Source organism: Microtus oregoni, unplaced genomic scaffold (genome assembly GCF_018167655.1).
Source record: "Microtus oregoni isolate MIOR12 unplaced genomic scaffold, Mior012 000017F_ref0000208, whole genome shotgun sequence".
Lineage (NCBI taxonomy): Eukaryota > Metazoa > Chordata > Mammalia > Rodentia > Cricetidae > Microtus > Microtus oregoni.
In genome coordinates this window covers 2,371,786-2,513,229 of record NW_024543076.1, presented here as the reverse complement: position 1 = coordinate 2,513,229, position 141,444 = coordinate 2,371,786, and the positions used below count along the sequence as shown (strand labels likewise).

Here is a 141,444-nt window from a genome sequence, read left to right as displayed (position 1 = left end):
CTTTCTGTCCCATACCAGATGGCTCCTGACATGAGACAGAAATTCTGAATTTTTCTTTTAACAACATGCTTGGATTTAGAGAAGATAGAGACTGTACAACTCCAAAGCCAGCTCTTCTTTTAAAGTAGAGATGTATACGTGTCCAAATAATCAAATTTTACCATGCAGATAATACAGCATCATAAGGCAGATTTCTCTTTGCTTGTTGATTCTTTCTGGATAGCTATCTTTTTATCTTTAGGCATCAGATGTCCAAGGTCTCTCCACTCTTTGAAGACGAATACTTTCCTGCAAAGACAAGAACAGAACCCTGCCCCAACCCTTATGAGGTTTTCTTACCACCTATATGATTGTCGCTTCTGTGGATATGCCATCATTTCTCTTTCTCAAGAGGTTTCTCTTTTTCACACTGAATCTTTATCAATTTTGATGGTATCCATAGCTTTTCTTCTCCTGTGGAAACAAAAGCAAAAGCCCTTCCCCAATGTAGCACATCTCCTGGTTTCCGTTGTGAGGTCAGCACATCCTTGAAATAAACTGGTTGATTTAATTAAGAAGTTTTTTCTGTTATCCAATGTTTCTCTGCTGTTGTTGTTCCTTATTTATTTATTTATTTATTTTTGGTTTTTTGAGACAGGGTTTCTCTGTGGTTTTGGAGCCTTTCCTGGAACTAGCTCTTGTAGACCAGGCTGGTCTCGAACTCACAGGGATCCGCCTGCCTCTGCCTCCCAAGTGCTGGGATTAAAGGTGTGCACCACCACCGCCCAGCTCCTTTCTCATTAGTATTAAGAAAATTCAAGACTAATAAAGCATTATGCAATCTATTTCTGGGTATTTTCCATCCCTTTCTGTTTGTTTAGCTGTCCTTTGTAGTTCAATTTGATTTTTCTATAACTTCCTTACTTGTAGGATTGTTTGATATACCTGTAATTTGCTTTATGTTATAATAAGTAAAAAACTGTTTCATTTTCTTAGACACATATGCTGTACCATTGTCTGTCTCTATTTGTGCAGGTATACCCATGATGGCCATAACTTCCTGTAAATGTGTGATTACCGAATCAGCCTTTTATGAACTCAAGGCAGTTGCTCATTGAAAACCTGAATACGTGTCTATGGTGTGGTGTACATATTTTAATTTACCAAATTTCATAAAGTGGAACACATCCATCTGCCAGATCTCATTCCTTTGAGTACCCTTTGGGTTACTCCTTGCTGGTAATAGTGTTTGGTTATAGAAAGAGCAAGTAGGACATCTCTTTATAATCTCCTTAGCTTGTTGCCATGTAATAGAAAACTCTTTCTTTAAACCTTTGCTAGTGACATGATATTTCTTATGAAATTCTGAGGCCTTCAGCACACTTCCAATCAATAATCAATCAATTTCTGTGTTCCCTTGTGCTAGAGGACCTGGCAGACCCATATGGGATTGAATGTGTGTTATGCATATGGAACAAAGCATATTCCTGATTATATCTTAAACCTGCATGAATAATGAAGTCAATTCTGTATCATCTGGTAAAATTCAGCAGTTTCAATATGCAAGACAACTCTTTCTACATATTGTGAAACAGTAACTATATTGAGAGGTTTTTTAAAATCCCTTAGTACCATGAGAATAGCATATAATTTGCTTTTTGGACAGAATTATAAGGACTTTGTTCCACCTTACTTAATTCTTCTGATTTGTAACCTGTCTTCCCTGGTTTATTTGCATCTGTATAAAATATATGGGCTCAAAAAAATGTATGGGCTCTAGTCATTGGTGCATCACGTACAATTCGGGGAAGGATCCAAGTAGTTCTCTTTATATTACTTTTGGGATAATTGCTACTAATTTCTCCCCCGAAAAAAAGTACCACAATCTCTTTGCCAAGGTTCATTGTCTTCCCATAATTTTTAAATTTTCATTAGCAGTAAAAGGAACAATAATCTCTGCTGGGTCTGTACCTGCTGGTTGATGAAGTCTCAATTTTCCTTTTATAATTAATTCAGAGACTTTTTCCACATAAGTTTTTCATTTTTACTTGGTTTATGTGGTAAAAAGATTCATTATAAGATAATATCTTCCCTCTGCATTAAAATTCCTGTAGAGGAAATTCTGGAAGACAATATGACTGGAATACAATTAAGATTTGGATTCACTCTATCTATATGTGCCTCCTGTAATTTCTCTTCAATGACCATCAATTCTTTTTTCCTTTTCAGCTGTTAATTCTCTGGGACTATTTAAGTCTTTGTCACCATCTAAGGTTTTGTTTTTTAAAAAAACTATTAGGTCAGGTGTTATCCCAACAGCCGGTCAAAGACTGGAAATATCTCCTAACAATCTTTGAAAGTCATTAAGAGTCCGCAATCAGTCTCTCCTAATTTATGCCTTTTGTGTTCTAATATTCTGTAAATCTATTTTGTAACCTAGGTAATTGACAGAATCTCCTCTTTGTGTTTTTTCAGGAGCAATCCGTAATCCCCATTTAGGCAAAACTTTTTTTACTTCTTCAAAGAGTCTTTCTAAATTATCTGCATTTGAGTCAGATAACAAAATGCACAGAGAAACCCTGTCTCAAAAAAAAAAAAGTCAGGGCTGGAGAAATGACTCAGGGGTTAAGAGCACTGACTGCGGTTCTACAGGACCTAGATTAAATTCCCAGCACCTGCGTGGCAGCTCCCAACAGTCTGTAATTGCAGTTCTGGGGGACCTGGCACCCTCTCACAGATGTACATGCACGCAAAACCTACACACACACATAGAAAAATCTTAAAAAAAGGGGGGGGGGAATGCAAAGAGAGTATGAGTTTTTTGTTAAATAAACTGTGGAGTTTATTTAAGAAGAGGGGAAGGAACGGAGAGATATAGAGGAGGGAGGGAGGGAGGAAGGAAGGAAGAGAGGGAGGGAGGGAGGGAGGGCAGGCAAGCTGCCTGACTCTTTAAAAGAATGGAGTGGGAGGGGAAAGAGACCTGGAGTGGGAGGAGCTTGTCTCTTTTTTTAAAAAAATATTTATTTATTTATTATGTATACAATATTCTGTCTGTGTGCATGTCTGCAGGCCAGAAGAGGGAACCAGACCTCTTTACATATGGTTGTGAGCCACCATGTGGTTGCCAGGAATTGAACTCAGGACCCTTGGAAGAGCAGGCAGTGCTCTTAACCACTGAGCCATCTCTCCAGCCCCCAGCTTGTCTCTTAAAGCTTGTCTCTTAAAGGGACCTTTGCACCTGTGTAATGACTAGCAGACATGGGCTCCTGGGCTGACTAGGGTACTACCCGGGTTCATCCTGCCAGGTGACAGGGCATAATCCTAACAGAGTAGACAGTGGTTAAAAGAACTACTGTGTCAATCTGTATTTTAAGCAAACTTTGTACTATTTCTAAAGTCTCTAGAATAGACAAGGTTTTCCTGACGTTTCCCTCTCCTGTTGATCTACACACCAGTTTAGATAGACTTACTCTCCTCCCCACTCCCCAGACAGGGTTTCTCTGTGTAGTCCTGGCTGTCTGGCCTTGCACTTTGAGATCTGCCTGCCTCTGCTTTCCGAATGCTAGGGTTAAAGGCCTGTGCCACCACCCGACTTGGATTGACCCTTAAGGAAAGGAACAATGGTATGGTACATCTTTGTTCTTTACTAGAAATCCCACAGCTAAGCAATACACTTGTAAGGTTTCAATAGTTATCTATTACTGACCTTCCAGGCAGTGCACAGTGTCCCGTCTTCACCAGGTCACAGTTAGGACAAAGGTGTCCCCCTCTGCTGACTAGTCATCAAAAGTCCTGCATTTCCAAGTCTGATTCTGCGGGCTGCTGATTCTGAAGGGTGGGTCCATTCCCAATGACCTTCAATCCCTGTCACTTCTAACCAGCTATCTTGTCTAATCCTCTAAATGTATTTCCTCTCTCTCTCTCTCTCTCTCTCTCTCTCTCTCTCTCTCTCTCTCGTCTCTGTGTATATTCACTTCACATCTATGTGGGGTAAGATCGAATTCATCCATCCCATTATCAAAATTAGAATAATTTATTGTGTAGAGTTTATTTGGCTCCATTTTCTTTGTTTTTTTCGAGACAGGGTTTCTCTGTAGCTTTGAAGCCTGTCTTGGAACTCTCTCTGTAGACCAGGCTGGCCTCAAACTCACAGAGATCTGCCTATCTCTGCCTCTTGAGTACTGGGATTAAAGGCTGTGCCACCACTGCCTGGCTATTGGCTCCATTTTTTTATTCTAGGATCAAGTAACCTTTCATAAAAGAGAAAAAGTGCTTCAGTGAATCAAGCAGGGCAGGCTATTTTATGCACAGAAAGCTGAAGGAAGTAAAGAGGGAAACAGTGGACCTGTCCTGTCAAAGCTCATTATTCTTTTCTTTCTTTGTTTTCAGTCTCTCTGTCCTTGAACACAGTATGTAGCCTAGACTGTCCTCCAATTCACAGAGATGCTCCTGCCTCAGCCTTCTAAGTGCTGGGATTCACAGTGGTGTTGGATCTCCCTGGGCCTGGAGCTACAGGCAGTTGTGAGCCATCCAACAAGGGTGCTGACCTCAAGTCTTCTGGAAGAGCAGGAAGATGTGTATCAACGCATCAGGTCAAAGCTTTCCCTGCTAGGACTGACCTAACAAACAAATAAAAATTAGAGAGAAATGAGAAAGAGAGAGTGAGTGAGAATGGGGGGGGGGGGGGGGGAGAAAGTGGATCAGTCATTTCAAAAGCACTTTCTCTATAAACCGGGGACCAGGAGACAGAATGGTACAGAACAACAGCTGAAGCAGGTTAGTTCAGTTAGTTCAGTTTTTTGCCTAAGGAGTATAGCCTGGGGAGCTTCATTATCAGACCTGTTGAAACCAGTCTGTTGGGAAATATGGCTGTTATCTCCTTCTCTCTCCAGGTTTCTAGGAAGATGAGATCACAGCTTTAACTTGGTGACAGGGAACTTCAGCATGGATGACTCCATTTTTATTTTTAGTCTGGTCTGTTGAGGAGCTGGGCAAGCACAATGGCTTTTTATAAAGTTTACTTAATAATGAAACCAGATATAGTGACACATGCCTGTGACCCCAAGACTGTATGATGAAGGCAGGAATAGCATAATTTCACAGTCATCCGCAGCTACATGGTGAGTTGTCCAGCCTGGGCTAGAGAAACCCTGACTTCAAAAACCAGAGGAACCGGAAAGACGACTCAGCTGGTCAAAGAATGCTTTTTGCTCTTCCAGAAGACTTGAGGTCAGCACCCATGTTGGATGGCTCACAACTGCCTGTAACTCCAGGCCCAGGGAGATCCAACACCTCTGGCCCCACATGTATGAACCCACATAGAGACATATACACATAACTAAAAACAATGAAAATAAATCACACACACAAACACACACACACACACACACACACACACCTATAGATAGGCATACAGTGAAAGAGCAACTGAAGAAGACACCCAGGGTCAACATCTGGACATCTGGCCTCCACGTACACACACACACACACACACACACACACACACACACACAAACACAATTAAAATATACATCTTTCTTAAGGCTTGATGTGGTGTGGTGACATATGCCTTAAATCCCAGCACTTGGGAGACATATCTCTGTGAGTTTAAGGCCAGCTTGGTCTACCTAGTGGGTTCCAGGACAGCCAGAGTTTTGAAAGCCTGTCTCTAAATAAATAAATAAATAGAACTTTTTGTTGTTGTTGTTTGAGACAGGGTTTCTCAGTAGCTGTAGGACCTGTTCTGGAACTTGCTCTGTAGACCAGACTGGCCACAAACTTACAGAGATCCACCTGCCTCTGCCTCCCAAGTGCTGAGATTAAAGCCATGCACACCACCCGGTCAATAGAACTTTTTTTTTTCGAGACAGGGTTTCTCTGTGGCTTTGGAGCCTGTCCTAGAACTAGCTGTTGTAGACCAGGCTGGCCTCAAACTCACAGAGATCCACCTGCCTCTGCCTCCTGAGTTCTGGGATTAAAGGCATGTGCCACCACCACCTGGCCAATAGAACATTTTTAAGAATGGGTGTGGTGGCATACATGCACCCAGCCCACAAGAGGTAGAGTTAGGAAAATCAGAAGTTCAAAGTCTGCTTAGAGAATTCAGGGCCAGCTTGGCCTACATGAGAAAAAAAAAAAAAAAAACATCAAAAAAGTGAAAATTAATTAAAATGGGAAAGCTACATCCTTGTGAACTTACTTGCTGATGAAGCTTTTAGTTTTTGCTTAGATATGCTAAAAATTCACTCTCCTATAGTATGCAAGTCAATGTTCTCAGTACAATCACCACCACTATCAAATTCTAAATATTCTATTACTTCCTACCTAAATAAACCCCACAGTCCTTACTAGTCACTTCCCCCGTTGTTCTAGCCCCGATACCTCTGACCTACCATCTGTTTCTATGGGTCTGCCTTCTTTTGGCTCTTTGTTTTGTTTTTTTGAGACAGGATTTCTCTGTGTATCTATAGCTGTCCTTGAACTCACTCTGTAGACTAGGTGGGCCTCGAACTCACACAGATCCACCTGCCTCTGCCTCCCGAGTGCTGGGATTAAATATGTGCACCACCACCCAGCTGGATTTTAGGGTTTCTTAGAAGATCCTGGGTGAGGGTTACAAATTAACAAGAAAATGTTCTTGCCGCAGGGACGATTAACTACCTACAGGCACTCAAGGGCTGGTGGAACCTCATGAGCCCGCAACCCTTGATTTGCTGATTTTTGTTTTCCTTTTTCTTTAAAAAAATTATTTTTGAGACAGGCTTTCAATACACAGACCTGGCTGCCCTGGAACTCACTCTGTAAACCAGGCTGGCCTGGAATGCACAGAGATCCAACTGTCTCTGCCCCTCGAGTGCTGGGATTAAAGGTGTGCACCACCACTGCCTAGCTGTGTTTTTAATTTTGATAAAATATAATTTCTATGGTTTTTTTGTTTCACTGTCTAAGAAGATTTTGTCTACCCCAAGGTCATAAAGATTCACTCCTATATTCCCTGGATCTTATACTTTTAATCTATATCATATCCTAGCCTGGCCCCGAACTCTCATGTAGGCAAAGATGAACTTGAACTTCTGATCCACTTGCTTCTGTTAAAAGAGCATTGGGGCTGGAGAGATGGCTCAATGGGTAAGAACACTGGCTGATCTTCCAGAGGACCTGGGTTCAATTCCCAGCACCCACATGGTGGCTCACCACTGTTCGTAATTGGAACTCCAGGAGTTCTGACACCTTCACACAGACACACATGCAGGCAAAAACACCAATGCACATTAAAAAAATAAAATAAAATGAACTGAAAAGCATTAACGGCTCATTAAGAAAAAGCTGCGGCCTCTTGGCCAAATGAATGACACCTACCTCTGAGTGACACCATGCCAGTGTCTCCCCCTTTAAGAGTTCAGTCATTTAAGCTGCTCAGCTGCCTGGCCAAAAGACCACCCCGTGAGCAGGTAAGTTCACCATGAACTGTACTAAAGAGACACGAGGAAAAATCGTTGCTTTAATATAATACGCATTTCCTTCCCAGAACGCCCTTGCACAGACTCTAAGGAGCCAGCTATCCCATCAGGCCAATGGAATATCTAACTTTGTCCCCTCTTTGGCCATTTACTTTCAGAAGCTGACCATAGTCGCCATGTGCTTTTCCTGATACTTTGGGCCTCCCTGATCTTTTTCTTTTTTAACTTATTATAGTATGGCGTGGGCGTTTTCCCGCACGTTTGTCTGCGCACCGCATGCATGCCAGTTGCCCTCTGAGGCCAGAAAGGGTGCCGAATCACCTTTACCCGGAGTTTCAGATTGCTACGAGCTGCCGGTGTGTATTGGGAATTCAAACTTGGGTCCTGGGGAAGAGCAGCCAGTGCTCTTAGCCTCTGAGTGTCTCTCCAGTCCCTCCTTACCCTTTTCCTAAAGCTCAACTTCCGGCTTTGTGACCAGGCTCCAAGCTGACTTAACTCCTGTGACAGGGCTTTCCTCTTGTTCTCTCCATTCTTCCCAGTGGCTGCCATGACCCACAGCTTGCCTGACCTGGGACTTTTCTATTCAACTCTATAATAAAGTGGAGTCTCTTCCTAAATTGTTCCATCAGTGAGATGAATTCCCCCAAGGGCCATGTGGCCCTAGAGCTTCCTCCTGTAGGACAATAGGGAAGCTTAGTTCTGGAGATCTATCCCAGGGCTCTGTGCATCCCTAGCAGACACTCCAGCCACTGAGCTACATTCATCTCCTCCATCTATTTGCTTGTTTATTTTTATGGTCCTGTAATAAGCAGAGACTGCCGTTTCTTCCCGGCCTCCCAGACCTGAATAATCACACAGAAACTATATTAATTACAACACTAGTTTTGTTTTTTTTTTCCCCTGAAACAGTGTTTCTCCGTGTAGCCCTAGCTATCCTAAAACTCACTCTGTAGACCAGGCTGGCCTCGAACTCAGCCTTCCAAGTGCTGGGAATAAAGGCGTGCACTACCACTGCCTGGAGTGTTATTCAGAGAAACCCTGCCTCAAAAAAAAAACTCAAAAACAAAACAAAACCATTATGTCAAAAGGCACACTAGAAAGAACATAAATTTTGATCATTAAGAAGAGACTAGGTAGCCGGGCAGTGGTGGTGCACGCCTTTCATCCCAGCACTCGGGAGGCAGAAGCAGGCGGATCTTTGTGAGTTCGAGGCCAGCCTGGTCTACAAGAGCTAGTTCCAGGACAGGCTCCGTAGCTACAGAGAAACCCTGTCTCGAAAAACCAAAAAGAAAAAAGAAAAAAAAGAAGAGGCTGGGTGAGGGACTGGAGAGTCCAGAAGTCTGAGTTCAAGTTCCAGCAACCACATGGTGGCTCACACCATCTGTAATGAGATCTGGTGCTGCCTTCTGGCGTGTAGACAGACATGGAGGCAGAATACTGTACATATAATAAATAAATTAATTTAAAAAAGAAAGAGACAGACAGTGGTAGTGCATGCCTTTAATCCTAGCACTCTCAGGCAGAGGCAGGTGAATCTCTGTGAGTTCGAGACCAGCCTGGTCTACAGAGCTAGTTCCAGGACAGGTTCCAAAGCCACAGAAGAGAAACTCTGTCTCGAAAAACAAAACAAAAAAAAATTATTACGCTGTTTTATTATTTTGTGGGCTTGTGTGGGCATGCGTATGCCACACTGCCCACAAGGAGGGCAGAGAACAATTTACAGGAGTCACTTCTGTCTTTCCACCACGTAGGCCCTGGGAGTCAAACTCAGCTTCTCAGGTTTGGCAGCAGGTGCCTTTACTCTGCGCCATCTTGAAGGCCCCAGACATTTTGAAGCCCGGCCAGTGTAATAATTTTTAATTTAATTATTTATTTTGGTTTTTTGAGGCAGGGTTTCTCTGTAGCTTTGGAGCCTGTCCCGGAACTCGCTTTGTAGACCAGGCTGGCCTCAAACTCACAGAGATCCTCCTGCCTCTGCCTCTGCCTCCTAAGTACTGGGATTAAAGGTATGGGCCACTACTGCCCAGAGTAATAATTTTTTTAAAAAATATTTAAAAAACTCATAACCCGCCAGGCAGTGGTGGTGCACACCTTTAATCCCAGCACTTGGGAGGCTGATACAGGTGGATCTCTGTGAGTTCAAGGCCAGCCTGGTCTACAAGAGCAAGTTCCAGGACAGGCTCAAAAAAAAAAAAAAGTCATAGCCCACTTTGGAAAAAAAAAAACCCTCAAATGTAATGTATACAGCACTTCCTCGAGAGTATGCTATTTTTCTTCTTTATTTCTGAAGTAAGGGTGCCTCTTACCATTCATACGGGTATCTGAATGCCGGTCCCCTCTCCCCTCCTCCTGAAAGGCTGCACTGCCGAGGCCCAAGCTGGCACTTGAGGCACAGTCACAGATGCAGAGCAAAGACACCAAAGCATGAACAGTGTTTGCTCCACAACAGACATGGTTTTAAACAGTTTTTCTTTTTTAGTGATAAGCATTTTATTTTTTTTAATTATTTATTTCATTTCCTGGCCACAGTTTCCCCTCCCTCCTCTCCTCCTAGTACCTTCCCTGACCCCCAGAATTTTTTTAAGATTTAGTCTAAGGATTGCAGGAGCCAAGGGAGTCAAGGTCATCACAAGGGAACCCTCAAAAACAACTAACCTGGAGCTCACAGACTCTGGACCAACAGCCAGGGAGCCTGCATGGGACTGGTCTTGACCCTCTACATATAGTGACAGTTGTGTAGCTTGATCTACTATGGGACACTTAGCAGTGGAATCAGGGTCTGTCCCTAATGCCTTGGCTGGCTTTTGGAAACCTACTCCCCATACTGGGTTGCCTTGCCCAGTCTTAACACAAAGAGAGGAGCTTAGTCCTACCTCAACTTGATATGCCATGCTTTATTGACACCCTTGGGAGGCCTGCTCCTTTCTGAACAGAAACAGAGGAGGGATGGATGGGGGAGCAGAGAGGAGGTGGTTGGGGAGGAGAAATGGGAGGAGGGAAAGGAGATGAAACTACAGTCAGCATTTAAAATAAATGAAAAAAAAAATTTTTTAAATATTTATTTATTTATTATACAACATTCTGCCTCCATGTATGCCTGCACGCCAGAGGAGGGTGCCAGATCTCATAACAGATGGTTGTCAGTCACCATGTGGTTGCTGGGAATCGAACTCAGGACCTCTGGAAGAGCAGCCAGTGCTCTTAACCACTGAGCCATCTCTCCAGCCCCCATAAATGAAAAAATTAATAAAAAAGATTTATTCTATTTTTGTGTGCATTGCTGATGTCTGTGTGAAAGCACCAGAACCTCTGGAGCTGGAGTTACAGACAGTTGTGAGTTGCCATATGTGTGCTGGGTCCTCTGGAAGAGCAGCCAGTGATCTTAACCACTGAGCCATTTCTCCAATCCCCAGAACAGATTTTATTTTTAATTAATTAATCAATTACTTGTGGGTACTTGATGATTGAATCTAGGGCCTCTCACACATACTAGGTCAAGATATATCTCTAAGGCCTTTATTTTATTATTTTTATTTTATTTTACTCTCAAGACAGGATTTCTCTGTGTAGTCCTGGCTGTCCTGGAACTCCCTCTATAGACCAGGTTGGCCTCAAACTCATGGAGATCCGCCTGCCTCTGCCTCCCAAATGCTGGGATTAAAGTCATGCACCACCAACTCCCAGCTATTTTTTTAATTAATTAAATTATTATTTTCATTCTGTAACCCAAATTGGCTTAAGATTCACTCAGTGGCTCATACTGGCCTTGAACTTATGATCCTCCTGCTCTGCCTACTGAGTAGCTGCAATTACAGGCCAGGCTGACCCTTTCATTCCTTTTGTCTGTTTTCCAAGTTTGCTACAGTACATGCACAGATAATCGTGACATGAAGCTTGCAGCCTGGCTGCCCTGGCTGCAGGGATGAGAGTGCCAGGTTATGTGGGATTTGACCTCTACCAACCCAGAAACCACTGCTGTAAGGAGTCAGTGGAAGCACCTCAGAGAGCAGTCAGGGTCCGAGTGAGGGGGAAATCATTGCACACGCACTGCAGAGCCTCTTGGCTGGCCAGGGGCAGGTAGGGAGAACTGGGCAACAGATGGTGGCTTCAGGCAGCAGAAGCTGGACTCTGATCAGCCCGCACGGCTCCTGACGAGGAAATCCCTGTGTGCTCCGAGAGGCTCCAGATGGTACGGTGCAGGCCACTGATGGCAGGAAGGGCACTCTGCTCTTTTTGAGTCTAGCTCAGGGACACATTCTAGGTCATTCAGGCGAGACCTGGGGCTGCAACAGACAACGAGTCTGACCTCTTGGACATTCGAAACATCATGTTGAGATGAGCTCTCTGCTGCAGGGTAAGAAAGGTACAGGGGGCAGCCGCCACATATTTTGGCCCAGCAGAAAGTTGGGAGCCCCGAGGAAACCAGAGTACCCTGGAGCCTGGTGACTGACGGAGGATCTTGGCCTCACATTGTGGCTCGGGTGGGGAGGAGAGCATAAAACCCTGGCTTATTGCAGAGGTCACCCAGGTGGGCTCCTCTGAGGTGAGAAGGGAGGGGGATTGGGAGGCTGGGGCAGGGTAGCACTGTTCAAGGCCAGACTGGACCACGCAGTGAACTCCTTTCTCAAAAAACAAAAACAGCTCCGGTGAGACGGCTTAGTCACTAAAGGCGATGCCACCAAGTCTGAAAATCTAAACAGAACCGACTCTTGCAAGCTGTCCTTCCACATGTGCCCTGTGACACTCATGGTCACCCACACAAAAGAAAATAAAGTAATAAATGTAAAAAATTATTATATATACAAAATAAAATTTTCACAGGTAACCTGAGACTCAGAGAGTCACAGAGTTTGTTCAAAAGCATACGGCTGGTGTGGGGATGAGAATCCCACCTTGCTAGAATTAGCAATTCTAATTCATCATAATGGCAGGGAAGGAAACCAGGGTGCTTTTCTGTTGTTTTTTTTTTTTTTTTTGAGGTGGAGTTTCACTAAGTTGCCCAGGCTGGCTCCTGTGGCATAAATAATAAAAGCCCAGAGATAGATATTGGGGTTCAACGCGAAGGTCAAAATAGCAAAACAGCCAGCCACTGGCTTTTATCCGCACTAACTCAGTCCATAATGGAGATCCTGCCGCCAGGAATCCTACCCATGTGCTCAGAGTTCAGAACATAAGCACAAGCCTCTATATTGGGCTGGGTTTTGTATTGTATTTTTTTTTTTGCTTTTACTCCTTATAGATATATACAATGAAATATATAGATGTTATTATTTATTTTATTATTTTGTTTTAGTCCGGGTTTTACTGTCCAGTTCTGACTGGCCTGGAACACTCTATGTAGAGCAGGGTGGCTATAAACTCACTCTGCCTCCAGAGTACAGGGAATTCAAAAGTGTGCATCACCAGATCTAGTTTCTTTGGTTTTGGGGACAAAGTCTAACTATATAAGCCTGTCTGGCCTGGACCAGCTTGGTCAGTACACCTGTCTCTGGAAGTAGAGAGACGCGCTCTTACACATGACTCTATGTAAATCTCAGAGGGGAAATGGGACTGGCACAGAAATAGCTGTGAGGACTAGTAGATCAAAGAGGTGAGAATAACCTCCAGTGAGCCCTTGACAGCAGAGGAATCCAGCCTCTAACAACTGCCAGCAAACCCATTTGGCTTCACTGCCCATTTCCCAAACCCAGCAGAGAGTGGACGACAGTTCTGTCCCAGGGACCCTGCGGGATGGAGGAGCAATGTGTGCAAACGTCCCCAGGGCAGCACAGGGCACAAGGCCAGCACTTAATCATTATTAGACCTGACTGTCCAGAAAGAAACCTGGTTCCCTTCACGAGGGCCCTACAGTGGGATCAGGCTGGCTGCATTCTGGCCACCCTCCTGCTTCTGTTTTTACCTTTTGGTGATTTCTCTCTTTGGTTTTTCAAGACAGGCTTTTTCTGTGTAGCCCTGGCTGTCCTGGAACTTGCCCTTAGATCAGAACGGCTCAAATGAGTTCCTGACACCTGTTTGCATTTCCCTTTCCTCAACAACTTAGCTGTCCAATCCTCGGCACAACTGACGTCATTTACAATGTGCACATTTGCCAAAGCCCTCCTGCGCTCTCAGGCTGCCCCCCAGGCTTCTCCTCACAGTAATCATCTAGAAATGTGTAGCCTCAGACTCCCTCCTCTTCCTCCTCCACCTCTTCCTCCCCCCCTCCTCTGTCCAGTGTGATTTGGGGAGGGAACTCGAGGTCATGTACATGCTAGGCTCCGCCACTGACCTCTAGCCCTGTCCCTAGACTAAGATCTCTCATTTGTTATCCACGCCATGATGCAGGGATAAAGGGAGACACTGGCATGACAGCGCTTCAGTGTGTCCCTGTGACTTTGTGTGCTCAGTGCAGCAGAGCACGTGCATAGAGGCCAGAGAAGAACTTGTGGGAAGTCAGCTTTCTCCCTCCACCGGGTCAGGCTCTTGCCAGCCCTGAAGAGCAGTGCTTCTGTAGCCTGAGCGTTTCCTCTCACAGCATTTATGGAGGGCTCGGGTCATCTTCCACTCTGAAGTGAGGAGCATGTCCAAAGTTACCAGTGCTCAGTATTTGCTCTCTGACATGTCAAAGTTTACTGTAATTCACGCACATTCTATACACAGGTGGTTTAAGATGAAAGAAGTGCTTGCTAAGTATTTTTATTACGTACCGAGTGGACATTAGCATCCATGGAACTGAAAAGAAATCCACTTGTACAGTTGCCTCTAAGAGACTGAAATGTTTTTCACCTTCCCTCATTTTCTTGCATCTTTATCTCACACCATAAATTCATGGACAAGATAGTAACTGCAGGTTAGCTATGACCGCATACCGTTGCTCTTCCTCACACAGACCCATAGCACTGACATTCAGCACAGCAATATTTAACACCAGGCCCTGTGACAGCAGCCCCTTCAGGCCCTTGGACTGACAGTCCTGTAGACGTTGGCAGGGCAATGGGACACACCCTGTGCTGCCTGTGTTATTTATGCCTCTGGCAGTGAAGCCCCTGACAAAGAGGCATGTCACTGGAACACATGCTCTTTGTTCGCAGAGGTGCATGCCAGCACCGGCTGTGCAAGAAGGCACAGTGCCCTGTCTGTAGTCTCTCCTCCTGGACTCGCCTGCTTTCTTTTTATTTGTTGCACGCTGTGGCCGTGTTTATTAATTACTTTGTCGCTTAATCTTATAAAATATACATTTATCCTGTGGCCCATCCACCACTGGAAAGAGTTTGCCTGTAGGAGCTGACAGTCTCAGTGCACTAGCTAGGATTAACCCCACCCTCCTTGGGAGGCACAGGGTCACACCTCTAGCAGAGACTATCCCTACCAGCACAAGATGACACTGGGGGGCCACCTGGTCCCATAGGCTCCCTCAACGGTTCCCCATCTGCTGTACCAAAGTCAGAGTCCCCCCAGATGACTCACCTTAGACTAGGGGTACAGCAAAAAATATGGCAGATTTGGAACCAGACCTATAAGACTTACCCTGTTGAGGCCGACAGTGATTAAGCTTCAACTCCTTATTTTTGGAATTAAAATATCACCAACTCCACCGGAGATTAGACGGGAAATAACACAGCAAACCCTTGAGAGTCAGAGCTCTGCGACTGTTAGTTTATGGAAGTGTCTTGCTAGTGAAGCCCATCCATCACCTTATACTTAGAGATCTTTGGTGACGAGGAGCACACCACACCCTTCCTTTCCCCACACTCTCTTAAGTCTTCCAGACTCCAACAGGAGGCATGGAGGAGTCTACACTTAGAAAGCATTCCCCATAACCTTCAAACGTTTTCTCTTGAGCTGCTATTTCTGAAACTGACATATAATCCATTTAAAAGTTTGAGCCCCTAAGGCAAAATGGAATGGAGAAAGGCTTTTTCAACAAAAATCTCAGGGTAAAGTATAGAATTTTGTTTTTTTCTAGTAAACTGTGTTTAATCTTTGGTGCCTCTGGTTAACATCAGAAGCAAGAAGGCACCTGAATTAACACACTGAATTTCCGCACCCCAACGTTGTGCTTTAAATTCAAGAACCCTCGAGATTAGGCCTGCCCAGGATTCACCTTAATGGAGATCAAGAATGCATGTACCTTCCATGAGTGCCTCAGACGGTGGAAACTGAGGCTCCTTCAAAATTGCTAATGGTTTCCTTCGCTAGTAGCGCCTGTTAAAATGCTTAAAAGCAGCATTTATGTAAAGTTCTTTTGTTTCTTCTTGGCTAGTTTGTAGTTTATGTATTGGTGAAGCAATAAAGTTTTAAGATATATATTTTTTAAATATTTATTTATTATGTATACAATATTCTGTCTGCGTGTATGCCTGCAGGCCAGAAGAGAGCACCAGACCTCACTACAGATGGTTGTGAGCCACCATGTGGTTGCTGGGAATTGAACTCAGGACCTTTGGAAGAGCAGGCAAAGCTCTTAACCTGTGAGCCATCTCTCCAGCCCCCTTCAAGGTATATTTTTAAAAATATTTAAAAACAAGCGCCAAGGGTTAAGTCTCCTGAACTGGGATACCTAATGCTGCTGCCCATGCCCTAGTGCAACCGCCTCGCTGGAGCCACGAGGTACAACACGACCAGGCAGTGATCACACCCTCATGAGGGGCCTCGAAGGCACTTGCAACATCTCTGCATCTAAAGGCTGTGGGGGTCAGGCTGTTGGCCCCAGGCTGGGGGAATGGGGTGAACCCCAAAGCCACAGCCTCTGAGGGCGGCATCGGAAGGCTAGGGGAGCGGGTCGGCGGGCGGAACTGGGTCCGTGACACCCCCGAAAGCGCGAGGCAAAGGCTGTCGCACGGACGTGCAGGAGGGGGGGGGCAGGCGAGAGTGGGAGGGGGTCCCCGGCCCCGGAAGGTCTTGCATCAGCCAGCCCACGTGCGACCCGAGGGCCAGGAGGCGCGCGCGGCCCGGGAGGCGGTGCCGCAGTCCGGGCTGAGCTTAGGGCGGCCCCGCCCCGCCCTCCGTGCGCCTCCCTTAGTCCGTGCTGCAGCCCGGGCTCCAGAGCCGAGCGGCGCCGCGCAGGGCCGAGTGGAGCCGAGCAGCCGCCGCGTCGCGTCGCCGGTTTAAGCGCAGTGCGGGGCCTTGGCCGGGGGCGGCGGTAGTGAGGCCAGCGCCGCGCTCCAGCCCCCTTTTCCCTCCATGGTTTCTCTCCGCTCCCGCGAGTAACTTGGCTCCGGGGGCTCCGCTCGCCCGCACGCCCGCACGCCGCACGCCGCTCAGGACCACGCCGCCTCCGCCAGCCGCCTCCTTCCGACGGCCCTCGCCGCGCAGGCCGGGTCGCCTCTCCCCCCTCCGCCCCCGCCGCGGAAAGTTAAGTTTGAAGAGGGGGGACGAGGGAAACATGGACATGAAGAAGAGGATCCACCTGGAGCTGAGGAACCGGACCCCGGCAGCAGTAAGCAGAACCCCCTCGGGCGCCCGCGCCCCCGATGACTTGCAAGTAATGGTGGCCACCTGCGGGCCACCGGGCTCCGGCCACGGCACGGGGAAGGCGCTGCTCGCAGCTCGGACGGGGACAGGGGAAGGCGGGCGGAAGGCGCGGAGGGGGGAGCGAGCGCGCGGGCATTAACTCTTTGGCGCCCGCGGGCCCCCGTGGCCACGGGGAGGACGGCGGGTGGAAAAGCAAACTTTGAGCCGCTCGCCCGCTCGGTCCTCTCCCGGAGGGAGCGCGTGTGCGTGTGGCCGGCGGCGAGGGCGGGCGCGGGGGTTGTGTAACGCTGGGAGCCATGTTTGCAGCCTCCCGGGATGCGCGGCCGGGCGGAGGCCGGGCCTGCCGAGGAGCCGCGCCGCGGGGCCGGCCCGGCTTCCATGCTCCCCGTGGCCGGCGGGGAAGCGGCTCGGGAGGCGTCGCGGGCCGCGCCGAGGAGGGGGGTTCGGGTCCCTGAGGGGCGCGGAGCCCCTCGGGCGCGGCCTGGCGCGGAACGGGGGAGGGGCGGGCCTGGCGGCGGAGGTGGCGCAACCGCCGCCCCTCCCGAGGCCAAGTTTGAAAAAAGGATGCGCTTCCCGCCATTTTTCAAGCCTAAAAATACAACTTTCCCCCTCCTTTGCCCGGCTCGCCTTCGCCCTCGGCCTTGTCCACGCGGGCCTCCCGGGTTCGGCCGGGCACCGTCACCGCGGTGGCTTCGCCCTCCCCCGTGCCGCCGCCCGGGGCCTTGCCCGAGAGGGAGGCCGGCCCCTCGGTGTGGGCGGCCGGCGGCTCCGCGCGCCAGCCGGGGCGCGCCACAGCGCCATGTTGGCGGGCGCCGTCTTCCTCCGCCGGGTGAGCCGGCCGCCCTCGCGCTGCCTGTCGGTCCCCGGGCTGCCCCCGCCCCGCGGGCTCGGCTCCGCGCGCGCTGGAAGCGCGGCCCTCGGCCACCGCCGCCGCCTCATCCCCTCGCGGGCGCCCTCCCCCTTCTTAAAAGGGCAACGGTGGCCGACGCGGGGCTGGGGTGGCCTGGGCCCCGCACGTGCTCCGCGCGGCCTCTGCGACCGACCGTGCGCAGGCCGCGGGCCCGACGCCGCCCTCGTGCGCCACGGCGCCGGTGGCCACGACCCCGGGCCCGAGCTGTCGTCTGGGACCCGGGGGAGGCCCGGCCCCGGCTGGCGCACGCAGCTGACTGTGGCTAACAAGTTGGGAACTTGTGGCGATGGCCTGCCGAGGTGCGCCTGGCGTGCCCGAGGCTTTGTGTTCCTGCCACAGGCCTTGAGGTCGGCTCCGCCGAGGTGCGGGGCGGTCCCTGAGGACTGATTGGGTGGTGTCCCTGTTCCCGGGGCCTTGAGGATCTCACCGGCACGTGTCCCTTCCACCTCTCAGTCAGACATTTTGTGCCCACCACGTGCTGGGAGATTGAGTTGTTAAACCATCTTCTTCCTTCAACTTGCAAAGATGAGTTAATATGAGTCCAGGCGAGCCGCAAAAAATCAACAGAGTGGGAAATAACTAAATTTTGGTAAAAGACCCATTTTCAGCTGAAACCGTCTTTCCATGGAACTATAAAAGCGTATCAATGTCTACACGTTTAAAGTGCCCAAAAGCAACAAGTGGTTGGTGGATACCGCGCTGGACATCCTTGGTCTCCAGGAACATTGAGTTATTGCATATTTAGCTACAGTAGGCCAGGGCCGAGAAACGGTGTAAACGAGTCATGGGCCACGCTAACTTGGGTTGGAGGGGCCTTGTGAAAGCGCCAAGATTGTGGAGGTGTGAAGGGGAATCTCCCTAGGGGGAGCCGGACCATTGGCCGGTGCTTATTTGGAAGAACTTTGACCTCAAGCTGAAGTGCTTGAAGGGGAAGATGCTGTAGATATTTTTGTGATTTTATTTTTTCCCAAAGTCGGGGTCTCTTTCTAAGTTTTCATCCCCCTGCCTCAGCCTCCTGAGAGCTGGTTCTATCACATACAGTAATGCTGTATGTAGTTTGGGGGCTCTGAAAGGCTTTTTCCAAGTGTCATAAGGGTTAAAAGTGAGAAGTTCAGAGATGGCGCCTTTTAAATGAGCTCATTTCTCCTGAGTGTGATGGCGCACACCTTTTGATCCCAGCACTCAAGAGACAGAAGCAGGGAGATCTCAGTAAATGTGAGGTCAACCTTGTCTCAAAAAACAAAACCATGTAATGTCCTAAAACTTGTGCTAGGGAGTAAGGTTGGCCCTTGTGACCCTACAGACATGTCATGTGGGGTGCCAAAAAGATCCCAGGTCCTTGCTCAATGTGTGTGTGTGTTTTAGTTATTTTCACATACATTTGTGTTTTGCCTATGTAAGGGTGTCGGATCCCCGGAACTGTAGTTATAGACAGTTGTGAGCCGCCATGTGGGTGCTTTGAATTGAACCCTGGCCCCCTGGGAGAGCAGTCAGTGTTCCTAACCTCTGAGTCTTGTCTCCAACCCCTGAGTGTACTTTTAAAGTCAAATGAGGTCTAAATGAAGGGGGTGAGTGGAGGTTTCATGTTTAAATACATACTGGTGTTTAAAACTAAGTGAGGTGTGTGCGTTTGTGGTGTTGTGGGGTTGTTTGTTTTGAATCTTGGACATCTCCGAAATGATATTTCCCATCTTGGTGATGGGTTCTTTTTCCTTCAAAGTATAAAAGGCCCAAGATGACATGTTCAGGACCATATACTACACCTCTTATTAGTTATAAACATGGGTATGCCCCTTGACTCAAAGGAGATTTTTAAATATTTAACTCGATTTTTTTTTTTTAAGTCCAAAACAGCTCTTGTAGAAGAGTGTATTTTCACAGTGGGGGGAAAATGGCATAAAATGGCATTGCCCTCCCCCCAAAAAATATTCAAAAGATTTTATGGGCAAGCATAGGATGCGGGTGCTGGGGATTGGACCAAGAACATTGCTCTACCAGCTCCCAGCCTTATCTCCTACGAGCTTAGTTTGTGTAGAATACCATGAACTAGATGGGGGACTCTTGGTGCCAGCTCTCATGCAGTATGAGGCCATTGGTTCATTCCCCAGCATTGCCATCCCCCAAATAGGAAAGAGTTTTTACTGAGAGTAAATCGCACAGTGCTAGAACATATATGCCACAGAAGCTGGTGGGAAAGCTCTGGCACACAGTAGCAGGCACACCTCGGTTGGAAGGCGGCCTGCTCTGGTATGAGGTTCTCAGCCTCCATTTGTGCACACAGGCTGCTGTGTGTGCCCCTTCTCACCCCACAGCCAGGGACAGCTAACCCTCTACCCGGAGTTGGAAAACCAAGTAGCTTCATACTGGAGTTTTTTTAAAAAGGAATTTCTCTCCCCTCCTTCCCCCCCCCAGCCTCGCTGTGCTGTGTACTTACACTGCTCATCAGTCTGTCTTACTGGGGAAGCAGATTTCTTAGGCACATCTTCCTTTTTTATTGTCCTTTTTGTGGCCCCCACCCCCAAGTTTTGGCATTTGTTGTTTAGTGTGATATAATTCTGAGCTCTATGGGATATTCTAATTGGTTGCATAGCAACTAATTGGGGTTGTTTTCCTTTGTACAGTAATACATCTTTAACGAAAATTAGATGCAGATAAGCCAAAAACGGTTGATAAAAATACGCAATACACACTTAACCTTTCCGTGCGTTTTGTTTGGTGTGTGGCCTACAAAATTGCTTCATTTTGTTCCTAACTTGAACTGTGTTATAAACATGGACTGTCTGGTGCTTAGAGAAGAGCCCCAGTGTCTGTCTAATTGCTTTTCAGAATTGTCCTCTTTAATCCACACTTAGGACACAGGCATTTCCTCTTCTAGGGTGGGGTATCTTTCTCAACTTTCCTGCCATGTGAACACACTGAAAGACTGTTGCTATGAATATGAGCCTAGTTGTCTTTGGGTTTTTAAAGTGTGTGTGTGTGTGTGTGTGTGTGTGTGTGTGTGTTCAGAAAAACAGCTTTTGGGAGTTGGTTCTCTCCCCGTGTGGGTCTCATGTTATTAGCAATGAGCATTTTTACTGCTGACCCTTCACCCCTGGCTGTCCTGGAACTAGCTATGTAGACCAGCCTGTCCTTAAACTCAGTTTCAAAACCTACCTCTGCTGGGTTCTGGGACTAAAGGTGCGTGCCACCGTGTCCAGCTTCACCTCCTTTCTCCCAAATTCTGGGGTCAAAGGTGTGTATCACTGCTGTGGATTTTTGGGGTGCTGGGCATCCGACCTAGGGTGTTCTGCATACTGAGCAAACGCTACCAACAGAACTCCATTCTCAGCCTTGTCCTTTGTTTGTTGTTTATTTTGTTTTTCTGAGATAGGGTGTCTCTAGGTAGCCCTGGCTGTCCTGGAACTCCGGATCCTCCAGGCTCTGCCTCCCAAGTGCTGGGATTAAAGGTGTCTTCTGCCCAGCCTTGTCATTTTATTGTGTTTTGGGGATTGAATTCAAGGCTCCCAGCATGCTGAATTAACCATACTACCCAGCTCTGCCCCTTTGCCCTCTATGAATACATTGCAATCATTCTTTTCATTTTTGAAATTAAAAAAAAATTATATGTGTTTCACTGTTAAGTTTCTGTGGGGGTCAGAGAACAACTTGGGGAATTTATTGTCCCCTGTTTGATTTTATGGGGTATTTGGTATAGGGCAGTCTTTTCATAAAACAAGCATATTTAGTACACTGCAGAGAGAAGCAGGTATGGCAGTAACAAACCACTGTACTTTGACACAGAACTGTCACCCGGCACTAGGCAGAAGGATTGCCATGAGTATGAGGACAGTGGTGTGGAGAGTCAGAATATGGGCCTAGTGTGGACTTGTGAAACTTCACAGCCCATTTCCAGTGACACTCTTCCTCCAACAGTGCCCTACCCCCAATACTTCTCAAGTAGTGCCACTCCCTGGGGACCAAACATTTTTCAAATACATCAACCTATGGGGGGGCATTTATTCAAACCACCATAACTCAAAATTTTATTTAATTTCTGGGTCTTTTTCTTCTCCTGGGACAAGTATGTAGCTGGGGAAGTATTTACCCTGACCATAGGTAGCTGAAAGAATGGAACTGAGAAAGGGTTGGAAAGGAAACTTAATGAAAAAGTGCTGAATATTTGACATTACTGCTAACTAGAAAACCAAGTGAAAGAGAGCTAAAGAAAAGCTGGTGGCCCCACTCAGGAGGGCAGAGACAGGTGGATCTCTAGGTTCCAGGCCAGCCTGGGACTATACAGTGAGACTCTGTCCAAAAAATAAAATAAGAATAGCTGGCTTCAAACTCTAGCTGAGGATGACCTTGAACTCCTGATTCTGCTGTCTTGCTGCCTTTTTGCACAAAGTGTTGGGATTGCAAGCCTGAGGCACTGTGCCATTTGGTTTTAGGGGTTTTTGTTTGTTTTTATTTTATTTTTATTTTTGGGGGGGAGTTTCGAGACAGGGTTTCTCTGTGGTTTTGGAGCCTGTCCTGGAACTAGCTCTTGTAGACCAGGCTGGTCTTGAACTCACAGAGATCCACCTGCCTCTGCCTCCCGAGTGCTGAGATTAAAGGTGTGCCCCACTACCGCCAGGCTGTTTTTAGTTCTTAAACATTTACTTTATTCACGTTTGAGAAAGAAGCAAGTTCAATGGAGAATGACCAATATGAGTAAATTTGGCCTCAAAAATTAAACTTTTCCATCTCTGAGCAGAAGGCTGCCCTGCTGGTCTTTCCAGTCACAGTGTGCAGGTTGGGGGCCGCCTTTCCATATTTAGGGGTTTGTTTGTATTGTTTGTTTGAGACTTGAGTCTTACTATGTCACCCTGGCTGTCCTAGAACTCACAGTAAATGCTAGGATTAATGGTGTGTGCTACCATGTCTGGCTGCTTATGAAATTAATGAAGTATTCTTATTTGTGTATATCTGCATCCCTGCCACATGTATTAAAGTCTGTACAGAGGCCAGAAGAGGATGTCAGATCCTCTGGACCTGGAGTTGGATGCAGTTGTGAGCCACCTGCTCACAGTTTGGGCACTGGAAACTGATGGAGGAGCAGCCAGTGCTTTTAACTGCTGAGCTATCTCCCCGGGTGTCTCATGAACAGAGGCTTCCTTCAAACTCTAAGCTTAGATCAAGGTTGAACTCAAACTTGGCTATTCCACACCTGCCTATGCGCTAAGATTTACAGGCATGTACCACCATCGTGCCTTGCTGTCTCTTTCTGAGATGGTCTTGAATCTGTGGTCCTACTGCCTTCACCCCGAGAAGCAGGCATGACTGTCTTGGACTACCACTCAGTCTCTGAGAACTTTACACAGACCTGAAGGCAGCTAACCAGTAGTGATTGTAGACTTGCTCTGAGCACAGCCCTAAGACTTGGTCTTAGGTGGCAGATCCAGCTACCAGGTCGGTGTCTTCCCAGCCCCTTCCGTTTTTTGATTTTTTTTCTAAATTAAAAAAATAATATTCTGTGTGTATGATGTGGAAGTACCAGGTAGTACATGTGGAGGTCAGAGGTCAACTGTATAGTCAGTTCTCTGGTACTTTTTACAGGGTTTTTCTGTTGTAGCTCAGGCTGGCCTTGAACTCAAGAGACTTGTCTCCCTCTGCTGCTCTTTTTTATGTGAGTAATAAGGATTGAACTCTGGTCTTCAAGCATGAACAGCAATGCTTCCCCAAGCACCAACCTTGTAGTCCTAGTGATAGAGTGGCTTGATGTAGTCCTGTTTACCTCCCAGGTGGGATGGACGGGAACCCTGCTGTGTTTAGGGTCCTCTTATTTTCAGTTATATTTTTTGAAGATTGGCTGTGTAGTTGAGGCTGACGGGGACTATGTAGTTTAGGCTGCTGAGGTTACAGGCGTGTGTCACCACTCCCGCCTTGTTTTTTGTTTGTTTGTTTTAAATGAGGCATCCCCCAGAACTCAGGGTCTGTATGTCCAGCTGCCTATGTGCACCTGTACTTCCCATGGTGTTCATTTTCTCCTCAAAAAAATGTTCCTTGTAGGTCCTCGTTTCTCTGAACCAGAACATAAAACCTCTCTGATCATCATCCATATCCAACCCTAAACTCGGGCCTGTGTGTGTCAACTACTTTAACAGCCCTTTCCCCCCAACTGCCTCTCGATAATCTGCATTACATTTTGCTATTCGCCTTAGCCTATGAGTATCTGTTTACTTGTTGTGGCAGGGTTTCTTTGTATAGAGGCTACGTGGACTTTGAATTCAGAGTGTACCTGCCTCTGCCTCAGTGATGGAGTTGCTGTGATATTTTGGCCCTCAGCCCCAGTAGTAGTTTCTCATGACCCTCTCAGTGGTTAAAGCAGAATCTTGGCAACTAAAAGAACTATCCAAGAGGTGATTTTTAACCCTACCTGGGAGGCAGTGTAACATACTCTTTCATTCCTCTTTGGACATATTAATGTCTTTTTGATTTTTCGAGACAGGATTTCTCTGTAGCTTTGCTAGCTCTTGTAGGCCAGGCTAGCCTTGAACTCAGATTTACCTGCCTCCTGAGTGCTGGGATTAAAAGGTCATGCACCACCACTGCCTGGCCATTAATGGCATTTTTATATGACATTTTAATTGCATTGTTACACAGGAAATGAATCAAGATCTTAGTTGGGCATGATGGTGTACATCTGTAATACCAACACTCAGGAGGTAGAGGCAGTCAGGTCTCTGAGTTAGAAGACAGTCAGCTCCATATTGAGTTCTGCTCAGCCAGGACTGCATAGTGAAACTCTGGCTAAAACAAAAGATCTGAAACTGGAAAGTGTGCAGGTGTAAAAATCCTTAGCCAAGATTTATTTGTGACTTTTCTTAGAAAATGGCAAAGAAAGGCTAGGCATGGTGAGGTACGCCTTTAATCCCATCACTCAGGAAGCAGAGAAAGGCAGGCCGAACTCTTTGTTTGTGGCCAGCCTGGTCTACATAGTGATTTTCAGGACAGCCAGGACTATATAGAGAGACTCTGTCTTAAAAAATAAGACAAAATAAAAAAAAATCTGGCAGGGAACCTATTCAAAAGCTGGGTGGTGGTAAGGTCAGTTACTGTGCTTTAGAGCAGCGGGCTCCTTGAGATCAAGTGCTTAGTGCCGTGGTGATCTTGATGGTGAAGTAGAGTGTTCATCACCCTGTGGTTGTGCCCCTCCTGGGCTTTAAGAGAGTCTGAGGGTTTCTTCACTCTGTACTGGAACTTGGACAAAACCCCTTCAAGTCACAGCCGTGGAAAGACTAGGACATAGTTCTGAGAACTGTGGTGTCTGTCTGGGATATGGAGTATACACCATTTGTGGGGACGCGTTGGCTTTGGTTTTGTTTTTAATTGGCTTGAATTAACAGTGGTCTTTGGGTCTTGCTAAGCTACTACTATAAGGCTGATCGTGCTTTGTGTGTAGCTGGGCCTGCTTTAACTAAAAGCTGTTCTGTATGTGGATGTTTTATGGGGTTCTATTTAGAGTTTTTGCTTTTGTTGTCTCCTGTTATGTTTTTTAAAGCTTATACCCTTTTTGTGTCCACAGGTTCGAGAACTTGTCTTGGACAATTGCAAAGCGAACGATGGAAAAATCGAGGGGTTAACGGATGAATTTGTGAACCTAGAGTTCCTCAGTTTAATAAGCGTAGGCTTGTTTTCGGTTTCAGATCTCCCCAAGCTACCGAAATTGAAAAAGGTGAGTTTTCTGTTTGTTTGTTTGTTTGTATAGAGTTTCTTTGTGTAACAGCTCTGACTGTCCTGGAACTTGTGTGTAAGCCAGGCTGGCCTCTAACACACAAGAAATCCATCTGCCTCTGCCTCCTGAGTGCTGGGATTAAAGGTGTGTGCCACCACCGCCTTGCTCTTTCTAAAGCACCATTAAAAGAACCATTGCAAAAGAGAAATGTATAGGTTAGTTCTGTGTGGCAGAAGCACGGGCTTTAGTGAACTATGGCATTGTGAGGTTGTAGGCTGTCTTTCTTCCTAAGGTTTCATCACCTGTTTTTTTATTACACTTGACATGCAGAGTTGCAGCAGTGCTTTGGAAATAATCCCTGTTAGATTATGAATTACTTTATAAATAATTGGTTAATTGTTGGAAGTTTTATTTCCATTTAGCTAGGTTTACTCTTAGGCTCAGGAGACCCAAGAGCCTCTCTCTTTACATGCTCTAACATAACTGTTGATAAACAGGAAAGTGAAGACTTGGCTCTCTATGTAGGGCATCAGATCTGGAGTGGAGTACAGACAATTGTAAGCTGCTCCTGTGGGAGCTGGGAACCGAACCCAACTTCTGCAAGGATAGCAAATGCCCTTAACTGCTGAATCATTTCTCTAGCCCTATCATGTAATTTTTAATAATAGAGAGTTTAAAGTGTGTTCTGGTTTACTAGAAAAGTCCTATGTATGTAACAAAACCTGCTATAGGCCAGGCTATGTGGTATCTGCTTGTAATTCTGCTCTTAGGAGGTAAAAACATGTAAAGGACTGTGGGTCCCAGACCAGGCAGAGCTACTGTCTCCTGTGTCTGGGCTCCCCGTCCCATTTAAAAAAAAAAAAAAAAACCTACTGGTCTTGACCGTTGTTAGTAGTTTGCTTCCCCTGTAGTCACCCTCTTGCCTTCTAGTACTTCCCAGAAAGGGCAGAATACTTAAGAAAAGTTTTTTTTGTCTTGTCATAGAGGTGGAAGAAGCATTGCTCCTGTGTACTGTTTATTGGTAGGTGTGGCCACAGAAAGGAACTACAGTTTTTCTAAAGCCACCCACAGAACGCTTGTGCTGGGTCAAATAAGAATCTTTTGGGATTGGGGTACAGTGCAGTGGGTGGGGTATAGTGCAGTTGGGAGAAGAGACCTGGATTCTTCATTGGACTCAATTTGGGCTTCAGGCCATGAGATTGGGTGCATATGTTCATCGTGGTCTTCCCTCCGTTAGCCTTCTCTGGAAACCCTCAATTACTGTGTTCCTCACTAATTCCAGATCTGTCGAGTCAGCAATGAGATTAAGCACCACACTGGTTTTACTCACTCTTTCTCGGATGTTTGGTTCTTTAAGACAGAGTCTCATTGTGCAGCTAGGATGAACTAGAACAGTTCTGCCTCAGCCTCTCAAATGCTGAGATTGTAAATTGCACCATACTGGGCTTTTTCTGAAGACTTTAAACAGAGATCACTCAACAGACTGAGGAGGTGATCTTACTTAAAAGGCAGGCAGGTTGAATGTTAAGAAACAAGTACTAAGCCGGGCGGTGGTGGTCACGCCTTTAATCCCAGCACTCAGGAGGCAGAGGCAGGCGGATCTCTGTGAGTTAGAGGCCAGCCTGGTCTACAAGAGCTAGTTCCAAGACAGGAACCAAAAAAGCTACGGAGAAACCCTGTCTCGAAAATTTAAAAAAAAAAAAAAAGAAAGAAAGAAACAAGTACTAAAAATTAAATATATAAATGGCTTTAAATGTTATGCTAGTAAATGCCTTGTTTCTTCCTGTAGGAAGATTTGATATTCTAGCCATGTGGGCTAAACACAGAAAGGAAGTTTCTACTATAAATGGTTTCCAGAAACTATGAGAGCCAGTGCTTGACTCTTTATATTATATATTTATTTATATTATATATAATCTTTATATATTATAGACTAGAAGGGGTTTACGTGAGTGGGGCACCGACTGCAGCATTCATATTCAGTCAAAGAACAGCTCAAAACTCGGGTCCTCGGGCTTGTCCCATGTGCTTTATTACAAAGCCATCTCTTTCCTACCCTCCTAGACCAGGAGTCTAAATTGTGGGTCATTGCTGTGTGTCAAGTTCAGTATTTCATGATGTGCCAAAGCCTTTATTTCATGAAGTTGGTATTTTTTTTTTACTTGGTTTTCTTTTTTTGTTATTTTCTTTGGCAGTTCTGTCTTGTGTACTAAGGATTGAACTCACGGGTCTCATGAATACTAGTCAAGCACTCTACACACTGGCTATATATTCCCAGGTCTTTTGTCCCTTTTAAAACTTGGAGACAAGGTCTCTCTGAGTTGCATAGGGTGACATGTTGTTTCAGCCTCCTGGGTCACCACCATGCCCAGACACATGACGTGTCCACACATAGCATACCAGGCATGTGTGTTGTATTGTAACACAGTGGGTAGACCAGGAATCCTTGAGCTCAAGTATATGGAGTCAGTGTGCAACTTTGATCATGGACCAGTCACAGCTTTGCAGTTCATTTCCCTGCGTGTAAACAAAAGAATATGTTTATTATAAGAACAAGTGAGATGATGTGCTCTGAAAAGTGACCAGCACCCCAAACACTGCATGATGATTGGCTACCTTTATCTTGTCACCAGTATGAAAAATTGGAGCCATCTGTGTAGCCTGGGGTATCTTGTACTTCCTGTCTGCCTGTCTTGTCTTTTTTTTATGTATATGGGGATGGGGGATTCCCTTGGAGGCCAGAAGAAGATACTGGATCCCCTGGAGCTGGAGTTAAAGTGATTGTGAGCATTCCAACATGGGTGCTAGGAACTGAACTCTATCTTCTGGAAGGACAACACCTGCTCTGAACTGTGGGGTCTCATGACCTGAGTGTTTATCTGCAAAAGAGTTTCACTTACCTAATCTCTACGTCTTGTACTCTGAGACAAATTGGCAGTTTTTAGTGTGACACTTTAGTGAGGACGCTATTGCCTGACCTGCAGCTGAGAAACTGAAAGGAACTTACTGTGGAGGCTAGTGCCAGGCTTACAAAGAAGCCTCTGGGGATCAGGTTTTACAACCCCCTTGCCATAACACATACTCAGTGCTCAGTGTTCATTGCATGGCCTTGAAGGGGGTATCTGGTGCCCTCTTCTAGCCTCCATAGGCACCATGTGCACCTGGTGCCTATACAAAGCACACAAAGTCTTTTTACAAACTTTCTACCTTCTGGTGTGTCTGCTTCACTCGTCCTAAATGTTGGTGGTATCTATAAACTATTTGGTTTGGATTTAATCAAATAAAATAATGTATAATGATCTAACAAACAAGGCTTTTGAGTTGACTTCTGAGAAATACCAAGGGAGTCAGTTCTCTCCACCACGTGGGTCCCAGGGTTGGACCTGATCTGTCAGCCTTTACCTGAGGAGTACTTCACCAGCCCTTGTAGTTTGACTGCTATTGTTTATTTTTGTTAGGGGAAAGGGTCGATTTGGTTCTTGGGCTGGCCTGGAACTTGGGCTCCTTCCACCTTGCCATCTACTGAATCGTGGGGTTGCAGATGTGTGCAGTGTCTGCCTGGCTCTTTGTTACAGGTATTTGCTTCTTATCTCAGTTCAGTAGTGAGTGATTTTTTTCTGTACGTGTGTTTCCTTTTAGCTTGAGCTCAGCGATAATAGAATCTTTGGAGGTCTGGACAGACTAGCAGAAGAACTTCCAAGCCTCACACATCTGAACCTAAGTGGAAATAAGCTGAAAGATATCAGCACCTTGGAACCTTTGGTAGGTAATTGAGAATGTAGAGAATGGATTGTTGTCATATTCATTTTCATATTTCTAGTGGGAGAAATGATTGGGAAATATAATTGGCTAAAAAAAATGCTAAAATTATACTCTTCATAGAGTGACTTTTAAAGGTCACAGTCTCTAAGGTGTATTCCTGGGGCTTTGCTCCCCTGACTGAAACTATAATGGAATCTTGCAGTAGAGACTTTTTTATTTTTTTAATCCTTTTTAAAATACATAGTTACTATAGCCTTAAACGTGTCTCCTAATTTTTCCCACTAGACTGGCCAAGCTATTCTGTATTGTAACAGAACTGTCCATCTTAGGTGGCATTTCAGCACAGTCAAGGGCAACCTCAGAGATTAGTGATCTGTTTACCCCTATATCACTGTTGCAGAGTTTTGGGTAGAAACAGATCTTCAGTCTTACTGTAGGTTAGCTAAAGAGACCAAATTTAAAGTGCCTTTTGGATTGTGAACCTAGAATATGGCCTTAAGCAAACTGAGCAGAGAAGACAGTGTTTTCTTTCTTAAGAGTGCAGGACAATCGGAAAGAAGACACTATTTTGTGGACTGGAAAATTGTTGAAATGATTGCAGGCAGGGTTAATAACAGGAGAGAGGCAGCCCCTCAGCTCAGACTGGACTATGAGAGAGTTAGACAGAGGTATCGCAGAAAATAAAGGGTTTTATCTGACTGGAAGAATGCTATGTTTGAGGCTGTGGGTTTGGCTCAGTTGGTGAAGTACTTGCTCAGAATGGGTGAAGCCCTGGATTCCATTACCTCACACTGGTGCCTGCCTTAATCCCAGGAGATCAAAAGTTCAAGGTCATCCACCATTCATAGCAAGTTTGAGGCCAGCCTGAGCCTGGATTATAAGAAACCCTGACAAACAAAACCCTACTCTTTTGATACCTTGGAGGAAGACAGGCTGTGGTTTCTTTCAATGAAGATGCCCTGCTGGAATTAAAGGTCCCCCCCCCGCTTCCACAGTTGAAAATGTTGAAGCAGTTTTAATCATTTTACTAAGTCCCTTTATTTATGTATTCATATTTGAGCTTCTATTTGCAGTATGTGTTTAGAGCTTATTTCTTACCCTTGTTCTGCAGATCTTTTCTGCTGTCCATCACTAGATGCTCCCACATCCTCAGCTTTGCTAGTTTTTTTTTTCTGTGTAGAGCAGCCTGTTTCCTGAGTTAAAGGTAATGCATTGAGCTTTGCTGTATCCAAGGACATTTAATATTTGCTCATTGAAGGCTTGTAACCCAGGGAAGAGAGAATGGCTGTCCTGTTTAGAGAGGAAACTGGGTTTAGAAAGCTTAAGTAATTGTTTGGATTTAATGGCAGGATCAAATCCAAATTCGCTTAATTTTTCATTGCCCTTGGGAACTGTTTTCTTTCTACATGTAAATTGATTCCATACCTAAATTTAAAGAAAATAGAATTCCCAAAGGAATACTCACGTTAACACTTACCCATGGTCTGTGCCAAGCCTGTGTTTGTTGTTTGGTGGCAGATCTCTTTATTCTGGGCTATGCCGAGCTGAGGACCAGCACCCCGTATACAGAGGTGTGTTGTGTTTGTTTTAAACAGAGGACTGGAAAGTGTCTTTTCTTGTTGGATAACCAGCTGCTCCTGATTCTCTTGGAGACTGAATTCCCTTGGGAATCCTGTGTTGGTTTTACTTAGCAGCGAAGCATAGCACAGACATACTGTGCAGGAATTGTTTCTGGGCTGTAACAGATTATGGTCCCAAGACGGGAGAAGTAATCTTCGTTGCTATACTGTACTACTGTAGCGGATGTGTTATACATGGGGCCCTGTGGATCCTGTGGTAGCTGTTGAGAAGTCTCTACAGAGTGAATAGAAGTAGTATGGCCCTTGTTTTACAATGAGGGAACCGACAACATGTGGCAGAGCTACCGTAGCTCCATGTGCCCCAGGCTGCTTGGAAAAGCCTGATCTAGGTTGGCCTCCTGGTTCTCACCTGGAATAAAGGAAATCTGTAGGAAAGGTGAGGGGGGAGACTCTGGGTCCAGTGTTGACTTGTAAATGTTCTAGAGTGGGGAAGACACCATCCTCATCCTCATCACCACACATTTTGAACACTGCGTTGAGCCCAGTTTTGACAGGCAATGCAATGATTGTGAATGCCTCTGCTTGCTACAGGGACATTAACGAGAGACAAAGAAGGCATCAGTTCCAACTTCCTGGGACACCTTTTTTAAGAGACCTGGGCCATCCAAATCATCCCCCAAAGCCCTTCTAAATTCTAAGAAGGCAAGCAAAATTATTGTTAATAAAATGTTTAATGTTTATTATGGCTAGCCTATTAGCTTAGGTCAAGTTTCCGGCATGGTACGCTTGTTAAGTTCTTAGCAATATTTACACATCACATCGGGATCCTATATAATCTATATTTTGAGCCTGCTGGGCTATAGATAAAATTTTATTGCTTTAAACAATCTACAGAGGACTGTAGTCATGTAGGATTTGTTATTGTCAACTTGCTTATATTTCATTTCCTACATTTCATACGTACTATATGACATGTCCAAAATTACTTGATAATGGGTGCTTTGTCAAACATCTTAAGATTCATGCTGTTTGGAAACAGGAAGGCTTTGATGGCCCTGTTTCATCAGTGGCCCAGTCCACTAAGTAAATAGTTTTAGGCTATCCAGGGGTGGTAATGTATACTGTTGTCCCAGCTACCTGAGGGGCCAAAGCAAGAGGACTGAGACAAAGGCTACGTGGTGAGACATACACTTCAGTAAAGGGTGGAGGAGGGAGGAGCACATTACAGTAAACCTTTCTAGAAGTTGCTTAAATTGATTTTCCTTTTATGTCTTATGTGATATAGAGTCGGCTGTTACTGTAGCCAGGGATAGTATCAAATCTTAGATCTTGAGATTGAGGTAGGGGGATCAGGAGTTCTAGGCCAACCTAGACAATATAGAAAGGCTCTGTCTCCAAAAAGAAAGCTAGTGAATAGCCTGTGCTGGTTATTTGGGATCATATTACAGCATTTTTTTTTTTTTTTTTTTTTTTTTTTGCTCTTTGGCAAGAAATCATACCTGGGCTTCTGAGGTCAGGGTCTACCCAGTAAGAAACCTAATCTAAAAATTGCCTGCTTAAAAAAAATCAGCCACCCCTAGACATTTGGGAGTTGGCTTTCATAAGCACAGTATTTGATGACCTCTCTGGTGTATGCCTGCAGGCCAGAAGAGGGCACCAGACCTCATTACAGATGGTTGTGAGCCACCATGTGGTTGCTGGGAATTGAATTCAGGACATTTGGGAAAGCAGGCAATGCTCTTAACTGTTGAGCCATCTCTCCAGCCCCCCTTGATGACCAATCTTAAATCACTGTATATTGTGTGTTTGATGGGTGGGTATAGCATCCGCCTGTAATCCTGCTGCTGGGTCTTCCCTGGTAATATGTTCCAAAGACTCCTCTGAGAATAAATTCTGTGAGCCTTTTCCTGATGAGAGGATGGAGATTCTTCTTTAAGGGTCAGCAGCCCTTTTCCGAGGGTCAGATAATGCAAACATGAAGCTCTGTTGGCAGTAGATGTGTAATATGTGAGCAAATGAGTGTCATGTGGCAGTAAGACTTTATTTTATAGTTGCGCGTGGTGGTCCGTGCCTTTGCTAGAACACTTGGGAGGCGGGTGCAGGCAGGTGATCTCTGAGTTTGGGGCCAGCCAGGTCCATATGGAGAGAGAGACCCTGTCTTTAAAACAAAACATTAGTTTACAAAAATAGCTAGGGAGTCAGATTAGCCCGTTTTAAAGCCAACTTTGAAAGCAGAGAATTAGAGAGATGCTTTCAGTCCTGAAGCAGATATGTTGTGTCCATATTTCTTGGAGGTTGTGTGAGTGTGGCAGTAACTTTGAAGACGAAATGTCACTGCTGGATTTGCTAGTGCTTACCTCATCCAGAACTTTTTGAGTAAGGGGTCTCTGGTAGCTGACAATAACCCTGACATTGATAGCCTAGCCTCCTACAAACTGAGACCACTGGCCTATGCTACCACTGCTGGGGATCAAAGCCTTGCACTGAGCAAGCACTCTATCAAATGAGCTACTTCCTTGCCCCCATATTGGTGTTTTTTGTTTAGTTTTGTGAGAGTGCCAAACTTTATTTTGATTTTAAAATTAATAGTTACATGTGTCTTGTCTGTGTGTACACATATAGGAAAGTCACCTGCACCCTAGAAGCCTGTTTGTACTGTTATAGAAGGCAGCAGGCTGTATGTGATGATGCTTTAAGTGTACATTAAAATGTCTGGTAATATTAACCTCTTCCAAATATCTTAAATAGACAAAGGGGTGTGAGGTTTCTCTGTTGGTGAAATCTAAGCTCTTGTGTACCCTTCTGTCCACGCTGGCATACCTCATCCCAGGTTTCACTCCATCCTCCAGCGCTGCTCATGGGTGGGTCCTGTGTACTTTTCAGCGAGGTCACACTTAGTTAGAATCCTGTCGCTACCAGGAAAAGATATTGTTCTCTAGGGGAGCCAGGGATAAATGGGTAGCAGCTAATTGATAGGAAGCCTAGGCTTTTACCTCTTGAAAATGGTTTGGTGACATGTTCTTTTGATTTAGGAATCTTGGTTTTTGGTTCTTTGCTTTAGAAAAAATTGGATTGTCTGAAAAGCCTGGATCTCTTTGGCTGTGAGGTCACTAACCTGAACGATTACCGAGAGAGTGTCTTCAAACTCCTGCCCCAGCTGTCCTATCTGGACGGCTATGACCGAGAGGACCAGGAAGCACCTGACTCCGATGTGGAGGTGGATGGTGTAGAGGAAGCCCCCGATTCAGATGCAGAGGTGGATGGTGTGGACAAAGAAGAAGAGGATGAAGGTGGGTAGACTGGGCATCTTGTGACCTGACTTCTGCCTTTCCACAGTCTTGACCATGCATGTGCTCAGTTTGTGTGCCTGTTTCCTCGTTTATAAGCTCTTGGTGCATTTAATCACAAAAGCCCATAGCTGGGGTAAAGAGCTCCAGGTCTGCCAAAGTAGGGGCTGAAAGTGAGTTTGTAGGGCTGGGCACGCAGAACAGGAAGGACAGCAGGCAGGAGACCACAGTGAACTGGAGGCTGGTAGGAAGGAAACTGCCTCTAGCCTGGGCAGCTAGGACCCTGGACTATTGTGTGGCCTTTGGATTAAGCCTACAGGGGTCCTGATTTGACAACTGCTCTCAGGTGCCTTTCCTAGGGTGACAGTCATAAACTCTTGGTCTTCCTTCTACTGTCCTGGGCACTTGGTTATGCCATCACACCATGCTTCCCACAACCAAACAAAAACCTAGGAGCTTTCAGTCATGGCAGAAATAGAAAGCCTTTCTCCTATGTGAAATTGAGGCAGATTTCATTCAGTAAGAGTAGGATGAAGTTTGAAGTTTTTTGATCTTAGGATTAAGAACTGGTAGAAGCTGTAAGTCGCTCTCTGGCTTTTTCAGTTAGACCCTATGAGTCATCAAGGTTATTTGGTAATTTCTTTCTTTTGGTTTTTTGAGACCGTGTTTCTTTGTGTGGCCCTGGTCTCTGTGTAGACCAGGCTGGCCTCTGTCTCCCAAGTACTGGGGTTAAAGGTGTGCCCAACCTTAATAAGTGCTCTTTGGACTATTTTCAGAAGGAGAAGATGAAGAGGAAGAGGAAGATGAGGATGGTGAAGAGGAAGAGGATGATGAAGAAGAGGATGAAGATGAAGACGAGGATGTAGAAGGAGAAGATGATGAAGATGAAGTCAGTGGGGAGGTAAATGTAACTGTTTTCTTGCCTTCTGTGTAAAGGCAAAAGTGTAAAAGGCAGAGGAAAAGGTGGGGTAGAAAGACAGGCAAAGGCTTGACTGACAATGGCAGCTTTTGTCTTAATACAGGATAAATCTGCTCAGTGCTGCCTAGATACAGCACTTGTGTCTGAGATGCCTTTCAAAGAGAGAATGTAGCATTGTGATTCAAAGTTAAATGTTCTCCTTTAGAAGAGCAACAATTGGCTGATCTTTCTATAAGAGTGTATGGTTAGGTTAGGACTGGAGAAATGAGGAATGGCTCCAAGGTTAAGAGCACTGACTACTCTTCTAGAGGTCCTGAGTTCAATTGCCAGCAACTAGATGGTGGCTCACAACCATCTGTAATGGAATCTGGTGCCCTCTTCTGGGTTGCAGGCATACACGCAGGCAGAATACTACATAATAAGTAAATCTTTTTTTGAAGTAAAAAAGACAATAGTGTATGCTTATAATCCAGAACCTAGGCAGAAGCAGGAAGATCACAAGTTCAAGACCAACCTGGGCTAAAATTCTATGCATAGATGCATAGGGTCTGGTGTACAACCCTACCCCACATTCAGGGGGGAAAAAATCTGTTCAATCCAATACTGCAATATAAGATTATAAAAACATTTATTGAAATTTCCATTTTAACTTACAAGATAATTAGCGCTTACCTAATGAATTGTTATTTCTTTTTTTATTAATTTATAATTTATTTATTATGTATACAATGTTCTGCCTGAAGACCAGAAGAGGGCACCAGATCTGTTACAGATGGTTGTGAGCCACCATGTGGTGGCTGGGAATTGAACTCAGGACCTCTGGAAGAGCAGTCAGTGCTCTTAACCTCTGCGCCATCTCTCCAGCCCCCATTGATATTTTTTTTAATATTTTTATTTTACTTATTGAACTTAGGTCTCACTTAGTATCTCAGGATAGATTAAAATGACCACCTGCCTACCCCCATCCTGTTTCAATGGTTGGGATAACAGGTGTGTACAAAAATACCTGGCTTACAGGGCAGTTTTTCTTTTTAAGTCAGAACCTTGGAGAGGGAAAACTGTGGTAGGGATGTAATATTAATCAAGGGGGAGGGAAAAGGAAGAAAGAAAAGAAACCAGAGCCTCGAGGGAGGGGAAACTGTGGTTAGGGTGTAATATTAATCAAAGGAAGGAAGGAAGCTAGAGCCCTGAAAGTGCTCTTTTCCTGACCTCTCCCTCCGCCCCCAAGATTTGTGTGTGTGAGTGTGCACGTGCCCAAATGTATATTGTATGAGTTGCTTACATATATATCTATATATTACATACAAGCCTGGTGCCCTTTGAAGTCAGATGAGAAAGCATTGGATTCACTAGGGCTGAAGTTACAGCTGCTAGGTGGGTGCTGGGAATCAAACGTTTAAGACTTCTGAACCGTCTCTCCAGACTTTTGCTTGTTAAAAAAAATTAGCAGCCGGGCGGTGGTGGCGCACGCCTTTAATCCCAGCACTCGGGAGGCAGAGGCAGGCGGATCTCTGTGAGTTCGAGACCAGCCTGGTCTACAAGAGCAGGTTCCAGGACAGGCTCCAAAGCCACAGAGAAACCCTGTCTCGAAAAGCCAAAAAAAAAAAAATTAGCATCTCTTTGCAGCCAAGTATGTAAAAATAACAGTTTTCCCCCAATGTGATGTTACAACTATCTGAAAGTATATTCCTATTTGCATTTTTGTTTTTTTTTTTTAGAGGGATTGGTGAGTGAGTGCTTATGTAGCCCAGGCTGTTGGAGGAGGCTGCTTGTTTGTCCTGGCCACCCAGAACTGAAATAATCACAGGGAAACCATATTATTTAAATCACTGCTTGGTCCATTAGCTCTAGCTTCTTATTGGCCTACTCCTACATCTTAATTTAACCCATTTCTCTTAATCTGTGCATCACTACAAGGTTGTGGCCTACCAGCAAAGTTTTAGCACGTCTACCTCCAGCAGTGGATCCATTGCATCTCCCTGACTCTGCCTTCTTCCTCCCAGCATTCAGTTCCATTTTCCCCCTGCCTACCTAAGTTCTGCCCTATCAACAGGCCAAGGCCGTTTCTTTATTCATTAATGGTAATCACAGTACACAGAGGGGACTCCCACATCACCAGGCTAGCCTTGCTTGAATTCCTGATCCTCCTGCCTCCATATCTGATTGCTGAAATAACAGTTGTAAGCCATCAAGCCTGATTTTGTTTCGGTGTGGGTGTGTGGGTAGGCGCACAGATGCACACCCATAACAACCTGCATGGAGACATAGGACTTTTGAGAGTTGTTTTCTTCTTTAATTCTACCATTTTGTCTGTGTGGGTTCTAGTGATTGACCTTAGGTTGCCAGGGTTTCACCTCTACCAGTTGAGCCTTAGCAGCATACAATGGTGTTGAGCTATTCTCTTTCGTTTAGGAAGAAGAATTTGGACATGATGGTGAAGTTGATGAAGATGAAGAAGATGAGGATGAAGATGAGGATGAAGGTGGGTCTGATGCATATATTCCGTTTCTCAGTCAAAAATTGGATGACTTAGTGCTTGCATGTTCTCTCTCTCTTTCTCTTTCTCTCTTGTTGTAAGAGGTTGCTAGTGTGTTACCGCCCAGACTCCTGAAATAACCATACAGAAAACTATATTAAGTGTATTGCTAGCTAGCTCTTCTAGAATTAACCCATCTCCACTATTTTAGATTTTACCACTAGTTTCGTGGCCTACCATCAAGGTTTCAGCATGCCTTATCTCTGGTGGGGGCTCTATGGCTTCTCTGGACTCTGCCTCCTTTCTCCCAGCATTCAATTTAGTTTTCCCCTGCTAGCTCTGTTCTACCCTATCAGGCCTAGCCAGTTTCTTTATTAACCAATGGTATTCACAACATATATACAGAGGGGAATCCCACATTACCAGAGAATCTCAGGCAGAATGCCTTTACCTGGTCTCACAGCTAATTTTTTTATTACAGAGGAGGAAGAAAGTGGGAAAGGTGAAAAGAGAAAGAGGGAAACAGATGATGAAGGAGAAGATGATTGAGACCCGAAACAATCTGCAAGAACCAGAACTGTTGAGTATTGGTTGGACTGCTCATGGATTTGGTAGCTGTTTAAAAAGGTAGCTGTGATACGACCCCAGGACACCCCACCCAAAGAGCCAAAGAATAGTTCCCAAGACATTCCGCCTTCCTCCGTTTAGCCCCTTGGTAATCCACCACCAAGCCTGGGGACTTCTGCCCCAGCAAAATTGTAAACATTGTTAGGTTTCCGTGTAAGACTCTTGCTGTATCGTGACAGCTGTGATTGGTGAGTTGACCGTCCTGGCTGCCAGTTACACTGCGCGCGATTGTAACAACATTTTTACTTTCTGTACAACAAGGAAAAGCTTTGTAAATAAAATCTTAACATTTTGGGTCTGTTTTCTCATGCTTTTCTTTCTTTTTTTAAGACAGTAGGACATTTTATGTGATAACTGCTCAAAAAGTATTTTCTAAGACGAAGTAAAATAAATGCATTACTCTTTGGTAAAGCCTACTGTGCTCTCAAGTTTCTAAATGGTCTCTTTGACCATCTCTGTTAGAATCCTCTCTATTGCGACCACTTTAAAATGGTTTGGAATCTGGAGTGGTGACAGTACTTGGCCAGTGTGCGTAAGGCCCTAGGTTAGAGCCCCAGAACCAGAAAAAAACAGTACTGCAATTGAGTAGTCGGGAGCCTCTCCAAACCAGTACGTGAGTTAAAGGGAAAAGCCTTTTAAGTCTAAAATTTAGCCTAAAAATGACTTGCATGTCAGCATAGGTGAAGAGGCTCTAGATAAATCCTGGACTTGAAGCCATGCTAGATTGTGTGTGCAAAGGATGGGCAGGTCCTGTGCTCAGCTCACTGTGAAGATGCCCATATGCCCTGCTCTTACGGGGGCTGGGAGGAGGGGTGATACTCTGTAGTGTGGATGATGCAGGTTTGGGCAGGTGCTGATTTGGAGGTGTGGTGAGCCTAGCTGTAACATTTAAATGATTATGAAAGTTTAGAACCTGAGTTTATAACTTAAGAAAAGTCACAATGTCAATGGAGCTTTCAAATTAGGTGTTTTAAAATCCAAGTCTCATGATTTAAGATATTTTTTATCTTTTGCAAAGGAAATTCTGATTTGGACCCATATTACTTTCCTCAACCACAAGGCTTTATTCCCTGCATAGTAAGCCTTCAGTATATTTTTCAGTAGTTTTTATCAGCCTAGATGTCTTTATTGCAGTCTGGGGCAAAAGAGCGTGCTCAGCAATTAAGAGCATTTATTTGGATTGGATGCCCTCTTCCAGCCTCCATGCATTCAGACACAGTTTATATATACATACCTTATCAAATACCAACAACAGTAACTTGGATTCTTTTAGATGTTCATAGAACATGACAATGTCTGTCTAGGATACATGGGGTTCCTTAGCTGGGCAAGAAGGAGGCCAGGACAAATACAGGAGGACATGTTGAGAAAACCTCAGGCAGATTTGACTAGGGAAGCAGAGGGCTGGAGAGGGGAGGCTGGAGACGTCACCCGCCAAGGCTCTGCTGCGGTTACTGGTTGCTGGCTTCGGCCTCTGTAATGTGGCCATTCAGGTGCTTGGGTAATTCTTAAGCCAGGGTTGGTTTTTGTCTTTTAAAACTGAGTTTGCCAGGAGCCTCTGACATGATTCTCTTTTGGATAGGACTTAAGGCTCAGCCACTTTTGGCTGAAGAATATTAGTTGTAGGAAGCAAGTTTTATAGTGACACTGTCATGGAGCAGACTCTATTTCTACACTTGTTGCCTACATAAAGTGAAGTCGGTGGGCTTAATTCCAGCAGTTGGAGAAAGAGAAAGGTGTCGGGTGGGAGCTATGCTGGAGTGCATAGCAGGTCTGGGTAGCCCCGGTGGGGCCAGGGCCTGTGGTGATCTAACTCACCTGAGCGAAATGCCAGTGGAGGTGAAACAGCTGAGGCCTGTTGGAAGGGCCTGGCCGGGTTGAAAAGCCTGCTACAAACCCTGTGTTCTTGCCTTGAGTTCACTCTGCTATAGGAATCCAGCCACAGTAGTGATGATACTTAGGAACTACTGTCTTCCAGAGGATTCCCCAAACCCACATAATGGCACAGTCTTCAGGCTTACACAAGTACCTTGCCTACATTCAGGCTTCTAAGCACAGTGAAACCTGGTCTCTGGCTTCTCTGAGCTACACTACCCTAGCATCCTAAGGAGGGCTGGACAGAAGCACTGAACACTGCCCTTTTCTGTGACCTTCGGCCTTCTCCAGCCCTGTCGAGTTATGCTGATGTCAGTTTTAATGAGGCTGATGGTACCGCTGCATTGACAGTTTGGAAAGGGAAAGGGAGTCAAGTTACCAGCCTGCTTCCGGTGCCAGGCAGTCCTAGGAAAGTCACCAAGATTGCAGTGAGCATGAAAGTCCATCCCAGAACCTGTGAGCCAGCCTGGTAAATAATCTGATGGGGGTAGAAGAGACAGGACTACCTTGTTGGGGGAGGTATCAGAGGGGTCACTTCTCTTAGAGGAAGGGGCTTGAGGATTTACGGGTATATTTGTAAGCCCTGTCCTGTCCCAATCACAGGGTGGAGACGCAAGATATCAAAACCCCAGCCTCTGGCACCTTTGCTGATGCTGGACCCTTGAGCTGGCAGGGCCTCCAGCTGTCCAGGTGCCAATATGGACCACTCTGAATTCTGTCGAAGCAGCAGCAGGGTATTTTTTTGTGCCCTTCCAGTGCCTCACCATCCAGAAGGGATGAGGGTTTGGGTTAGTGAGGGATATCACCTAAGCTTGTGGCTCATGGAGAAGTGCAGATGAGAAGTGAAGGCCTGTGAAGAGGTCATTGGTTTATCTTGACAAAACCAGATGGGCCATGCTCTCCCTCAGCCTCCCACCCCTAGGCACTGGCTCTGAGTGAATGAGATAGCTCTGGAAAACTCAGGAATACCAGGGAGATCATTGTGTTGGTCAGCGTAGGAGATTCTGAACAGATACTCAATAACCCCGTGAGCTTTCAGTTGGAGGAGAAAGGGAGGTGCCTGGATTTGTTGAGGATTATTTCAGTCTTTCACTTCCTTGCAGCCACACAACCAGTAACAGCTAACTGATAGGATTCCAACCCAGCCCCCATAATCTAACCTGCTGTTCATTTGCTGATTGTTGTTGTTGGGCTCCTGGCTTCTGGCTTATTTCTAGTTTTTTTGTTTTGTTTTTTAAATATTTATTTATTATGTATACAATATTCTGTTTGTGTGTATGTCTGCAGGCCAGAAGAGGGCACCAGATCTCATTACAGATGGTTGTGAGCCACCATGTGGTTGCTGGGAATTGAACTCAGGACCTTTGGAAGAGCAGGCAATGCTCTTAACCACTGAGCCATCTCTCCAGCCCTTGTTTTTTGTTTTCAAGACGGGTTTCTCTGCAGCCCTGGCTGTCCAGGAACTACCTCTGTAAAATCAGGCTGGTCTCAGAGATCCACCTGCCTCTGCCTCCTGAGTGCTGGGACCAAAGGCATGCATTACCACACCTGGCTCTGGCCCAGTTCTGGTGAGAAAGTTATAGGACTTTTTTTTTTAATTAAAGGAGAATGGACTTATTTTGTATACGTTTCAAAGATTTCAGTTTATAATCCGTACTCTGTTGATGCACGTCCCTTGGTGAAGCTTAAGGGAAGGCAGGGGCTGTGTGATGAAGGCTCCTCACCTCATAATGGCCTGAGAACTCACTGTTCACACTGGCTAACATGACCTCTGTGTACTCAGATTTTTCTTTGGGCTCCTGCTCAATGAAAGCTCAGTCAGTCGTAGCTTAGGCTTATAACTTAAATTAACCCATTTATTTTACTCTGTGTTTCTGTTGTGTAGCTCGTCACCCCATTTCTCTGTACTGCTAATGCTGCTCCCTCTGTGTCTGGCTGGCAACTCCGCCTTCCCAGAGTTCTCTGTAGGTATAGTCCTGCCTATACCTCCTGCCTAGCTGTTGGCCATTCAGCTTTCTATTACACCAATCACAACAGCATATTTTCACACAGTGTACAAATGTTCCACAACACTTGTTTCCGAAAGCTATGGACTGGGAGAACAAACTGAAGTCTGGGGCTCGAGCCATGGACCCCTAGGTTGGATACAACTTAAGTACTGGCCCCCTTGCCACTCTTCCTCGAGGTGGCCTGTGGAGGCACCTTGGTGAACTTCATTCTCCATCTGTAAATTAGGACTGCCCTTGATGAGCCATTGCGTTGACAGGGCTGTATACCTCCGGGGTGCTGTTCAGAAGGACTGGGAACAGTTCTTTCCAGGGGCTGCTCCCTCTCTCCCTAGACAGTCTTCCTGCCACCTGCTTCCTCGTGGCCTGTGGGGAGACCTGTGCGTTCCTGACCACTTCACTCTCACTCACGCCATCTCTACAGTCTAGACACTTTTCCTTCATCGGTAGAAGAAAAACCTCCCTCTCTTCTATACACGGGGGGGGGGGGGGGGGGGGGGAGGATGAGAGCAAAGGCAGCGCCACAATATTCTGCAGGAAGTTTCCAGAGGCTCCCTAACCTAACGGTACCACCTCAGAATGCTGGCCAAGCTGTCTTCTAGTGTTGTCTCCTTTGCCTGATGGTGAGCACCATGGCTGTGCCTGCCTCCTGCTGATCTCTGCACAGTGCAGGTGGGTCCAGCAGGTGAATGATATAAAAGGCTGAGGAACTTTAGGTGCCCAGTGGCATCAACCCCTGAGCACCAGAGTGGCCATGGCCCACCTCAGCTTGCACTCCCTACCCTAGGACACTGGTGTGCTTGCCTCCATGGATTCCCGGAGCCACCCTAACAGACAGCTATAACAGACAGTTACATGCAGGGGTTTCCCACAGACATGCAGAGGCAGCCTCTAGTGCCGGAGGCTGAATGCTATAGAGATTTGCATGGGTATGGATCTTGGTTTATTGATACAAATTTAAGGTCAATCTTATTATATGTATATTTCTGCTCTTGATTAAGGTATTGTGGTTATGTAGTTCATTTAAAAATGTAATACATAGGGGCTAGAGAGATGGCTCAGAGGTTAAGAGCATTGCCTGCTCTTCCAAAGGTCCTGAGTTCAATTCCCAGCAACCACATGATGGCTCACAACCATCTGTAATGGAGTCTGGTGCCCTCTTCTGGCCTGCAGGCTTACACACAGACAGAATATTGTATACATAATAAATATTTTTTAAAAATGTAATACATAATTAAGAAATATAGGTTTATAGATAGTCATAATAGTCAAGCCTGTAGTCATATTAATTTATTTTCTAGATGTGTAGAGATATATTTCAGTTAGATAGGTATTCTTCAAATCCTTCAGAGACCTTCAGAATATGGCATTTAAATGTTCTAAAAATTTAGGAGTTTTCATGACAGTGAGATATATCTGCTCCTGGCAGCACCAATCTACTTCAAGAGGAAGATGGGCATTGAAGAGGCTCTTTATGGGGTTTGTTAGATGAACTGGACATGCAGGACCCACAGAGAAATGACTGCTGAACTTCCCTAATGGTGAGATGGTCCTTCAGGGTTCCTGCTTCATGAAAGAGTCTGCCAGAAGTCTGCAGGACACAGAAGTAACTGAAAAACTGCCAATATAGGCTAAACTGTCTTTAAAATTTCCTGCTTCATGAAAGAGTCTGATGGATACTATGGGCCTGTAGGCTGAAGATGGATGCCCCAATGATACAAAAGCACTTTGGGTGACTGTCCAGGCAATGAGATGTCTCTGTCAATTCTAGAGTTTTGGAAGTTGCTTACACTGTACTTCCTGTTTACTTAGGTAATATTATGTCCTTCTGGAGTTTTGATGGAGTTGAAGAATAGATAGTTATAGTTTTCCTTAGTTATGATGGAGTTGAAGAATAGATAGTTATAGTTTTCCTTAGTTATGATAAAAGATAAATAGAAGCCAGGCAGTGGTGGCGCACCTTTAATCCCAGCACTTGGGAGGCAGAGGCAGGTGGATCTTTGTGAGTTCGAGGCCTGCCGGTCTACAAGAGCTAGTTCCAGGAAAGACTCCAAAGCTACAGAAAACCCTGTCTCAAAAAAAAAAAAAAGTAGTAAAAATATTCTAACTGTAATTCTTGCTTGATACCTGTTTTGATATATGCAATTTTACTGTTAAAGTTAAAACCTTTTTTATTTAAACAGAAAAGGAGAGGTGATGTGGGAGTTCCCTCTGTGTGCCATTATTACTATTAATGAATAAAGAAATTGCCTTAGCCTGTTGATAGGGCAGAACTTAGGTAGGTGGGGAGAACTGCACTGAATGCTGGGAGAAAAAAGGTGTCAGGAGACACCATGGACCCACTGCCAGAAATTTTGCTGGTAGGCCACAACCTCGTGGTGATACACACATTAATAGAAATGGGTTAAATTAATATGGAAGAGTTAGCCAATAAGAAGCTAAAGCTAATGGGCTAAGCAGTGGTTTAATTAATACAGTTTCTGTGTGATATTTTGGTTCTGGACAGCCAGGACAAACAAGCGGCCACCCCCTGCAACAGCTAAAGGCAGCTCCAGGCCTCTCCTTTTGGCCTGAGGATGTCTGCATGTACAGGAGTGCATATGAACATGCAAATTCCTCCTTTTGAGAAGGACAGCAGCTATTTTGGACTAGGGCCCCCTTTCGTGACCTCATCTTAACAAACTCTTGTTACAGTGGCCGTTTCCAAATTGAATCACCCTCTGAGGTGCTGGGATTAGGATTCCAACACGTGAGTGTGAAAGTAGCATACCTGAACACAAACACAAAATAAACAATTCATGAGGCCCTCTGGAGCAGTCCCCATATTGAGGTCAGTCAGGTGCTTGGAAAACAGTGTGGAAAGAAGAAAATGATACCAGTTTCTTTTTGTTTTCTGTCCCCCCAACCCTTGATTTTATTCAAGACAGGGTTTCTCTGTGGTTTTGGAGCCTGTCCAAGCCTGTCCTGGAACTAGCTCTTGTAGACCCAGCTGGCCTTGAACTCACAGAGATCTGCCTGCCTCTGCCTAGGATTAAAGGCGTGCGCCACCACCGCCCGGCCAGTTTTTAGGGTAAAAGCTTGGGCTCTGGCAGCCCCCACAGAGTAGGTATAACCCAGCCACTTGTCTCCAGCTAAAGAGAAGTCAGAAAGTAAGAGAAAGACCCATTGGACACATGGGGAGAAGAACACAAAGGGTCTGTGACAGCAATTTTGTCTTCGGAGTGCTGATACAAGATTTGAGAGCAAGTGCTTACATTCTTAAGTACAACACTTAAGACTTAATACACTGGTCGAGGTGTGGTCATTGACCCATTATCTCTGCTGTTGTCTTTGCAAAACAAAACAGTCTGCTCCAATTTTAATGTGTTAACTTCTGAGGGTTGAACCTCCAGGGGTAACTGTCCTCTGACTGGGGAGTCTGTCCTTCAAGTTTTGCTTTTCTTTTTTTTTTTTTGTTTTGTTTTGTTTTGTTTTGTTTTTTCGAGACAGGGTTTCTCTGTGGCTTTGGAGCCTGTCCTGGAACTAGCTCTGTAGACTAGGCTGGTCTCGAACTCACAGAGATCCACCTGCCTCTGCCTCCCGAGTGCAAGTTTTGCTTTTCTTGAGATACAAAGTGACTCAGAGGAAAGGTTAACAGATAGATCTCTTGGACTGTATTGTAGCTTGGTTGGTAGAATGCTTGCCTAGCATGCCCAGTAAAAAGCTGGCATGATAGTGCATGCTTGCAATCCTAGCACTGGGCAGGTGGGGCCAGGAGGAGCAAGAGTCCAAGACCAGCCTGTGCAACACAGAGTTCAAGACCAGCCTGAGCTACCTGAGATCCCAGCTCGACAAGAAAAGCAGCTGTCGGCAGTTTCTTACTCAACCACCAGGGGACCCAGACAGCGTACTCTTGGGCATGGTTTCAGAGACTGTAAACTGATCTTCACGGTGAAGACACGGATGTCTGAAGCAGCTGCTTCATAGTAGCCCCAGGAGGAAATAACCCCAGGAGGAAATGTTCATCAGGATGCACAGTTAGGGAGGCTGCGCGCTGAGCACAGGTCGTGGAGTATCACTTGGCCGTAAGGAGCCACAAACTATGATGCGTTCATGTGCACGCAGACAGGCAGTACCTGAATAAAACCCCCAAAGTAACGCTGAGTGAAAAAGTTCATCCCGAGGTTTGGGTACGGCAACCACACACCTATAACCCCACCAATTGGAAAGCAGACAGGAGGATTATGCATAAGTTTGGAGCCAACCTAGTCGACATAGGAAGTTCCAAGCCAGCCAGGGTGACATAGCCAAACCTTGATAGAAAAAAGAAGTCCATCACAAAAGCTCCTATACAATAGGGTCCCATTAAAATAATATAAATGACACAATTGTAGTGATGGCTGTCAAGGGATAAGGGGTTGTGGATAGGATGGACAGACAAAAGTACAAGTGAATGATTCCTGCGGCTTCTTGGAGTGAGCCAGAGACTTCAGAGAAGGCCTCAGAGAGAGATGGGTTTGGTGCTTGAGAGATGGCTCAGCCATGAAGAACACTCAGGATGGCTCACAACTGCCTCCAACTAAAGCTGTAGGGGTCTGGAGCCCTCTTTTGTCTCCTTGGGCACCTGTGCGGCACGCGTAAACACACACACACAAAAGAAAATAAATCTGAGGGATGGGGAAAGCCGGGCACCTGTGTATGCACATACACACACACACACACACACACACACACACACGAAAGTAAATCTGAGGGATGGGGGAAGCTGAGTCAGGAGGATTAAAATTTTGAAGTTAGTCTAGGCTACGTTAGGGGTGGTGTGTGTATGTGTGTGTGTGCGCACATGTGCACGTGCAGAAGCTCATATTTGACATCCTGAAGCCCTTCAGGAAAGAAGAGCAAAAGTTAGAAACAGAAGAATTTTCAATAACAACTGAGCAAAGGAGATGGAAACGGCATGGAGTGACGGTCCTCCCAGGGCTGCAGGGAGGAGCAGAACCCAGCTAGGGGATGACACTGTGACCCTCTGTACGGATGAAGCTTGAGGATGGCTTCATCCTCAGGGAAGGTGGCAGCAGTGCAAACAGGCTTCTCCTGTGACCCTCACCACTGCCCTCTGGTGGCCCATCCCCCACAGGAGGAAGTTCCCCAGCTAGAGGGGAGGGGACTGGTGTCTGACTGAGCCCTGTGGCTCAGTTTTTGGGGGTGTGTTCCCAGGCTTCATGTCTCTAAGCACACATTCTTTCCCCAGTTTGGTCCCCATTATGTTTATGCCATCTTCCTGTTTCAGGATCCTATACCGTGTGTGTGTGTGTGTGTGTGTGTGTGTGTGTGTGTGTTTACAGTATCCTGCAAAGAGGAGCCAGAGCAGGAAGGGATTATTATCAGTAGGAAGGAGTTGAAGCAGGGGGTAGGTGGAGTCTGGGCCTAAATGTTTACTCTTGAGTATTTTCTTAATACCAGCAGACACCATCTTTCCTTTTCCATGTGTGTGTGTGTGTGTGTGTGTGTGCGCGCGCGCGCGCGCTCGCGTGAACTCACAGAGATAAACCCTGCTCATTTGTTGGTTTGGTTTCTAAAGCAGACTAAGTTTGTGGTTTTCTTTGCCTTCTGCGTAATTTGTGATCAAACATTTGTGTGTGAATATAATTGACTTTCACTGCAAATGCCTTTCATTTTACAACACTTTACAGGAAAGGACCACATTCTATTCCCCGGCACACAGTAGGCTGACAGGAATGAGTTTCTGGATGTAAGAGTGAGCTACCTTCAGGAAACAGAAGCAGGCCAAGTTGTCAAAGGTCAAAATCCTGCAAGCAGGGGATGTCCACAGTTGACTTTTAGCTCCTGGGTCGCCCCAGGGTAGGATGGGGATTTGTCTGCATCGAGACAACTGAGAAACTAGCTTTGTGCTATAGGGAGATGCCCAAGGCAGAGGAAGCAGGAAGTGGGGTGTTTGTGTCACCGGTGATGATGCCTATAAGAGGGACTGAGAACACTGGGAGACCAGACTCCTGGCCTCCTGACATCAAGGCAGGTCTTAGGCAGCTTGGGTGGGGACCTATGTGTGGTTTGGTCACTCACTTCTTCCTCACACGAACGAGCCAGAAAACTGACTTCAGCAACTAATGGATCAATCATGTTCTCCCAAAATGCTGAATGAGGTCGGAAAAGTAAACAGATACAGTCAATCCTCAGACTTCTGGAACACAGCACCCAACTGTCCAGGCTGTGCTCTGCAGTACTGAGATTACAGGCATGTGAAGGACTCCCCCACCACCATGCGTGTGCGTGCAACTACCACCTCTGTCTCCCCTCACCCCGCTGGCTCCAGAACACAGTTCCGACACACTGCTCTGCATGACAAAGGCAAAGCAGGTCGCTATCTCTTTGGGGCTCTGCATAGCCCAGGACTGCCCTGGGTCCCTGACCCCAACTACCTCAGGGGGACATCAAAGAGGGACAACCAATTAAAAGGTAAGAAGTAGGCAAAAAAAAAAAAAAAAAAAAAAAGCTCCAGTTCCCTGAGAGCCTAGAGAAGGCTCTGGGAGATGAGAGAAGGACTGAGGGACTGAGGGGAGGGGATTAATGACTGTACTAGAGAGCAGAAGAAGATAACTAGGTTAAGAATGCTGGGGGGGGGGGGGGGGGGGGCTGGGCGGTGGTGGCGCAAGCCTTTAATCCCAGCACTAGGGAGGCAGAGGCAGGTGGGTGTCTGTGAGTTCGAGACCAGCCTGGTCTACAAGAGCTAGTTCCAGGACAGGCTCCAAAACCACAGAGAAACCCTGTCTCGAAAAACCAAAAAATAAAATAAAATAAAATAAAAAGAGAGTAAAAAGAATGCTGTGGGAGGGGGCTGGAGAGATGGCTTAGTGGTTAAGAGCACTGACTGCTCTTCCAGAGGACCTGACCTGGGTTCAATTCCCAGCACCCACATGGCAGCTCACAACTGTCTGTAACTCCAGTTGCAGGGGATCTGGCACCCTCCCACAGACATACATGCAGGCAAGACACCAATGCTCATAAAAGTAAACATTTTTTTAAGGTTTACTTATTATGTATACAGTGTTCTGTCTGCATGCACGCCTACACACCGGAAGAGGGCACCAGATCTTATTACAGATGGTTGTGAGCCACCATGTGGTTGCTGGGAATTGAACTCAGGACCTTTGGAAGAGCAGGCAATGCTCTTAACCTCTAAGCCGTCTCTCCAGCCCAGTAAATAAGTCTTGGGGGGAAAAAAAAAAAGAATGGTGGAGAGGAGGAGATCAGAATGAACCCTACCAGGAAACAGCCTGGGCCACGGCCTGGAGTGACAGAATATGATCCTTAGGGGACTCAAAATAGTTCAGTGTAGCTGGACCACACAGTGACAACATGTTAGGCAGGAGCCATCAGCTAGAGGAAGCTTTGCCAAGCCAAGTTCAGACTTTGGCATAGTCTGGGTGGCCCCGGGGCCTCAGAGAGCTAATACAGTCAGGGCTCTCTAGTTTCTCCAAAACGAGGTTCTTCCTTGTCCTCTTTGCCAGCCACAGGAAAGAGTTCTGGGCTGGTTTTTTGTTTTTTTTTTTAGTTTGCTTTGAAAACCCTTCCTGAGTAGTCCTACCTGAACAGATTAAACATTGATTAACCAGCCAACCAGAAAAAGCCACAGAAAGTGCCAGAAACACAAGACTGAGAGTGGGTAGGAACTTGCCCAGCATGTCTGGGTGCTGGGCTTCATCTGCAAAAAGCCAACTGGCAAAACTCCTTTACTGCTGACTGCAGTGGGAGAAGTAATCCCGGCAGCGGCAGCCTAACTGCTTTTTGGTGGGATGGCTTCTTCTTTTTTATTTTATGTGTGTGGATGTTTTCTGTGCATGCAGTGCCCACAGAGGTCAGAAGAGGGTGACAGATCCCTCAGGACTGTAGTAATAGACAGCTGTAAACCACCATGTGGGTGCTGGGAGCGGGGAATTGAACCTAGTCCTATTTTGAGACAGGGAAGGTTCATAATGTAGAAATGCTTTTTTATTTATTTATTTATTTATTTATTTATTTATTTTTGAGACAGGGTTTCTCTGTGTAGCCCTGGCTATGCTGGAACCCACTCTGTAGACCAGGCTAGCCTTGAACTCACAGAGATCCTCCTACCTCTGTCTCCCGAGTGCTGGGATTAAAGGCGTGCACCACCACCGAGGGATGGCTATTTTAAAATGTGATTTATCGTCATTGTAGAGTTTTTTCTTCTTTCTTTTTTTCAAGATAAGGTCTCTCTGGTTAACTCTGGCCTGGAACTATGCATATCTCACAGGGATCTCTCTGCTTCTGCCTCCCTAGTGCTAGGATTAAAGGCACATACTACTAGCCCAGGCTAATTTTCTATTTAGTCACAGATTATGTAAAGTTACAATGATTTTTCTTTCTTTTTTTTTTCTTAAATCTTGTGTTTTCTTTAAATAGACATAGCGGCACATGCTAGTACACCCAGCACTCAGGAGGATCAGGAGCGCTATCTTCTGCTATGTCGCAGGTCCGAAACCAGCCTGAGCTACATGAGACCCTTTATCAAAACAACAACAACAACAACAATAAAATCAGTGGTAGAATATCACGCCACCCCCGCTTCTCTGTAGTCCTGGCTGACGTGGAACTCACTGTGTGGCGGTGATTCCGGCAACTGTTGTGATTATGGGCACGAGCCACCATGCTTGGCTTAAAATTGTTTTCTTTAGCCAAAAGTGACTGAGTTTCTTTAGTGTCATGTTTCATGCTCGCTGGGATCAGGATCTGTGGCTCTGCCAACTACACTTGAGACCGTAAGATCCTGCCATTTAATAAAGCACACCCATGTGTGTCCAGCCGTAAACCCAGCTTCCATCGACTCCTTTCTCCTCATTCTCCAGCTACGGGCCTCCGACGTTGACGAGCCTTCTAGTTCTCTGTGGGTGTGATCTGCTCTAGTTCTCTGTGGGTGTGATCTCCTCTCTGCTCGCCCAAGCCCCCCAACTGCCCTGCTTGCTCAGCCTCCGTCTCACTGGGGAGGGCTTCCAGTGCCCCTTCCTCCCAGCCTGGTACCGCTGTGCTCCTTCCTGTCTGGTGGGTAGTTCAAACTGCACATTTACTACAATGGGTTCCAGCCTTGCCCTCCCCCGCTTCTGGCTATTACTCCGTTCTTCAGTTCTGTGTAACTGAACAGGCAATCTGTCTAACTAACTCTTGGGTCTCAACTTGGTCTGAAATCCAAGGAGTGCACTGTAGGAGCCCTGGACTGGGAGACACCCCAAGACCTCAGTCTGAGCCATAGTCTCGAGTTCAAGATGGCTTTGGTCAAATCGGTGAAACTCACAGACCCTACTGCCCTGTCATATTGTAGAAACGGCTATGGCTATTTAAAATGTACTATGCTGGAGAGATGTCTCAGTGATTTGGAACACTGGCTGCTCTTGCAGAGCCCTAGGCTTAGTTCCCAGCATCCACAAGGTAGCTCACAATCATCTGTACTCCAGTTCCTGGGAATCTGATGCCCTCTTCTCACTTCCGCGGGTACTGGGTACACACGGTGTACAGACATACATGCAGGCAAAACACTCATATACATAAAAATATTTTTTCAGTGCCACACCAGTGACTGTGATTGATGGTTTCCATACACTGTTATATGTTTCTGCTTCAGGGAAGAACAGAAAATGCTCGAGAAGGAAGACTGGGCATCAGACATAAGTACCATTTTGGTGTGTTCAAGTTATATCTCAAAAGCTACTAGGAACCTGTCCCCGCTTTCCTTCTCCCTCTCTTGGTAAGTGAGGTGGCTCCTTGAACGGAGTTATAGATAACCTGAGAAGACAAACCCGGGAGCCACTAGGGTTACATGAGGGTGTGGTATCTGCCCTTTCCTTCTAAACGTGATTTCTCATGAGATTTCTAGAAAACTACAGCTGCGAAGGAAAATGTCAGTTGTTAATGGCGCAGAAATTCTTGCTAGGCTGCAGAACAGAAGCGTCGCCTGTATTTTTGGGTGAGGTGCTCTTTTTTTTTTTTTCTTTTCATGTTCGTAAGATTTCCATGTCTTTCAGTTCCGGCTCAGAATCAGTAGTCATGGGAATCGAACTCTCGATCACCTATTTTCCTGGCTGCACCGTGAGGCGCACTCTTTCCTCGCCCTTAGTATCAAAGCCGGGATCCCGCCTCCCGGGCCCGCGGCGGGGCGGGGCGGGGTTTGCCCTCCCCCGCTCCCCGCTCTCCTCGAGGGAGGGCTTCTATTGGCTGTCGAGCGAGACGGAAACCGTGGATTGGCTGCGCGGTGACCGCCGGCTGACGTGGCGGGGCCGGGACCTTGCGGGCCTGCACGGCGAGTGCGGAAACGCCGCTGGAAGCGTGCGGGCGCGGATAGACATCATGCCGCTCGAACTGGAGCTGTGTCCCGGGCGCTGGGTGGGTGGGCAGCACCCTTGCTTCATCATCGCGGAAATCGGCCAGAACCACCAGGGCGACCTGGATATCGCCAAGCGCATGATCCGCACTGCCAAGGTGAGGGGCGGGGCTCGGGATGGTCCCCGGAGGGTTAGCGGTGGAGTCCGTGGAGGTTAACGGAGGGAGGGCTTTGCGGGGAGATCCCAGGGGGCGAGTTAACGGAGGAGCCTGGGAGAGTTCCGGGAGAGGCTCGGGAGAGCGCGGTCGCGAGAGCTTTCTGGTTCTGTGTCCCGTGTCTCACTTGTCTCGATTCCCTAGCTCGGTCTTCCAGGAGCTTTTGCTCGCCCTCTCCGCCCCCCTGCCCACTCGACCCTTTTCTTCCCCTTTCCGGTTAGATCAGCCTGGCATCGTCCGTAGGGAGTCACCTGACCAGGATCTTAGGGATCCAGCCCTTTCCTGCTTGTCATATGCCACTTCGGCGATCCTCTCGTAACGTTGGTTTCCATGAACTATAGTCTTTGGAAGCTGGTGTGGCTTTTTACCCCACCTGACAATCCCAGTGTTTGAACTGCTAACCTGTGAAAAGTGCAGGTTTCCGAGGGCAGATCCCGCTAGGGAACCCCTGTTCACCTAAGCTGCCTGATCTGAAAGACCACCTTCGTGGGGCTGTGATGAGCCTCTCATGAAGAAAGGCGTGAAAAGCGTGGTCGTCGACTCAGCGCTCCTTAGGTGATCACTGCCACTGATAAAATGCAGTGTGCACCCTCATAGTAAATCTCTTCCCGTTTCTCAGTCAGGATTACAGGTGATTTCTCCAGCCGCCTCCACCCGCAGCCCCCAGCCCGAGGACTCACACTGTTTAGTTTTAGACACAGGTCTCCAGTCATTGTTCTGTAAAGGGGGAAATTCCTACTTTTATTTCAAAGGAACGGCCTGTTTTTCCAAGGTGTGACCTCTTTGTGTGATGAGGTTGTAAAGATGCCTAGAGATATAAAAACTGTGCAAACAGAGTTATAGTTTTTCTCTCACGCATTCTCTTTAGTTCTGGAGGGCACCGGGGCCAGAGGACGCAGTGGCAAGGCTGGTGCTGTCCTGTAGTGCGAGGGGCCTGGCCTAGAGTCAGGAAGTTTACTAGCTGAGTAGTCTTGAGCAGGAGACTTTCCTAGACCTCAGATTTTTCTTACTTCTCTCTCTTTCTGCGGTGTTGCAGAGGAATTTCCTACAGTCCCTGCGTTTTGACTTCGCTGCCATTTGTAGCAGGAGGCACGTGCCTCAGTTTACTGCCTAGGGTTTGTAGTGGACAAGCTCACTTGCTCCCAGGATGCATCTCTTCGGCCCCCGTTTGTTTGGTCTAAATATAATGACGTCATATCACTGCCCCCCCCATATTCCTGCTCCAGGTCACTGTAAATGCCCTACTGTGTGTTGCAGGAGTGCGGGGCTGACTGTGCTAAGTTCCAGAAGAGCGAGTTGGAGTTCAAGTTTAACCGGAAGGCCCTGGAGAGACCATATACTTCGAAGCATTCGTGGGGGTCGACATATGGGGAGCATAAACGGCATCTAGAATTCAGTCACGCCCAGTACAGGGAGCTGCAGCGCTATGCGCAGGAGATTGGCATCTTCTTCACCGCCTCTGGCATGGACGAGGTAAGCGCTCAGCCTCTCTTGGGATGCAGGCAGCTATGGTGTAAAGTCGGCTCTAGCTCTGCTCACCTTAACTGTGTCCGGCTAAGTGGGAGGCCAATGGGCCAGCAGCCCGGAGAAGGAGTTTTTTTTTTTGAGAGAAGAGTACCACGGTTTAAAAACTAGCCCCACATCAGAGCAGCTGTGCTAGACCCCAGCATCTTTCCCACTGTGGGACAGCTGTACTGGGCAAGGCTCTCCCATTGGAGTGTGGTTTAGATTGGGAACCAGTGTGCCTCACCAGCCAACTGTGACTGGCTCCCTGGAGTGCAGCTGGAGGGAGTGTCTCCAGCTGGCTGTGCTGACATCCTCGAGCAGTCCAGCTGGTACTAGGCCTCAGGTCCATTTTGCACTATAATTTCTTTTCTTTATTTTTGAGTCAGGGTCTCTGTCTCTCTGTCTGTCTGTCTGTCTCTCTCTCTAACCCTGACTGTCCTGGAACTTACTCTGTAGAACAGACTGGCTTTGTCTGTTCTACACACATACACACACACACACACACACACACACTTTCAACAATCTAATTAAGATGGGAAACTAAGGGCAGTAAAGCCTACCCTAAAGCCCGTTTCTAGAAAGCAACCCTAAGGAAACAACTGAGAACAGACAGAAAAGATGCTCACCTTGGCATCTGTTTCGTTTTGAGACAGTCTCATGTATTCTAGGCCGGCCTCAAACTTATTTTGTAACTGTGGCTGACCTGAACTAATTCTCTTACCTCCACCTCCCAAATACTAGAGTTAAAAGTGGGTGCCACCAAGCCTGGTTCAGCATCATTTATCGTTATAAAAAAACTAAAAGTAATAGCCAAGAGGTGGTGGCACACACCTTTAATCCCAGTACTCAGAAGCAGGTGGATCTCCGAAGAGAGTTCCAGGGCTGTTACACAGAGAAACCTTGCCTGGAGAAACTAAAGGAAAAAAAAACAAACAAAAATACTAAAAGTTAGTCTGTAACCCAGCACTCAACTCAGGATTCTGGAGTTGGAGGATCATGAGGCCAGCCTGGCTACATACTGAGATGCTGTCTCAGGAACCAAAAACAGCTAACCCTCTAGTAAATCCTCCAAAAGAAACATCGCACTGCTGTCACGGTCTTTACACAGGAGGAAGGAAAGCTATGTTCTAACACTAACTAGAAAAAGAACACAGAAAACCAGATATGACCAGCAGCAACAGGTACTGTAAGAGTCAGAGAGGAAATCCATAGAGAGACAGCATATAGAAACCACAGGCCACTCCCTCTTATTACCTTTTTTTTTTTTTTTTTTAATTTTTTCCAGACAGGGTTTCTCCATAGCTTTTTGGTTCCTGTCCTGGAACTAGCTCTTGTAGACCAGGCTGGCCTCGAACTCACGGAGATCCACCTGCCTCTGCCTCCCGAGTGCTGGGATTAAAGGCGTGCGCCACCACCGCCCAGCTTTATTCCCTGTTTTGTTTTGTTTTGTTTTTTCAAGATAGGCTTTCTTTGTGTTAACAGTCCTGGCTGTCCTGGAACTGGCTTTGTATACTGGGCTAGCTTTGAACTCACAGAGCTCCGCCTGCCTCTGCCTCTGGGGTACTGGGACTGAAGGCCATTACCAGTCTGGCATTGTTCCTGCTTCCTAAATTGTGTTGGTTTGAAAGAAAGTGTTACCTGTTAGGTTCATAGGGAGTGGCATTATTAGGAGGTAGCCTTGTTGGATGAGGTGTGTGTCTCAGTCTCTTCCTGCTGCCTTTGGGTCCTGTAGAACTCTCAGCTACCTCTCCAGCACTGTGTGTCACCGTGCTTCCCGCCATGATGACAATGGACTGAACCTCTGAACTGTAAGCCAGCCCCAATTAAATGTTTTCTTTTATAAGAGTTGCCATGGTCATGGTGTCTCTTCGTAGCAATAGAAACCTTAAAACATAAACTTTCTGTACCATTGTCCTTGTTTCTAAGACTAAAGTTTTTAGTTTTTCGAGACAGGGTTTCTCTGTAACTTTGGAGCCTGTCCTGGCACTAGCTCTTGTAGACCAGGCTGGCCTCGAACTCACAGAGATCCGCCTGCCTCTGCCTCCATAAAGTTTTTGACATTCAGAAAAGAGAGAACATAGGATCATCAAAGGACAGAAGTTACACCTGGCAGAGGTAGACAGATCCTTGCCTGAATTCAAAGCCAGTCTGATGAGGCTGACCTGGAATTTACAGAGAGCCTCCTGCCCCTGCCTCTACTTCCCCAGTACTGGAATTGAAGGTGTGCCCTACCACACCTGGTTCATAAAACACAGCCCTGTCTTTGTTAGTCTTCCAGACTTCATAATTTGTTTGTAATTGTAAACATTGATCCTTGTAAAAAGGAAGGAAACCCCACATGGTGGCTTGTGCCTTTCATTCCAGCATTGGTAAGTGTAGCCAGGAAGATTGTTGTGAGTTCAAAACCAGCCTATGTTGTATCATGAGTTTCATACAGTCAGAGCTACAAAATGAGATTCTGTCGCTTTTCTCCTTCCATCATGGGAAAAAACAAACAGGCAAAACCCCCAAAAACAGTTGATGAAAAGTAAAAAGGCTAATAGTCCCAGCACTTGGTGGTGAGCCTGGGCAACAGAGTTTACAAGCCAGAAACAGTACTGATTTTCTCTACTGAAAACATGCCGGGGTTTCTCTGCCGCCAGTTTGGGAAGGAGGTTCCTCTGGGATTTGTTTGCAGCTGGTTGGTGTCATGGCTGGCCCGGGGCACAGGCAGACAGGAGAAAGGGCAGTGAGGGGGGAAGTGGGTCCATAAAGCCTTTACAAAGAGTAAATTTACAAAGATCTTTCTTTGCCAAGCTAGCATTTCCTGCCCAGCCTCCTCAGAGCAGCCTGGTTGAGTTCTGTGTCCTTCCGGGTCTCCCACCTCCGTTTCTGCAGCAGGTGGCTCCCAGGGTTCTCCTTCCTGACTGCGTTATAACAGCTAGCATTTCCTGAGTGCCTCCTCTCTGCTGTGCGTGCTGTCCTTGGGCGTTCTGTGTGCTCAGGTAAGGTTAAGGTGTGGCAGAATTGTAGGGAGACTGAAAAAGTTCTCAGGATACCCCTCAGGAGGGTGTGCCGAGGAGGTGGACTTCAGCCAAAGAAAGCTTAGGGGCGCAGCAGCTGCAGATAGAAGCAATGAGCCGGGGGTGGGGTACTGGGGGGCACTGCTCAGTGATGGTTGCCACAGAGCCACCCCCCCACACACACACTCCTGCCCCTGCACTCTGTCCTCTCCACCTCCTTCCCCTGGCTGCCTGCTGCCTGGTGCCTATGACAGGGCTGGCCTGTCCTTTTTGGTTCTGTGCTCTGTCAACAAAAACCATAGCTCTCATCTTAAGTGGAGCAAGAGAGTCTATTCTGGAACCATTCTGAGTAACCAGGGCCTGAGAACACAGATTTAGGTTACCCCAAATTCCATGTCCCAACATGGAAGCAGTTTCACTGGGTTTTTATAGTTTTACAGAATAAAGAGAGTCATAAATCTAAGCAGTTTAAAATATGTCAGTGAGTACACCAGAGAAGTGGATATAATGAGATGGAGTAGCCATTCTACAGGCCCAAGATGCTCTCTGATGACATTTTGCTCTTGGATTGGCAGAAGGTAGTGTTCTCCTAAGTTAATAGCTTCTTTTTTAAAAAGTTTATTTATTTATTATGTATACAGTGTTCTGCCTGCATGTATGCCTGCAGACCAGAAGAAGGCACCATGTCTCATTATGGATGGTTGTGAGCCACCATGTGGTTGCTGGGAATTGAAGTCGCAGCCAGTGCTGTTTCAGAAGGCTAAAACTAGTCCAGGATAAAGTAATTGGTGTCTGAACCTACAAATTCCAATCTGTCCACAGCTCTGACATTCTGATTGGTTCATCATTCTCTGCAGGCATAGAAACTCTTGCCAGGGTTTTTGTTTGTTTGTTTTGTTGTTCATAGCCAGACCCTTTTTTGTCAGCTCCCCAGTGGTCGCCCATCCCTGCTCTGCAGCTCATCATCATGGGCTTTGTTTCTCTCCTGAATGATCGCAGCCAAAGGGACTTCAGAAAGTCCCAGTTCCCCAGTATGCCTGAGCGTGCTTGTAATCCCAGCACTCAAAGCAGGGATAGGAGGAAGGCAATTTTGAGGCTAGCTTGGGCTACATATGTTGACATTGTTTTCAAAATGAGAAGCCCATGTCTTCTCTCTCTATTACCCCTTCCTTGGACCAGTAGCTTCTCTTCGTATATACACAGAAAGGTTCTGTGAGCCCCCGTTGTCTGTTTGTATTTTATTTGTGTATTTATTTTTGAGACAGGGTCTCTATATAGCACTGGTTGTCCTGGAAATAACTGTAGACCAAGCACTCACAGAGATCCACCTGCCTCTGCCTTCTGAGTACTGGGGTCAAAGGTGTGCACCACCAGGCCCATTGTCTGCTCTTACTAAAGTTTAAATAGCCCTGAGTCAGTCAACCAGGCATGGTGGTACTTGCCTGTAACCTTAGTCCTTGAGAGACTGAGGCAGGAGAATCAAGAGTTGGAGGCCAGTGCAGGCTACATAGCAAGATCAGGGCCAGCCTAGAATAATACAAGTCTGTTTTAAAAAGCAAAGAAACACATCCTAAGTCAAACCAGCTCGGAAGACCTAAGTTTGAGATCAGACAGGTCAGGTTTATCTCTGGGAACCGTAGGTGAGCAGTTTCCTTAGCTCCAGCGTCCTGGGGGTGGCCTGTTCCATGCTCTGAACACAGTTAGGCATCTGAGGTCCTATGTATTGATTGAATTACTTTAAGGCAAACTGAGAAGAGGAAGTGGTAGGGCTGTTTGACTTGTGCCAGGGACAGGGCTTCACAACAGTAAGGCAGGTCAGAGGAAGTCAGCAGGCCTTGGGAAAGAAAGCCACTGTGCTGTGACTGAAGGGGGTGGCATGTTTGCACCCTTGAAGGGTGATGAACCAAGGTGGCAATTTTCAAAATGGCCACTAGGCGGCACTGGTCCCCAGGTGGACTGCAAAATGAGGCACTCTCTTCCTTAACAGGAACTCCCCTGCCCCCCCAACCAACTTGGCGATGATAGAATTCCATGCAAATTTCACAATCCTTGTAGGTAAATCTTTGAATTGTTTTTGTCTCGTCTTCTTTCTGCACTAGGCATCCTTAGCTTTCACTGCTTAGTTCCTCTTCTAAGGCCACACTTGTCCTGGGACAGAGATTGCTCCAGTTGTCCCTCTGGGCAAGGATGCAGTGTCTTCTTTCTGTCCTTTGACCTTTGAGGGCCAGGCACTTTCTCTCTGCCTGGTTTCTGGGTCATGCCCTTTTGCCTCTGTTCACAAGTTCCTTGGGAAGGAAGGGAAGGAAGAGTCTGGCCAGAGGCAGTGTGTCCCGTGCAGATGCTCGTAGCCATTGATGGTCAGCTCGTGAAGAGCAAGTCCTGGGTGTGCACTGGACAGATGGGTGGACGTGCGGTGATGTGTTCTCTAGTCTCCCGCACTGGGTTCCTCTATCACCTGTCCTGTACCACAGGGCAGTGTTTCTGAACGATGCTGAAAGGTACTCGCTCGGATTACTTTGCAGATGGCGGTTGAGTTTCTGCATGAACTGAATGTCCCATTTTTTAAAGTTGGATCTGGCGACACTAACAATTTTCCTTATCTGGAGAAGACAGCCAAGAAAGGTAAGTGTGGTTTTTTTCCCCTTAAAACCAGTCCAAGCTTTGTGTTTCTGCCCCCTAGTGGCCACTCACTATGATAGCATTCATGGAAACTCATCTAGTTTAATTTTTTATTTTGGTGTGGGTTTTTTTTTTTTTTTTTTTTTTTAGACAGTCTCACTGTATTGCCTGGCTGGCATGGAACTCGCTCAGACTGGCTTCAAACTCCTAGAGATCCTCCTGCCTCTGCCTCCCAGGTGCTGGGGTTAAAGGTATGCACCACCACACCCAGCTTAGGAGACGCATTCTAGAAACCTCCTACCTGTTAGTTCTATGCACCTGATGTGAGTATCTCACCACTAAGCCCCATCACCAGGCCCTGTAGGAATCTACCCTTGATGTATCCACATTACACTTGATAAATTGATTTCCCAGCGTCAATGATCTTAGTTGACCCACCTTACAGACCTGGTCATGCTCCCGGGAGATTCTACACTTGTCTCCTAGGCAAGGTATCAGAAGGCCTAAGGGCAGGGCTCTGTGCAGGTCAGCACCCAAGCTGGCAGCTCTCGGCCTCTCGGCTGTGCTCATGCACTGGGGAGTCTTCCACAGCGTGGGCTGTGTATCCCTTATCCAAATGCTTCTGAGCAGGAGTGTTCCTGAATTTGGAGTCTCTTGGGTTTGGGGATTTTATTTATTTATTTTTTTAAAATATTTATTTATTTATTATGTATACAATATTCTGTCTCTGTGTGTATGCCTGAAGGCCAGAAGAGGGCGCCAGACCTCTTTATCGATGGTTGTGAGCCACCATGTGGTTGCTGGGAATTGAACTCAGGACCTTTGGAAGAGCAGGCAATGCTCTTAACCACTGAGCCATCTCTCCAGCCCGGGTTTGGGGATTTTAGACTAAGATTGTTGACTGAGGTTCCTGTCCCACCCGGTCCTGCTGTCATTCAGTCCTAAATAAACACACAGAGGCCTACATTAATTATAAACTGATTGGCCCATTAGCTCAGGCTTCTTATTAACTCTTATAACTTACCTTAGCCTATAATTCTTGTCTTTGTTAGCCACGTGACTTGGTACCTTTTTTGGTGAGGCAGTCGCATCTTGGTTGCTCTGTGTCTGGGTGACCACTGCAGAGTGACTCTTTCCTCTTCCCAGAATCCTCTTTTTCTCATTGCCCCTCCTCTACTTCCTACCTGGCTACTGGCCAATCAGCATTTTATTAAACAAGTACAAGAAACAAATCTTTACAGGATAAAACCATTGTCCCACAGCATAAGATGAAGCCTGTTCTATACTGCACAGCCTCTTGATCTGTAGAGATGCCTCTCTTCCCCTCAAGATCCTGAGATCCCTCAGCATGCTTCCCTTTGCTGAAGCATGATCCCGAGGAAGTGTGTTTCCCCATCGGTTGCTGTGCAGTGTCTTAGGAGATGTGGGTGGGGAAGATTCTGAGCCCTGTGAAGAAGGTGCTGGTTCTTCAGGTCGTCCTATGGTGATCTCCAGTGGGATGCAGTCGATGGACACCATGAAGCAAGTCTACCAGATTGTGAAGCCCCTCAACCCCAACTTCTGCTTCCTCCAGTGCACCAGCGCGTACCCACTGCAGCCAGAGGATGCCAACCTGCGCGTCATCTCGGTGAGCAGGAAGTTCATTTGCGGTGCTGGAGACTGATCTAGGGCCATGGGCATGCCAACCAAGTGTTCTTCCACTGAGCTATAGGTAGCCCTAGCCCTGTTGTTATAGCCAAAATTATAACCAACCATGGCATACTTTGTAAATGTACAGATCCTATCTTAGGGTGACAGAATCAGATTAGACCTAGGCAGCCAAGGAAGTATGGCATTCCAAAGAGGGGAGCTGTAAATGAAAGCATGTAACACCAATCTTAGTTTCTTCCCTGTGTGTATGTGTCTGTGTATGTATGTATGTATGTATGTATGTATGTATGTATGCCTCATACTTCATGATTTGTCTTCGTATACTTTTTTTGGCGGGGGGGGGGATGTCTAACTGTGTAGAACTGTCTGGCCTGTAACTCACTCTGCAGACCAGGCTGGCCTCAAACTCAAAGAGATCTGCCTGCCTCTGCCTCCCAAGTGCTGGGATTAAAGGCCTCCATAAAAACAACTTAGTGTCTTTGACGCCAGGTACTCTGCCTGATTTTCCCCTCACTGGAAGTCCTATAACATCCTCCCTCTAGACATGGCTACATGGCGAGAGTGGCTTTGCCAGCCCACCCAGTCACAGCAGAATTCCCTGGCCTAGAAGCCTGTACTCTCTTTTTTTCTCTTTGGGGGAGGATTGTTTTTTTATTTATTATGTATACAACATTCTGCCTTGATGTATGCCCGCACGCCAGAGGAGAGCGCCAGATCTCAGTACAGATGGTTGTGAGCCACCATGTGGTTGCTGGGAATTGAACTCATGACCTCTGGAAGAGCAGCCAGTGCTCTTAACCTCTGAGCCATCTCTCCAGCCCCCGAGGATTGTTTTTTTGAGACAGGGTTTCTCTGTGCAGCCCTGGTTGTCCAGGAACTCACTCTGTGGATGAGGCTGGCCTTGAACTCATTATTGCCTCCCTCTGCCTCTAGAGTGTTAGGACTAAAGGTGTGTGCCACCACTGCCTGGCTGCAGCCTGTGCTCTTATCACACATCTGTAGGCTAGATCTCAAGGCTTTAGCCACCCAACATTCCTCATCTGCTGCTGCCCTCCACCGCATCTCCTACTGGGCTTCTGCTTTCTGGCCACTGTCACTGACAGCACTCACTCATCTGAGGTCTTTGCTGTTGCAAGGAGAGGGCCTGCTTGTTCATTTTGGCCACCCGGCTAGCTTGCACCTGAAATAACCACACAGAAACTGTATTAATTAAATCACTGCTTGGCCTATTAGCTCTAGCTTCTTATTGGCTCTCACATCTTGATTTAACCCATTTCTATTAATCTTTGTATATCACCATGTGGCAGTGGCTTACCAGCGAGATTCTAACCAGCATCCGTCTCTGGCAGAGGATCCATGGCGTCTCCCCCTGACTCAGCCTCCTTTCTCCCAGCATGACATTTAGTCGCCTCCCCCCACCCCCCCACCCCCCACCCCCACCTCCACCTCCTACCTAAGTTCTGCCCACTCAACAGGCCCAAAGCAGTTTCTTTATTAACCAATGAAAGGAACACAAAAACAGAAGGACCTCCTATACCACTTTGCTGCATCAGGTGGATTATAGATGGCATTATTCAGTATTCCCATCAACAGAATGTTTGGGGCCTGGGCTGTGTGTATACTTAATATTTTTTTAAAAAATTTTATTTATTATGTGTACAGTGTTCTGCCTGTATGTATGCCTGCACACCAGAAGAAGGCATAAGATCTCATTATAGATGGCTGTGAGCCACCATGTAGTTGCTGAGAATTGAACTCAGGACCTCTGGAAAAACAGCCAGTGCTCTTAACCTCTGACCCATCTCTCCAGCCCTAATTTTTTTTTTTAAATTTATTTATTTTAAGGATTTCTGCCTCCTCCTCGCCACCGCCTCCCTTTTCCCTCCCCCTCCCCCGATCAAGTCCCCCTCCCTCATCAGCTCGAAGAGCAATCAGGGTTCCCTGACCTGTGGGAAGCCCAAGGACTGCCCACCTCTATCCAGGTCTAGTAAGGTGAGCATCCAAACTGCCTAGGCTCCCACAAAGCCAGTACGTGCAGTAGGATCAAAAACCCACTGCCATTGTTCTTGAGTTCTCAGTAGTCCTCATTGTCCGCTATGTTCAGCTAGTCCGGTTTTATCCCATGCTTTTTCAGACCCAGGTCTCCAGCCCTAATTGATATTTTTGTATGTAACATACTTGATTTCACACTTGTGACAAGTGCTTTTGGGGGTGATCTCAGGCATTCCATTTCAGTTCAGTTGTTATTCTTGGTCTGCACAGGATTAAACAGTCACACAAGGTGTTGGTTGATTAGAATGTTTTGAATTCACTATGCGTATGAGTATGCATGTGTGTGTACACACCATGGCAAGTGTATGGCACTCAGAAGACAGCCTGTGGGGGCTGTACTCTCCTTTCACTGGGTGGTTTCCAGGGATCAAGCTCATGTCATCAGGGTCGATGACAGGCGCTTGCCTTCACCCTCTGAGCCATCTTGTTGGCCACAGAAGACATTCTCAATGGCAGCAGTAACTTTCACAGTGCGGCGGGTGTCTTAGTTAGGGTTTCTATTGCTGTAAGTAACTCAGGGAGGAAAGGGTTTTTTTTTCTCCTCACAGTTCCTTACACTACAGTTCATCATCAGGAATCTGGAGGCTGGAGCTGATGCAGAGGCCACGGAGTGGTGCTGCTTACTGACTTGCTCCACATAGCTTACTCAGCCTGCGTTCTTATAGAACCCAGGACCACCAGCCCATAGTTGGTACCACCCACGGTGGGTTGGGCCCGCCCCCATTGATCACTAAGTAAGCCAGCTCTTATGGAGACATTTCCTCAATCGAGGCTCCCTCCTCTCTGACGACTCTAGCCTGTGTCAGCTGACATAAAACCAGTCAGTACAGCAGGTGCCCTCCCCGTTTCCAGCAACCCTCAGTGGGCACTTTTATCCTTGTAAGGGGGAGGCTCAGAGTGCCTGCCTTACTGTCTCGCCCCTGGCTGCCCTGCTCGGGAGCGGCTGAAGTGGGGTACTGTTCCGATCTCCCTGACGAGAAGCCCAGAAGGGTAAGCGCACCCCTTTTCTGTTTTACAGGAGTACCAGAAGCTCTTTCCCGACATTCCCATAGGGTATTCCGGGCATGAGACAGGCATCGCCATATCCGTGGCGGCAGTGGCTCTGGGGGCCAAGGTGTTGGAACGTCACATAACTTTGGACAAGACTTGGAAGGGGAGCGACCACTCAGCCTCGTTGGAGCCTGGAGAGCTGGCAGAGCTGGTGCGGTCCGTGCGCCTGGTGGAGCGGGCATTGGGCTCTCCAGTCAAGCAGCTGCTGCCCTGTGAGGTGGCCTGCAACGAGAAGGTGGGTGCTGCCTGACCCTGCCTCGCCTGCTGTCCTGGGGCAGGTCTTGCACACGTGACCAGGAGCTGGGCTTCTGACCTGTCTGAGCCTGACAGATGAGCAGGTGCAGGAACGTCACACCCACCCTTCTGAGCGCCATTAGGCTATGGGAGCAGCGGGGTGATGTGTGACGCAGGTCAGGCCTTTTAGCTGCCCATGGTCACGTTAGCCTTTCCACTAAGCCTCTGAAGCCTGCAGCCTCAGGGCTCTGAACCCTGGGAGATAGAGAGTGAAGTCCTATGATGGCCAAGTCTGGTCACTTGGAGTAGGCATACCGAGGCACTGGGAAGAGAGCCAGGGCAGTCCTGAGTACAAAGGGGCACTGGGTGGGCGGGGCTGGTGGGCACTGACGGTGAGGCCGAGGCGTGCCTCCCAGCTTCTTAGAAGCCACAGTCTGGACCTCTCTGTTCTTGTGAGTTTAGAGGCAAGAGTCCCAGGAGTTCGGGGTTCAAGACTCCTTACCTGTAGTCGTGTGGGTCAGCCCAGACCCGGGGTATACATGAGAAGCATTGTCTTTTGTTCTGCTGGAGACTACCTGCTGACCTGACCCCCACAATTCTGGGTCACATGGACTGGAGAGTTAGCAGTTAAAGGAATATAATTGCCCTGCAGAGGAAATGGAGAGAGTCGTGCAGGAGCCTAGAGTGAAAGTTACGCAGTCGGGCGTGGAGTGCTCAGAGGGGAGGGTGAAAGGCAGCCAGGGCCACTATGTGACAGTAAGCAGCTGATACAGCTTCTCCTGGTGCTAAGTTCCAAGCAGAACTCGGAGGCTCTTATGTAAGCTGTGGAGGACGGCGAACGCTGCTTCCAAGTATGTACAGGGAGGCGGGGATGCTGGCTGTGAACCATCCCTTGGTCTCCACCCTTTCTGGGTACCCCTTGTCATCTGAATAAGTCACCCTCATTCATTGCCCGTGAGCCCTCCATCACCCTATTTTATAGAACAAAGTGGCTTACAGGTTTGTATACACACTGGACCAGGACTAGGAGTTTCCTTTTTGGGGGTTCTCATCTTGGTTATTGGCAGCTTGACCAAGTGCCTGCCTTCTTTTGAACTCAGTTTTCCATAAGATGTTGACGACTCGGGGACAGAAGTAATCGCGGCTGTCACATGTTGGGAGTACACTGTCTCACTCTCTTAACACTGATAAGGTGCCAGCCCCTTTAGCGGGGAAGCCAAACACAGCACCCAGGCCAACAGGTACTGAACCTGGGTCAATCTGGCTACACAGCCTGAGCCCTTTCCTTTGTGCTGTGTGACTGGAAAAGTCTCTCCTCCTAGTCTGTGATGTCACCTGACATGGGCTGTGTCTCTGCTTCTGTGAAGTGCTGCACTGGGCATTGTGGTGAGGAAGTCCCGGCTGTGACGGTCTCGTCACAGGGACGTGGTGTGTGCAGGAGTTACTTCTAAGATCTGACGCTGGTCTTCTGTGTCCACAGCTGGGCAAGTCTGTGGTGGCCAAAGTGAAAATCCCAGAAGGCACCATCCTGACCCTGGACATGCTCACCGTGAAGGTGGGCGAGCCCAAAGGCTATCCTCCTGAAGACATCTTCAGCCTCGTGGGCAGAAAGGTGCTGGTCACTGTGGAAGAAGATGACACAATCATGGAAGACTCTGTGGAAAATCACAGCAAGAAAATCAAGTCTTAAAATAAAGTGCCTCTCCCTGGCTTCTCAGCCACCATGCTACTACTGTCCAGTGTGTTGGGTACACCTGTCACAGCGGCCACCTGTGTCCAGCCCATCGGAAAAGAAGGACCAATGAGGCCTTTCTACTCTGAGGTGTCCAGCCAGAGAAGGCAGCCCCGAGCAAACATAGCTCCTTTAGGGTTTCTGAGAGGCTCTGTTGTTATCTTAACCCTTCATGTTCCCACCCTACACAGCAACTCCAGGAAGCTCACAAACAGCTGGGTTCCCTCCTCCTTCCCCTTCTGCCCCAGGTTCCCCAGAGAACCAAATAGTGGTCGCTTACATTAGACTCTCCCAAGGCCTTGTGGGCAGAGGCAAACGCTCCTGTCTCTGAGTGAAGGTTGGGAGGGAGAGAGCAGTTCATCTTCCCTTTGGCAAACCCTCAGGGCAGCCTTACTCAGAGGGCAGTGCACGCTACACCATGGTACACTTGGTTGGTGAGGCGACCCTTAGAGAGGAGGTGTGAGCAGGGAGGGACAGTCTGGGTAAGGGGAGGCAGTGTGGGACGTGGAGCTGGCGTGCCGTAAGGGTGAGGGGGGTGCAGAAATTTTCTCTGCCATAATCCCCAGTGTCTTGTCACAGATGACAGATGACAACCCGGGCACAAAGCCTCCACTGTTCGACTTCTTTACGCTGGGTGAACTTTTTATAGAGGTTCGTTGTCACATTGCACTTTGTTCTTTGCTGAATCAGAGCTGGAATTAATCATTTTGTTCTTTTCAAGCGTCTTCTCGTCTACATTTTATTTTTAAAAAATTTGCTTTGTTTGTTTTTTATTTTTCTGAGACAAGATCTGACTCTATATCCCTGCCTGACCCGGCACTTGCTTTGTAGACCAGACTGGACTCGAACTCCGAGATCCGCCTGCCTCTGCCTCCCGAGGGCTGAGATTAAAGGTGTGCGCCATCACACTTGGCCCTCATTTATTTTTCGTGTGTGTGTGTGTGTGTGCACTAATTACAAAGAGTGGCTCATGGGAGTCAGGTCTCCCCTCTACCATATTGATTCCAAGGATCAAACTGAGGCCATCAGGCCTGGCAGCGGTCTCCTTTACCAGCTGACCTGTATTGCTACCCTGTTAGCCACCCCCTCCCATTTTGTGTGTTTGTATGTTTGCAGAGGTCAGAGTCCTGCTTTATCACTGTCCACTTTATCCGGGGCAGCATTAGCTGTGTAAGCATCTAGCAGGCTCCAAAAATCTGTCTCTGCCAGGCAGGGCATTTTGCTTGGGTGCCGAGATCCAAACTCAGGCCCCAGTGTTTAAGCAGCAAGGGCCTTTCTCTAACGAGCCATCTTAAGCCCTTTTCAAGCCCTTTCTCTCTTTTTAAAGGGCTATCTTTATTCTCTGTGTATGTATATGTGTACAATACCAGTGGAAGTCAGAAGAGGGCATCAGGTCCCCTTACTGGAATTAGTTGTGAGCCTCTACACACATGATGGGAACTGAACCCAGGATTTCTCTGCAAGAGCAGAAACTGCCCTTAACCACTGAGACATCTCTTCAGCTGCTTCTTATCAAGGTGGTGTGTGTGTGTGTGTGTGTTGGTGTTTCCAGACAGGGTTCCTCTGTATAGCTTTGGCTGTACTGGAACTCACTGTGTAGGGGGCTGGCTTCAAACTCAGAGATCCACCTGCCTCCGCTTCCTGAGTGCTGGGATTAAAGATGTTACGTGTGTGTGTATTGGCACGTATGTCTGTGAGGGTCTTGGATTCCCTGGAACTGGAGTTACAGACAGTTGTGAGGTGCCATGCGGCTGCTGGGAATTGAACCCGGGTCCTCATAAAGAGCAATAAATGCTTTTAACCTCTGAGTCATCTCTCCAGTGTCGAAAACTAGCTTCGACAAAACTTGACCGTAGGAGTGTGAGGATTAGAATTATCAGGCAAAAGGAACGGAGATGTAGGAGAAATAAGAGAAACAGGACAGCATTGGGAGAGACATTCAGTAAATACTGAATCCACCTCGTTTATTTTTCCATATGCTTGCTTATATGCTTCACTACAAAAGGGGAAGGGGGCAACAGACTTCATTAGCATGACACAAGGAATAGACTTGAATTCTCCTATCTTTGGTCCAGGTGGAGCAGATCTACTTAAACACTCAAAATACTAATTAATCACACCCTAGGCCAGAATCTCTCTTTTGTAGCCACACCTGTTAACGTTAACAGAGCAGAAATAAGCTCAAACTCTCTGACCTTCAGACAAGGTGGAATGGGCTCACATCTGTGTGCCCCAACACTCCAGTTCCCTTTGCAAGTTCTTAATTTTTGTGTTCATACTTATTTAGCCTTATTTTGTTAAGAGGTGTGTGTGTGTGTGTATGCACACGCACAGCTGCCTACAGAAGCAAGGGATGTCAGATCCCAGAGCCGGGGGTATTTGACCTTCTTGTTAGGGTGTGTGTGTGTGTGTGTGCGCGCGCGCGCCTGCCTACAGAGGACAAGGGTGTCAGATCCCCTGGAGCTGGAGTTATAAGCAGCTGTGAGCTGCCTTATAATGGGTGCTGGGTCCCAAACTTAGATCTTCTGCAAGAGCAGTTGGAGCTCGTAACCTTTGAGCCATCACCTCTCCAGGCCCAATCTAACCCTTATTTGCTGCATCAGTACTATTGGAAAGTGTATATTCAAGTCTCTCCTCAGTGCATAGTCAGCCCTGAGAGGCTAATGTGTGAATTAGGACTCCCTTTCTTGGAACCTGGACTAACTTCTGCGGTGCTCTGGTTGGTAGCCGGCCTGGGATCAAGGCACATTCCCAGCCCGCTCACAGTTGGAAGACATACCTAAGTGCTTGCAGGTGGGCTGTGCAGCAGGTGGGCTGTGCCGTGCTGTGGACTGGATCCACTGAGCTGACCTTCACTGGAAAGGGCGGGGGGGGGGGGGGCACTGACCTGGGAAAGCCTCCCAGAAGTTACAGCCAGTTTAAGCCTTGTACACCGAGCAATGACTGAGAGATGAACTGTGTAAGCTTGGGAAATCCCCAGTGTCGGGAAGTGATTTGAGAGGGGCAGCCCATGGGGAAGGGGAGCTTAGCCTTCCAGGTTCTCCAGGGAGGGGTAAACCAAGAATGTTTTTCTTTTCTACATTTATTTAATGTGTATGGCTGTGCCTGTATGTATGTCTGCACCACATGTGTGTCTGGTGCCAACAGGAGCCAGAGGAGTGTTCAGCCTCATGAAACGGGTACAGTTGTGAGCTACCATGTGATTGGTGGAAACTGAACTCGGGCCCTCTCCGAGAGCAGCCAGTTCCCTTAACCACTGAGACATCGCTCTGGCCTCTACGTTTGTGTGTGTGTGTGTGTGTGTGTGTGTGTGTATGTATGGGTGGATGTGCACTCTGTAGCAGTCAGAGGACAAGTTTTAGGAGCTGCTTCTCTCTTTCCACCACATGGGCCCTCCCCAGGGTTGAATTCGGATGCCAGGCTTGACGGCAAGCACCTTGACCTGCTGAATCATCTCACCAGCCTCCCCTGCCTCATCCCACCTAGAAAACTTCTGATCAGAACATGATGGACTCCGGCTTGGTCACTCCCTGTCATAAACACGGTGCTGTCTTGTGCGGACTTTCTCTCACAACACCAAATGGTTCTATCCACTAGCAACACCTGTATGGGGTTACCAGAGGTCAGTGTCACCGACAAAGTAGAATTTGGGGCAGAAGAGATGTAGGCAAAAGAGCCCCTGAATTCCCTTGCAGAATGAGCTGCAGGCAGCGTTCCCGCCCTCCTGTACGGCTAGCTTTACACCCGAAATAACAACACAGAAACTATATTCCTTTAAACACTGCCTGGCCCATTAGCTCTAGCCTCTTACTGGCTCTCACATCTTGACTAACCCATTTCTAATAATCTGTGTGGCTTACCGGGAAGGATTCTAGCCTACGTCCATCTTGAGCTGGAGCTTCATTGCGTCTGTCCTGGAGAGGAGAGGCATGGCGACTGAGCTCACTTCCCTTCTTCCCAGCATTCTGTTCTGTTTACTCCACCCACCTATGGGCTGGCCTATCAAATGGCCCAAGGCAGTTTCTCTATTAACCAATGAAATCAACAGATTGACATATGACCTTCCCACGTCATTCCCTAAAGGCTAGAGACCACCCGAGGCTTTCGTGGTGCTAAAGGGTGGCCGCAAACAAGTTTTGCAGTAATGCTGTGGCTGGAGATAGCCGAGAGTTGAGTTTAGGGGCCATCGGGATGACTCAGAGGTTGATGGTTGTCATCATCCTGATACCCTGAGTTCAATCCTCAGAACCACATGGTGGAAGGAAACCCTTTTCCACCAGTTATCCCCTGACATCCACATGTGTACCATGGGACTGAAGGCCCCTCTGCCCCCTCAAACTGAATGTTAAAAAGAACTTGGTTATCCTCATGAATGGTGAGCTCCCCATCACTGGGTGAATAGAAAACTATGAAGGGGTGGCAAGTGAATGAGATGATAGCCAGGCCTCTATGGTAGGCACTTGACTCCCAATAAAGAACACAGTTATACGGGAGAGCATTCGTATTTTATTATACAATGCATATTATTAGAGAACTTGTCATTTACAAATATGGTTGTCACTAGCCAACATGGACTGAAACCATGTGCCCAAAGGAAATGGTACACGAGCCTCTCTGGGAGGTAGTGTCCAGGAATCACAGCAGCTGGCCCCAGGTCTGGGAATGCTCAGAAGAGTCAGTCCCTGCCCAGCCCAGTCTCAGGAATCTTATGTCCCGTGGTCTGGCCCTTGAAGCTGGACATTTGAGACAGGTGTCTGTCCTCCATTTCCCTCAGGGTGGCCTGGACTAAGCCTTTTTCCTACAAAACAAACACCCGCTGGGGTCAGAGTGTAGCTCCGCGGGCACACACCTGGGATGCGCACGGCCACTCTGGTTCTAACCCACGCACCATGGGAAAACAATTTGTGGTTTACCTTTGAGGTAAATCCTACAAAACCAAGAGCATCAAGACAGATGCCTTCTACCTTCAAGAACATGGATCCCAAGAAAACTGCTCTGAGAGTATTAGGGCAGCCCCCGCGGCTGCCATCCAGCTGCTGAGTATCCATGGCTCCGCACTGTGAAGAGGCACAGGGGAGAATCTGTTGGAGATGTTGACAGATCCTAACCAGATACAAAGGAGTTATTAAGGCAATTCCACTAGCTTTGGCTCCCTTGAGTCTTCTGGCACTGGCCCGCATTTCACAGATGGGGGCCATGAGGAGAAAGTGTCTTGCCGGAGGCCACACAGCTGATGGGAAACTAGGCTTTTGGCTAGTGCAAACCTTGGCCCAGACCAGTCTTTCTGCTTTATACTCAGGACAATCCCACCCCACACTGTGAAGGGTAGGAAACCCATCTCAGAGACCAGCGGACGTAATCTAGAGGCAGATTGGGCCCAAGGAAAGCAGGTGGGAAAGCTGAGGTGGCCTCTGCCAATAGGGAGCTGGGCTGCCGTGTCCACACCACCTGCTGGGAGCACAGACCCTGTCTGCAACCGGTTCCATTATCTTGGGCAGTCAGTCACCTGACTCAAGCGTACCGATTCTGCTGTGTGGACGATGGGCTCATGTCCCACTTTGGAGGGCTGTAAGGATCAAGTGTGCAGTGGACAATTCGCGTGATAAACGCCTGATACGATTGTTAAGAGACGCCTGGCTTGGCCCTGCAGCGGTGTGTGTGGGAAAAGCTCTTCATAGATAAGATGTAACATCAAGGGTACATCTCCCATGTTAGCTATGTCCCCTATGTCCCGTCAAATCCGCCTTGGAGCCATCCTCAGTACTCCCTTCCGCGAGTAGCAGTCAACTGATCGTTCATTGCCTTGAAGGGGACTTTCTGAACCATTTTTGGGAGGAAAGGGATGCAAATATCCTTAGAAAGCAGCTGGAATGACAGGTCCTATATCTGCAAGCCTCATTTGGGGGGGGGGAGGGGCTTCTTGAGGCAGATAAGCCAGAGGAGTGAGACAGGCAAAGAGATGGTTTTCCTATTTATGCTGGGACGCACAACCGTTTAAAGAGGCAAAACTGTGAACTAGCTTCTGCCTGAAGACTGTCTGAACAGACTTTCAGCAGCTGGGAGAGGGGAGGCCGTCAAAGAGCAGGCCAGAAAAGCCGGGACGCTAAGAAGGCCTTCCTGATTTTTTCTTGTACCTATTTGAATTCACCCTTGTTTAAGTGTAGAAGATGAAGATGCGAGAGGAACGGGAGACTAGAAACCCTCTCGGGTTCTCTGGCTCAAGGTGGCCGGGATAAACTGAAATGGCTGGAGAGCAGGTGACTCCCATGGGGTCCTTTAAGGAGATGCAGTGCCTCCGCCGGGAATCTTTCAATGAAAATTACTGTGTGCTTGCTGTGTGCCAGGAGGTTCTAAGCGCTGCATGACAGTGTCCCAGACACAGGCAGCGCCGGGGTTGCGTGGGCAGAGCCTGTAGACCAGCCTAGGAAAGGAAGCACGGTCGCCTAGGGCAACCGGGGGATGCTGATGGCCCCCTCCCAGAGGCGCAGGGCCGGGTAGAGCGGTTCCTGGAAGGTGGCGTGGAAGGTGTGCAAGTGGCTCATGCCACCGCCCACGTCGTAGAAGGCCAGCACGCCGGCTTCGTAGTCCAGGAAGACGCCGATCCTATGGGGGTCGCGGCGGGGCCGTAGGCGGCTTCGCTGGCAATCATGGAAAGCCCAGTACTCGAGGTCGTAGCGCTTCACGCACCACGACTCGCGGTTGCAGCCCAGGCGGGAGGCGGCCGAGGACCCGCGGCGCCGCAGTGACGGGTAGGCCGCGCCCACCCACCAGCCCACGCCCGCCTCCTGCACGTCCACCTCCCAGTAGTGGCGGCCGGCTGCGAAGCCGTCGCGGCCCAGCACCTGACGCAGGGCGTCGAACCGGGGAGCGGGGCTTGGCCCCAGGCGGCCCAGCAGTGCACAGCGGACAGTCAGTCCGTCTGTCGACAGCCGCAGACGAGAGTGCATGGTGTCCGGGTCCAGCGTGGGCGTGCGGACGTCTGCGGAGGGGGCGGGAAAGACGAAGGTCAGAGGGCGGCCACGCCCACCTCGGGCCCTCCGACCCTGCGCGGCGTGGCGAGGGAGGGCCCGGAGGAGGAGCTGTGGGAGGAGCCACAGGGCCACGCCCACTCTTAGCTTTTTCTATCCAGGTACCCGAGACTGTTGGGTAAAAGACAGAGGGAAAGATGAACTTAACACACGCTACGCCCTATTACGACCTGAGTTTGGATCATGGAATGTACTGCTTAAAAAAAAAAAAAAAACAAAAACCAGGCGGTGGTGGCGCACGCCTTTAATCCCAGCACTCGGGAGGCAGAGGCAGGCGGATCTCTGTGAGTTCGAGGCCAGCCTGGTTTACAAGAGCTAGTTCCAGGACAGGAACCAAAAGCTACGGAGAAACCCTGTCTCGAAAATCAAAAAAAAAAAGAGTCAGCCAGGCAGCGCACGTCTTAAATCCCAGCACTCCAGTCAGGCGGATCTCTGTGAGTTCAAGAGAGCCTGGTTTACAGAGCAAGTTCCAGGGCAGGTTCCAAAGCTACGGAGAAACCCGGTCTTAAAAACAACAACAACAACAACAACAACAACAACAACAACAACGTGCGTTCCAGGACAGCCAAGGCTACACAGAGAAACCCTGTCTTGAAAAAACAAAACAAACAAAAATCTTACTGCCGAGGAAGCCCTTAATCCCAACACTCGGGAGGCAAGAGGTGGCAGTTCTGTGAGTTTGAGGTCAACATAGGGAGGTCTCTGTAGCATGTTCCTGGACAGCCAGGGCTACACAAAGAGACCCTGTCTCAGAAACAAAAAAAAGGGATAGAAAAATCCCATAACTATTAGGACTCGGTTGCATGTTCCTTTTATTCTTTAATTTTGAGGCTTATGCTTGGTCCTAATATTGGTATCATACCACGCATACTCTTAGGCAATCTGCCTTTTAAAACCTGCCGGCATATTCTTGAGCCATATCAAACGTGTTTCAGTGGTGATCCTAGTTTGTATTATGGACCCAAGTCCATCACAGTGTGACGAGTGCAGTACAGATATCTGCCAGAATAGGGAGCCAGATGCCATGCACTGGAGCCTCCGGGAGCTGGGAACAGAACCTGGCTTCCCTAAGGAGAGTTGCGAATGGTAACACTGAGCCATCTCTGGTTAGAGTTTCTCTAGGTTAAAGGGTTAGAAATTGGAACAACAGCCATCCTTTTGGCATAATAAATGAGGGATCATGAGAAAGTCTACCCTTTGTTTTGTGTACTTTTTTTAATGCATTTTATTTTTCAAATGTTTCTTTTTCTTCTTTTTTTAAAATATGTAGTTCAGGCTGGCCTCGAACTCGTGATCATCCTGCATTAGCCACCACAGGTAGCCAAACATTTCTTTTTTTTTCTATTTATTTATTTATGTATAATTTTTAATGTATGAATGCTTTGTCTGTCTTTATGTCTGCAGGCCAGAAGAGGGCATCAGATCTCATTACAGATGGTTGTGAGTCACCATATGGGTGCTGGGAATTGAACTCAGGACCTCTGGAAGAGCAGCCAGTGCTCTTAACCACTGAGCCATCACTCCAGCCCCAAACATTTCTTTTAAAAATATGTGTTCGCCGGGCGGTGGTGGCGCACGCCTTTAATCCCAGCACTCGGGAGGCAGAGGCAGGCGGATCTCTGTGAGTTCGAGGCCAGCCTGGTCTACAAGAGCTAGTTCCAGGACAGGCACCAAAGCTACAGAGAAACCCTGTCTCAAAAAACCAAAAAATAAAAAAAATAAAAAAAATAAAAAAAATAAATATGTGTTCAAGGCTGGGTGGTGGTAGCGCATGTCTTTAATCCGAGCGTTTAGGAGGCAGAGGCAGGTGGATCTCTGTGAGTTCAAGGCCAGCCTGGTCTACAAGAGCTAGTTCCAGGACAGGCTCCAAAGCTTGACTCAAAAAACCAAAAAAAGAAAAGAAAAGAAAAAAGAAAGAAAATATGTGCTCAGTGATTTCGTTTTGAGAAATTACTCCTGAAGATATACAGAAAATAAGGCATATTTATCCACTCCTTTACTAATTCAGTAAATTGAGCTGGGCAAGGGGAGAGGCGTCCCTGACCATGAAGGGTGGCCTGGGCCAAGTGACTGGCCAAGAGAGTAAAGCATAGGCCAAAAGGGTAGATAACCAAAATGGCTGGATTGTATGGGGAATTATATACAGGGGGAACAGAAACTCAGCCCTTGGGCTGAAGAAGTTTAGGGGACAGGGTATGCCAGCCACACCCGGTAACAGGGAGGGACTGAGGCATGCTGGGAGAACCTGGTAGCTAGTATCCGCTTTGATATTTTATTTTATTATTTTTATTTTTAAATTTATTTGACTTTATTTTATGTGCATTGGTGTGAAGGTGTCAGATCTCCTGGAGTTACAGACAGTTGTGATCTGCCATATGGGTGCTAAGAATTGAACCCAGGTCCTCTGGAAGAGCAGCCAGTGCTCCTAATTCCTGAGCCATCTCTCCAGCACCCATCCCCCACTTTGATTTTTTAATGGGCACCTCAATTAGCCATTTGTTCCAGATTTTGAGACCTAATACCTACTATATAGCCGAGACTAGTCTAGAACTTGAGATCTTCCTTCCTAAACTTCTGAGTACTGGGATTAAAAACTGTGTGGACACCAGGCCTTGGTGGTTTTTACCTCTAATCCCAGGACTTCGGAGGTAAAGGCAGGGGGATCTTGAGTTCAAGGACAGCCTGATCTGCAAACTAAGTTCCAGGACAGGACAGCAAGGGCTACACAGAGAACCCCTGTCTCGAAAAAACAAAAAACAAACAAAAAAGTGTGGAACCACACCCAGCAAAAATGTTTTGAAAACAAGTTTGCTAAACAGTAAGAATGTGTGTTGGGGTGGGGGCAGGCTCATTTCCTGTCCTTCTTCCACTTTTGCTCCTCACCCAACCTCCTTCCCCCCCACTCCCGGACTTACATTTCAGGAAGAGTGATCTCTCCGGAGAAGGGCTGATTTTCAACAGGGTGCCTGGCTTGGTGCTGGAGGATCCCGAGAGCTGGCAGTTCATGTCTGTAAGGGATTGCAGTTGTGAGATGCCAACATCTGGAGCTCATGCAGGCAGCACAGACAAATACACACCAAAGTCTCCCAAGAATCATGTGCAAACTTAGAAAAAGATACTTTTTGCTCAAGCCCTGAGCCCCTTCTTATCCTGGTTATTTTTTGTCACATTGACTTAAGATAGAGTTATCTGGGAAGAGGGGCCTCAGCTGAGAAAACGCCGCCATCAGATTGGCCGGTAGAGCAGTTTGTAGGCTTTTTTTTTTTTTTTTTTGCGTGTGTCTTCTTCCCTCCCCCCCCCCTTTTTGTTTGTTTTGTTTTGAGATAGGGTTTTTCTGTGTATCCCTGGCTGTCTCAGAACTTGCTAGGTAGAGCAGGATGTCCTCGAACTCACAGCGATCTGTCTGCCTCTGCCACACACACACACACACACACACACACACACACACACACACACCGAGTACTGGCATTGGAGGTCTGTGCCACCATGCCTGGCACTGGAGGACAGTTTTCTGTAATGATTGATGCAGAATCACCCAGTCCACTGTGGGTGATGCTACCCCTGGGCAGACAGACCTATGTGGCATAAGAAAGCAGGCTGGGCAAGAGATGGGGAGCCAGGCAGTAGCAGTGTTCCTCCATGGTCTCTGCATCAGTTCCTGTCTTGAGTTCCTGCCCTGGTTTCCCTCAGTGACGGCCTATTAACTGTAATGTGAAATACACCCTTCCCTCCCCAAGTTGCTTCTCGTCTAGTATTTATCACAGCAATAGAAACCAAAGGAAGATACGCCCGGTTCTCCCCACCTCAGCTCTCCTTACCCCCTCTACGCCATGCCCATTCCTGTCAGCTAAGCCTTTTACTCTCCTGCAGCGTGACCAGCTCCTCTCACTTCACCGTAGGCCTTGGTGTTTGTTTTTCCTTCTGCACATTTTCCCAGGAATGGGGTATCAGTGAGAACAGAGAACACAGGCGGAGCGGATTGTAACCGACCCTGGATGGCAGCCTCCCAAGCAGGAGCTCCATCATACAGATGTGCAAACAAGAAAACCTCTGCACAAGGTGGCAGAATGACTTCAGAGCTGTGTGTCACCCCTGTGTTCCTGTCCTTAGAACTCCAGGGCCTACAGAATGCCACTCCACTTTGCCTCAGGACCTTCCTAGAGAGGCCTCCTCAGAGCTTGCTATGAAAGGTTCCTCATCTCTGTCCCCTCTAACTTTACTTTGCCTCACAACAGTTCCTGTGGCCCCAAACACATGCTGTCTCTTTTCCCCTCAGAGGACTGTGGGAGCCACGGAAACAGCAACACACAACAGGCACACAGCCAATGTGGAGACTGAATTGCCACCACAGCTGAGGGGATCAGTGCCAGGGACTTCCGAGTTCTCCACAGGCTTTGTGGGCACTTCAGGGCTGGACCCCAGATGGGTACTGAGGTTGAGGAGGGGCTCCTGCAGCCGTCTCATGAGGCCCCAGGCCCCAGGCACGTGATGGGGCAGGTCCTAGAAGGAGTGGGGCAGAGGTGAGGTGACAGGGAAGGGAGCGAGCTGGAGGCGGTAGAAAGGCCTCTGGGTGTGTAACAGCTGTGTTAGCCACCTGTGGGGGTGTGACTGGCCCTGGGCAGATGAGGAGGGGTGAGAGCTAGCAAGGTATTGGTGTGAGCAGAACAGGCTGAGGTGGCATCAGTTAAGGAAGGGTTGGAGTGGGGCATGGTAGCACACACCTATAATCTACTCGGGAGACTGAGTCAGGAGGATTGAAAGGCCAAGGCCAACCTGAGCAACTTAGGAGGACTTTCTCTCAAAATAAAGAGAGCTGAGGACGTGCCTCAGTGGCAGAGTGCTTGCTTGGCATGTTCTAGGCCCTAGGTTCCATTCCAAGTAGTGGGAGTGAGGGTAGGGTGGGCACTAAGCCAGGACTCCTAACTGCCCTGCTAGGGCATCATGTGGGAAAGGCATGGCTTAAGTTGTTGGCTACCTCCGACTGTCACGTTGTTGGGACGGAAGTCATCACGAAACAAGTCTCTGGGGAGATCTTCGGGAGAGTCTCTAGATGGGGGAGACCCATTCTAACTGTCGGAAATACTGCTGCATCGGTTGGGGTCCCAGACTGGACAGAAAGGTGACAGTGACCCAAGCTCCAGCACCCGGCTGCAAATGCAGTATCGCCTGCTGCCTCCAGCTCCTGCCACCCTGAGTCCCTCACAGGGCAGGCTGCAGGTACAAGCCAAACCAACCCTTCCTTCCAGAGGCTGAGTGTGTTGGGTCTGTGCTGCTAGACCCTATAGGGAGTAAGGGCTCCAAGTCTGTCATTAGGCAACTCACTTTCCTTCAGGCGAGTGTCCATTGGTGTCTGTAAAGTGTCCCGGATGGCTTCTGTAAACTCCTTAAAGAAGTTCTTGATGGGCTCGAAGGACAGGGGCACAGGGTGGCTCAGCTCCGGGGGGCTCATCTGCTGTCCCATCTCTGACTTAGTGGCTACATATGCCTGTGTAGACGGGCATAGGGTCAGGATGGTTCCAGGGGTTGCAAGCTGAATCTAGCCTCTGCTGTATACCCCATTGTGCCTGGCCACCATGGTCAGGACGAGCTGTACCACAAAGCAGTGCCTTGGGGAGGCTGCTCAGTGACCTGAGATATAAGGCACATAGAGTTGTTGGTTGGTTTCCCTTCACCCTTCCTCCCCTTCTTCCCCTTCATGTCCCACAGGGTCCCGAGCAAGGAGGAATGACCAGGACATTGCCCTAGAGTCCAGGTCACCGTGAGGGTCTGCCTCAGGACTGACCTGGGTTCCATTCTGTTTTATCTTGTTTTCCTGGGACAGAATTTTATGGAGCCTAGGCTGACCTTGAACTCCTGATCCTCCTACCTCTACCTCCAAGACACTGGGATTACAGGCACACTTCACCATTCCTGGCCAGGTCCAGGTTCTGATTCTAGGAGAGTGTGAGCCCTGATGAGTCCTGTGACCCTTAACCCCACATCTCACCTATCAGAAGCCTTGCTGCAGAGCTCCAGTAAACCCCTAAGCTAAGACTCGTGTGTTGGGCTGAATAAGAATGGCCCCATAGGCTCACATATTTGAGTATTTGGTCATAAAGGAGTGGCACTGCTTGAGAGGGATTTGGGGGTGTGACCTTATTGGAGTAGGTGTGGCCTTGTTGGAGGAACTATGTCACTGGGTTTGAACTTTGAGGTTTCAGATGCTCAAGCCAGGCCCAGTGTGTCTTATAGTCTCTTCCTGCTGCCTTCGGGTCCAAGTATAGAACTCTCAGCTACTTCTCCAGTACCACGTCTGCCTGCATGCTGTCATGACAATAGGGACTAAACCTCTGAAACTGTCAGCCAGCCCCAATTAAATGCTTTCTTTTCTAAGAGTTGCCATGGTCAGCCAGGCAGTGGTGGCACACACCTTTAATCCCAGCACTTGGAGGTCAGAGGCAGGTGGATCTCCTGTGAGTTGGAGGCCAGTGGCCATGGTCATAGTGTCTCTTCACACAATAAAACTGATGAAGACCGTTCACAAAGTGCTTGCAGCCTGGGGGCCCTGGGAAGCGGTACTGTTAAGACTATTTTAGTTCAAGATAGATATTAATTATTGTAACAGTATACTTCCTGACCACCTGCGTGCTGGCAGTGACGTCTACACGCTAGCCAGGGAAATCTCTGTGCACTTCCCCAGTGTGTAAAGATCATGTTCGTTGCCATGGTGACCCAGGTGCATGTGAGTAGCCAGTGGCAGCTGTAAGAGCAGGAAGTCCGGCTTTACCTGCAGCAGCTGAACGGGGTTGGGCTCCAGGCTCATGACCCACACCCTGGTGGAGAAATCATCCATGGCCTCAATTTGCTTCCTGCAAGACTCAGCTTGCTCCCTGTACACCTGGAGGGTGAGCTCTGTGTTCTTCTCAATGAACTGTTTGGCCAGTACTTCCTCTTCATCAAGGAGTAATCTGAGTTCGGTGAATTTCTGTGTCAGCCAGGCTTTACTTGAGTCTGCGTAAACCTTAAAGGAAAAAGAAAAGTCGACTGTAGACAATACACTTGCCAACCAGGAAGTATGGAACAGAAAACACCTACAGAGTGAGTCCAGCAAGGCAGCAGTCAACATGTATGCCTGCAGGCCAGAAGAGGGTGCCAGATCTCATTACAGATGGTTGTGAGCCACCAGGTGGTTGCTGGGAATTGAACTCAGGTCCTCTGGAAGAACAGTCAATGAATGCCCTTAACCGCTGAGCCTTCTCTCCTGCCCCTGACAAGTAGTTTTAAGACAGGATTTCTCTGAGTAGCCCTGGGGAACTTGTTCTGTTGACCAGGCTGGTCTCAAACTCATAAAGATCCGCCTGCCCCTGCCTCCCAGGTGCTGAGATTAAAGTGTATGCCACCATGGCCTGGTCTTTTTCTTTTGGAGTTAATTTTTTAAAAATTACAGTATATGCATGTCCGTGTGTGGGTATGTACTCATGAGTAGGAGTACAGGTCAGGGACAAAGACATCAGAGCTCCTGGTACTCGGAACAGACAGAACTCAGGTCATTGGCCACTGAGCCACGTCTCCTGCTGTTTTCAGCTTCTATCTGGTTTTGTTGTTCTTGCTAGGTGGGGTTGTTTGTTTGCAATAGGATGTGTCCCTTGGCTGACCTACTGCTCACTATATACCAGGCTGGCCTTGAACTCACAGCTATCCTCCTGCCTTTGTAACAGGGCCCCAGATCTTAGCACAACTGACTCCATGATGGAATTATCACCCAGGCCGTCAAACTCAGCACGTAGACAGCAGCACCTGACACAATGAGAAGAGAGGCCTGATCTTTCAGAGCCCGTGGAAAGTGTCTAATGAACTCACCTTGTTTTTTAGCTTCTGTGCTTCCGTTTCTGGCTAACTACTCTTGTTAACTGAAGTATGTCAACCCAGAAGATTTTTTTTTGTACATACATGCTCACCCTGAGAAAGGCTTGGGGCTACATGGGGATCCCAAAAACCCAGGGTAGTCACCAGCTAGTCAATAAAGACTTTCTATTGACTTAAACCCATGTCTGAGCAGTCTTCTCTGGTGGACACCCCACACCACCTCAGCCTCTCACATGCAGAGATTACAGGCTGTGCCGCCACACCCAGCCAGAGTTGCTATATGAATAAGTTCTAGAAATAAATAATGGTCATGTTTGCACACAAGGTGAATATTGGTCATGCCCCAGAAAGGACACTTGAAGAGTCAGCATTACCTAGGTATATTTGTCACTATGAAAGGGTATCAGGGCTAAAGAGATCAGAGGACCCGAGTTCGAGTCCCATCACCCACAAGATGGCTCACAAGCCCTGTAACTCCTCTTCCAGCCTCCATGAGCACCAGGCATGCATGTGGTGTGGTGTACAGCCACACATGCAGGCATAACATCATACGTGTAGAATAAAATTTTAAATTAAAAAATGAAAATACCTTCCTATGTTTCCTTATACAATGGAAAAGCAGAAAACACTGCAGTAAACATCTGGAAAAATAAAGTCTAAAAACTAGAGCAACTCCTTCCCTCATCCAAACTGTCTTCAGCCCACACAGCAGAGTGGGTCCCATAAGGACCTGGCTTCCCTGTGACACTGGGTTTTTTGTTTGTTTTTCCAGTACTAGGGATGAGTCTCCAGCCTTGCAGAGACCAGGCCAGCCCTTAGCTACTAAGATGTACCCTATTTTTTTTTTTAAGACAAGGTCACCCTTATGTAGCCCAGGATGGTCTCAAACACAGATATTCTTGCCACTGCCTCCCAAGTGAGAGGATTACAGCCAGTGACATTGTACATGTCCCCATGTGCTGTCTTGACAGGACAGCTATGGTTTGACAAGAAACGGGAAGTGAGTTTCTATGTGTCTCCTACAGAAGGCTTTAAGCCAGCTTGAGCACCCATGGCCTTATTTGTAACATGTACATAACAGGGTCCGTGTACCTGGCGACTGATGTATCCTTAATGAATGACCAGGGGAGGGAAAAAAATATGTTCCTGTCCACAGCCATACCACACTGATGCGACCGACTCAGTGTGATCTCAGAAAGGAGGCAGCTTGGGCCTGGTTGGCACTTGGATAAAAGGAAACATGTCCCAGAGCCCTGAGTGAGGAACATGTGTTAGAGGCAACCGAGCGAATCTGACAGGCCTCAGTAGAGACACCGACGGGATTCATTGTTCCTTCCAGCTGAGCTGAGTTTCAAGCAGTCCCAAAGATCCATTTTGTCACAAAGAATATCTCAAGTAGTGACAATGCACTGTACTGTCTCTGTGGGGGCGGGAGCTACTGAAGGGTCAGCAGAGAAAGTACATGAAGGGACAGGATGCTGAGTGGTGGCAGGAGATACAGGGGTGGGGTAGGCAGAGAAAGAGAGAGAGAAGGGGGAGAAGGGGAAGAGAGGGTGATAAGAGAGAAAGTAGAGAGACAGAGGGAGAGGGGGAAAGAAAGGAGAGAGGGAAAGGAAAGGGCAGAGGGAAGGAAGGGGAGGGAAGGGGATGGGGAGGAGAGGTAGAGAGAGATGGAGGGAGGGAGGCACAGAGAGAGACACAGAGAGAAGGAAGTTGGCTGCCAGTCTGGGTCCCATGGAGTCGAAGGGAAACTGGATGCCCACACCGAACTTTGGAGTTTGGAGCTGGGCTGGGTGGGGCTGGTGGAGTCTGGATGAGAAAAGCCTAAGAAAGACCAGCAAGAAAGAACTTGACCGGCCAGGAAGCCTTGTTCAGGGAGCCCGAGGGACTCAGTGCAGGGGACCCCACCTTCCTTCCGGGAGTGGGGTGGGGCTGTGAGGAGAAGGCAAGAAGCTGCTTCCTGCCTGCTGGGCATGACAGGACAACCCTACTGGGGGCTCTTGTGAGTGGTGTAGTCAGGGTGTAAGATAAGTCCTCCGATCCTTCCCAAGCTGTTTTAGTTAGAGTGGCCATGGCCAGTATAGTGGGCAGAGGAGTGGCTGAGCCCGCCCAGCAGCGTGGTGGAGGTCAGTAGTATGTTCAACGTCAGCAGCAAGGCTACATCCTCATGGCCTCATTTCCAATCTGGCAAAAGTTGGCTCATGTCACCCTGTGTGTTGTGTCCACAGACCCACGTTCTGATTCCATTCCTGTAGTGCTCAAGGACCGTGACCGCACAGAGCTGAGAGCTGAGGACAGTTATTCCAGCCTTTATAGGCGACCAGGTCCGATACCAGCCCCAGACTGTGCCTCAGGTCCCTTTCTGGCCTTTCCTCAGCTCTCTCTGCAGGCTGAGGTTCTCAGACTTCCTTGGGTAAACAGGAAGAGAAACTAGAGGGAAGGCAGGGGGTGAGGGAGCAGCAGGGTGCTTCTCCCAGCAGGGCAATGACCCAGGGGTGGCTCCCATCGAGTCCCTCCCTCCCCTAGGTCCCAGGAGACACCTGCTTGTAGTTCTGGATTCAGCTCATACTGACTGCAGGCAGGCAGGCTGGCTGGCTTACTGTCTGAGCGCCTCTGATGGGTCCTTCGACCTTTCACTGAGCATGCTCTTTTCCTTCAGCTGAAACCACAGAGTGTTTCTGTGCTCCCAGGTGGCCCAGGTCCCTCCTGCTACGTGACCCATGATAAAGTACTTCCCTTCCTAGCTTCTCTTTCCTTCCCTTTTAGGACAGACTCTCCCACAGAGCAGGCTCACCTTGAACTTATAGCTGAGGATACCTTGAATTCTTGAATCGCCTGCCTTTACTCCCCTAGTTCTGGGATTTTGAGCACTCAACACTGCTATGCCTGGTTTTATGGAGGATTGTGAGTTGCTGGAAGTTGACTCTAGTGGTCTTTGTGTACTAGGCAAGCACTAGACCGACTGGTCCGTATCCCCAGCCCAAACGTGTGGCCAACCATACTGAGGCAGACTTGTTCACTTTGCTTTTTGGGTGTTTTGGTTTTTTTGTTTATCGGAGTAATCTCTTTTTATTGTCTTTTAAAGATGCGTATTACTGTTGCCTACATTGGCTTGAATGCCATGGCTCAAGCAATCCTCCTGCTTCAACTTCTCATGTAGCGTGGACTGTAGGCAGCACCATTTTGTCTGGCTTAGACATGCATCTCCTATGGGCCTTTCAGTTCTAACAGACTGCACATTCTAAATCTGCTATTATGTTTGCTTCAACAGGCAACAAGCAGTCTTCATCCACACAGACCCTCTCTCCCACTCTCTCCTACTTTCCCACCCATTTATAAAAGTATCAAAGTATGCGGAGAAGAGGTGGTGCACACCTTTAATCCCAGCACTTGGGAGGCAGAGGCAGGTGGGTTTCTGAGTTGGAGGCCAGCTTGGTCTACAGAGTGAGTTCCAGGACAGCCAGGGCTACACAGAGGAACCCTGTCTCAAAAAACAAGACAAAGCAAAAAGTATCAAAGTATGACACGGTGGCACATGCCTGTACTTCCGGCACTTCGGAGGATGAAACAGGAGAATTGAGGCTCAAGACCAACTGGGCATTTCTATGTATACTTAGAATCCCAGTAATCAGAAAGCTGAGGCAGGAGGATTATCATAAATTCAAGCCTGGTCTACATAGTGAGTTCAAGACCAGCCTAGACTATTTAGAAAGAACCAAACTGGGCACAGTGGTGCATGTCTTTAATCCCAGCCCTTGGGAGGCAGAGGCAGGTAGATCTCTGAGTTCAAGGCTAGCCTGGTCAACAGAGGGAGTTCCAAGACATCCAAGGCTATCCAGAGAAACCCTGTCTTGAAAAGACAAACAAACAAACAAACAAAACAAACAAAAAGAGAATGACTCAGAAAGACTCTTGAGATCCTGAGTCCAATTCCCAGCAACGACATGGTGGCTCACAATCTTCTGTAATGAGATCGGATGGCGTATCATATTATGTACCCATAATAATAAATAAAATCTTAAAGAAGACGACACTTGAAGTTGACCTCTGGCCCCCTGATCACAGGCACACAGATGCACACTCACCTGCATGAACACATGTACACACACACACACACACACACACACACACACACACAGGCTCAAGCAAGACACAGGCTGGTAAAACCCTCTCCCCAAACAACTTCGCTGCCCAAGATGTGGGCGATTCAGAGAGAACGGTGTTGCTGCGTTGCTGATGCTCAGTATTGGCACGAGGAGACATCTAGGGCTTCATCGAAGATGTGGTTACCCCTGCCACATGAACGCCCTGACCCCTGAAGAGCCACGGCGGGGAGCGCCGAGCCTTAGAGGGTGTGGGCTGGAGATTGTTAACCAGGACTTTAATTGTCCCCTGGAATGGAGTGGTGACTGGCTGGGTCACTGGCTTCTATTTCATAGACTTTGGACCATATCTGAACTTTACTGATCTGTTTACAAAGCTCCATGGGTTCGTTTCCACACCAAAGAAAACTCTCCTCAGTTAGGCACAGAGAAGGGAAGATGGGGGCACTTGCCTTGAGCTTTTCCCCAGCGTCTTCCAAGTGGGCTATGTTGTCAGCGTGTTGCCGCTTCTTGGTCGCCAAACACTCTAAACAGTCCTGGAAGAGTTTCTGCGATGGGGGTCAGGAGAGAGAGGGAAGCTGTCATTTTCAAACCCTCATCTCTTGCTGGTTTTCCTTAATCACATTTTTCTTTATCTACAGTGCGGGATCAGGGGACACTGGGACCATAGTGTACATGAGGAGGTCAGGGGACAATCTGCAGAGTTCCTTCTCTCTTTCCACCTCGTGGGTCTCAGGGCTTGAACCCAGGTCGTCAGGCTTGGCAGCAGATACCTATACCTGCTGAGTCATCTCACTGGCCCGCCCATCCATCCCTGAATTCCTTTTCAGCAGAGGTACCTGAGGCTCTGAGAGTGGGTAGCTTGCCCGAGGTCATGTGGCTAGGAGGGTGGTGAGCAGATTCTGGCTCTCTGCTCAAGCCTTTGTACAGGATGCCTCCAGCCTGGGTGTCTCTCTCTTACCTTCCATGTGTCTGTTTTAGAAGTTACTATTCTACTAAATGCCTGCTTTGGGTCTTCTTCCTCCGACGATGGCCCTTCTCCATAAGCCTTCCTTACATAAAGCTGGCCTTCCACTTGACACCTGGGCCTACCTCATAGGAACAGGGGTGGGAGTCTGGACCCTGGATCAACCAGGATTACCAGCTTCCAGAGGAGAGCTGGCCTCGGGCAGGAGTGTGGGCTCTAGAGTAAGACTAAAGCTAGGTCGTGGCCCTGCCTCTGCAGCCGTGGGCCCCACACCCATTTTCTTCACTGCAAACAGGGTCGCTGTGGAGACTGAATGAGATTCTCGTGCCTGGCCATCAACACACACAACAAGCTGTAGCAGCCGTGGTGCATGGCTTTACTGGAAGAGGGAACTGGGGACAGGGAGGGGGTCAGCCTTGGTCTTAGCTTCTCCATGTGTATCTCCTGTGACACCTAAGCCACCTTACTGCCCAAGGTGGCCCAAGAATACCCCAGTCTTCCAGCTTGAACCCTCCACCTCCAACCATAGGAATCTGTCTTAGGACCCCCAGAAAACCTCCAATCCCCTTCAAGGCCATGCCCAGTGGCGCTTCCCTGCCTTGGCTTCCTGCCACAAGTTCCATCTTTTTTATCCGGCTCTCACTGACCACCACCTTGGTCTCCCTACTACGGTATTTACCACAAGGCACTGTTACAGTTCTCCCCCGGACAAGCCAGGCAATGCATCCAGGTAAGAGGAGGATCTGACCTATGACCCGCCTCACTGAACAGGTGTTTTATGAGTGAATGGCTCTGTAAGCTCGTAGAGCTAGGGCATATGTGGATGCACTGACGAGAGGAACCCCGAGACAGACTAAGGAGGGAGACACTTGGGCCACATCTCTGGAAAACAGCCTTGGATGTCCAGGTAGCAGCATCTGGGGATCTATATTACAGTCATTCACAGGCACCAAAAGGAAGGTTCTGGAAGCGGGGACATTTCTTATGAACCCAGAACTCTACGAGCCAGCCTGTGCTCCCATTGGCCTGATTTCAGATTATACTTGTAACAGGTGGTGATGTCAAAGGAGGGCATAAATGACATGTGGCCGGGCAGAGGTCAAAATACGTCTTAGGGATAGAAATAATAAAATCAGCTTTGTGAAGACAGAAGGTTCGGCCTGGCCTGCCTTCCGGTTCTGAAGAGCCAGGCAAGCCTGGTGGGGTCCTGCTCAGCGGTTATCTGCAGAGAAGGCTGTGATAGGCTAGAGGGGAGCAGTGGTGTGTTTGCATAGGGGGAGGAGCAGGATTCAAGGCAGGAAGATGGCCTTACTGAGTTTGCAAAGCAATACAGGCCTACAGGCTCCAGTTGAAAGTGGCCTATTATGAACTCCAGTGTCCAGCGACGTTTCTAGGCTTCATGATGCGCAATCGTGGAGTTTTCTTTTTCTACATCCACAGTTCTAGTCCGGTCTTTTGACATAGTCTTGCTATGTAGCACTGGTTGGCCTAAAATTCTAGTCTCCCTGCCTCAAACTCCCTGATGCCGAGCGAGCGTCCCAGAACCCTTGTCTGTGTTCACTAAACCTCAGGTTTTCTTTAAGCCGGTGGCAGCGTCGGGCAGCTGCCCTAGCAGAAGCAGTAAAGGACATCTGAGGATCAGCCTGAGCCTCCCAGTACCCTCAACAAGTCTTCTAAAACTTCACTGGTGGTTTGGTCTACCTTTGCACGGGGTTCTGCCTCCAAATCTTACGTCTACCACCTAGGGGACCACAGTTTCCAAGTCCTAACGTGATGTGGGAGTGAGACCTGCCCGGCCTGGCGCTCCTTCGTCCGTTATTTCTGTTGTTACTCCTCTGTTCAATCTCCGCCCTCCCAGACCTGCGTGAACACCCCACGCCCCACGTCTCCCCACCTGCACGCTCGCAGCCTCCTCCTGGGCCAGGCCCACCGGGTGGCCGCGGTGGGCACCCAGCACCGGGCACAGCGCGCACACGCAACGGCTGCAGCGGCGACAGAAGAGCTCAGCCGGGCGTTCGCTGTGCTCAGGGCAGCGCCAGCGGCAAGCCCCGTCGGCCTGGACGGGCTCCGGCATGCAGGCTGTCTCACTCGCCATTCGCTGTGGCAACCCCTGTCCCGCAGTGTAGCCGGTGGGACGGCTGCGAGAAACGAAACTTTGCTCGGGGCGGGGTTGGCGACCCAGCACCCAGTGGCGGGCTGGGGCGGAGGGGCGGGGGGGGGCGGTGATGAGCCTTGGTCCCGCCTAGTGCTGTATCCACAGTACAGCACCTTCTCACTCTTCCGCCCTGTGCGGGAGGGGGCTGCCACAGACAGGGAACGCTGGGGCTCGCTCGAACGGATTAACTGGCAGGTGGGCTTCCCCCTTGGTTACGCTGGTCTTGGGGGTTTTGGCAAACTTCCGGAGTAGAGATGCCTGGTAGGTGTGGCCTGCCCGGTGGGGCCCGCATTTCCCACACTCCCACTTGTCCCTTTTCCTGCAGGGCTTCTTTCCTGGGTTCAGCCTTGGGAGTTTGGAACAGATTTCCAGGAAACCGCAATTAGCCCCAGGCTGGAACTCTGAAGATGCTGGGATCCCTCCTCCCCTGGTGGGTGGTGGCCCACCCTTTGTTTGCAGCCTGGGGGATTGGAGTGCAGCTGCTGTTCACGGCCACCCAACCACGTGGGGGTTTTGGTTTAGTTCCCTCCTCCTTCAGGAAGCCTCAATTTTCCAGATCGGTCATCACTCACTATACCTCATTCCGTTCCCTACGTTCTCTTAACCACGACTGAAAACACTAGGGTATCAGGACCTTACTGGCCAGTTTGTCAGCAGGGATATGTGTTGCTAAATTGGTATTTGTAGAACGAATTAACAAAAGAAAATCTCCATGCATTACAATATCGAGCTTGGTGTTTTATTATTATTTTGGTTGAGGCAGGGACTCACACTCTGTCCGGGCTGGACTGAAATTCAATCCTTCTGCCTCAGCCTTCCAAAGGCTGGGATTCCAGTGGGGCAATTATCACCCAGTGTTGATTGTTATAGTCTTCCATTGCACAATTTCTGCATCGATTTTTTTACTTTTATTTATTATTATTATTTTTTTTACAAAGGTACAAGGAATTTAAGAAACATTAAAACAATCATTCAAACGGCTTCAGGCATGGCTTCAATGACAAGCATAGCTCCTTTCTCACTTCCTGTTTCCCTCTAGGGCAGACCCTCAAGTTTTGTTCCAGGAAACAGAATTATTCTAGAGCTAAGGTGGGTACCAGCCGACGGCTCATCTCCAAGCGCTCTCCTCATCCACACCACACAAAGTTCCTGTGTCAACAGAAAGGGAGCTCCCAAGGCGTGAGACAGGGAGGCGAGGGCTGCTTTGCCCCTGGGTGGGCACTGCCTTTGTGGGCACGGTTGCTCCATCAACTCAAGAACACAAAAACATAATCTTAAAAAAAAAAAGATGACTTTAAAAAAATATCTCTCCCCTGCTATGAAATAATTTAAATAATTTATTCTAGGTGTAAAAAAAAACAACAACAAATAAATTTGTTCATAGCCACCAGTGACCTGTTCTTGAATGTGAGGTCTGAGTCTGGGTCCCTTACAGTGGGGTGAGTTTCTCTTGGGGTGGGATGGATGGTGTTGTACAGAGATACCACGATGGGGAGCTCTGGAGACCCCACCCTCAGCCACATACAGGAGGCAGTGGCTTTGGACTGGTGTCTTCACTCTGAGGCTGTCCTGCCTTCTGAACATGGGGTAGGGAGCTTGACAAACTAGTCACAAATGAAAGGACAGAGAGCCCCAATCCAGGAGCTCCAGTTCCTGTCAAATGCCTGGGACTTGGCCTTTTTCTCGGGAGCACAAACACGGCAAGCATAGCTGGATTGTCGTCGTCGTTGTCGGGAATAGAGTCCTGGTCTAGTGATGGATGGATGGATGGATGGATGGATGGAGAACAAACCAAGAAACACCGGACTGTGAGGGGCAAGGCATCATGGGAGGGAGTCTTGAGATTGTCCTACTTTGATTGCCAGCTCAGGTGCAGGAGACCCGCCCAAAGCCTCAGTCCTCACTGTACTGAAGTCACCTGGGCAGCTTGTCCAGAGGGACACACTTCCCACTGAGGAGTCAGCTGCGGTGGGGGTGGGTCTGGTCATCACTATGTCCATCCAGAGGGATGCTAATTCCCACTTGAGCTCCAGGGTGACCCATGTGATGGGGGGAAAACACTGCCTGCCTGTCCAGAGGGGAGTGGGTGTCTGGTAAGCTTGGGGAGTAAGCTCTGTCTCAGATTCTTCTCATGCAACAGCTGGGCTGCTGTACTGACCACCAAGAGAGAAAGAGCCTCAGAACAGGGCGCAGAACACACAAGGGGGAGGCCCAGGCCTGCAGACCAGAGATACTATTTGGTCCCACTTTCTCACCTGGTACAGGCCAACCAGAGCCCTTCCTGGTGGGTGGCCACAGGGCTTGGCCACTTCCAGTGCCACCCCCCCTCCACATCCCCCTCACAGAGGCCTTTTGATAACCTGGGTGGAAGCCTGCGTCTGCCCTCCTGGAGGCTGCAGGCTCTGGAGTCAACAGATATGGTTGGTGTCCCCAGCTATGGGACTATCTACTCTCACCTGACTGGTTCTGGTTGGAAGGATGGGTTTGGCTACCTGCCTGTAGTTTAGAATTGGGCCCAATCTTCACTCATTCCTTTCAGACTGAGTCCCCGCACCAGCCTGAGTTTCTTCATTAAGCACAGGTCACCAACCCACAGGCATGATCAAAATCAAGTATGTGGTGGCAAGTCACAGAGGGGGTGATAGCTCACTGGAACTTTCCCCTTGTTCAGACGGAGAAACCAAGACCAGAGAGAGCAGTACTTAGTAAAGGTCACCAGGGAAGTCCGGACATAGCTGAGGTCAGAAACCAATGGATCCTACTATGGGGACTGAGAACAACACTGTCAGACAGACCCAGGACAGGACCTCAGTCCAGCCCTGCCAGGAAACAGATCTTACGTGTCTCTCTCTGGGCCTCAGAGTTAAGTAAGTCAGATCAGTGGTTTTCAAGCTTCTAAGAGATAATTTAGCAGTCAAAGCATATATTCCAAAGTGGGCTGATGAAGATGGTGGCTATCTGTTAAGAATGAGTGCACCGACCAAAACCACTCCCTACTCTGACCACAGGCAGGTTGACCTGTCTTCCCGATCTTTCTACTTCTGGGAGGTCATAGGTCCTCCCCGACCCTTAAAACCAGAATTCAGCAGAAGGCAGAGTGCAATCGAAACCAGCCGGAGCAGAAACCACAGCGGTGAGAAGGCAACAGGAAAGTGGCACCATGTCCCACTGGGATCTCTTTCAGCGACCAAGAGTTTTCTGGTATAAAATATAGAAATAGTGGTTGTTCGTGGGGACCTATGGTTCGGTTCTGGACCTCCCCACAGAGCCTCTTGGTGTCCCTGAGGGCAAGGATGGCGGGGACCTCTGCTCAGAACTGTCCTAAGCCCATCCGCAGGTTCTTGATCTCCAGTTCCAGCTGCTTGGTCTGGACCTCCCTCTGCATCAACAGCTCCCGGAGCCTCCGGATCTCCTCCTGTTGCCGGTAGAACATGTGCAGTAGCTGGGGAAGCAGAGGGCAAGGTCATCTGGGTGGCCAGGGTGGGCAACAACACCAAAGCTAAGCCGCAACTGACTTTCAACTTGAGAGTGGTTAAATTATCAAGGGACAGTTGCTTGGCTCGAACACAAAAGCCTTGCTCACTTTACCCAATAAATGAAGTTCAAACAGATTTTGTGTGTGTGTGAATGTGTCCCATGTCTCCTTCCAGGGTCCCTCAGGGGTAGAGCAAAGGGTATTTGGGCCTGAGTATGAAAACTTGGGTTTTCACCACCATCGGGCTGTGTAGTTAATATTAACAACTTGGCAGGATCTAGAATGACCTATGGAGTTTGTAGAATGGGCTAAATGAGAGAAGACACACCCTAACTGGGGGTGACATTATCCCATGGGCTGGGGTCCCGAACTGAATAGGAATGAGGAAGTGAGCATTCATCTCTCTCTGCTTCTGACTATGGATGCCATGTGACCGGCTTCCCTGAGCTCCTGCCTTCCTTACCATGCCTTAGATGTGGGGCACTTCCCGAGGGTCTCTGTTGTTCCCCCAAAATGTCTGTGACGTCTCTTAGGGTGGCAGTGTTAGTACCTCCTCTCTCGGTGTGGAAGCTGAGGCTGAAGCTGTTTCCACTGGCATTTTGTCCACAGCGGTAGGGAAATAACTAGTATACCAGCCTGGCATTCAGCAGATGCTTAACATGTACTGGCTCTTAAAAACAGGCCTCAAAATTCCACAGTGCTGGTGCCAGGGCCATAATGGCACCAAGTCCTATCTTCTGCATCTCACAGACTGTTCTGACCACTGTGCACACATCTGTCACCTTGGTAAATGGCTGCTAATCAGAGCCCATGAGGTGACTACATTTTATCAAGAGAGTTACGGTCAAGCCAAGAGGTCAGGTCCAGCAGGCTGCCCTTCTGCCCTCATTTCCCTCCCAGCCCACCACGCTCCCCCACCCTACAGGCCTCTCTCTCCTCCCACCTCATTTTCTGTCTTTGGTGGGGGGCATTCGAAAATATCAGTGCCATTGCTGAGCCAGGACTTCTCCTCCAGCCGCCGCTCTGTGGCCCACTTTGGTGTCTTCTCTCCCAGCAGAGAGCGGGGTGTCCGGTCATCATTGGTGGCCAGCTGTGCCATGGGTTCCAAGAGCCCAGGTGAAACTTGGACCATAGAATTGGAGAAAGGTTTCTTCTCTGGAGGCAGTGGCTGGGGCTCCAGCGGCTCGGAGCCAGGTCGAAGGGACATCATGATGGGCTCTGGAAGGGATGTAAAAGGCTGTGAAGAGGGCTGAGTGGCCATGAGTAGATGGGCATGGGGGGGGGCATAGACACGGCAGGCTTGTACTGTAGACAAGCATGTACCCGTGCCATGGCAATCAGAGAGCAACATGTGTTGCCCATGTGTGGGGAAGGGAAGCCAGCACATGGGCACAGCATAGACATACACTGGAGTGGCATCCAGGTCCCTGAGCTCCTTAAATGAAGCATGTCCTTGCCTGCTCCCTGCTCCCCTTAGCCAGGGTCTTACTCTGTAGTTCTGGGTGGCTATGAACTCACAATCTTAGGGCATGAGCTGCCTTGGCTTTGCTTTGTAAGGAGAGACCCAGTCACAGGGTCCTCTGCCACCTATGAAGCGCAGTCATTTTTCTGACATCTTCAGGAAAATCTTGCAGACACAGAGAGCAGACGGGTGTGTGTTGTGTGAGCAGGGGCTGTTTGAGGGTTACACATAACTGGTAAGTGGCACTGGAGCAGAAGGCTGCCCATGCTCTGGGGATACATGAAGTGACCGGTGGTGGTGGTGGTGGTGGGGAGCTGTGGAGGCGTGGAGGGAGCAGAGGAGAATCTTGGGCCATAAAACAACCATGGAGGAAATAGTGAGGGTGGGGAGGAATGTGAATGAGCCACCCAGCTAGTCACAGTGACAGTTTTTCTGTGGGGGTGACAGACATCTCTAACCAGGAGGCGTTTAGGAACAAGGCAGGTGAAGCCTCTGTTTCCCTGGCATTTTATTTAAACAATTACCGGGAGCTGGTTGACAAGGGCCCCTCCCCTCAGCTACTTGGGACCTCTGGAATTCCCATTTTCCTAGGTAGTGAGTGGCCTGCTCCCCGCCTCCCTCACCTCTGTTTATTCCGCTGAGCCACTCCTGGGCTGTCAGGGAGGGCTGAGCTGCTGCCGTGGGTGGGTAGATGTCCTCTTGGTAGGATTCTGACTGCAGGAGAAGTGGGGACAGTGAGGGCAGGGCTGAGCCTTGGAGTCTGGCTCTTCTCACCCCTGCTAAATGAGGAGCCCAGCAGCCAGAAAACAAGGGCGCTCGCTCCAAGGGTACAGAAGCTTAGGAGCAGAAGCAGGACAAGATCCAGTGTTTCAGGATCCAGGGCTGTGGTACCGACCATGAGATGGGCCTTGCCTTGCAGGAGCCACCCTCAGCCATGACCGCCAGCGTGGGCCTGGGATCTAGGATTCTGACATTTGGGGTCTGGTATCCACCCCCACCTCCGCTGGTAGTTCCACCACACTTACCCTCCGGGGTACAATCATGGACACGGGCTCAATGAGGCTTTTGGTTGTGATTAGCTTATAGAAGCGGAAGATCTCACAGGATGACACATCGAGACCTCTCTTTGGCATGATACCTGTGGCCAGATGGCCAAGAAGAGATGAGAAATCCTGGCTGGGCTAGAGCTGAGACCCAGCGGCTAAGGAAAAGGCAGACTGTGCACCTGTGATCAGAGACTGCCCTCCCCTGTCATTTCCCTTCAGCCAAGCTCCTGAAGGTCACCTATGCGGGGTTGCCCTGGGCTGGGAAACAACCGAAGGATTCCATCACCAGGTACTGCCTCTACCTTCAAGGTTTAAATTTTTTTTGAATATTTATTTTAATTTTATGTGCATTGGTGTTTTGCCTGTATGTATGTCTGTGTGAGGGTGTCAGATCCCTTGGAATTGGAGTTATAGACAGTTGGGAGCTGCTATGTGGGTGCTGGGAATTGAATCTGGAAGAGCAGCCAGTGCTCTTAACCGCTGAGCCATCTCTCCAGTCCCAAGGTTGAATTCTTTTATCTGGATCCTGAAGATGGTTTACCCTGCCCAAAGGTTCCCCCTTTCATCCTCATAGACCCAGAACCTAAATGCTTATTTTGTATTTTAGTTTATTTATTTTTGTGACAGGATCTCATGGAATAAAACTTGCTGTGTAGCAGAGAATGGTCTTGAACTCCTGACCCTCCTGCTTTCATCTCCTGAGTGCTCAGATTACAGGTGTGTGCCACAATACCAAGCCTCATTTGTCTTTTTGGTTTTTGAGGCAGGGTCTTGCTGTTATACAGCCAAGGCTGGCCATAAGCTCTTACTACTCAGGCCTATGATTACAGACGTGTGTCTCTGTACCTGGCTTCCTAAACGCTCCTAATATGGCCGGCCACTCCAGTTCTTTGTTTTGTTTTGTTTTTTCCTTTTCTTCCTTTTGTTTACTTGACACAAGGTCCCATATAAACCTGCAGTGACCTCAAATTTGTTATATAGATAAGGATGACCTTGAACTCCGGATCCCCTTGCCTCCATCTGCCAAATGCCTTGCACTGTCTTTGTAATCTGTTGACACAGGAGGAACCACCAGATGCAGCCCCTTGGACTTCAGAGCCAAGAGCCCCACCGTGCCTTGCTCATCCTAACTCATCCAGTCTGGGGTGCTGATACCGGTATCAAGAAACAGATGGATACAGCCCACAGGTTAGTACCCCTTGGCTATCCCCTTGCTGTCTTCCCGTACCAAGACCCAGGCCTAGTGCCCTGGCCATACATGGCTTGGGAGTTCCACTCACCGATCCCCTTCTGTGGGTTGTAGGAGCGGAACTCAGTCAGGTAGCTCAGGTAAGGCTTCTCAACGCTCACCTCATAGTATCGTATGTTCCCATCTCCCTGGGGAGGGGAACCGGGAGGGTCAGAGCTGGGCCATCAGTGTTTCACTGGCCCCCATGACCGAGTAGTCAGATCCTGACTTTCATAGTAGACAGCTGATGAATCCATCCCATACAGGGACACCAGGGAGCCTATGGATAACAACCAACAACCCCAGCCCACCCATGTTCCTCTAGTGCAGAAGCCCTGGGAACATTCCCACGTGACAACCACTGAGGAAGTCAGGATGTCAGAGACCATCTAGTGGCTCTTAGCACTGGGGACATTTCTCATTGACAGAGTCACTTGGAGGTATCATTTCTGGCATACTGAACAGGGAACAGAGGCTCTAGATACTGGAACCCCCACCCATGAAGATCTATTCTGCTTCAAATACAAAGATTCCCCTGTTGATAACTACCACCTGGACCAGGAATTGGGGAGGAACAAGCTAGGATGGGTGGGTGGGGGTGTCACACCAAAGCCTGGGCTAAGGAGCTAGGCAGGGAGGAGCAGGCTAGCCACTAGTGCCTGTCTCCACCCTGCACCTCCAAGGACCCTAGGTCGCTTTCTGAGCATATACAGCTAAGCTCAGGCTATTTCTGCCTCCCGTCGTGCCCGGCTGACCTTCCCCACAATGTACAGCATGCTGGTGTCCGAGTCGTAGAAGGGAAACAGCACACCCGAGGAGCCATCCAGGTCCTCCTCTGTGAGGGGCACAGAAAGGTTGTCCTGCAAGGGAAGGGAGACCATCAAGAGATGAGGAACGTCATTCCCGCAGTCTCCAGGGGAGCTGAGATTTGATCTACTGCCCTTGGCTCTGAATGTGTCCATGAGAGTGTGTGTTGGTATCTGAGACAGAAAGTTTGCTTTTCTGTATTATGCACATGTTTTGTAAAGAGGTCCTGGTTCTCAAGACTCAGTCTGTGAATTATTCTCTGGTGGAAATGATATTTCAAAGGCAGTACTGCTCCATCCCAATTTGTCAGCCTTTTACGAAAAGATTATTTTATTTTATGTATATGGGTGTTTTGCCTGTATGTATGCTGAGTACCATGTGCAGTGCCCAAGAGGCAAGGGGAAGATGTCAGACTCTCTGAAACTGGAGTTACATTTGTGAGCTCCAGGGCTAGGAACCAAATCCTGGTCCTCTGCAAGAGCAATGAGTGCTCTTAGTGCTGATCCATCTTTCTATCTTTGCCAGCATTTTGCTTTAACAAAAGTCTTGTTTTGTTTTATAGACAGGGTTTCTTTGTGTAGTCCTGGTTGTCCTGGAATTTGCTCTCAAGTTGGCCTCAAACTCAGAGATCTGCCTGCCTCTGTCTCCCAAGTGCTGAGATTAATGGCACCTGGCTTTAACAAGTCTTTTTAAATTTTTTTTCTTTTTTTTTTGAGACAGGGCTTCACTCTGTAGCCCATGCTAGCTAACTCAGAGCAATTCTGCCTGGGATTATAAAAATTACTTACTATACCTGGCTTTTCCCCCCCAGCATTGAAAATCAAACCCAGGGCTTCATGATACTAGGAAAATACTCTACCACCGAGCCACATCTACAAGTCTCTTTTAAAATAGAAAACTTGGGGATGGTTTTGAGGCTGGCTTTTAGCACACTGTCCCTATACCTAAGCCTCTCCAGGAAACAAGCTTTCCCACACCATACTTGGACTTAATATACAGCAAAAGATGACCTTGATCTCCAAGCCAAGTTTGGCTTCCGGCTTATTTTAATAAATGAAGGAGACCTTGCTTTGTCTAGCAGGTGGGAGGTCCTGCATCTTGTCCTCAGTCTTCAAAACACCTAACAGAACAGCACTGCTCACCTTCCACCCACAGTGGGTCACAATTACAGTCACCTGATCTCCAGCTGTCCCCTGCCTTACTCTACTCCCTCCCCAGATCCTCTCTTGGGACCCCCACCTCTCTCCCGAATGATGAGGGGCCCAAGGCTAGCTGGCCTGATGGACTACTATCCCATCCCTGGTACTCATTCCCAGCCCCGAGCCCCACTGTCCGCTGACTGTGAGCCCCAGGCTGAATGAGAAAGTACCCAGATGGGTGAAGGGAGGCTGTGTGAAGCTGCAGGATGGTGGTAAGGATGGGTGGAGACTCACCTGGTCCCACAGGGCCATCTGCCGGTTGTTCCATCGGGATGTACCTGTGGATAGCAGCTTCTTGAGGTTCCCCAGGAACAGCACTTTGTTGGCCCGGTGCCCCTTGTAGCTGGCTTCCTGGAGGGATAAGTGTGGTCACTGTTGAAGAGCTGTGGGGAGGGGACTCGCAGCTGTAGGTGGGGTTCCTGGCTCCCTGCTTGGTGCCTGTTGCAACCCTGGTTGTCCCTTTTGTCACCCGTGGAGTCACTTGGTACACCTCTTCTAGGAAGGCGTCCTTTCCTTCAAGTGAAACCTCCCCATTCTATTGAGAGCTGCCTCTGAGAAGAGTCAGGCAAGCCTTAGCCCTCCACACTCTTTTTTCTTGAGACAGGGCCTCAAGATGTAGCCCAGGCTGGCTTTGAACCCTCACTCCTCCTGTCTCAGGATTACAACACATGCCACCAAACCCTGCCCCACTCCATCCTCGAGTCTAGGAGCACAGTGAGCCCTGAGTGAGGCAGAGGGACAGTGGACATTGTCCTTTTTAGCTCCAGTGAGGAAGGACGGATGGTCTATTGTAGCTTCTGAGCAAACAGAGACTCACAAAGCAGAAGGTGCTGGCCTAAGGTGGCTGCTGTCCCCTGCCAGGGACAGAGCTGAGGCACCATGGCTAGCTCTGAGGTCAGAACGGTTCACAGCCCACCTGTATACACAGTCATTTCCTTTCTCTGGCCTTAGTTTTCTCATCCATAGAGTGAACATGGCAAATCTCAGCATCCCCTCCACCCTCACGATGCTGAGGCTACCTAAGGATGCTGCCTCCAGAGGCTGAACCCAGCTGCTGACAATGCTGTCACCCCATCCTTAAAAGTACCCCTGAACCTTGGCCAGCACCAACCTGGAGGACAGTCCCTAGTCGGGGGTCAATAACGCGAATCTTGCGGTCCTTACAGGTGGTGGCCAGCAGGCTGCCGTTGGTGTTGAAGGACATGGAGAGGATCACATCTTGGTGACAGGCGATTGTCTTCACAGGGCTTGCAACTACAGACTCCTTTGTGTCCAGGTTCCACACCATCACCTGCTTGGCAGAGTGCCGGCACTGAGCACAGTGGCCACCCAGCCCCCACAGTCACACAGCAGCAGGCATCGGTGAGAAACACGGTATTCCCAGGAGGGAAGAGGCAGCTGGCAGCCAGGCCACTGAGAGCGAGGGGTGTGGCTGCGGCTGTATGCACATCAGGGGATGCTGGGAGTAAGGCTGTCTTTGTAGTAGAAGGAAACCACCACCCACCTCTGAGCCAGAAAACATTATGCTGGGAAGACCTGGCGCGTGGGGGTCACATCCCACTTTCCAGTGCATAACCGGGGATGCCAGAGGAACCCATAGCCAGAGCCAAAGATGTGAATAGCATCCCCAGAGAGACATAGCCACACACACCCTTCACATCAACAGATAAACAAGCATTTCTGACCAGAATCTTCCAACAGCTTCTGTCTCTTTTGGATCTGAGAGGTTCCTGAGGTGTTTCTGCGAACCCCAATACAGTCAGCAGAGGAAGAGTTGAAAAACCATAGCAATGGTCCCACCAACCCACTCTGTCTGCAGTCTGGGGTTCAAGAAACTAAGACCCAAGGAGAATCATGGGACATTCTCATACAAGTCAGAGATGAATTGTATCAGGTCCCTAGTCTCCAGGGCTGGGAACTGTTTTGGTATCCAAGGCCCATGGCCTTGGGGCACTAGGTAGAGATGGGGAAAGTGTCCGGTGGGCTCAGACCAGCCCCCTAAGGCAAGCTACAGTGGACTGAATTATGTCCTAATCCTGTCTACCTAGAACCTCAAATGGGATTTATTTGGCAACAAGGTCTTGGATATAATTAGTTAACATGAGGCCACAGCAAATGGAGGAGGCGTCTCAATCTAACAGTAAGTGAGGGGAGGCAAGGACATACCAGGACGAGGCTGTGAAGGCAGAGACAAGAGTGGCAGAGGGGTGTTGAGGGGTGCCTCCTAAGGCTTGTGGAAGCAACAGGCCGCCAGCACCTTGCCTGAGTCCTTCTAGCCTACAGGGCTGTCAGGGAAGCTGAGACAGGCCCCAGCCTGTGGTTTTCTCTGCCCAGGAGCCCCAGACTCACCTTGTAGTCATAGCCAGCGCTGAAGAGGATGTTGGCAGCCGTGGGGTGCCACTCCACCAGCCCCACCCTGCGTGCGTGACCCACCAGCTCTTTCCTGTAGGTCGTGAGGTTCCTTGCCAACAGCTGCTTGGGGATGTTCCAGATCTTAATCTGGAGGGGAGACAAGGGCAGGAGTGTGAGCCGGGGAACATCTTGGGGATGTCGCTGTCCTCAGCCGTGGAGCAGGTAGTGCCTGGCAGAAGGACCCCGCTGTTGCTCTCTCTTGCCACCACCACCCGATCAAGAGAAAACTGGAGTCTCCTCAGGGTCCTCAATCAAGCAGGGCTGATCTTGATCAGGGGGAGGCTTCATTCTTAAACCTGCCCCAGGGACTTAACCATTTCCATGACCCGAGGTGAGCAGGTAGGGTGGACTGAGGATAGAAGAGACTGCCGCAGTAAAGGGAAGGTCTCCATCATGGGAAGAGCCCCAGGGAGAGCAGCATGGGGCCATAGCACCCGGGAAGTGTTGCATGTATGTTCCTTCCATTCTGCTGGGGTCTCGGGCTCCAAGTCAGTGTTCAGATCATATCCCAAAGACAGGCAGGTTTCCCAGGAGGCTTTGCTTGCAGCTCAGGGACATTTATTTCCTGGCTTTGGTTTTGATAACAGGCCATGAAGTCTACTTGCTCCATCTGCAGGACACACAGAGCTGAGCCTGGGGTGGGGCTGGAGGGAGACAGGTTCTGGGCTTATTTACAGATGGGGAGGTGTGTCCTGAAGGAGGTGGTATCTACCCTATCTGGGGAGGAAGGGCAGGGAACAATTTGCAAGGATGCATTCACATGGACTAGGTCTGTTGCCACCCTAGGCTCCATCATCCTGTCTACCCCCCTGCATCCCCTGGAACCCAGAAGGGACAGCAGCAGGCCAGAGCCTTCTAGGAAGATCTGGCAGGGTGTAGTGGTACACACTTGTGATCCCAGTGTGTATCATAGACCCACTGGGGGTCTACAGCGAGACGATTGTAAGTCTGAGGTCAGTCTAGGTTACGTTGTGAAATTCTAACAAACACCCTCCAAACAACAGCAACAAAACACTCCAATTTCGGCTCCCCGCAAATATCTTTCAGGGGATCTTCAGAGCAGGTCTGAGAGGACAGGCGTCACGAGGCAGGCCCAACCATCCTCTATTCTTTGGTCTCTTAGCAATCTCCTACATGGAACTTTCTGCTTTGAGCCAGTCTTGCTTTACAACCCTGCTTCCTTCCACACTGATTTCTCTTTCCCTTTTTTGTCTAAGCCGCCAGGCAGTGCTGAGTTAAACCAGGGACTATTTTAGCATCCTGCATCACTGACATTTCTAGTAGTCCCTCACTTCTGCTATATGTGGCCATGACTCTAGAGAGAAGTGGCACAATCGGGGGCAGAGAATTGGCCTCAGTTTGAAGCCAGCTCCGCTGCCTGGGCTGTGTAACCTGGGGCAAGTTGCTGCTCCTTTCTAATCCTCGGCTTTTCCATGGGAGAAATGGGGCACTGGGAAGACCGAGCGAAGGGGTCAGTGTGATGTGGTCAGAATACAGTGGGATCACAAGAAATGCTGACCGTGGCTTTTATCTGTATCTGATTACAGTTTGTTTATTTATTGAGTGCACATGCTTGACCCTGTGTCTATATGCAGGTCTGGGGACAACTTGTGGGAGTCAGTTCTCTCCTTCCACATGGGCCCGAGGTGATCAAACTCAAGTTGTCAGTTTTGATGGGAAGCCCTTTACCTGATGAGTGGGGTCTTGGGACTACCCATACTTTAATTATTTGTTCACGACTGGGCCTTTGAAGTCCCCACCCATCACTGTATTTTTGAAGCAGGTGTCTGAGGGATAACAAATGCGAGCATCGTGGGGATGAGGCATGCACTCCTGTATGGGTGGAGCAAAGATGGCTATGCTCCCAACTTTCCAGGAGGCTAGGGCGGGAGGAATGCTTAAATCTAGGAGTTTGAGTTCACCCTCAGTAACACAGAGGTGGGCTTGGCCTCTTGGGGTGTCTTGGGGCCATGTTCATATAAGCCCCTCCCTTTTCTTCACTCATCCACCGTGTCATGAAATGAGCTTCTATTTCCTGGTCCCTTCTCAGCATGTCACAGAGAATGAGTCTCACGGGGTCTTCCTGAGATAGGCAGAAGTAGTATACCCATTTTATGGGAGGGAAACTGAGACCCGTTGAGAGGCATCATGGGCCCAAGCCCCACACACCCTTGATGCCTTCTCCACCTCTCACTTCGTCCCTGTGAAGCCATCAGTGAGATAAAGCAGGGCCCTGGACACCGACGGCTTGGGAACCTTCCTGTCGCTCACTTCCTCCTGGCATTCCCCCGGAAGCACTGCCCTGGCACTCACTCACCGTGGCATCTTCAGAACAGGAGGCAATCTCAAAGTCATTGAAAGGATTCCACTTGATGTCCAAGACATTCCCTCTGTGCCCGCAGACCTTGGGGTAGTGAGGGTCCAACTTTCCTGTCTGCAAAACAGTGTCACAGGCATGGGAGAGGGGGCCGGCGGGATGACGTTGGTTCCTCAGCCAGTTGGTCATCACTGAGTAAGCAGGACATGTAAGGGGCAGCTCCAAGGCAGCACACCTTCCCACACACCCTGTGTGACCCTAGGGGGATCACTTCACTTCTCTGAACCTTCCCATCCTCCTTGGTACAGGGGAGGATATGAGTGTTTCACAGCGGTCTGGCCCAGTGCCCAGCAGGTGCTCAGCTCCAGGAACTAATGTGGTATACAGAACCCTTTCTGAAAATGGCCTGGCAGTTCCCCAGCAGTTAAATGCTAAGAGGTACCACGTGATCCAGCAGTTCTGTTCCTAGACGTATCCCCGAGAGAAACGAAAACATGGAAACACTCAAGACTCACTCATCCGCAGCATCCACAGCAGCGCTATGACAACCAGAAACTGGAGGCAGCCCAGGCGCCCACCGAGTGACACACGGAACGCACAATGTGCAGCACAGTTATGTGGTGGGATATTATTCAGCCAGAAAAAGGGATGCTGTAAAGGCACCTTAAAGCGATATCCTAAGCGAGAGAAATGGGCATGAAAAGCTACTTATCTACAGGTGGGGTGGTACCCCCCCCCCCCCCGTGACTCCAGCACGGGGGAGGCTGGGGACAAATCAAGACGAGTCGAGGTCAGTCTGGACTCACATAAACAGAGCCAGTTATTAGTTAGGCGCTGAGGCATGTGCCTAGTTTCCCAGCAAATGAGGAGGCTGAGGTAGAAGGATCTTTTGGGCCCAGGAATTGAAAGCCTGGCAAGACAGTGAGATGGTCTCTTCCATGTACATGCGTTACCTAGGGATCCCACTTGGATGATGCTCAGACGCAGGTCACTGTGTGAGCAGTTTAGCCCCGCCCCGTACCTGGCTCACAGAATCCCAACTACTGCATTTGGAGAGGCCAGTGCCAAGGGTGGGGGTGGCTCCCTCTCTCCCTTCCCCTTTGCTTTCTGTCTTTATTATTATTATTTTTAAATTTTCACTTATTTTATGTGTATGGATGTTTTTGTGTACCATGTACTCAAGGAGACCAGAAAAGGGCACTGAATCCTTTAGGACTGGAGTATAGATGACTGTGAGCCGCCATGTGGATCCTGGGTTTCACCCAGGTCCTCTGGAAGAGCAGTCTGTGCTCTTAACCCCCGAGCTGCCTCTCCAGTCCTGCCCCCAGTTCATGTTGTTTAAGAGACTTTGTTTTTGTTTCAGGCTCCAAGTGTAGCCAGGAAGGATGACCTTGTTCTTTGGACCTCCTTACCTTTACCTTCTGAGGGCTGAGACTGTAGGTGAGCATGACCAGGCCTGCTCTACCATGCTTAGCTCTTTTTTATTTTTTTGGTCTAATTATTATTTTATCATTTTGATTCTTTTCTTTTGAGACAGTCTCATTCTATAGCCCAAGCTAACCTGGAACTCTCTGTAGATCAGGCTGGCCTTGAACTCACAGCAATCCTCTTGTCACAGTTTCTAGAGTGTTGGGATTACAGGCATATGCCACAGTGCCTCTCTCTCTCCCCCTTCCCCCATCTCTGTAGACATTAGGGACATTATTTGACACATATGAAAAATAATGTTTCATATGAAATATTGCAATGTTAAACTTATTGGCTTTATTTAAGAAATATGCTAAGGAAATTGGTATTATATATGTAACTTACTCTCAAATGGTTCAGACAAAACAAACATTAAATCAAGCCTGGCAGTACAGGCTATTTATGAAGCTGAAGTAGGAAGGTGACAAGTTCAAGGCCAGCCTGGGAAACTTTGTGGGTCTCCAAATTCTACAGTGGAAAGCAGGGTAGGGTCTGTAACTCAGAGGCAGAGTCCCTTCCTAGCATGCTGAGGACCCTGGGCTCAATCCTCCCCACCACCAAGGAATAAAGAAGTGTGCATACACACACTCAACAAACGTGAGCTACATCGTTTGTTACTTATTTGTGCGAAGCGGGACAAAAGCCTGCTCCTCTTTTGTCAAACGACTCTGCCTCTGTCCTTGGAAGTAGGAGCCTCCTGTATAGGACAGACAGGTCATGTGCTCAGCCTTCAGGAAGAGGACCAGTCTTAGCTATCAGCACCTTGCCCAGCCTCCAGGTCATTCCGTGCACTGTCTTCAGAGTGCCTCCGCCCCCTCATGTGTAGGCTGTGTGGATCAGGCTGGTCTTGAACTCCTGATTCTCCTACTTCCACTTTTCATGTGATAGGATTACAAGGCATTTTAGGTGTGCACCACTACAACTAGCTTTCAGGGTAAGGTTTTAAAAATTAAAAGCCAACCAAGTCATGTACCCGCGTCCACTCCGCAAGCCCCTTCCTCAGGCTTGCGCTGTAACCATCTCTTCCTTGTAGGTCTGCGAAGGGTTAGATGATACAGCCCAACAGGGAGGGAGGAGCTGAGGTAAATGCTCAGCCAGAGTAGCTACACCTGTGACAGTCTGTGTCTCAAAGCAAAGAAAGGCCAGGCAGTGGTGGCGCACGCCTTTAATCCCAGCACTCGGAAGGCAGAGGCAGGTGGATCTCTGTGAGTTTGAGGCCAGCCTGGTCTAGAAGAGCTAGTTCCAGGACAGGAACCAAAAAGCTATGGAGAAATCCTGTCTCGAAAATAAATAAAAAAGAAAAAAATTAGAAAAACAAACAGCTTTTCTTTTTGAGAAAAAGAAAACACACTAACAGCTGTACTTGCAGATGGTGAGACACAGACTTCTTTTTACATCACTGATTTTTTTCTTTTTTCTTTTTTGAATAGGATCTTTTGTAGCTCAGTACTGGCTCTCAACCTGTTATGTAGACAAGGATGGTTTTGTATTTTTATTTCATTCTATTTTGGCTTTTCAAGATAGGGTTTCTCTGTGTAACAGCTCTGGCTGTCCTTGAACTCATTCTGTAGACCAGGATGGCCTCGAACTCACAGAGATCCACCTGCCTCTGCATCCTGAGTGCTGGGATTAAAGGCGTGCACCACCATTGCCCGGCTTGGTTTTGTACTTCTTATTTTCAACTCTGGTTTCTAAATGCTGGGGTTATATGACCACACTATCTTTGCTATTTTTTAAAGCAATTTTTCATTTTTTTCCATATCTTTGGCAATTAAAACAAATAGCATTTATTTACGTAATCTCAGCACTTGGGAGGCAGAGGCAGGACTGTCCCTAGGCTGAACCTTGTCTGGTCTACACAGCACGTGCCAGATCAGCCAGGCCTGTGAAATGAGAACTTGTCTTAAACAATACCAACAGAACTATAATATTTCTGAAAAGATGGTCTTTCTAGTATTAGTCAAAAATTTGTCCTACAAGTTCAAAGCATTTTCAGAGAGTAGGAATGGTGGGCACATGGACCAGGCTTTCTAATGCTGACCTGTGTATCACAGCACAATCAAGCACAGACTAGAGGAGGGACACTCCCAGAGTCATTAGGACTCAGAGGAACAGGAGAAAGAGCCTGGGCCTCGGCCCAACAAACTGAAGTGAATCTCTAGTGGACTTCCTGTGCTCTGAGGAGTTCTAGTCTTCTCTGAATTGTGTCCTGATCCTCCTTCCTACATTCTTTTCCTTTTCTTGTACCATTTCCTGGGTCAAAGGGCATGGCAGTACAGAATCTTTTGCTATAGGCCTGATTGCTCTGGGCCTTTATCTCTGTTCTCTGGCCCAGAGCCATGCCCTCATTTCTGCCCTGCAGGTTCCTCAGGAAATGCTAATTGTCAGACAGGTCTTGGGCTAACCCTAGGCAAGCTGCCAAGAGCCGGCTGACACTAACCCTCACCTCCTTCGGAGCCTGTGGCTTCAGGGCTAGGCTGATCGTGGGAGCTGAGCTCTTTTGAGACCCCCAAAGCAGAAGCACCATCAGTCCATTCGCCTCAGTCCTCAGGGGCTGGCTGTGTCACTCAAGACCCAGGCATTGGTGACATTAGTCCGGGCTGCTAAAAGCCTGTCAGGGAGGGACATTTATAATCAGGAAGCCATTTTTACCTTTTTGTAAATTAGATCAGCACTCAGCCAGGGACGGGCCTCTGGTTTATTGGGACATAAGCTTTAATTCAGGGGTAACTCTCAAACCAGAGAAGCCTGGCTGGCTACAGGAGCTGGCTACCAAGCCTGTAGAGGCCAACAAGCCACCAGGGGGCTGTCCTGAGGCAGGTGGAGAGGGCAGGAAGTTGCAGTCCCAGAAGGCAGAATGAAGGGGTGGTGGTAAGGCCCAGTTCCTGGGACTGGAAGGGCTGCCCAGGGCCATGGCACATGGTTACAACAGTAAGCTAACAGCTTCAAATGTCCCCCAGGTGCAAGGTGAAGACGGGGAGGCAAAGGTGGGAGAGAAGGCAGAGGAAGTCATGATGTATTAGCTGTATAGTTCATCTGACTCCTGCTTCCTGGGGTTGGACCCCCCACCCCAACCCTACCACTCGTTACTGTTCAAGCTGGGCCTCTGAGCTCTGCTCAGGCCCATGGCTTCTTTCTCTACAGAACAGGGGCAGGAAAAAAATTCACCCGCAGTGGTGGTGAGGGAGGAGATGTACGGATATGGACGGAGAACTTGTCTGGGATGGAATGTTTCACAAACCAACCTGTTTCCCTTCATCCGGGCTATCAACTACCCAACTAAAGCTCTGTGGGTGAAGGGGAGGAACCCGGGGTGTCATACATGCTAGGCAGCCTTTACTACCACTGGGCTACACCCAAAACACACCCAACTTTAATTGTTGCTTGGTATGTTCCAGGGCCCCGGGATATACTTAGTGTGAGAACATACTGTTCCAGGGGCGAGGGTAGAGTTAACATGCACACAAATGTGCATACATGCATGCGTGCACACCCACATCCACACACCAATACACACAGCACACATACATGTGCATGCACACACAACCACATATGTGCATATATGCAGACATATGTGCACACACATACATACACTTGCATACATGCACACAAAAGACACAGACACAGACATATGCATGAATATAATACACATAAAAAGATAGACGCATGCACACAGATAAACACACACATATATATGCACATGGACACAGACAGACACACACACGTACATGTGTTCAGGAACAGACACACCACTACCTTAGGTGGCTTAAGGAGGGCCAGTCTGCCTCTGAGAACCCAGTGAACCGTCCTATTTCCTCTAGTGCAGCACAGTCATGGGACCCATGTGATCCCTCAGGCCCTGGGTCCCTGTGATCCGGTCCCTGTGCAGCAATGGCCCAGGACTCACCCTTTCTCCTTTCTTCCTCCATACCCCACCCAAAGTCCACATCCCTAGTGCCCTGGGAGGCCCTAGTACAGGCCCAGATCTAGAAGCACATCCTATTCCTGTCTGGAAGCTCCAGGCAGTTTCTGCCCACACCTTGCCATTCCCCTTTGTACCCCAGTAGGCTTTGGTTGCCAAGGCTGCAGGGTAGGTTGTGAAACTCACCCTCTGGCCTTCCTCCAGAGGCTCACTGCACAGGGCACAGGGGAGAGGCACCTTGCCTGAGGTGGCACCCTTTATGAGCCTTGAATCTCTGCTTGGGACAGCCTGATACTATGGTAACACCTAGTACAAACAGGAAGCTGTGGCAATGTCAGACATTTCCCAAGCCAGGCTCTCCCCTGCACTTCCGGTAGGGCACTGGGGCTACGCTGCTTTTCACCCAGGTTCTGGGCCTGACCTGGCTGAATCCCCTGGTATCCAGTGAGGAACCTGCGCATAAACAGCCAAAGCTCTGCAGCCACAGGGGCTTAAGAGAACAGGCGGCTTTCTAGCCACACCCAGCTCCAGGCTTCTCATCTACGGTGCAGGTGCATAGGTTGCCGGCAGCAGATCTGGACGGGGGGCAATACTTCCTCCAAGCAGTGTGGGCGAGGCCCCAGCCTGCACAAATACCCCTGCACCCACTATGATACAAAGGGCTGCTGACTTCTAGGGGACGGGGCACAGGTGGGTTCCTGTCTCTTTCTCTGTCTTTAGTGCCTGTTCAGAAAACCTGGATGTGGCCAGGTGTGGTAGCTCACACCTTGTAATCTCAGTCTTTGGGAGGCTGAGGCAAGGAAGACCACAAGCTTGAGGCAAGCCTGGGCTACGTAGGGAGGCCCTTTCCTAAAGAGAAAAGCAAAACCGCCTACAGAGATAAAGTGTGTTTTCAGAGAAGCATCTCAAATAAGGATGTTGAAAGCAATAAATGAAAGAAAGAAAGAAAGAGAGAGAGAAAGAAAGAAAGGGGAGCAAGAGAGAGAGAGAGAGGTGGGGAAGGAAGGAAGGAAGGAGGAAGAAAGGAAGGAAGGGAAAAGGGAAGGAAAAAGAAGCCAGATATAGTGGTGGACTCCAGTACTTCCAGCATTTGAGAGGCAGAGGCAGGAAAACTGTCATAAGTACAAGACCAGTGTGGTCTACACAGAGAGTTCCAGGTTAGCCAGGGCTCAAAATAAACCAAAAAAAAAGCAACAGCTAGTTGGTCATGGTGGCACAAGCCTTTAATTCCAGCACTCAGGAGGCAGAAGCAGGAGTTCTGTGAGTTCCAGGCCAGCCTGATCTACATACCGAGTTCCAGAACAGCCAAGGCTATGTAGGGAACTGTCTCAACATCCCCCAAAACAAAACAAAACAAGAGCATCAAACAATGAACTCTGCTTACTTAGGGACAGAATGCCTGGGGTCTTGTGTCAGCGCTCGCTCCTCATCTTTTAAACAACACATCTCAGGATTTCATTCCAAAAGAAAACTTTTTAAGAAAAGTAAATAACCCAGGTCATATATCTTATTTAGCTTTAAACTTCAAATTTTAAGCTTCGCTACATTTTAAAAATCTCATAAATTACACCCTTTGAGGACCGTAACAGCACAAGATCATATACCCAGCTGCTGTAAAGACAGGTGAGGGCAACTTTCCCTGAAAAGCCTTCCACATCTTCGTGGTGGTGTTCTTTCCCTTTCCGATAGTCTCCCAGCCGGCGGGCATACGGGTGGATGTCCAGAGAACCTGGGCTGAGTGAAAACAGCCAAGTTCAGGGCTACACTGGAGTGCTTGCTGATGGCCTGACAGCGGGTGTGTGAGTGTGTGAGTGTGTGTGAGTCCCCAGCGCCAAATGATTCAAATGCAAAGGTGGCAGGACTAGTTCTAGTTACCCAGCCTTAAAATGCCAACAGTAATGAAGTGGAGAACGGATTAGCACTGGCCAGGGGTGAAGGAGGAGGAAGTGGGGGTGGTGAGGAGTGTCTGTGCAATAGGCCAAGGAGAGGTCTGTGGGGTGACACACACACCCTCACCAAGGCTGTGATACTGAACTGCAGTACTCTTGGTTGAGGGGAGTCAGTTCAAAGGCACTCAGAATCTCTGCACTGGCTTCTGGCTCTGCCTGAACATGTTCTTCAGCATCAAAGCCATTGTCTAGGGGCATCTCCTAAAGAAGGCCTTCCTGGACCATCCTGGGTGAAGCAGGCCCCCTCAACCCTTGTCATCATCTACCACACAAACCTGATATGCATTGCCTGAATACGCTGATATTTTCATCAGTAGTAAATGCAAATTAGAATCGGAGTAGTAAACCAATTCGTTTTCTTTTTCCTGCTCTGGGGATCGAACCCACGACCTTGTGGATTCTCCTACCCAGCTACACTCCCAGCCATAATTAATTCCTTAATTAGTGAAGAATGCAGATCAATCATTTGATGGACAAAACCTTTTAGAAGTACCCAGAGTCGGGAGAAACTTGCGGCAAACGAGGAGCTTCTAGGCCCCTCTACCCCTGTCTGGTAGTCAGCTCCTCCCGCAGTGACCTGTACATTTCTCTCTGACTCATTCTTCTCCAGCTTGTAAACCTTCATCTCCCTAGAGCACAGTTTTTTCCACGGCTCACCCTGGCAGTCAAGGCCCTTTTCACAAAGCCCAATCTGCTTCTCCAGGGCTCTTTCTTTGCTTCCTCATTTTCAAAGCCTGCTCTTCAGTTCTGGTCAGACTGCGTTTCAAATTGTTCTCCACACCTCTGTCGGGGCCCTTCCTTTGGCCACCGAGAACCGCTGCTTAGCAGCCTGAACAATGGTTAGGTAATTCGCTCAGTCAATGAAAATCTGGCAGCAACCAGCACAGCAGTAAACAAGGCCCGCTCCTCCCCCCCTCATAACATTACAGTGGGAGTGGAGGCACTGAGCCCCCCCCCCCACACACACAGAGTCCTAAGCAAGAAACACGCTGTGGGGTGCATTTTAGGAAAGGGGAATGTACTGGGCCTGGGGAATAGGCCTTTATGTAATCCCTGAGCAGGAGAGGGGGAGGCAGGTGGATCTGTTTAAGTCTCATCTTCAGCTACAGAGTGGTTATCCATGAACCTGGTATGTGTTTCCAGTTATTCATGCCATCTTTTGTGAGTCCTTCAATGGTGCTCTGTAATTTTCTCCTAAGCCTGGCTTGTTTACGTAAAACAAACTTTGTGTCTGTTTGTTTGTTTGTTTGAGACAGGGTTTCACTATGTAGCCCTGGCTCTCCTGGAACTCACTGTATAGATCAGGCTGATCTGAAACTCACAGAGATCCTCCTGCCTCGGCCTCCCGAGTGCTGCGATCAAAGGTGTGTGCCACCATGCCCGGCTAGGTGTGCAAGTTTTATTCTACTAGAAATGTTTCGTGACATTTGCTATTTCTGTCATGTACAAATGTAATTAATTTTTTAATTCTGAGTATTATATTTAGCTATTTATTTTTAAAAACAATCGACTACATACTCTGTTTACATTTTGCGTGTCTGGACACATGCCACAGCACATGTGTGGACGCGAGAGACGTTTTCAGGAGTCAGTTCTCTCCTTCCACCATTTGGGGGGCCAGGAGTTGGACTTAGGTTGCCAGGCTTGATGACAATCAATCACCTTTACCCTCTGAGTCACTTCGGCAGCCATCAAGGGCCATTACTTTTCGACAGAATGCTCATGACTATATTCTTTACGTGTGTCATGCTGGTGCTATTTACCAAGGCTAATAGCCCAACAGTGGGCAAGAGTACACCGCTGACCCATGGTGCAGTGAACCAGAAGGGAACAACACTGTGTCTAATATTCCTGCCACAAATACACAAGTGGTCCAATCATGAGGCAAGAGCCTGACAAATCTAAATTTAGTCACGATCTACAAAGTCACCGGCCATCGCTCCTTAAATACAAAATATTTAAGATCCTTCAAAGACGACAAGGAGACATGAAAACTCAATGTAATGCATGGTCCTGAACTGGAGTCTAGATCAGGTAGAAATCAGTGTAAGGGTTGGGACAATGAACGGGGAATTTGAATGTGGACTGCATGCTCTCATTCCATCACAGCTCCTTCAGTTTGCAGGAAGTAGTTCTGTAAAACGGCCCTGTTCTTACAGAGTGTGATTGATGGGCAGTATTTGGGGGCGAAGGGTTAGATCGATAACTGTTTCCAAGCACACGCATATATAAACACGCACACACACGCACTCACTGCAGTGTGGCAAAGGTTAATAATTGGGAAGCCACATATTTTTTTTTTCCATTTTTCAAGACAGGGTTTCTCTGTAGCTTTGGAGCCTGTCCTGAACTAGCTCTTGTAGACCAGGCTGGCCTCGAACTCACAGAGATCCGCCTGCCTCTGCCTCTGGAGTGCTGGGATTAAACGCATGCACCACCACTGCCCGGCTCACAATTACCTTTTATTCCCAGTGCTACACTTTGGGTATAGAGTGGCTCTCAGAAGGTCTGTGCTGAAGATGTTGTCCCCGGTAGGTGTGACTAGGATTTGGTGGAGTCTTGAGGAAGTAGGGCCTAATAGGAGGTCGCTGGGGGCATGCCCCTGGCAGGAGACTGGGGTGGGAACAGTAAAATCTCCCAATGTTCAGGAGATTGAGGCAGGAGGATTGCAAGTTTGGGCCTAGCGTGGTCTACACTGGGAGATCCTGTCTCACGAAAGAAAAGGGATGGTGGGGCTATGGTCTCTTGCTTGTTGGTGATGTATGAGCAGAGAGAGCTATCCGGCTTGTGCTACCTCTGAGATGTGCCGCCTTCCCAAAGTAACAGTGTATCACTGACTGAAACTGCTCAAATGCAGCCTTAGCCAAGCTCTTTCTGCATTCACGGGGGTCATTGTAAGTGCCCCCTTGCAGCTGTTAAACGATGATTTTCCTAGCAAGTCACCTTTAGATTCTGAAATAAATCTACCTTAAAGCAGATGTAACTTCCTTCTCCCTCCTTCGTTTTTTAAAAATACCGTTTCATTCATGTATCCCAGGTTGGCCCTGAATGCGCTAAGCATCCTTTGAAGCCTGAGCCTCCTGCCTCCATACTCTAAATGCTGGGATTATGGGCATGTTCCACCATGTCCCGTTTCTGGGGTGCTGGGATTATGGGCGTGTTCCACCATGTCCCATTTCTGGGGTGCTGGGATTATGGGCATGTTCCACCATGTCCCATTTCTGGGGCGCTAGGATTGAACCTGGAGATCCAGGAACAGCAGGCAAGCAAGTGCTCCCCTAACTGAGCCACTGCTCCGGGTCACATGTGCCCCCTCTGCAGGCAGAATATCTTTGACAGTCAGGTTTCATTCCTCTTCTGGAGGGCAGCTGATTTGTGCATTTCTTGGTCTGTCCTTGTGTGGTTTTGGAATTAAGGTTATGCAAACTTCCCAGAACACCAGAGGGAGTAAGTAGCCCCTTTCCCTATTTCTGAAAAAGTTCGGAACAGTTTAGAGGAATCGCTTCCTTGAAAGCTTTGTAGGACTTTTTTTTTTTTTGTCTCATTTTCTTCCTCTCTCAGTCCCTCTTTTTAAAAATTATTTATTTTTATGTGCATTGTGTTTTGCCTGCATAAGGGTGCCAGATCCCTGGAACTGGAGTTACAGACAGTTGTGAGCTGTTTTGTGGGTGCTGGGAATCGAACCTGAGTCCTCTGGAAGAGCAGTCAGTGCTTTTAATCACAGAACATCTCCACCCTGAAGGCTTCGCAGGACTTTGTAATGGTATCTACCCTGGCATTGTTCTTATGTGTACCTGTTTCTGTACAATGCAACAACCATGCCCCAGAGCGCATGGACTTGAAATGTTCAGTCACACGAACACTTGGGCAATAAGTCAACAGATAAACACGACCCAGCCCTCCCAGGTCATGACAGGAGCCATTACTAGAGTGTAGGAACCTTTGGGGTACCTGGTTTCACAGCCACTCCCTGCTGCAGGAGGAAACTAGTGTCTTGGTTCTCATGATTATTCCCTAACTTGGTTTTCTTTGAAAATTTACCACTTAATTACTTGTTCCTTATAGTACAACTGTTTTTAATTTTAGGGAAATGGGATGACAGCATCTGTACTTTGTAATCTCAATGTGAGATTGTATTGTATGCGGCTATGTATGCTAAGTACTTTGGTCAGCAACTTATCTACTGATACAGGGGTTTTCCACTTGGTATATAATATGAACAATGTTCCCACACTCAATTGCTTGCTAACCCTTATTTTTCCTTCAAGTTTTTTTTTTTTTGAGAAGATCTCATTGCTGGATTATAGGTGTGAACAGTCATGCTGAGTTTATGCAGCACTGGGGATGGAGCTCACAGCTTCAAGCATGTTAGCATGAACTCTACCAACAGAGCCTCATCCTCGACCCTACGAACTGAGTTCTTTAGTAAGCAAATACTCTCAGCTGGGTATGGTGTCTCACATCTGTAATCCCAGCACTAGGGAGGCAGAGGCAGGTGAATCTGTGAGTTAGAGGCCAGCCTGGTCTACAGAGTGAGTTTCAGGACAGCCAGAGCTACACAAAGAATACCTGTCTCCAAATAACAAAATAAAACAAAACCTAAAATGCTGGGTGTGATGATCCACAACTCTGATCCCAGCACCGGGAGAAACACAGGCAGGTGGATCTCTGTGACTGAGGTCAGCTTGGTCTACACAGCAAGTACCAGGTGATACAGGGCTACTTAGTGAGACCCTGTCCTGAGGAACTGAAAAACAAAGCAAAAAAACCAAAGCCTACCCCAAACAAAAACAAAAAGCTGGTTGAGGCGGTGCTCTTGTGTATTCTAGGAGATGGGAGGAGGAGACAGGAGAATCAGCTAGAAGCTGGAGCGCCGGCTAGCCTGGAGTAAGCTGCACAGTGGTAGAGACAATAATGGGGACCCCACCTGCACAAGCTGCAGGAGAGAACTGACTCCTGGAAGCTGCCCTTTGGCTTCCCCATTTGTGCTGTGGCATGCATGTACACACACACACACACAGAGACACACAGACACAGACACAGACACACACACATACACACACACACAGAGGAATGCATGCACACTAAATAAATAAATAACCAAAAACAAAGTAAGCAAATTTTCACTTTGATTCCTCCTCTGGCTTCTAAATTTGAAAATGTGGCACACACTTGAAACTCACCCTGGGGGGGGGGGTGAACTTAGGAGGGCGAGGTCAAGGCCGACCTTGGCAACACAGAGTTAAAGAACTGGCCTACGGGAGACCCTGTCACGAAGAAGCAAGCAAGCAAACACTCCAAACGAGTGGGGACTGCTGGCCTCATTGAACTTGTCTGTGGTCACTGGTTTCTAAAGCCTCAGTGCCAGGAGGAGGAAAGCAACCTGTAAACTCATGTCACGCGGGGCTTTGACTATGCAAGTCCTCGGTGCTCCAGGCCTGCTTCTGGCCTTTCAGCAGACTCTTGCTTTCCAGTTTTGGTGATGCCTCAGCTGCCTGATCTAAGTCTGTGGGCTGCTTTGATTTCCCATGGTCCGGTTCCCCAGCCCCTTTGGCCATGAGGTAGAAGCACAGCCTGGGAGCCCCCCTCTCTCCCAGCCCTGCCTCTTCAGGTGGTCTGCCAAAGGCAGGTTCAGCGCTGGTGTCTCACAAAGACCCTGCTATTAGGGTGATCTCTCTGAACCTGTCACTCTGTAAGTTCAAACACTGAGTGACATTAATGGTTCATGGCCCACTGCTGGCTCTAAGGTTAAGTGTTTGCCCTTCTGCCTGTTGGTTCCCTCTCCAATGTAGGTTCTAGCCCAACACTTGTTTCTGTGCCTCCCATCCCCACCTTTCAGGAAGGGGAAGTAGCTTGGGCAAGTTCCCATTTCACAGAGTCCAGCAATGTACTAATAATTATATTTCATTCAAGAGAGAAAACTTTGGATCGAGCACTGTTCCGCATGCACGAGAGAAGGTCTTAGAAGGGGCTAGGCCAGCTGCTGAACGTTCACCTATCAGGTTCTTCCCCAAGAAGGAAACCAAGACTCAAAGAGCTGGCTGACATAAGCTCACACAACTAGGAAAGCACGCCAGGCCTTCAATCACACCCAGACTGGGCTCCCTCCCTTTTCCATCGTCCCATAGGCTCTAGAGATGAGTCTGGGCCCTGGGATCACTAGGGTTCTTACCTGGTGCAAGGGGATGACGAGGAAGGCCCCCCCGCCGGCGCATTCAGTGACCACAGCGATGAAATGGGGGTTCACGGCACAGAAGTGGTTGTCATGGACACTGCGCGTGATGGGCACCGAGTCGTAGCAGTTCTCTTTGCTGGCGGGCTTGCCGTAGACGTGTCGGAACTTGGAGCTGCGGTACTGGGGGTGCCATGACATCTGCAGGGGATGGAGGGACCAACGGCGTGAGGCTCACTGCCTCATCATGGGGCATGCCTGAGGCTACTTAACAGGCACAGCTGGGGCAGCAGTCAGGTGTCATTGCTGATTCTGTTTGAGGCAAGGTCTCAGTATGTAGGTCAGGCTGACCTGGAACTCACTGCGTAGGCCAGGATGGCCTTGAACTTGTGATTGTTTTGCCTTGACCTCTTGAGTGTTAGGATTACAGGTTGTGCCACCAAGCCTGGTGACGGTGGCCAGTTCTACAAAGGCAGAGGTCCACTATGAAGGACAGCCAGGTGAGCAGGCTACCCCTGCAGGCACGGAGGAATCAGTATTATCAATCTGTTTGCTGATATATTAAGGCTTTTCTGTTTTTTTTTCAAGTATGAGCCCCACAAAGCAGAGGGACCACAGAATATCGGCTACAGCCTCCACCCCCAACTCTTCTCTCCAGACAAGCTCTCCTGCCAGCTAAGCAAGAACCACTGCATCTTCTGCAGCCAGCCGGTCTGGCCTCCAGTTCTAACTCTGCCTCACAGGGATGGACAAATGACATAAACCTTGGGGGTCTCCATGCTCTTGTCTATAAAATGGGATGACCTAAGTACCTGTCTCATAGACTTGTGTCGTGTCTCGCCTCTGGAAAGGGAGTTGCTGCCCTCCACGGACGGACGAAACCACCCAGTGCGGAGCAACGTGATCACCAATACCCATCTGCCCCACCCCAGTCTTTATTTCCATTATCAAGGGTTGTTCAGACCTTTGCAATGGGGGAGGTGTCCCAGTGGTGGTGGGGGAAGAGAGCATCTAGTAAGGTCAGACCCTCTGTGCGCAGCACGGGAGTGTCTGCACTGTGTGACCCTGTGCACACACCTGTGCACAAGACCTGCCTTTATTCATCAGGGAACTCTTGGGGTGCTGGCATTGCCCAGGGCATGTTCGGGACCTTCTGCTCAGGGACCCTGCCTTCATGGGTGGCTTTGATGACTCAGCAATTCAGGAGCCACAGTTTAAGTTGCCTTGCTAGTAGGCACTTGTCCCAACAGCAGGCAGGGCCTACATCATCCCTCCAAAGCAGCCTTCTCTCGGGAGGGGCACTGGGACAGCTTCCATTCGGCTGCTATCCGTGTGTGCCCAGTGGCTTGAGGCCCTGGGATTAGGCTGGGGGCTGGAAATCTCCACCCTGACAAAGCCTTAGTTGATTCTGGGCGTGACAGCCCTGGGGGGTATTTCCCAATGTCTGGCTGTGGACTGGGGACTGTTTCATTCTTTCCAACCCTCCTGAGAGGTAGATGGGGAGTCCTGGCCCTGTCTGACGATGGGGGACGGAGATGCAGGGAAACCACGGGATCAAGATTGTACCGGGATGAGTAGCAACTGTGCAAAGTCAAAGCCGTACCTCTTGCCATGACGGATGTGCGCGCATGCACCTGTGTGGGTGACGGTGCTGGTGGGGAACGTGGGGGCAAGCAACAGCTTTTCCTGCCTGCTCTCCAAGGCCCCCTTCTTCACCCAGCCCGGCGGGAAGCTGGAATGGAACCCAAGGAGTGAAGGGCACAAATTATCCAATGGAGTATTCCTTAGTGCCACTGTTGGTGATCTCGTGGTGAGCAGGACTTTACCTGATTTGGTTTGAGGATGGGTGGGCTGGGCCAGAGTCTGTTATTGCCAGGGCCATTCCACATCTGAAATCTCAAGTTTTTCTTTTGATTCTTCCTCTTAAGATTTGACCTTGTGGGCACAGAGGCCACTCCCTCTAAGTGTTCTGTGGGAGGGTCTGAACCACCACTTTCTATCATAGCCTGGTTATTAAGAGGGAGATTAGAAGGGCAAGATAGGTGTGGTGAAACATGCCAAATTCCAGCGCGCAGGTCAAAAGTTTAAAAGTCAGCTCAGGCGACATGGCAAATCCAAGGCCAGTCTGAGGTACACAGCAAATTCAAAGCTACCCTGGGCTACTCGGCACGACCCTGTCTCACAAAGCCAAACCAAGCCAAAGTACTTCATTTGAAAGTGATCTTCAGAGACCCAGACTGGACACAATAAAGCCTGACTAGGGGCGCACCCACACCCAGACTAAAATCCCAACAAGCATCATGACCCCGACCTTGGCCTCAACCCTGACGAGAAAATCTCTCCATGGAGATCAGAGACCAATTTTTGGTAGATGGTTCTCTCTTTTCATCTTGGTGAGGCAGGTGCTGTTTCTTCCAGCTGATTTTCCTGACTTGGCCTCCCATCTCATCACGGAAGTGCTAGCATTACAGATGTGCCCGACGGCATCTGGCTTTTTACATGGGTTCCAGCACTGAACTCAAGGCCTCAGCTTCCACAGTCCTCTGTTTTACCTGCTAAGACCGTTTGCCAAGTCTCTTTTTACCGCACCCAGAATTCCTAGCGAGGGCCTCCATCCATCCTTACCAGATAAGGTGGGGCAGCCCCAGGTGGTCCTTTTGGGGTTAGGGCTAAGCACCTACACCTCTGCTTTCCCAGCTCATTCTCATGGTGTGCTCTTGTCTCACAAGGAAGAAGAAAGCACAGGTCCTGGCTCCTTCTGGTAAAGGTTTCCTCAACACAGAGTCTCTCATTCTGAGGCCAAGCCCTGACTGAAACCACAACCTCTCGCCACGAGGCATCTTCTAATTCTGCCCTTTGCCAGCCAGCAACCATCTCAAGTGTCACCAAGACGCAGGCAACTAGGACCTCAGGGTTTCAAAGCAAGAGGAGGCCTGGGGGTTCCTCAGGAGAGTGAGCAACTGTACTTGTCTGCCAGGGACCATGGATGGCTCCCTGGACAAGGGGTTTCTGTGCTGTAACTAAGAAGCCAAAGTGGAGAAGGCTTGCAGGGTCAAGGGCAGCCTGGGAAATGTAGTAAGAGCCTACTTCGAAATAAAAACTTGAAAAAAGGAGCTGGGCATGCTGGCTTGACTTCTGGATCCCAGCACTGGGGAGGCACAGGGACAATTGCCACAATTCGGAGGCTAGCCTGGACTACATAGTAAGATCCCATCTCAGGAAACAAACAACGACGAGAGGTTTGAGGAGACACGAGAGGTTAGCGGCAGGACACTTACCTACCATGTACAAGGCCCCGGGTTTTAAAGTCTGGGACTGGAAGAAAAACAACAAACAAACAAAACCCCCAAACCTGAAGATGTTCCAGACAGACAGGGACAAGCTGGTCACTCTACCACAGGCAATGGCTAAGTTCCTGGGAGCCCTGACTTGGACAACTTGCCTGTGAAAGAGAAACCTACGCAAGTGAGCAAGCCCAGCATCCTGAACCAGAGATTAGAACATTCCAAAGCAGAATGTTCCAGAAGGTTTGTAAAGAGAGGTGACTATGATTTCATTCAGCCACCAATCTCCACCCAGGACTGGCTCAGGGCTTGCTTAGTACCCAGGATTTGAGGGCAAGGAAGGAATATCTGGGTCACTGTTCTTGGGGGTTACTGCTCTCTCTGAGGTCACCTCTTTTCTAAAGTCCCAAGTATGGGAAGAGAAATTATGGTGAATTTGAGGGCTGATAATAGGGTTGACAGTGGCCGGATGAACACCGGGATGGACTGAAACCCACCAGACGCTCAAGCCTGTCACCCCAGCATTTGGAAGGATAAGGCCACAGGGACACAAGTTCAAGGCCTGCCTGGGCTGCAGGCAGAATCACCAAAAAAGTAACACACAAACAAACAAACAAACGCATCCTAGTAAGCAGTCAGGTCCTTAGAAGATCCCTGTGTGCATTTAGTGAAACTTACAGCAGCTGGGACACAGCAGCTCACGGTAGAGTCTCCACTGTGACACCACCAGGGAGCTTGCCAAAACTGTAAATTCCTGGGCCCCACCCCACCCCACCCCACCCTGACAGAATCTGGCACCTTAGGGTGCAGGGCAGAATCTGCTGTATATTAACTAGCCTTCCTCATGGCTTGTGCTCTGTAGCCAAGTCTGAGGCTCAAAGGTGTAGCGGAGCTTTGAGACCGTCAGTCTCAGCATCATAGGCGGTAAAAAAGTCGCCATTATTCCTGCTCTTTATAAAGAGGCCTTGCCAAGACACTGAACCCCATGCCGACCAAATCAGTGTTAGTCTGCATACCAAGCTGGGAGAAACGGGTTCACCAGGAGGCAACTGGCAGGCTCTAGAACACAGGAAATCCCGTGTGTTGAATTTTTGTAGTCCTAAGAACTCAAAATGAACCAAAGAGCCAAAACAAAGGGCTAAAACTATAAAACACTTAGAGAAATTAAAGACCAAACTCAAGATATTAGATTTGGTGGTGACCAAAAGCAGTGGGCAGCAGAAAACCCAGATAAACTGGACTTAATGACGTAGAGAAAATTGAGAACTTTCATGGATCAAGAACACTATCAGTGGGGTAAAAGGCAGCCTGAAGAATGGGGAGTACCTGGGAGGTATATTTGGGAAAGGATTGACAAACAGAACAAATAGAATCCCTCAGACCTAACAACAATCAGGACAGAAAGGTCATCTGGCTTGGTGGCAAACGCATGTATTTCCAACACTCCAGAGGCTAAGGCAGTGGGATTGCTGTGAGCCCGAGGCCAATGTGGACTGCAGAGTGAGACCCTGTCTCAACAGGACAGAACAGAATTTGAAAAACTGCTTTGTGTCTTTAACAGGTGACAATGCCAATGGGGTCTGTCCAGACTGGAGAGACGTCACGGGTGACGTGCAACACGAAGTTCCACAGCAAGCAGAATCCTGAGTCACGGCATTCAGCCACAGAAAGTCAGTCTGGAGTGGCTGAGCAACTAGAATGACCCCTGATGGAAAACCAAACACACAGGTTTCCCTGTGTAGCCCTATCTGGCTCTGTAGACCAGACCGGACTCTGATTCACAAAGATTTGCCTGCCTCTGCCTCCAGAGTGCTGGGATTAAAGGTGTGCCCCTGGCTGACAAGTTTTTTTAAAAAAATATTTAATGTTGTGACTAGTGTCAGGTCGCTTCCTGCCACCCGGCTAGCTTTACCCAAAATAATTACACAGAATTGTTGGGTGCCACTCTGTAGTGGGGAACAGCGGGCTACGTTCCTGCCACCCAGCCGCCTGGCTAGCTTATGCCCCGAAATAACAACACACAAATTGTATTCATTTAAACATTGCTTGGCCCATTAGTTCCAGCCTCTTATTGGCTAACTCTCACATCTCGATTAACCCATTTCTAACAATTAATTGTAGTGTAGCACTACGAGGTGGCTTACAATGGAAGATCTTAACCTGCGTCTGTGTCAGGTGGGAGAATCATGGCAACTGACTGACTTGGCTTTCTTCCTCCCAGAATTCTGTTCTGTTTACTCCACCCACCTAAGGGCTGGCCTATCAAAGACCAAGGCAGTTTCTTTATTTAACCAATGAAATCAACACAAAACAGAAGACTCTCCCATATCAATTTAATTATATTCTACTCATGTATTTGGTATGTGCAGGTATGCACGTGTGTGGAGGTCAGAGGACAACTGAGGAGTCTGTTCTCTCTTTCTACCATTTGGGACCCGGACATTAAACTCAAGAACTCAGGTTGTCAGGCTTGGTGGCAACACTGCCTGGAGACCCCCGGTGATATTAAACGACGACTTCACTAGCTGTCTTCTGGGGTGGCAGCAACACTTAGAGACAAATGCTTCATAGGCACAGATTAAATGATAGGGCGCCTGGTGCCGACTTTGAAGTAAGCCAGGGGCTAGGGCTGGCTGGTATACACAAAGCTCTGGGTTCCATCCTCAGCACCACATAAAACCTGGTGTAGGGCATCACAGCTGCAATTGAGGGCTCAGGAGGTAAAGGCAGATTCAGGAGTTCACGATCATGCTTGGCTATTATCTACAGTTGGGAGCCAGTCTAGAATATACGAGACTCTGTCTCAAAAAGAAAAGAATAATAAAGAAGAAATAATTGAAAGTCTCCAGGCTCAATCCCCTAGCAGCATCCACACAAATTACAATAAGTAGCCCAGGAGGAGGTGGGGAAGGAAGCCAGCTGAGGACTGCAAGGCTTTCATCCGATTCCCACAGCTCTGCCCAATAGAAGCCTCTGGTGCAGCAGCTCTCAACCTTCCTGATGCTGTGACCCTGGCATACAGCTCATGTTGTGATGACCCCAACCACAAAATTATTTTCATTGCTACTTCATAACCGTAATTTTGCTACTGCTATGAATCATAATGTAAATATGTGATATGCAGGATATCAGATATGCAGGCCCCCCAAAGGGGCCACAACCCACAGGTTGAGAACCACTGTTTTATATGGCTCTACCTATGTGCTGAGGTCTGGGGAGGTGGAGAGTGAGGGAAGCCCTATGGTTTGTCCAGCAACACAGCCCAGGGCAAATTTCGGGATCCCTTCATGGCAACAAATATCCTAACTCAGGCACAAGCACCCTGCAGCCAGCAAACGCACACAGAACCCAGTTCTCAGGTCAGTCTGCTGCCTCCCCTCCCCCCTTCCTTCTGGTCTGGCACTCTGGCCTCCCACAGGCCCATAGGAAACACAGATTGAGGCTGGTGGCAGCCAAGAGAAAGTCTTTCTTCCTGATGAGATTAGGCTGGAGGGAGAGCTTCTTCCTCCCCCACCCAACTGCGCGAGCCAGGGTTAGCTGGCAGGCCACCTCCAGAGACGACTGAGGGATCCTCTGCGGGCCTAGCCCCTTGTTCAACCCAGGCTCTTGATCTTCCGCAGGGACCTGTTTCTCTCACCCGTGCAGCCCCTCTAGTCCCACCATGAGTTGCCTTTATTCTTCAAAGGTTTCTGCTGGACTTGGGTGGTGCGTCCTATGCTCCCTACTTTCTGTGCTGTCTGCCCTGCCCCCCAGAGCACTATGCCTTTTGGTTACCCCATCTTGGCACATACTGCTTCTCCTTGTAGAGTCTGAAATGAAGCCATGAGGCTGGCACTCGCTGGACTCTGAGGATGCCCCTGCCTCTTGTCCTCCTCGTGTGCCAGGTTCCACCATGACACTCCCCCTCCAGACCACCCCACTGTATGAAATACTCATCTTCATACTTGGGGTGGGGTAGGTAAAACAGGGAGAGCGGTCCCAGGTTTAAGACTTGGTGGGCCTTAGCATACCCTCTCTCCTAACTTTTTTGAGACAGACTTTCAATATGTCACCCTGGTGGGCCGGAAACTCACTATGTAGACCAGGTTGGCATTGAACTCACAGAGATCTTCCTGCCTCTGCCTTTGCAGTTGGAAATGCCATCATGTCCAGCTAAGCCTATTAATAGGTTGTTCTAAACAAACTCTGGAAGAATAGTCCTGTAATCTTAGCTACAAGCCTGGAGGATCAAAAGTTCAAGGCCTTAGGCAGGAGAGATGGTTCAGGGATGAAGAATGCATGCTCTCTTCAAGTGGCTGAGTTCTAGTCCTTGGACCCACTTCAGTGGCTCACAACAGCCTATCACTCTAGCTTCAAGAGATCAGGCCTCTGTGAACACCTGCATACACAATACCACACACACACACACACACACACAAACACACACACACACACACACACACACACACACACACACACAGAGAGAGAGAGAGAGAGAGAGAGAGAGAGAGAGAGAGAGAGAGAACCAACAGTCACTTATGAAGTACCTCATTGACTACCATGGCACAATAACCGTGGGCAGCAGTGGCGCACAGACCTTGGTGATAACCATTAGCTCTCTAATTGGACTTAAGGCTGGCTTAACAAAAGAGATATCATGCCAGGTACCAGTGAGTTAGCCAACTACGTGGTGTTAATGAATCTGTTGTTGTTGGAGGAGATCTACAACCACTAATTTACCAAACCAGCATAAACTCTGTAACAACCAACATCTTTAAATATTCGTCTTTATACCCACAGGTAAGAGTACACCACACTTTATCAAGGGAACTTCTCTTTGTAACAGACTGAGACCACTCCAGAAAACCACAACCAATCAAAAGGCAGAGTTGAGGCACCCTACTCAATGGATGCATCTACAAAACACTCCTGCACCCAAGGCTCAGGGAGCATCATGGAAGAGAGGGCAGAACGATTTTAAGAGTCAAAGGATCAGGGACTTTGCTCTGAGATTATGTCTCCTAAAAACATCAGAAGTTTCCACTCACGAAATCTCACCAACACAGCTGCCCAAACCCAGGGCAAACAAGGATGACACCAATGAGCATCTCAAACTGGATGGGGAAAAGCCCATGAGGCTTCAACCCTACACAAAGAACTCTAGGCAACTGAGGGAAGCCAGGAGTGGGGAGGTGGTTCTCCCTAGGGAACAGCACACCAACGGTCAGCCCTAAAAACATACATGCAAGTAACATCATATGGACTAAACAGGTTATATTTTGGATATATGTGTATAGCCAAATACATGTAATATGTATACACATATGCATGTAATAACTAATGAAGAAAGGCCATGAATTTGAAGGAGAGCTGGAAGGGTTTAGAGGGTAGAAAGGGAAGGGAGAAACATGGTAATTAAATTATAATTTTTAAAAAAGAAACTGAACAAAAAAAATCATAAACAAAAATCAAGGCAACCTGGACTAGAGTGAGTTCAAGCCAGCTTGGGCAATTCGGTGAAATCCCGCCTCAAAATAAAAATAGAAAGAGGACTGGGGATGTAGCTTGATGGTAACGTGCTTGCTGAGCATGTGCGAAGCTCTGGGTTCCACCCCCCCCCCCACGCCCCGCACTGCCAACAACATACCTATCTTATTATTGTCCCCACAGACTCTGGAGGGCCAGGGCAATGGATGCAACATGTCTTACACTCGTCAGGCTCATAGAGGATGCTCCTCGCCCTTTCTCTTCCCACCCACAGGACTGTCCAGTTCAAATGGTTCCTCCCTCTGCTCTGCTCACCCATAGACCAAAGGGTCCACCGGCAGGGGCTGTTGAACCCTGGCTGGAAATGTCACTCTTCTGGGCCCTCTGAGCAGAGGGGCTGGGGCTGTCCATATCGTAGCAGGTTGGAGAGCCCTAACTCTGACACTGATCTGTGACCTTGGGCAGATCCATGTCCCCTCTGCTTTTCCATTCTCTCAATTAATGGTCACACCACTGACTTTTCCACCAATGAGGATGGTGCACAGAGGGTCTGGAGCCTGCATGGACACAGCCAGATACTCTAAAGCCCCAGAGGACAGTACACTGCCCGTCAGCTGTCCCAGTACACAGAGGGCTGACTTCTTGTTACTTCAACCTTCTAGAAACCCAAAACAGAATCATTTCCTATTTATTACCCCAAGACAAACTCTATGCAGGTTTATTGGCCCTCAAGTCCTTTATCTGGGACTTTCAACCACAAGGTCACCAAGAAGCTTCCTAGATGCCTCCTGGAGGTTCAAACCTGCAGGCCCCACCCTCTGCACCCTGTCCGATAGATCGTATATTCTCCGGCTCTATCTTTGGGCAGAGACACCCACAAGTATACACAGGGAAAATGTTTGCTTATCGTTCCACAGAAGGGGTGAGGCCCTGTAGCTTCTGACCGAGGATGGGGATTGAGTCACAGATCCCCACAAGCCCACAAGTCAGCCATTACTTCCTGTTGTGGGGATCAGTGGCCCACAGTCAGTCCTACAGAGGTTAACATTGCCCTCTGAACCTGGTGCCACACTGGGAGCCATGGGCCAGAGATAAGGACAAAGTGGAAATAGCCAACTATGGGTGTTCAGTTGACTGGGGTGTGGGAGACAACAGGAAATCGTCAAGCTCGTTTCTGGAGAACACGGCTGAATGGCCTGAGCTGAGATCGGTTTATTTTTTTCCTGAGGCTGAACCCAGGGCTTCAAGCATGATGGCCAAACACCTTACCACTGAGTTACAGTCCCAGTCCCCAAGCTGCAGTGACCAGAGGAACACTGGGAGGATGCTTCAAGGCAGAAGCGAGCCCTGCAGAAAGGGGAAGGAACCCAGGTGAGAGGGAAGGCTTGCACCGCCGGGCCCAGCATGGCATGTGAGATGCATGTAGGGTTCATGGTATGTAGATGAGCATGAGAAACAAGAAGGTCTGGGCATGTACCCAGAGCAGGGTGGGAGCAAGGGGTGCTGCAGCTGGCCAGGGTGCTGAAGGCCAGCCTGGGGATCGGCCTGTAGCAAAAGGGATCACCCAGGTTTGTAACTGGAGCTGTCATGTGATCAGAGCTGCAGGGGTCTTAGGCTTGCTCTTAGGGAACCAGAACCCTTGGGCTGAGAGGGGAATTTTCTTTCCTCAAGCGAGGCTGGTCTAAAAGGAAATCAGCAGGCTAGGTGTTGCATGCAGCTGCTACAGAGGGCAGAAGTCTGAGGTCATCCTTGGCTGTGCTCAGAGTGACCCTGTGACTACCCTATGACTCGAGACCCCAGACACGAACATCTCAATGCTCAGCCCTCACAAGGAGGGTGATGGGAAGTTCTTCCTGCTTCTTTCTCACCCGACTGTCACCATGGAGATAAATGCTCGCTGGTCAGCCTTAATTCCCCAGGCAGGCCAGCAACAGCTGGCAGGATCGTCTGCTGTCGGCCCCCCAGGCTCTGCCCAGATCTCCAAGAAGGCTGGGTCTGCAGGCTTGGAGAGCAGAGGCCAAAAAGCTTCTCCTGCCAGATTACAATTGCTAGCAGCCAGTAGCTGGGGGTGAAGAGTTCAGGAAAAAGATAACAGTGTCCCCAGAAGGAGGTACATCTGCCCCAGGACCAATGGTTGAGGGAAGTGACAGCACCTGGTTTACATGTTTGCTGGGGTCTGACATTTGAAACCCCTGGAGAGCTGATTCTAGTCACATGGGCGCCCACACCCCCACCTTACAGTTTCTGACTCAGGGTCTGGAAAGCCACATTTTGAAGTCCCAGTGGCCACTGAAGCAGCTGGTCTGGGGACTGTACTGGAAGGACCACCGCCCTTCATCCTGTTTAGGATCTGCAAATTCCCTCCCGGTTACTGCCCATCCTCCTCTTCACCACCATCCTACGGGGCAGATGTGGGTCATACCCACTTTCCCTTGGTGGAGTGGACAGCATCATTTTTCCCATCCACTTCCCTGCGGAGCTCCCAACCTCCAGCTTTTCCTGGGCCTCAGAGCCAGTTCCTGATGTGGACTTAGAGGTGGGGGCTGAGACAAGTGGCTCCCCACTGATGCCGTCTTATCTTTGTCTTCTTGGCTACTCACGGCCTTTTTGGGGGTAGAGGGACCCTGGCACAGGGAGCCTGGTGACTGACAGGTCTTCTCTTCCTGAGAAGATGCCCGATGGTCCAGGCAGTGAAGGCTCTTCCCAACCACTGTCCCACTAGAGAAGGAAGATCCCTGGCCCCTGTACTTCATCTAATAAAAGGGAATACATTAGCATTCAGATTGCCCTCTTGAGGTTGCAGGGAGCCTTGAAGGGAGAATGGGAAAAAGGGGCTTGATTTACTTAGGAAACATGGCGGTCCATGCATGCAACCATTAGGGATGTGGTTGAGAGCCCACCTGCCAGGCTCACACTTCATCCCACCACACATGGGCAGGGAAGCCTCCCTTGGTTTCTTCGTTTGGAAGATGCTTTAACATCTATCAAATCCTTGGCATCTTGCCTGGTCCAAAGTGACTCAAAAGATATAGTTGCTTTAAATAAAGAGCTCTGGGCTGGGGCCGTGGCACAGTTTGGTAGAGTGGTTGCCTAGAATGCATGAAACCCTGGGGTGGGTCACCAGCGCTGCAGAAATCCAAGCGTGGTGGTACACACCTGTTATCTCAGCCACTTGAGAAGTAGAGAGAGGAAGATCAGAATTTCAAGGTAATCCTCAACTATATAGAGAATTAAAGGCCAAAAATTAAAGGTGTAAAGAATGGAGCCTTTTACTGAGTCCTTGCCATGAGCCAGGCTCAGATCTAAGCCATCTGCAGTAAAAAAGTGTCCTGGACTCAGACAGGGATGGAGCAGGACAAACGAGGCCATGTTCCTTTACTCTGAGGCAGCACTTTGGACATGTGCATGTGTGTGTGTGTGTGTGAGTGTGTGTGCGCACGCGTGTGAGTGTGTGTGCTATGTCCCTATAATGAGATGAAATCGGAGAAAGTCTGTTGTATCCTGCACCTCGCCATGCTGACTCACTGAGAATCTAATTCTCTACAGACCCACTAGCTCTTCCTCTCAGTCGGGCCTGGCACTGCACAAGGAAGCAAAAGGAAGGCCCAGAGTCCCAGAGTGAACCAGGCTCAGTCGGGGCCGGCCTGGCTCCCTGCCTCCCATTCCACACCTTTCCTGCTTAACTCTGAGGTTTTGGGGCTTGCATCTTGCCAGTAATGGAGAACTCACTCCTTTGGGAATGGAATTTTCTGGCTTCTGCTGTTGCCATCAGTCCCCGGAGCCCCACCAGCCATCTGTGGCTTCTACAGTGACAGCCTCACAGACATCAGAGTTCCCTGACCACAGACTACTGGGATGGCTCCAGTTCAGGCTGGAATTTATCTCCTGGGACTCTCTTTCTGTCTTTCTGCCTGCCTTCATCCCTCCCTCCCTCCCTCCCTCCCTCCCTTAGGGAAACTCTTAGGGAACAGAGTTTCTCTGTACAGCCCTAGCTGTCCTGGAACTCACTTTGTAGACCAGGCTGGCCTCAAATGCACAGAGATTTGCCAGCCTCTGCCTCCCAGGTGCTGGAAATAAAGACATGCACCACCATGCCCGGCTTTTGGGACTTTTTTTTTTTTTTAATTTCCTCTCATGGTATCTTCCCTTAGTGTGTAGAGCTGTTATCTCGCCCAGTTTGGATCCTGGTGTGTTCACACACATCCACACGCACCATACAACAGGTCCTCCACAACTTAGAGTGATCACACTGGCAAGCCCCAGGAGGGGAAACCGAGTCAGCACGCTAGTAGCCACCCAGAGCATCCTGGGAACAGGATGCAGGCCTGGGAGTCTTCTAGGGCAGCGAACAAAGTTTCCTTTCATTCTGGGCCTGGTTACAGCACCAAATATTTTCCCTCTTATCGGTCACTCTAAGTCATAGTGGGGACTCGTCTGTGGAGGGCCAAATTCCAAGGATGGCAAGTGAAGGAGAAAAGGCCTTCTGTGAGAGGTCAGGGGTCATTCACATTATCAGCATCCTCCTGGAGGTCAGATCTTCTTTCCCCTTTCAAGGAAGGGCCTTGTTATGTGGCCCAGGCTGGTCTTGAACACACAGCCCTGCTGCAGCTTCCCACAGGTTGGGGCTACAAGTGGGTGTGTGCCACCTCCCCTGGCTTTGTGCTCAGGCCTTTGAAAGGTGAGATGCTTCAACTGAGAGCGGCTTGTGTTGGAAACATGGGGCTTATGGTGGCCAGGAGAGAAGACAAACCCAAGGATGTCTTTCCTGCTGGCCAGGCCAGCAGCCCTAAGCGCTATGGTGTGAACCTGAACACACTGCTTCAACCAGCATCTTCCCAAGGCTGTTCGGTCAACGCTGGGTTGGGCTCTGTGAACCCAGGGTAGCCAGTGTGGGCGTGTCTGTGTTTGCAAGCATGCACGTGTATGCGCATGTGCAAATACGTAACAGTGATGGGGTGAAGCCAAGAGACCACAAGTTTAGAACAGGCTTTGAATTTTTGTTTGTTTTATCTGAAACAGGTTCTCATATATCCTAGGTTGGCCTCATACCGGCTGTGTAGTAGATGGCAACTTTGCAGTCTGCTCCTCATGTGCGTTCGTATTACACTTGAGTACCACGAGACTTCCAGACTTTAAAAAGCATTATTTTTATGTGTATAGGTGTTTTGCCCGCATATGCCTGTACAGCATGTGTGTGCCTGGTGGTTTTGGAGGTCAGAAGAGGCATCAGATTCCCTGGAAGTGGAGCTACAGACAGTTGTGAACCCTGTGTGAGTGCTGGGAATCAAAAGCTGGTCTTCTGCAATAGAAGCTGGTGCTCTTTCAAACTGCTGAGCCAGCTCTCCAGCTCCAGCTTCCAAAGTTTCCAGCACTGCTCCTTTAAAGGGTGGAGCTCCTGAGATTGCACTCCAGTGTTTTGTTTCATTATTTTTATTTTATCTATCTATCTATCTATCTATCTATCTATCTATCTATCTATTTTGAGACAGGGTTTCTCTGTGTAGCTCTGGCTGTCCCGGAACACGCTTTGTAGACCAGGCTGGTCAGAGATCTGCCTATCTCTGCCTCCCAAGTGCTGGGACTTAAAGCGTGTGCCACCACTGCCTGACAGCCAGTATTTCATATTAAATGCCAGAACCCATCACTAAAAGATATGACGCATATGTGAGAGCTACTCAGAACAGCTGTCAATCTGCCCTTTGACTACTGTCCCCAAGTGAAAAAGCCACAGGGGTGGTGTGGTCAGGACAATTAAACTGTTTTTAGTTTTGTTTGTGTGTGGGGACTGTGGGAAGGAAGAAAGGAGGGTAGGAGGGGGAGAGAGAGAGACTCATGGCATAGCCCAGACTAGCCTCAAACTTGTGGTGATCCTCCTGCCTCAGGCTCCTGACTGCTGTGATTACAGGTATGTTATCAGAACCAGTTCTCTCAAAACCACTTTTCTTAGGTGGCTGGCAAGATAGCTCAGTGTGTGAAAGTGACTGCCACCAAGTCTGACAACCCGAGTTCCTGAGTTTAACGTCCAGGTCCCGCATGGTAGAAAGAGAGAACAGACTCCTCAGTTGTCCTCTGACCTCCACACACGTGCATACCTCACACACCAAATACATGAGCAGAGTATAATTAAACAATGCAAACACTTGTGGTGGGTGGGCGGTGATGCACACCTTTAGTCCCAGCGCTCATGAGGCAGAGACAGACAGATCTCTGAGTTTGAGGCCAGCCTCAAGCTACAGGTCTACACAATGAGTTCTATGACAACCAGGGCTACACAGAGAAACCCTGTTTCAAAGAACAAACAAACAAAAACAACCAAACAAATAAGCAAAAAACTTGTCCCTTGGAGAAAAGTTAGTCAGGTCAAGTTAGATAATGGGTGGTTAATATATCTGTTAATCTGAGCATTAGTCTGGATTAATCAACCATGGTAAACTAATTGGGCTATCCTACTAAACATAGCGGTCCCTATCACCACTTTCTGGTGTATCCCCTGCTCCCCAGAGATTCCTGAATCATGAGACACACAGATCTGCCAGATACTGACTGGGGAGCTGAGTGTCCACACCTGACAATCAGAAGTGACCCTGGATCTTTTCTTTTTGGTGCTGGGAGTGGAGCCCAGGGCCTCCTGCTTGCCACAATGCCCTTTCACTGTGCCCACACTCAGCCCTGAGTCCTGATACACATAGCAAGTTCCAAGCTAGTTGGGGCTACACAGTGCAACCTTGTCTCAAAGACAGAACAGAAAAACAGTAACAATGTAGGGAGTGAAGAGCAGATCTAGTCTGGGCCACACTCCAGCATCCCGTGGAGAGTAAATATCCCTGCTTTTCTCCAGGTGGGCCGCTAGCCAAGCCACTCTGGGTAACCGTGACAGCAGGGGTGAGGCTAGTGGGTGGCCAGCAAGCTCTCCAAGATCTCCAATCTCCTGCCTGCCATTATCTCTGACCACTGCCAGGATGTTTAATGGGCACCCTACTGGGCCGTCTGAACTGCTCCAGTGTGGGCATGTGCCCCTGCCCTAAGCTGGGGTGTTTCCATGCAGCTGTCCCTGGAGACAGCACCTGCTGTGGATGAGGAAGCTCTTTAGAGGCAGGACCTAGTGTGAGCAGGGGTGAATCAAGCTGTGCCTCTAATCTAGCGTGAAGCTGCTATGGGGATTAGAGAGGAGAGATGTAGGAGTCTAAATGTAGGGCTGAAGAGATGGTTCAGTGGTTAAGGGCAGTGGCTGCTTTTCCAGAGGACCCGGGTTTAATCCCCAGCACCCACATGGTAGCTTACAACAATCTTTAATTCCAACAACACCGTCTTCTAGACTCTGCGAGCGCCAGGTATTAAAGTCATGCACAGATATTCGTGGGTAGACAAAACACTCATCACACACACACACACACACACACACACACACACACACACACACGTCTAGATGGGAGCCAGGCATGGTAGCATACACCAGCACTCCAGAAGCTGAGGCAAAAGGCTTGCCAGGAGCTCCGGGCTAGCATGGGCTGTATAATAAGTAGCCTATCTGCTAGGGCTATATAGCAAAACCCTGTCTCAAAAACCACATCAAATCAATATAGTAGCTTAGCTTCTTCTACTGTGCAAAGTGGCTGAAAGTCTGTGTGTTCCAAGGAACAAAGACCCAGGCCCCATGACGCTCAGGGAACGGGGCCCCTTTCATTATCCTGGCTTCTGATGCATCAAAGACCCCAAGGCTTGGGGCCCCTGCCCACCCTGGTGTCCCCAGATCCATGCCAGCTATCTCAGCCCCACTCAGAGGGAGGGCTCCACTTATAGCAGGACCCCCACCTCCTGGGTCTGGTCTTTTGCTCCTGACTGCAATTGTGTCTGCAGTCCCAGAGATGTGAGACCTCTCCTCTGGGTATTTCCATACAGCTGTCCCTGGAAACGGCATCGAGGCCTCATGATGTGCCCTGTCGCTCTGACCTGAAGAGTACTTCACCTTCTGGCCTGCTGATGCCAACTGCGTCTTATGGCTCGCTGTACCCACGGTACAGATACAGAGAGCACAACAATTATAGCAGGAAAATGGGTACATGTCTAGAAGATTCAAAACACAGAAAACACCACCTTACCACTGAAGATCCCCAGACAGATGTCTGAATAGTCTTCCTACCCTCCACCCTCCTTGGTACTGAGGGTCAAACCTTGAGCATCATATGTGCCAGGTAAGCGCTCTCCCACTGAGATACACTGGCAGCCCTCTTTGTTGCTGCAGGAGACACAATCTAAATGTCTAGTTTTCAACTCGCAATCCCTGTCTCAGCCTCCTAGACGTCTAAGATTATGATCTGCATCACCAAGCCTGGCTCGAATGTTTTTCTACATTTACGTATGCACACATGTCCTTTTTTCATATCTGAACTCAAACACGCTCCTTCTGCCCCCAGACTGTTCTCTTTTCAATACCATGCCACCTTGGGCCTGTCTCTGGTAGGCTGGTCCTCATTATGACGTCATGACACCCCACCCCAGCGCCTGGCAGCTCCCTACAGCCCCTCAGGCAGGTTCCAGGGGCCTTCACCAGTGGGGGCAACACTGTGAGCCTCACGGGTCTTATTGGCACAGACATTTCTCTTCCCCAGGGGGCTGTGATTGGTGACTGAGTGACAGCGGCCACCAGGGCCCCCTGCAAGTGAACTATAGCAGACTTTCTCTGGAACTCTTCAGTCAAGCAGCCTGAGGGCAGTGGTGGACATCTGCCTGTCCAGTTTGGTCACAGAACTTGCACGACACACCGGAAGCGCCCCCTGCCTGGATACTCCAGAACTCAGGATCAAGCACAATGGGAGGGATGCCCGGCGCTGTGCAGGTCAAGAGCACCTACATATCCTTCAAGGCCTGTGACTCTATACAGGCCGGTGCACTCAGCGCAACACGCACTTATCCGCACGCTCCCAGTTTTTGTAATACTCTCAGGCATCCCACATTGGCCTCAGACTTGCCATACAGTCCTGAACTTAAAGATCCTCCTGCCTCCATCTCCCAAGTGTTGGGATGAGGACACGGCTACCACACCCAGTTTATGGGATACTGGAAATTGAACCCAGAGTTCCTACATGCTAGATAAGCACTCTGCCAATTAAGCCACATTCCAGCCCAACCATTCCTGTTTTTATAAAGGGAGAAACAAAGGTTGGAGAGATGGGTGAGGTACACCGTGTCTGACCTTTAGAGGTGGCTGACTCCACACCTTCTCCAGGCTGTCTTCCTGGGCTCCCACCCCTCCCAGGCTGGATTGGAAGTCCTAGCTAGGAGATTCCTGGTTTCCAGCTATGGATGGTAGGTAGCCATGGCTCCCCCTGGGGCTGTGAAAGACTGAGGGTGGTGCCGATTCTGGCTTATCCCTCCCTCCCTGTAAACTCAGAAGCACCTCAGCGGATGGTGGTAACCACGATCAATAAGCCTGGGGGAAAACTTCATCTTGCCGAGGGGGTACTGCGGCATAACAGAGGCACACCACAGTGGCAAGGCCAGGCCCTTTTCCTACAGCAAGTATTCCTTCCACCCCACCAAGCCCTTTATCTACAACCTTGGACACTGGGTCTCACCCTGAAGCTCATGCTTGTCTTCTCTGGCACAGGCTGGGGAGGGGAGCTTGGCAGGAGATTGAGGGAGCTCAGTCCACGAGTTTGGCCATCCCCCCCCCCCCCCGCCCGGGTAGCTGCAGGACCTGTCCATATATTGAGCACCCACATACCAAGCCCTGTCAAGTACTCGCCACACATGTCCTCCAAGCCAGTGATTGGTGCCATCATGATACATTGAGATGAGCATGCAAAGACCCTGGCCTAAGATCAGTTAAGGCTGAGCTGGATGGAACTGGACGGCTGCACCCTGGGCAGTGGCTGGCTGCCAGGGCGTGTTGGCCCAGTGCTGGAGAGAAATGCAGTGAGGTCGCAGGAGAAAAGTCCTCAGGGGGAGGGGCGGCGTGACTGTGGCAAAGTTCCGCCCTTTCCCCTTTCCCTGCCACCTCCCAACAAGGGCTGAAGGATGAGACTCTGGCTCAGGCCTCCTTGAAGTACCTAGGACTCCCTGGGGGACAGGGTCATGACACCTGCCAACTCTCTACAAGCTCTCTGGGCTCCAGGCCAGGCTAGAAGCAGCTGTGGTGAGAATCCCACACAGGTTCTCCTCTGCCTGGTTTCTCTTTGGAATTAGACCTTAGTCTGCGGAACCCTTGGACAAGGTCCCTCTTGCTGCACTTGGGACGTGACTAGGAGTAGGCTGGGTGGGTGGGTGGTGGGGGTGACTCAATGAAACGTGCCAATTTGGGCACTCTGGGTTTTGCCTTCAGACACAGAGAACAGTGCCAGATCTAAACTCTGCAGGCAGATGGCACGGTATAAAAGTGAGCCCCTGGGCAACACGGGGGCCCTAGTCTTTCATCTGCAGAATAGGGGTGGCAGTGTCCAAAAGGAAGAAACCTCTCCACAGGGAGATCACACTGATGACCCAGGACAAGAGGACACTGGACATTAATTTTCTACTTTCCCTCTTTTCTAATGTTTTATCCACTATCATCAAATAGGCATAGCAGAAAAACCAAGAGAAGGTTCTTTGTAAGTTAACTTTATTGAGACACAGTCTACCTATAACATAACAGATCCATTTAAAAATGAGAATCCAGGCATAGTGGCTCCCAACTGCAATACCAGCACTGGGGAGGCTGAGGCAGGGGGACTGCTGTGAGCCTAGGGGCTGGCCTGGAATACAGAGCAACACACTGTCTCCAAAAAGAATCAAAACCAAACCAAAGGGGGCTGGAGAGATGGCTCAGAGGTTAAGAGCACTGACTGCTCTTCTAGAGGTCCTGAGTTCAATTCCCAGCAACCACATGGTGGCTTACAGCCATCTATAATGAGACCTGGCGCCCCCTTCTGGCTTGCAGGCACACGTGGAAGGAATGCTATACACATAATATAATAAATAAATAAATAAATAAATAAATAAATATTTGAGAAAAAAAAAAAACCAAACCAAAGGAAGCACAAAAGGAAGCACAGGAAAGATAAAAGCAGGTACTAGTATCTACCCTCCTCCTGCCCAGACCCTCACCTGTGGCTGGAGTGAGCTAGGGGTGTAAATCCTTCACCTGCCTAGAGTAGTCAGGAAGCCGGGCCAGCCTGGTCTCCTCTCCTGCTGTTTACCTGCCAGGCCCACTATTGTTCTGCAAACACGGAGATCAACAGTTCCTCTGGCCCCAGCTCACGCCCACCCTCCTCGCCTAGGTCTGGGCTCTGTGACAGCCACCCTGAGACCTGGTAACAAGGTGCCATGAATGGTGGCCTGTGAATCACACAATGCAGTTCTCACTGTTACTGGAGCCCGGAGGCCAAGATAAGGCTGCAGACTGGGAGTGTGCGGGAGGGCCAGCTTCCGGGGTCAGGGAAGGGTGCCTGCCTAATGGTGTGTCTCAGGGGACCTCTTTTGCAGGGACCCGAACCCTTATCAGAAGTGTTCTGTCTCCCTGACCCAATCGCCTCCTTCCATGCCATTACCGGGGGTGCCGGTTTCAACCAATGAACTCGGCAGATCACAGCGATCTTGGGGAATCCCACTAGCGCAAAAGCCTGCATGGCTCCCACTGCCTTGCGCCAGAAGCCTTAGCTTTTCTCTCAGACAGAACTGGAAGTTTCCAAACCTCTCTGTACCTCTTGTTTGTTTTAACCGAAAAAGGCATAAAAATAGTACCTCTCTCACTAACTTGTAGGCTTCCACACTGCACACGGAAGGACCGTGACCTCTGCCCTTCTTCTCTGCCTCACTCTTTTTACCCGCTTTCCTGGTCTTCCCTGTACCCACCTACCTCAGGGCCCTTTTACTGGCTCCTCCTCCATAGCTCAACCCCATTTGCCCAAGTCACCCTCTTAGCGAGCCCGGCAGACCCCTGCCTAAAATGGCAATCCCTCTTTCTGTGGTCAAACTCCTTGTTCCTGCCTGATTTCTTTGTTTTCTTTCCTTTGTCACCTTCTGCCTTCTGTCCCTTTCAGACAGACTGCAGACTCCTTCAGGGCATCTTCTTTGAGTGTTTTGTTTACGGTGGAGGTGTTTGGTAAACACTGGGGACAGAGGTCTGGAGTGTCCAACAGAGAGCACTTTAGCCCTGCGGTTGCGAGTACTGTATTGTCTGACTCAAGGCCTCCTTGAGTCTCAAATCACACCTTCCCAGTCCCCTACCCCACCCTTATTGTAAGGAACCGTAATTACATCTTTAATTATACCCTTTTCTACTTAGGCTGAACCACACAATTTTTGTAAGTAAAAAAAAAAAAGTTGGACATAAGCCTTTCTGGAGTTAAACTAACGTGTAAGCCCCTTGCAGGTCCCCAGGAGGCATCCAGAGACAGAGTGAAGGCTCCTAGTCCCGCGGCTGCAGCGGCTGCCAAGTTCTTCCCTCCAGTCCTAAAGGTGAAGCTTCTGCCTCGTAAGGAAAGCAGTAGCATCTGGGGTCCCCCTGTGACTGGCAGAGAAGAGGAAAAGCTCCCCAAGGCCTGAATCAGAGCTATTTCAAAAGAGCAAAGGCTTCAAGCAGAACTCCTTGAGGGGAGCTGGCAACCCTCCCTGAGGGAGGACACTTATCTCTGGGGGAGGGAGGGTGTCACAATCTCAGGATGTCCAGAGCGCTCAGCTCCTCCAGTAAAAGGCTCCATTAGCTGAGCTGAGCAGATGCAGCCACCACCAAGGCCACGCCCACTTCACAAGGGAGAAAGTGAGGTGCAGTTCCTGCCAAGGGCACACCCACTTCACAAGGGAGAAAGTGAGGTGCTGAGGAGCAGGGCTGACCTGAGGCCACACAGTGGGGTGGGAGTCTGGACCTTGCTGCAGGGTCTTCCCGCCTGATTGATCATTGGGGCAGTGGTGGGAACTTCACTGTTGTCACTTTGACACCACTTTTCTTCAAATAAAATGTTTCAGAAGCCTCGACTTGCTTCTTCAGGGTCAGGCAACTTCGAGATAGTAGTAATAAGTACCTGTCTCTCTAGTGACCGCCTTAGGGTAAAGTCCCCGAGGAAGGAGAGGCCTGGGAGCAAAGGGCAGGCAGATCCACTGAGTAGACTTTTGTTTCGATGGGAGGATGACACACCCCAGGCTAATCCTTGCAGCCCTGCCAGGGAGGAGTTTTAACCTTTTATGTTTATATCTTGCTGCTTTTACAAAGCAATAAGAGTTTCACTTATGATACATTTTTTACTCCAGCCCACTTTAAATTGGAGGCGCACATCCCAGGCAGTCCTAGATCTTGATTTGTAGCAGAGGGTGGTCTTGAACTCCCGATCCTCCTTCCTCCACCTCCAAGTGGAAGAATTACAGACGTGAGTCACCATGCTCAGTCTATTCTGAGATGGCACTGGGCTTCACACAGCTAGGGAAGCACTCTACCCACTGGGCTGCACGCTAGCGGCTAAACGCGCCCTGCTTAGAATTAGGATTCCTGGCTGGTTGTTGTATGGCTTTTACCAGTCACATCCCCTTCAGGGACAGGTGATAGCTACCCATAGAATAAGGAGATTGGATGAGGTGATTTCTAGAGCCCCCTTTCAAGGCAGATAACCCACAACTCCACAGTCTATTTTTAAAGTATGGCTTTGTAATAACCCGAACCTGCCTTCCTCAGGCACCATCCAGTGGCCTTGCAGATCACACAGGTACACAATGACAGGGGACTCAGGTAGTACTTAGGCCTCCAAGCTGGTGCCGGGCTCTGGCACAGCCACACTTATACTTAGCCTCCCTTTATGAGAGGATAATAACACTCATTGGCAGTGAAGCTCCAGGTTAGGGGCCAAGGGGCAAGGTCCCTGCCACCTTGCCTCAGCCCTGGAATACCATGGCACCTTACAATGCCCACCCAGCCCTCTGCCTGTAGACTTAGGATGACACTGGGTTCACCACCTGCCCGGATGCCGGGAGGGGGCAAGTCCCCTTTTCAGCCCTAAGAAATCCCTTGAGTGAGGGTCAGGGCACACACTGACGGGAGCCTGTCCCACCCTGACTGGAGGTCAGAGAGTCTGAGCTTATTTTTGCTCTCTCAAAGTTGTTGACAACAGGTGAGATGCTGACCTACGGCGTGGTTAATTAGTATTTTGGAGGTAAAGGTGGACCAAAGGTTGGAGAATTCAAGTCTATTCTTTATATCATGTTAACGAAATCTACCACATCTCCTCTCCCTTTTTGGAGTGAAGTAGATGGGCGTGGGGAAGGCTAAATGAGGAGAACTCAGTATTCTCTGAGCGTCCCTCCCGAGGCTGTTCTGGGTTTCTGTCTCTTATTTCTCCTATATTTCTGTTCCTTTTGCTTAATAATTCTAATCTTAACGCTCCTACCCTGGAAGGTACGAGTTTTGTAGAAGCTGGCTTTCGACAAGTGAGGGGGAGGGAGAGAGGAAATCAGCAGGCGCCGAACCTGTTCCTCAATCGGGACAAATGCCAGGAAATGGGGCAGAAAGGACCAGAGATGGACCAGGTCCTTCTCTCCCACCACATACCACAAGAGATGTCGGAAGGCGAAGACAGCATAAGGACACATTCCTATGCCGAGGCAGATGGTTACAAGCAAGCCCCTGGACCATATGCACAGGGCAGACTCCGGGGCAGAAAGGCCAGATGCTGTCTAAAGGACACTAGCTAGGGCTACAGCTGCAGTGGGAGCAGGCTTCCCAGTTTCAGCTAATGAGATCCCCATCGCAAGAAGAATGCAACACAAGACCTTCATCCAGGGGCATCTTTATAGAACGGTCCTAGCCCCAAGGCAGAGGTCTTCACAGACCTTAGAGCCACTGCACCCGTAGACAAGTGCTCTGTCTCCCAACCCAGAGAAATACTGCCCTCCTGGACTCTCTGTAGCAGAGTCAACCCTGTCCCACCAGACTGGTACACAGAACTGGGCTCCTGCCCCTGAGATCTGGCCACCGCCAGAGCCGGGCTCCTCCTCCAGCTCCAGGCGTAAGGCTGGTCTGGATGGCAGACTGCTCGCCCCACCCGCGCGCCCAGGTCCCCTCGGCAGGCAGGGACTGGAAGCTGAAGCCCCGCGGATAACCCCGCCAGGTCAGGAACAATCACGACTCGGGTCCACGGGGCACCAGGGCCACACTTGGGCCTGTCGGGACTGGCTGCCGCGCCCAGGGCGGGCCGCTCACCGCTGCAGGAGGCGCGGGCGGTGCGGACTAGCCCCGAGCCCCTGGAGCCCAAACAGGGTCGCTGCTGCTAGTCACCCGTTGAGGGGGCGGCCGCACCGCTATCCCGTTGGGGAAACTGAGGACCGGAGTGGGGCAGGGCTTTGTGTGAGGTGGTGCAGGGGGCTAGAAGATAGGTCTCGTGGTGCAGGGGGCAGCATCCCTCCCGCCGCCTGGCCGCAACCCGGGAGCAGCGCGCGTCCCGCCTGGCTCTGTCCCACCCTACCTTGTTGGCGGCCGCGCAAGTGGCGGCGGCGGCGGCTCCAGCTCCCGCTCCGCGCTCCGAGCCGCCCGCCGAGTCCCCGCGCCCAGCGCCGCCACCTCCCCGCGCAGCCCGGCGGGCGGGACCGGGCCGGGTGGGGCCGGAGCCGGGGCGGGGCGGGACGGGGAGGCCCCGCCTGTGCGCCGCCCGCCGCCCGCAGCTCGGATCTCGTCCCGCGTGCACACGCTCTCGCCTCCCGCACGCTCTAGCGGCAGGCTTTGGGTGGCACTCTGGTCCCGAGCCTCAGTTTGCCCTTGCTGAGATGAAGACAGTCACCGCGTCTGCCTCCCAGGTGGCTCCTGGCTGGATCACGCAGCGAGCGCCCGCACCGCGGCTCCGCAGGCGGCGGGAGAACCGGGAAGCGGAGGGCGGCTGCGCACCCGGGAGGGAGACCCTTCTCCCGCAGTTGGCAATAGGGGGCGCTGCTGCCCAGCCTAGCCCGCTATCAGCCCTATGCACACAGAACATGGAAGATGGGACGTTCGCGTCTTCGTAATAACTACGCCACGCCACTTATCTTAGAAAGAGTTCTTCGTGTCTTGTAGTGACGCATTTGGTGGTGGTGGGGGGCGGTGCTAGCGCGGTACCAGGCACATAGTAGGTGCTGTATATATTGAATAAGTAGACGTATTATTACATTGACCTAACACCTCTTCAATCTAGTCATAATAATACCCCCATTTCATAGCTAAGAGGTTGAGACTGGCTAAGTTCTTGGCAGGCTCTATTAACTAATTTAATGTGTGTGTGTGTGTGTGTGTGTGTGTGTGCATTTGTGACAGTGGAATTGAACACAGAGCTTTGTGCATGCCAGACAAGTGTTCTACTGTTCTATTGAGCTACATTGTGAGAATCCTCTTTCTGTCTCTCTCTTTGAAACAAGGGTTCACTAAGTTTCTCAGGTTGACTTTGAACTAGCTATTTTCCTGCCTCAGCTTCAAGTAGATGGGGTTAGAGGAGTACACCACCACACTTAGCTCTGGTGGAGTACCTGGTCACTTTAGAACAGCCTGCCTGGGGGGTCTGAATCACAGTGCTCTGGTCACTCCGCTGTCTAGAACTGAGGTTTCCCTGCATCAAAGCCTCCCCTGCAGTCCAAACTCCGCCCCTGGGAGCTGCATGGCAGAGGCACACAGCACACACCAGATGGGTCCATGGTATTTCAAAAGAGTTTTTATCATTTTTTACGTGTGTGTGTGTGTGTGTGTGTGTGTGTGTGTGTGTGTGTATTCCTTTGTGTAGAGGTCAGGAGGAATCTTTCA

At 49.0% G+C, this 141,444-nt stretch overlaps 4 protein-coding genes across 4 annotated transcripts; 2 read left to right on the top strand and 2 right to left on the bottom strand.

Annotated features, from left to right (window-relative positions):
* The first annotated feature begins 16,463 nt into the window (after positions 1–16,463).
* Positions 16,464–38,440, top strand: Anp32b (acidic nuclear phosphoprotein 32 family member B). The gene is made up of 7 exons (XM_041667818.1): positions 16,464–16,857; positions 25,346–25,495; positions 29,135–29,257; positions 33,899–34,127; positions 34,901–35,025; positions 37,456–37,525; positions 38,001–38,440. Exons 1-7 carry the CDS (start codon positions 16,804–16,806, stop codon positions 38,066–38,068), a joined length of 819 nt encoding a protein of 272 aa, XP_041523752.1. The 5' UTR covers positions 16,464–16,803; the 3' UTR covers positions 38,069–38,440.
* A 13,868-nt stretch (positions 38,441–52,308) lies between these two features.
* Nans (N-acetylneuraminate synthase) lies at positions 52,309–66,406 on the top strand. Its single transcript, XM_041667894.1, has 6 exons — positions 52,309–52,515; positions 53,830–54,045; positions 59,603–59,702; positions 61,172–61,326; positions 64,420–64,686; positions 66,166–66,406. The coding sequence occupies exons 1-6, from the start codon at positions 52,384–52,386 to the stop codon at positions 66,373–66,375; spliced, it is 1,080 nt and encodes a 359-aa protein (XP_041523828.1). The 5' UTR covers positions 52,309–52,383; the 3' UTR covers positions 66,376–66,406.
* Positions 66,407–70,911: 4,505 nt separating this feature from the next.
* Trim14 (tripartite motif containing 14) lies at positions 70,912–88,481 on the bottom strand. Its single transcript, XM_041667574.1, has 6 exons — positions 88,255–88,481; positions 85,846–85,941; positions 80,212–80,445; positions 78,768–78,930; positions 76,361–76,453; positions 70,912–73,396 (listed from the first exon to the last, which is right to left on the bottom strand). Exons 1-6 carry the CDS (start codon positions 88,453–88,455, stop codon positions 72,861–72,863), a joined length of 1,323 nt encoding a protein of 440 aa, XP_041523508.1. The 5' UTR covers positions 88,456–88,481; the 3' UTR covers positions 70,912–72,860.
* Positions 88,482–89,408: 927 nt separating this feature from the next.
* Coro2a (coronin 2A) lies at positions 89,409–140,296 on the bottom strand. Its single transcript, XM_041667504.1, has 12 exons — positions 140,147–140,296; positions 115,972–116,172; positions 102,462–102,578; positions 100,082–100,231; positions 98,844–99,023; positions 97,967–98,083; positions 96,482–96,586; positions 95,779–95,875; positions 94,478–94,590; positions 94,076–94,166; positions 92,934–93,208; positions 89,409–91,957 (listed from the first exon to the last, which is right to left on the bottom strand). Exons 2-12 carry the CDS (start codon positions 116,170–116,172, stop codon positions 91,826–91,828), a joined length of 1,578 nt encoding a protein of 525 aa, XP_041523438.1. The 5' UTR covers positions 140,147–140,296; the 3' UTR covers positions 89,409–91,825.
* Positions 140,297–141,444: the final 1,148 nt, after the last annotated feature.

What these genes read in the sequence shown, in the direction of transcription:
- Anp32b (XM_041667818.1), top strand. Translation starts at nt 16,804, where the DNA reads ATGGACATGAAGAAGAGGATCCACCTGGAGCTGAGGAACCGGACCCCG. An exon ending in GGAACCGGACCCCGGCAGCA is followed by an intron (nt 16,858 to 25,345) that starts GTAAGCAGAACC and finishes TTGTGTCCACAG; the next exon opens with GTTCGAGAACTTGTCTTGGA. An exon ending in AGCTACCGAAATTGAAAAAG is followed by an intron (nt 25,496 to 29,134) that starts GTGAGTTTTCTG and finishes GTTTCCTTTTAG; the next exon opens with CTTGAGCTCAGCGATAATAG.
- Nans (XM_041667894.1), top strand. Translation starts at nt 52,384, where the DNA reads ATGCCGCTCGAACTGGAGCTGTGTCCCGGGCGCTGGGTGGGTGGGCAG. An exon ending in CCGCCTCTGGCATGGACGAG is followed by an intron (nt 54,046 to 59,602) that starts GTAAGCGCTCAG and finishes ATTACTTTGCAG; the next exon opens with ATGGCGGTTGAGTTTCTGCA. An exon ending in GGAGAAGACAGCCAAGAAAG is followed by an intron (nt 59,703 to 61,171) that starts GTAAGTGTGGTT and finishes CTGGTTCTTCAG; the next exon opens with GTCGTCCTATGGTGATCTCC.
- Trim14 (XM_041667574.1), bottom strand. Translation starts at nt 88,455, where the DNA reads ATGGCGAGTGAGACAGCCTGCATGCCGGAGCCCGTCCAGGCCGACGGG. An exon ending in ACGCTGGGGAAAAGCTCAAG is followed by an intron (nt 80,446 to 85,845) that starts GCAAGTGCCCCC and finishes TTTTCCTTTAAG; the next exon opens with GTTTACGCAGACTCAAGTAA. An exon ending in ACCCCGTTCAGCTGCTGCAG is followed by an intron (nt 78,931 to 80,211) that starts GTAAAGCCGGAC and finishes CCGTCTACACAG; the next exon opens with GCATATGTAGCCACTAAGTC.
- Coro2a (XM_041667504.1), bottom strand. Translation starts at nt 116,172, where the DNA reads ATGTCATGGCACCCCCAGTACCGCAGCTCCAAGTTCCGACACGTCTAC. An exon ending in GACTAGGGACTGTCCTCCAG is followed by an intron (nt 98,084 to 98,843) that starts GTTGGTGCTGGC and finishes TTATCCCTCCAG; the next exon opens with GAAGCCAGCTACAAGGGGCA. An exon ending in GCTCAGCGGAATAAACAGAG is followed by an intron (nt 93,209 to 94,075) that starts GTGAGGGAGGCG and finishes CATCCCTTCCAG; the next exon opens with AGCCCATCATGATGTCCCTT.